The sequence below is a fragment of the Myripristis murdjan genome, chromosome 20, assembly GCF_902150065.1.
Source record: "Myripristis murdjan chromosome 20, fMyrMur1.1, whole genome shotgun sequence".
Lineage (NCBI taxonomy): Eukaryota > Metazoa > Chordata > Actinopteri > Holocentriformes > Holocentridae > Myripristis > Myripristis murdjan.
Window position 1 is genome coordinate 22827290 of NC_043999.1, and position 113892 is coordinate 22941181.

The 113892-nt window shown below is 40.5% G+C and overlaps 4 protein-coding genes and 1 long non-coding RNA gene across 9 annotated transcripts; 2 read left to right on the forward strand and 3 right to left on the reverse strand.

Moving 5' to 3' along the window:
• Window positions 1-24467: 24467 nt before the first annotated feature.
• Window positions 24468-34335, reverse strand: LOC115379009 (agouti-signaling protein-like). Its single transcript, XM_030079649.1, has 3 exons — window positions 34197-34335; window positions 30676-30752; window positions 24468-24975 (listed from the first exon to the last, which is right to left on the reverse strand). Exons 1-3 carry the CDS (start codon window positions 34333-34335, stop codon window positions 24772-24774), a joined length of 420 nt encoding a protein of 139 aa, XP_029935509.1. The 3' UTR covers window positions 24468-24771.
• A 13338-nt stretch (window positions 34336-47673) lies between these two features.
• snx16 (sorting nexin 16) lies at window positions 47674-66382 on the reverse strand. 4 transcript variants are annotated; one of them, XM_030079240.1, is made up of 9 exons: window positions 66214-66382; window positions 64548-64645; window positions 64069-64441; window positions 60865-60951; window positions 57158-57306; window positions 55962-56031; window positions 54427-54563; window positions 54076-54198; window positions 47674-50792 (listed from the first exon to the last, which is right to left on the reverse strand). In XM_030079240.1, exons 3-9 carry the CDS (start codon window positions 64435-64437, stop codon window positions 50675-50677), a joined length of 1053 nt encoding a protein of 350 aa, XP_029935100.1. In that variant the 5' UTR covers window positions 64438-64441; window positions 64548-64645; window positions 66214-66382; the 3' UTR covers window positions 47674-50674. The 4 variants fall into 4 exon arrangements, with proteins under 4 accessions (XP_029935100.1, XP_029935098.1, XP_029935101.1 ...); XM_030079241.1 differs by adding an exon at window positions 52010-52052 and having other exon boundaries at window positions 50658-50792; window positions 64069-64645; window positions 66214-66381; XM_030079242.1 differs by adding an exon at window positions 52022-52052 and having other exon boundaries at window positions 50666-50792; window positions 64069-64645.
• Window positions 66383-68050: 1668 nt separating this feature from the next.
• Window positions 68051-78440, forward strand: LOC115378586 (leukocyte elastase inhibitor-like). 2 transcript variants are annotated; one of them, XM_030078868.1, is made up of 10 exons: window positions 68051-68159; window positions 68857-69038; window positions 70509-70679; window positions 72715-72846; window positions 73162-73279; window positions 73606-73748; window positions 74751-74828; window positions 75326-75415; window positions 75499-75679; window positions 77666-78440. In XM_030078868.1, exons 2-10 carry the CDS (start codon window positions 68862-68864, stop codon window positions 77890-77892), a joined length of 1317 nt encoding a protein of 438 aa, XP_029934728.1. In that variant the 5' UTR covers window positions 68051-68159; window positions 68857-68861; the 3' UTR covers window positions 77893-78440. The 2 variants fall into 2 exon arrangements, with proteins under 2 accessions (XP_029934728.1, XP_029934729.1); XM_030078869.1 differs by lacking the exon at window positions 70509-70679.
• LOC115378593 (uncharacterized) lies at window positions 70649-84945 on the reverse strand. Its single transcript, XR_003930145.1, has 3 exons — window positions 84935-84945; window positions 78974-78977; window positions 70649-70718 (listed from the first exon to the last, which is right to left on the reverse strand). It is a non-coding gene; the product is annotated as an uncharacterized LOC115378593 (long non-coding RNA).
• Window positions 84946-86530: 1585 nt separating this feature from the next.
• LOC115378589 (leukocyte elastase inhibitor-like) lies at window positions 86531-105733 on the forward strand. Its single transcript, XM_030078871.1, has 9 exons — window positions 86531-86575; window positions 92866-93047; window positions 98069-98200; window positions 98526-98643; window positions 100079-100221; window positions 101188-101265; window positions 102798-102887; window positions 102973-103153; window positions 104989-105733. Exons 2-9 carry the CDS (start codon window positions 92871-92873, stop codon window positions 105213-105215), a joined length of 1146 nt encoding a protein of 381 aa, XP_029934731.1. The 5' UTR covers window positions 86531-86575; window positions 92866-92870; the 3' UTR covers window positions 105216-105733.
• The last annotated feature ends 8159 nt before the right edge of the window (window positions 105734-113892 follow it).

Consider the following 113892-nt stretch of genomic DNA (forward strand, 5'->3'; position numbering starts at 1 on the left):
CACCTTCATTTGGAAACAAAGCAAAAGGTTATTCGTGTCAGAAAATACTGGAAAGCTAAAACACCTTGTTTGCACAGTTGTGCGCACCCTTAAATAAATTAGTAGAAGTATGTTTTGCTTTACAGCAGTAAGTCTGTTTGAATAAGTGTCTAACGACTTTGCAACTGCATACTTAAGAAATTCTGCATGTTAAACAGGAATTTTCCCGGACCTGAGGATGATGTATGACTACCCCTCCTTCTACCTTCTACCATAGCAATGCCATCATTATGATACATAATCGCCCTCTCTTTGTTGTCTTCATCATTAGATACATTTTCCTACTTAAGAGCCCAGCTGGTGTCCTTTGTTTTCAGCCAGGGGCACTGGCTGCTCTTTTTGGCTGCTTGAGAGGCTGCTGTTGCAGCCTGACGTAAGCCCTGACCACAAATCCCTGACTCCCTGAGTAAATGGGCAGTAGATATGGTTACAAATCCTCAGCACTTAACTTTCAAAGGACATTCCCTTTCTCTTCAGCCTTGAGTACTAAGGCTATATCCCTTCACATGCCCCATTTTCACAGCAAAGTTCACAGAGTGAAGAGTTTCAACACTACAAAACCCTGTCAGGTCTGGCGCAGATTATCTTTGGTGGAACTGTAAATTGTTGACCTCCGTCTGCTGACACTTTCACATTCCTCACCTTGATGGAACGCATCTGTTCCATAAAGTATAATTCAATCATAAATTGTTTGATGCATCATATTATTAAATAATTTTGCATTTCATTGTGCATATTATTTATGCAATTTGGCCATTTTATTCCACAACAGACTAAATCGAGGACTGAGCTCATCTGTATGTCCATGAAAATTGATTTGACTTAGTCCAATTTAAAGGGGCATTTTACCCTGGGAATTCTCTACCTGGTTGAACGTTTTCAAAGCTGCTGCATGCATTGGAGAAATTCTGGAGAGGCTGTTAATCCATCACAGAGCTAACACAGATGGACCATGCAATATCCAGTCCAGCTGAAATACATGTGTCTGAATGTAGGGGGCATCTAGGGCACCTGGAGGAAACTATGGCAAACATGGGGCAAACACAAACTCTACAGAAAAGGCTGGGAATCAGTAACTCCTGTTAAGATATTCATATACAACACATACATGATATGCTTATCAAGTGTGAACCATTGGAGTACAACAGAAAAGGTTGCACTGAATTGTTTTCATTTGCTTCATTTTATGTAGTGTGCCAAAATCAGGAAACTACATTCCAGCAATAAAGTCTCTTGCAGTGAGTTGATGGCAGAGAACCACGTCTGAATGACAGAACAGGACAGTTTGGGATTTGACTCCTGCCCTTTTTTCACTGAAGGCACTCGTTATAATGTTTAAGACTCACAGGGAGGACATTTAAAAAAGTAAAATAGGTATACTGTCTTTGTGCAAATATGGAGGTTTTACTTCATTAGCCCCAGGCCTGTGTTGTCTACAGTGTTATGTACAACTTCAACTTTATGATCTCTGTGGGGGAATTATGCAGCCAGGTGATAACTATAGTACATTGTTCTCGAGAAACAGAAACAGACTACATTACACAACCATGACACACTGAGAGTATGCACGGGCAGACTTTCATTTATAACACTTACATATAACAGATTCACTTCACATGGAACAAAAAAGCATGGAGCATGAGAAAGGATACAACCCTTGGCTGGACGAGAACAACGAATCTGTGCAAATAAAACACCGTTCACTCTAATATTCTGATTTCTCTTGATTAAAAACTTTAAGGAAAACTATTTAAAAAAAAAAAAAAAAAAAACTGTAAGGAACAATCTTGAAATTGAGAAGACAACAAATAAAAATGGGTTCAAAAGCATATAAAATTTAAGTTCCCCAGGGCAATTCAAGTGAGAGCCACAGGTCTTCACTCATTGTTAATAATATAAAACACCAGAGGTCAAGCTTTAATTTGAAAAGCCAAAATGCCTGTGATTTAATTTTCCAGTCACACCTCATCATCTCCAGCTAAGTGCAAAATACACCCAGCGGTTTATCCAACATTCATCCAGAAATAGTTGCAGTGTCTGCTGTATGTTGAAGCCTGAAGCCAGCTGTTGTTGTGCTCAGGCTTACATCTGTGGGCTTTTGCTGCTACATCAGTGGCATTCTGGGTATGCAGGTCTAACTAACCTATTATCAGCTTGTTTGTCACAGGTGATCAACATCAGGAATCATTTCATAACTTGTCCCTGATGCCACCAAATGCAAGCTCTAAATTAACTAGAGTTGATCTCAGCTCAGCTGATGTGGTCCAAGATGACAGCATGGTAACAAGTCAATTATTAGGGCCCAATTTTGAATCATGATATTTTTAAGCAATAAAGCAATACACTACACCTCATCATCAAACAAGTGCAAAGGCACATTTTGGCGAACGCGGTAGATTGCAATGCTTTTTCCATAAAATCGCCAACTATAGGTCGTAATAAACTGCTTGTGCAAACAACTTATTGGGGTCATTTTTTGACGGAGGACAGTCTCATAAATCAAACTGTTGCATTTCACACAAAACAATAAAACCTGAGGATGATACCTAATCTGCAAGTAACAGATGAAAGCACAAAATGACTGCTAACAGTGTAAAATGTTGCATTCTTTTCCTCTTATGGAAAACATGTGAGTCACCTCTCTGAACCTCATGTGAAAAAATGTATTCCATTTGACTTAAACTTAAACAAGGGCCACTGTCACTACTTTTAGCAGCTCCAGCAGCTGCAGACATCAAAGGTAGGCCATATTCTCTTTGCTGAGCTACAAACATTTTCATTGCTGTCAGCAGTCCTGATACAATAATAAACCACTAGGATCAGGTGAGGCACAAGTGCTGTAAAGGCAGGAAACACAGCAGTCTTCTGTACAACTGAATTAGACAACTTGGGTTGTGATACCTTTTGCATTTTCATCCTCTCTAACCTCTCCTTCCCTGAGTGCACACAACACACAAAACATCACTGATATCCTACAGATGCTGTTGAACAACATAGGAGGGAAAACTATTGATTTCTTTCCCTGGCCAGAGAAGACACATTTTCCTTCCAATAACCCCAAATCATTTGGAATAAACATGTGAAAATATTTTCATGGATCTTGCAGTCATAGCATGTATGCAGACTGCTGTTGGCCTGTGATTTTATTAGCAGATTGGGATTTAGACATTAATAGTCTTATTACCCTTGTAAAACCAAGGTGATTAAATGCTTTCATGGGTGCTTCAGCTTTGCATTGCGTTGTTGTGTTAACACTTAGCCTCTCACACAGACCCTTTTCCAAAAACATTAAGGTTTTTGTCAGAAAGTAAGGGAAACATGTAGAAGTTAAAAAGGTTTTTGGAAGGACTAACAGCATAAAGAAAGACTCTTAAACATTTTTTTGAGTTGCCTTACCATTCTTATAAGAGCTCTTTGGAAACTCCACCTTCATCCTCAATGTCCTTTTCCCCTCTTTAATTGCACTTCTTATGTCAATTCATGAATATACAGACAAACAGTATAGAACCCTGGTAATTAAAGTACAGTGTTTCAGTGCTGAAAAAATTCCTGCTTCACCATTTTCAACATCATTATGTTGAAAAAATGGACTCACTTGTTGTCGGTACCAGGATGTTGACGGTGGTGATGTTGTTGCCTTATTATTGTGATAGTAGGCTACTTTTATTATTGTGTTCTTCTATGCATTTTCCTGACTTTGATATGTACTGGTGTTTTTCATCACCAGTGGTGAACATCAGTAATGCATTTATATATATATATATTTATTTTTGTTGCCTCAGCACTTTATTTATTACATAAGCTGTTTCTTTTACCCCATTGTTAAACTGCTGTGCACTTTGTCTTTTGTATTGCAGTAACCTGCTGTAAAACCAATTGCCCTTCGGGGACAATAAAGATGTCTGAACTTGAAACTGAACTTGAACATTATGCGAAAAACTGACAGATCAAAAGGAATGTTTAGATATAGGCAACTTTCCTCCTTCAGATCAGAGGGAGGGAATAATGACCTTTTAAATGAATCAAATCCTTTGAGTGATGCCCCTTTCTCATGTCCAGTAAAGCCCTGTTTTTCTGTGGTTTATTCTTTTTCTTGTGGCCAAGGAGGTATTGCTCTGCTCTTTCAATTTACAAACAAACAAACAAACTGTGACAAACATTGAGGACTGAGCTCCATTATCCCACTCACATAAATGATCAATGAAATGATCTTCAGCTGTTTTTGTGGGTGTGTAATCAAAATCTATGTTTCCTTTCAACTCCCATCTAAGTTATGTCATCTATGAGTATTAAAACAAAATCTAAATCCATATGTCAAAAGTAGGGAATGAAATATTTTCTTTTCAGTTCCTTTCAAAAAACTTTATTTTGTATCCCAGAGCAACGATTATGTTCTTGGCATTTATCACACAAACCCAAATCTAACAACAGCATTAAATACACCCACAACGAAATGCACAAGTGCTATGACAGTTACAAGGTGTGTGAAGTGTAAAACATGCTGCTCCCCATTGGGAAATTCCCTTATCTGATCTTGTTGGCACCAGACGTAAGCATGTGTCATGTGTGATAGTGGTTAGAGCACAAGCTGTCTAAGCACAATGTCTCCCCAAGCATTACCAACTTAACAGACATTTTCATCATCTTTTTGTAATGATACAACTCTTTTATCAGTCTTATTGAGTATTTCGCTCAATTAAAGTGTGATGTAGCTTCAGTGAAGCATTGCAACCAGCAGACAGAATATGTATGGATGTAACACTATCGTCCAATAACAAAAAAAAAGTTTTTTATAACTTTGAAGGTACTATAAGGAAATTTTAAGGGAAATTTAAAGGGAACCGTTAAAACGAGTTTCACAGGGGTGTTTATTCTAGTTTTGGTCTGTGGAAAATACAACAATTCATTTGTAAGCACTTGCAAATGTGTGTGTGTGTGTGTATGTGTGTGTGTGTGTGTGTGTGTTTGTCAGTGGTTATTTGATCTCAGACTTTGTCAGACCACTAGAGGACGCCATGGTCTCTGTCTTTTTACTGTCATGCCACCCTACATTCAAAGGAACAATACAAAGATAATATGAATGAATGAATGATTTTTTTTTTTTTTTTCAATTTCATGTCCCTTAAATGGCTCATCCCACATGGGATTACAAGATACTGGTAAAGCAAACACTTCAGCTGTAACAAAGCAGTGAAGCTTACAGCTTCAATACAGCAGCATTTCATTTCATTACACTTACAGCGAGCACATGAAGTACATTCTGGTAATATAACACAAGAACAAATAGCCATGGAAAAGAAAAAAAGAAAATGAAGATCTCATCTATACAGTGCTGTCTTTCCTCTAGCCAAGCCATTTTTAGATAATCAGCAATTTAAAAAGGGTTCATGTTCAAACAACCATGTCAGTATATTTGTGCCCTGCATACAGAGTAGATTCACAGTAGATTCATTCATCTGTTTGCAAATACTGGCATTTTGATTTTCCCAGCTACGGGCCTACCACAATCCACTTTGCTTCCCAGTTCTCACAAATGAAGAAAACTGAGAAGGTGAACATGAACTCATGGCAGCCCCAAGCTCTCTCTTATGGCGGGTATTCAAGTTCGAAGGTCAGCCCTTGCATGCATACAACATATGGAAAAAGTTTGCATGATGAAAAACAATATATCCTCTCACATCTTGTCATATTCTGAGCTTTGCGAAAATTTAATTGAATGCTACATTTTATTAAAGTCAATGCTACTTTTTCATACCCCTCATAGTTATGAACATGGTGTTCTTTTTATTCTCTTTTCTTTTTTCTTTTTTGGAGAAAAAACAAAATGGTGGCGCTTGAATAGAATTTCAAATCGTACACTGAAACACTCTCAGCGAACATGCTTCATGATTGACTCAAAACAGCAGTATCATCTTCACTGTTAGCCAGAAGTATCAGCTTCAGATAATTATATAGCCAGATCACATGGTAAAAAAATGGCTGGATCAAAGTAAGTTACTGCTGTCTTGCCTGTGTTTATTGTGTTCCTGTATTACAACAACCAAACCTTTAAGAAAACCCTTGTGTTATATTACATCAAGGTCAGTCTTTTATTGTACATTGTAACATGTGCAAAGGTGCATGAAAAATTAAAATACTATCATTGTTGCAATATATTAGGATTAATGACCAACACTGCCCTTATAGCTCCAGGAAAAAAAACATCTTTTTCCTGTACAGTTTTGCAAGGGTTCCAGAGGGATTACTGTAAAACTGTATATACGGCAACATTTTTAAAGTGGTTGTAAAATACTTTAATGGGAATGAAAATAATCAACAAAAGCAGACAATATCCAGTAAAGTCAAACAGAAAACAGCCCTGCAGAAGCAAATGATGTAAACATCAGGTGTAAGAAGTGATTTAAAGGAGGACTGTGATTTTCCAGCCTAAACTCTTCAGATGAGGCATCCTAAAACCCTGGAGCCTGCACAGGATGAGCTCTTGAACAAAAATGAGTTTGTCCATTCAGCCTTTTATGTGGACAGAGAACAACCTGATTTTGTAAGTGGTATGTGGTATAAATCAGATGTGGCCACACACTCTCCCCTAATTACAACTTCCTTCACGTACACTAAACGATGTAAATCAAGTCAACAACGATGATTACAATATTGTAACCCTCGTTCTATGAGCACAAGCTGAGCCCAGTACAGCAGTGGTTCTCACCCCAGTCCTCTGGGACCCTCTGTCCTGCAAGTTTTTGTTCCAGCTCTACTGTTGCACACCTGACACTTAAGGCTCATGTATGTCCCGTTCAGGTATGTTTCAGCCATTTAGCATAAAGCCCTTAAATGGATTGGGTTTGAAAGAATAGAGCTGAAACAAAATCCTGGGGTGAACTGACAGGACACCTTCACTCTCTTGGCTGAGGTGTTCAAGAAGCCCCAGTGACACCACAGGTGGGCTGCTGCCATGATCTCTAGAGCCTGCAGTTAACTCTGTCACAGCTGCCGAGGCATTCAAAACAGTGCCATGGCAACTTCTCAGTGGGTAACTTGCCGATTGCTGAAGAGAACTGGATGATGTCACAGCCTTTTATGCAATCCTAGTGGCACGTACGCAATAGTCAACACCCTGACTAGACTGGCTCACGCAAATTTTCAAGGGGTGAATCCAGACTTATGATTAGCAAGCACTATACCAAAAGAGTCCTGTAGGAGGTGGAGCTTGTGTGAGATAAAGGTCTAATAAAAGGTCTAATAATTTGGTAAAAATCATAAATGATTAACTCACAAATTATAAAGCCTGAAAGCGACCATTAAAAAAAATCTACAAGACTGTTAGAGACCAAGACAAAAACACAGGAAGTCACGGGTAGAGTTGGAAAATAAGGGTTTTCTTTACCCAAAAACATTTCAAAGGTACGGTAACAAAAACCAGTAAGAGGAGAACATATTTACAATAAATAAATGAAGGGCCCGAAAAATAAATGAGGCCAACAGCACAGACAACTTAACACAAGTCTGAACAGAACAAAAACTGACTTGCAGGCTAGCTGAACCTAATGACACATTAGAGGGAAGTAGACAATACAACAAACACAACAAGTGAACTTATAACCTGCTGAAGCCTGTCCTTACAGCCAACAAGTCCAGCAATAATTCAAGTATCAGGCACATCCCTCTCGATGCAGAGGAGGATGGCTCCTTCCAGTTTGCCTCCCTATTGCCACCAGCTGTTCCAAGTGCTAATTAAGTGTGGTTGCCAGCAGTGGGTGGCAGAAGGTAACTAAAAAACAGAGGAATATATATTAGTAACATGAGAAATGCATTTAAAGAGAATTTACCATACAACATTAACTAAAATGTGTGCACTCCTTCTTTAGATAACAGTTACAATGAAATCTCTACAAATTAAAAATTAAAAACCTTGGTGTTGTTATTTAAAATGTATGTATTAGTGTGGTGTAAGGCAACTTATTGTGGGTCTTGAGGTGCAGCCAACATAAAGACAAAGAGATGCACAATAGAAAATACATTCCTGCCTCTGAGTCTCAGTATTACCACAATGAAATGATCCCTAACCAAGAACTAGAAACACGCCATTTTAAAGTTCTGGGGGGTGGAGATTTGCATGCACACACATGAACATTCTGACAAGGCTACTACACATGGGAAATAAAGCAGTTTCTCACCACTCTCTTTACTCTAGCCCAAAGAATGAGCCACAGGTGAAGTCTTCATTTTTCAAGCTATCCATGCAAACACAGACCAGACCAGACCAGAGCTATTGAAGAAAAATAAATCATATTCATGTAAATAATCGGAAACTTAGATTTCCTATAACACAAGAATGAACAACAAAACCAAAGGCCTTTAAGTGCAGAACAGCATGAGGTCCTGATTGCATTTCAAATGAAATACTGGAATATGGCATCTGTTTGGATACTATAATCCTGTTAAGGCATCCTGAAACGATTTAACTTGATCTTCACTGTAGAGGAAGAGGGATCATTATTCCTTTATATAGAAATGAAGATAAATGTGTCCTCAAAATTACAGAGCAGACAGCAAAAGCAGTCTGGGAAAAGTTTATTACACCACAACCAATTCAAGAACAATCAGTTCCTAAAATGCATTTTATGGAGTCCATGAAAGACAAATTAGGCTTATGTGAAACCGTCACACTGAAGACCACCTACACATACTTACAGCTTTGTTTAAAATCCATGTTAACAAAACTAAATTTACTCTTGTTACTGACTTCCAGAAAGATGCCATTGTTTTATGGCTGTACCATTATATCATATAGAAAATATTTGAATGTACTGTACATTATTTTAAAAACATTTCCCTGGAATTCAGCTGGACATATTTGGGATCTTGGGAAACCATTAGAATTTAAAATAAAGTTCTGTGGGTTTGGGCAAAGCTGTGCAGCAATGATGGACCCACTGATGGAGCTGGCAGGGTTGAAGAGGTTAAATCAATTCAAAGACTTAATCAGTATGCACTCCTTTTAAAACCAGTTGCCATTACAGTTTCAATGCCAGGAGATGAGCAACGAGAATCCACCATGTTTTTTCTACTCCTGGTGCTATACCTGACTCTCCACCGCCATGCCTCAACACAGGACAGTATCAGTCCACTGGAAAATCTAATAACACAATTGTCTCCAAGCAGATAGTGTGCTAAACTGAGACAAAGCCTGACAACACACAGGCTCAGCGAAAAGAGTCTGGTTGTGGAAGCACATCTCCACAGGCTACGTTCACTCTGCTGCCAAGCAGGAGCGGAGGCACAGCGGTTCTTCCCTCTGAACTGCGTTAGGTATGAAAATGTTGGAGCAATATATGCCTCCCCAGACCAACAGGACTCCTGTATATTCTCAGAGAATTTCCTTTTGCAGCCAAAACTTGTTGGCAGTTGCAGCAGTCAGAGCTGCAACTTTTCTCCTTCAAGCTGGAAGTGTCTTGTTTTTCCTGCCCTCCTCCCTCTCAGCACTTGATGAGCTGTCTGATTTGTAGTTGGTTTTGAGGTTGCTACATAGAAATCATAGCAGACTGACTAGCATTCAGCCTGTTATGCAGAACACTCATTAGTTCTGTGTCACTTCTTAGCCCTTTCATAAACCTTTAATAGAAAACACTGCTGTTGTGTGCTTTATTTTCGAATGGGCTGGTGTTTGCTGCATTTTTAGCTTCAGTGTACTCTATTTATCCACAGCTTTTCTCCATATGTTGTCACTGTGACATAAATGCTTTGTGGCCACTAAAATGATGACCTACTCAATGGATCAAATCCTATGAGTGATGCCCCACTACCATGCCCAGTCTTGTTATTCTGTGGTTCGTTCCTTTACATCTGGCCAAGAAGGTATTACTCTTCTCTTTCAATTTCCTGAACCATCTGCAACAAACTTTGAAGATTGAGCTCCATTATCCCACGCACACTAATGGTCAAATCTCTTCAGCTGTTATTAGATCTCACTCAAACCAAATAGATGTTTTTGTGGGTGCGTAATTCAAATCTCTCTTTCCTTTCAACTCTTTCCCAAGTTATTGCGTCTATGAGTATTAAGACAAAAACTGAATCCATATGTCAAATGTAGAGAATGAAATATTTTCTATTGAACTGAGTCTTTTTCAATAAACTTAATTTAGCACAGAGCAATGATTAGGTTTTTGGCATTTGTCAGACACACCCAAATCTAAAAAACAACATTTAATACATCCACAATGAAATGCACAAGTGCTATGACAGTTACAAGGTGTTTGAAGCGTAAAACATGTTGCTCTCCATAGGGAAATTCCCTTCTCTAATCTGGTTACACAGAAAGAACGCTATCAGTCGCACTGTAAAATCTCAACATAAATTAAAAACACTACTGTCTCTGAACAGTCAGTGTGCAACAACTGACAAGCCGAACATTGCATCTGATGCTAAACTAAAGTTGGACAACACACAGGCTCAGTGAAAAGAGCCTGGTTGTGGAAGCACATCTCCACAGGCTACGTTCACTCTGCTGCCAAGCAGGAGCGGAGGCACAGCGGTTCTTCCCTCTGAACTGCGTTAGGTATGAAAATGTTGGAGCAATATATGCCTCCCCAGACCAACAGGACTCCTGTATATTCTCAGAAAATTTCCTTTTGCAGCCAAAACTTGTTGGCAGTTGCTGCAGTCAGAGCTGCAACTTTTCTCCTTCAAGCTGGAAGTGTCTTGTTATTCCTGCCCTCCTCCCTCTCAGCACTTGATGAGCTGTCTGATAGGTCTTGTTCAGACTGCCAGCCCAAATCAATTTTTTGTCATATCCAGACTGTATCCAGATTGATTTCAGAAAGTCTGGACAGCCAAAAGCCACCTGAAATGTGATTTTTGCAAATTGCCACCTCCAAACCACATTTGGAGGTGGTTTGAAATATGATTCTGATTGGATTTCTACAGATGCACCTCAGTCCCGTCACTCTGGCCCCTCAAATCGGATTTCAAACATACGTAGTTACTGACGCCTTTGTTGTTACCTCAGCCACCCATGCAGATGGGTCAGTGGATGTCTGGACACACAAATCTGACCTGATCACTTGCAAATAACAGAGCAGACAGTCTGTCTTAAAGGTCTCATTTGAGAAACATCGATCTGATTTGCCTGCAGTTTGAACAAAGCCATACTTTCTATGGGTTGCAACATAGAAACCGCTGTGCACTATTTTCCCACAGCTTCTTTCCATATGTTGTAACTGTGATTTAAATGCTTTGTGGCCACTACTCTTAACTTGATGGACACTACTGACTCATTGCTGGCCACAACCACAGCAAATGGTACATGCCCCAAAATGTCCTAAACATGACTGAAAAGCCAATTAGGACAAACAAGGGGATGTGGGCCTGAACACAGAGGGTTATAGACAGACATGCACTGATACGTTTTGATATATCCTATTTATTTATCGTTATACTGATAATGCAAAAAAGCAAAAAAGTTGAATATCGCATTAAACCTGCACTACGGAACACACCGACTCTGTGTGATTTAGTTCCCTCTTGAAACAGGCAGGAAATGTAGCAGAAAAGTACATTTCCAGATTACTTTCAATTTACACCTGCAGGGAGAAAAACAGGAGGATTTTTTTTTTTTTTTTTTTTTTAGAAATCATTTAGTAATTTCAGAAAGTCATAGCGTCATCAGACAAGCCATGCTATGATTTCAGTTTTCCAATTCCAGTTGAAATTGTGAGGTGTGGTTGACCTGAAACAAATCATTAAGATGAATTGTGGGAAGGTTGCCCCAGACACCACGTTCACAACATACAATAGACTTAATCATCATTCTGCAAACTTGTTTGGCATTGTATTTAATGTAAAGACATTGTTTATGTGTAAAAATTCCAAACAACAGCTTTGATGACACCTTAAACCGACAAAAATACTGTGCTTTCTATTAATTACATAACAACATTACACAAAATTGGAGCACAGTTTGACTACCAAGCAACTGCAAAATGCATTTAAATGACCGTGTTGTCACTGTGCTATAAATGCTTTGTGGCCACTAAAATGATTCCCTACTCAATGGATCAAATCCTATGAGTGATGCCCCAGTACCATGCCCAGTCTTGTCATTCTGTGGTTCGTTCCTTTACATCTGGCCAAGAAGGTATTACCCTGCTCTTTCAATTTCCTGAACCATCTGCAACAAACTTTGAAGATTGAGCTCCATTATCCCACGCACACTAATGATCAAATCTCCTCAGCTGTTATTCCATCTCACTCAAACCAAATAGATGTTTTTGTGGGTGCGTAATTCAAATCTCTGTTCCCTTTCAACTCTTACCCAAGTTATTGCATCTATGAGTATTAAGACAAAAACTAAATCCATATGTCAAATGTACAGAATGAAATCTTTTCTATTGAACAGAGTTCTTTTCAATAGACTTTATTTAGCCCAGAGCAATGATTAGGTTCTTGGCATTAGTCAGACACACCCAAATTTAAAAACTAAAAAATTTTAAAAATTTAATACACCCACAAAATGATATTCATGAATGAATACAGCACAGTTTGACTGCCAAGCAACTGCAAAATGCATTTAAATGACTAAAAATTACACACAAATCTGTTCCTAATTGCATGGACTCCCAACAAATCGGCCCACTTCTCTGTCACTGTGAATGCAAACTGATGGATCAGCAGAGAACACGATGTTCTCTGTTAATCCACAGACTGACTGCTGAGGTGCACACCTGGTGACATTCAAACACAAAGAGAACTTGAGGCAACAACACACAAAATGCATCATTCATTTGTTGAATTTTATGCCCTGCAATTATTATGTCATCAATCAATAAAAGTGTCTCAGGTGTGTATGTCAGAAAACTACTAAATGTGTCTTTGTGTGCACAGCTGCTGCTCCCATCCCTCCTATAAAGACTGTTTTGTTTTATTGAACATCTATCATAGAAATAACAATAATAATAATGCAAACCAACCGGTTTTATAAGTGATTTTACATTCAGACCAGTCTTAAAGTGTTTTAGCTCAAATCACACTGCATCAGCAGAAAATGTCGCTCTGTGCTGTTAAATAATAATGTAATGTGTTTCAAAACAATTATTTGGAATTTATTTGGAAGCCAGTGTGTCAGAACAATATTCTCACTGTAATAAGCATTGATTTTTTTAGTTGCCGATTTAATTATTTATTTATTTAGAGTGCATAAGTGCATATATTACCATGGAAGTATATATTAAGCAATTCCCATGTTCAAATATGTGTCATAAGTTGTTGCAGCAATGTTTAGGTTGATATCATTTGTTACACAGATTTGGTACAAAATTTGACCACTGGAGAATTCCTAAAAATGGTCAGCTACACTGAAACTTCAATGAAATGGCTGCTATGAGTAGTAACATCATCACACATGAATGAAACTTGGATCACAGAATCCACAGCAGTCACTTTACAGTCAAACACAATTTATATACGGTAGCTCCAAGACTGTTTAGGCCCTCAGTCTGCACAAATTCACAATTTTAGCATGCAAAAACTTGCATGGTTTTTGCCCAAACTGCTTGGGGTTAGAATAAGGTGGGCATGTCTGCAAAGGGGAGAGCCGTGGCTGCCCAGAGAACCAATTTTCATTCAGAGATCTGGAGGTCAGAGGTCAAGGATGTCAGTTTTTCCCCTGACAAAATTTAGTCTAACTTTGGAGTGATATTTAGCCCCTTGCTGACAACTCAGCATGGATTCCATAGGTCAGTGGTTCTCAAACTTTTTTCAACGATGTACCCCTTTTGAATTTTTTTTTTTTTTTCAGCAGGGTACCCCCTGACCCACGCAAAAAAAAAAAAAAAAAAAAACTGATACAATATTTTATATTTTTGTTTCTGTTGTTGCTTCTTTTTCTCTTCTTTCTCCTTGTCTTCAGCTGCATAGCTGCTACGTTTCAACCACAAATATATTTTCTGGATTTTTTTTTTGTCTTCGTTGTCACAGTGAACAAACGTCCTCACTCGACGGCCACGGCAGCAGATTTAAACCTCAAACACACATTTGACACCTTCAGGAAATCCGGAGAGAATACTGAATATAAGATGTAGTTTAGCAAACTTAACATTTACATTTTTATTGAACTTGTAGCATGGGATAATTATTTTAAGACTTATGCATTATTTTTTTTTTTTATATTAACATTTCAAAATAATCTCATGTACCCCCTGCAGTACTGCAACGTACCTCTGGGGGGACCCCCATTTGAGAACCACCACTGCCCCAGGTCATTTATTATGATGTTAGGAGTTCATGTTAAATGTCTTTAACAGAGTCTGAATACATTAGAAAAAAAACTTGCTGATAATTTTTAAAGATGCTCTATGAAATTAGGGCATTGGTGAGGGTCAATTTAGGTGAGGTAAACATGCAATTTGGTAGTTCAGTCTACATGGGCCTCATTGTTGGATAAGGTCACTGATACATTACGTGCTTATACCACATCTTTTGCCGCTCAAACAGCCCGCAATTCAATCAGCGCTTAGCAATTTTGCATTTAAGCCAGAGATGAATGCTATATATATACATACATACACACACACACACACATATATATATATATATATATATATATATATATATATATATATATATATATATATTTTTTTTTTTTTTTTTTTTTTTTTTTTTTTTTTTTTTCCCAGGCTGAGAGTTGGAAACTAAGCTTTGTGTGGATCCCACCTTGGACTGTTTTCTTACTCTGGTTTTCTTACACCTTGTTAATTAGTTCAGTTTGTATATAAGTCCTGTTTTCAGTTCAATCTTTCTCCGGTCAATAGCTGTGTTTATATGGACCCCAATATTCCAGGAATAATCAGAATAGAAGCCTAATTAGAGTAAAAATTCCCCATGTAACCACCTCAGTCAGAACAGACTTATCCAATCTAGCCCAACATGCAACACTTTATTGATGCTCCCCTACTGCCTTCCTCAAAGTAGCCCCCCTATCCCTGCATCAGTGTGGGCTAGAATACAGAGTGAATACATATGGGTTTTGCATGCAGTCCTTTTATATGGCTTGTTAGCAACACCTGTGTCAGGCTGTCACTGAAATTTGGAATGATGGCAACTGCTCTGTGCAGAGCTGTCAGAGGAAATGTCCATTGTGTGTGTGCTGGCTGCTGGTGGTGAAACCCGTCTTACTTTCATGAGGCAGACAACTAACCTGAATCCATCTGTTCTCTGCAAGCAATAGATTTCAAGAGGATTGGGAGCATATGAAGTCAGAGCTTTGTAAAAATGGATATCCCGGGAGCAAAAGTGCAAACTGAGAACCTATGAAACCATAAGGAAAATATGTGAAAGAGATTAAACTGAGCTGTGGGGCACAAAATTTACTGTATGCGAATCTGCATCAGAGAGCTTTTGAACTGTATAGTACAGTATGTACAGCCGCTCAGTGTTTTGAGTATGACACCGGCACTCTTACCTTGTAATTCCCATCGGGAATACTGGAAAGGTGCGAACTCTTTACAGTGTTAGTGCTAAAGGTGATAAGATAAAGGTGTTAATTATACCCTTTTTGTGAGTTCATGTGTTTCATGTACAGTGAAACAAACACTGGAATTTCCAAAACCTCCCAGGCGGTGATATAATACCTTCTCATCTCACCTTATTATTTCAGTGGTCTCATCCATCAATTTAACTCACTGTGTTATAACAGATTCTACAGTTTATGCCCTGTATTTGTAAGCATAAACATACCTGTAGTAGCTTTATATCACTGCTAAAAGGCCCATGATCAAGATCTTAATTTCTTCAGACTGATTTAGAGCAGTGACAGGTGCACTACACATAATTGCCAAGCGTGACCAGACGTCCTCTGATTTGTAGCTTTTATATCAAGACCAAAAAAATTCTATCCTGCTTGTAAATGAAGATATAGACCTTTAAGAGCTTGTGCTATTCAAGGTGTATACTTTTCCTTTTTGTTGGCAAATGGCTACCACAAAAGTGAAAGACAGATCCTCAATTTGCAGATTTTGGAGAAGGAGAACACACACACACACACACACACACACACACACACAGCTGGGTCAGTGATTTTGTTTGGGGGGGGGGGGGGGGGGGGGGGGGGGGGGGGGGGGGGGGGGTACAAGAAAATCAAAAAAAGTTGCAAAAAATCAGCAAAAAAATATGTTAAATGTACAAGAAATAATTATCAAATTGTATATTTAAACATGGGGTCCGTGATGCTGGCTATTTTGTTTAATATTTGTCAGCAAACCACAAATGTGTGTGTGTGTGTGTGTGTGTGTGTAGATAGACAAATAGTCAGATAGATATACATGGGCTAGGTATAGTCTCTCAGTAAATTGTGTATGGGACTGCTCTGCTGAACTACCCAACATCATTCAGATTATGGTGTGCAAAATGTTTTCGATGCCAATGTTTTCCTTTGCCGGTGTGCACACATGCCCTTGACTGATATCACTGGCAAAATAAATGACAGACAAATTATTCATCGCAACAATACGATGAGAACACTAGCTGCCAGCCACACGCACGTTTGATCATCATCATTATTATTATTACTGTTGTTGTTGTTGTGGGGACATTGTATTCACATCTGTACTCTGATCTCACAGCTGTACTCTAATTTTAACATGGCCAACTAATTATAAATATAACCTTATCCTAACCCCAATCTTAACTCTAAACCATAAATGACTGCATGAGTGGAAAAATCCCCCCACGAGCACACACATCACTCACACCCCTTACAGGCATATCATGTAACCATGCAATGCTTTAATCATCTAACCTTTCTAACAGTACTTAATGTACAGCAATTTAGGTTTCATAATCTTTGTTGGGTAGCTCCACCCCTGTCTGTACACCCTACTGCTGTGACCTTTTGACCTGCTCATAAAGGACTTTGTTTATTGCTGCCAGCACAGACTACGTCCATGTCAATCATGTGTTTTTGCTCCTCAGTGGGTGGCAAAGGTCCTTTATGAAGAATTCAGTTAAAACAAAAGACAAAACAGGGCAAAAACAGTAGCAAACAGAGTCCACAATCATCTGTGAAACATCCTGTGTTGGATAGGGTGCAGAGACCACTGAAGAATGTCATGGGAATCACAGGTGTCTTGAGGACTGATTTATCATCACTATTATCTAATTTATTATTAACTGGCATTGCAAAAGAATGTAAAGGCATTGGCATTTTAATCATAGGTTTCACTCTTCCTTTAGTTGAAATATACGCAGTTAATTGGCAACATCCTCTTAGATGGGATGTGTATCCACTTGAAGGTCCTTGGTATGAAAAATGAGGCAGCCTTAAAAAAAAAAAAAAAAAAAAAAAAAAAAAAAAGTCTCTGCTGCCAACAACTACTGATCTCAGGTCAGGATCAGACAGGTTTGTATGGGACTTACTTAAAGGCAGAATAGCATTTTCCTAAACAATGTATAAATCATCCCTCTCAGTCACCACTTGTGAGGCACTAGAAGTGTGTGTTGGTGTGGTTTTCCTAAGCTCAGCACTCCTCTGGGTGTCAGCCTTTGGGCAATGGGTGTATAGCTCCCAGCCAATCACAGAGCGCAGTGTGAGATTGAAAGAAAGCTCCAAAAATCACGGATGTGAACGACGGAAAAAAGGAAGTACAGTGAGATGAAACACCATTTGAAATGCCTGGAATGTTTTACATTTTCGGTGGTCATTTCAGTCCGTCTACAGCCAGCTTTGAATGTTGCGATAACAAACCGCAATGACCAATCCTGCTCATTCTCATTCTGAGCCCAGATGTCCAGAATGGTTTCTGGTTTCTTCAAAGGCTTTCCATTCAGTCATATTAGACACACTTAGCACCATGGCTCAATAACATTGTCCACATAATCAATGTGAGCTGCACAGCATGTGGCACTAAATAAACGAAATTCAGTAAACTGAGCTTGGCAAAGGAAGGGCTGATTGCATCATTGTTTAATGTGGGGGAAGAAGCTGCTGCACTATACCTCAACCACAGAGCAGTCAACTAAAACTATTTTCTCCACTGTATTAGTACCACATTGAACAAATTAAGGCCTGATTGTTTTAGTTCCAGTTTCTGCTCTGTGTCTCCTTGTTGCTGTATATTTCCAACTGCTTGTAGAGGTTTGACATATACAAATGTTCTCTGTATCCATGCTTTTATTACATTTCACAACATCAGGGAAACTGTCATTATATCTCAACGTTACATTGCCTGGATTCAAGATTTCATAATAATTCCAACAGGACAGTATATAAACAACATGTCTCACGTTGATTCTACTGGAACCCACACAAACCCTGTCTGTACTGTACATAATGTACAGTACAGTATGTACAGCAGTTGTATGTGCAGGCTGACACTCAGGCATTAGCTGGTGAAAATACTGCCCTACCCATGAGATTACTCTTTAACACTAACACTTTGTGACTAAGGTTTCCCAATAAGTAGAATAATAAACGGTAGGTTATTTTCCCTCAATCCACACATTAACTAATATAAATTAATAGTAGCAGTTTTTTTTAATCATTGTTTATTTTTAATACTGAGAGGCACTTAAACAGGACAGACATCCTGAACCCATATCCTGACATCATTCCATAACCATATGGAGCATCGCAACCAGCTGAGAGGCTGCAGCATTCAGTCTCTACAGTAAACCATATCAAAGCCATGCAACTGCAATGGTTTTAGAGGTGTTTTTCTCACAGCCTTTGAAAATGCTTGGAAATGGAGTTTAAAGCAGTTGGAATGAAGAAAGATTAATAATGGTAATTGTCAATACAATTTCGTAAGGTGTTGCATGGCTTATATAACCCTCCTGTGTCCCATCTCTCTGCCTCTCTTCTGATGCTGCTATGTGCTGCTCTTATAGTCCGAAACCTGCTGTGTGGCTGCCATATAAGCCAAGTATCCAGAGAAAAGATTGTTTGTAACCTTAGTTGCTGATAACTAATTTTAATTAATCAAATAATTTGTGATTTACAAAACGTTGAGTTGCATGACTCCTGAACTTGTTAAAGCACAACATATCATTCAGAAAATTAATGGGCATCAAAGACAAACAAGCATTTTTTTCTTTACTCCTAAAAACATATTTTGCAAACACACAGTTGACAGAAATGACCTGCCTTAAAGGAATACAACAACTTTTCAGGAGGTTGTTACATTGATCAGTTTACCTGTTAAGTGTACCAAAAATTGTTTGTAATTAATGTATTGGCCATAAGTGCTCTATGGCCAATACATTCATAAATAATAATAATTAAACAATAATAATATCAGTACTACTAATAATAACAATGATAATGAATGAAATAAAATGATATATAATAATACCAGTGACTGAATATCTAGGTCATTTACTACAATTTACTCACATCTGCAAATAATGTAGGGTTAAAGATTTCACGTACACTATATGAACAAAAGTACCGGTACTGGGCGAACTCCACATGACACCTACAGGAGCTTTTATGACATCTCATTCTAAATCCATAGGCATTAATATGGAGTTGGTCCCCCTTTGCAGCTTCCACTCTCCTGGGAGGCTTTCTGCCAGATGTTGGAGTGTGTCTGTGGGAATTTTTGCCTGTTCATCTGGAAGAGCATTTGTAAGGTCAGACACTGATGTTGGACCAGAGGGCCTGGCTCACAATCTCCGTTCTAGTTGATCCCAAAGGTGTTGGATGGGGTTGAGGTCGGGGCTCTGTGCGGGCTGGTCCAGTTCTCCCACACCAAACTCAGCCAGCCATGCCTTTATGGAGCTGCTTTGTGCACTGGGGCTCAGTCATGCTGGGACAGAAAAGGACCTTCCCCAAACTGGTCCAACAAAGCTGAAAGCAGAGAATTGTCCAAAATGTCTCGGTGAGCTGAAGCATTAAGATTTCCCTTCACTGGAACTGAGGGGCCGAGGCTGATCCCAGAAAAACAAGTCCATAGTGTTATCCTTCCTCCACCAAACTTCAGTCGGCACAATGCAGTCAGGCAGGGAATGTTCTCCTCGTCAATCAGGCCGGCAGATAGAGAACCGTGAGTAGTCATTCCACAGAACACGTTTCCACTGTTCCAGGGTCCAGTGGCGGCGTGCTTTACACCGCTCCATCTGGAATAGACTAGTGGTGTGAAGAAGGTTTGAAGTCTCTGAAGCTAATTTTCATATAGTAGTGTGAAATAAATGGAAATTGGTGGCTGGGTAAAAGCTAGGACAAATTATATCAGAGTTCTGATATTAATTTTAAAAACACTAGTTAAACCTGAGGGGATGTGGTACAACTTTTAGAGGTGATAGTTTAACACTTTTACGGAGCTGAAAAATCTGGTGATTTAGTGTTACGGGAACTACAGCGGTTGTGCAACAAAGGCCACAGAAGAGGTGAGGCAAGTTAGGAAGCTCTTAGCGGCTTTACAAGCAGATATTATAGAAAAGGATGCCAATTCTGGGCTATGAACAGAACAGAACGGAACAGAATCCTGCTCCGGCTCGATGAAGCAGAAAGCCGACTCTCTCAGTTAAAAGATGAGCTTCTCCAAACAGCAGACCAAAGTGCTGAAAACTGTGCGGATCTGCATCAGGCCGTTGAAGATGCTGCTAGTAGAGACAGATGCTCATCAGTCTCTTAGGGTGACACTTGAAAACTATTAAACCAGAAGAATGTGTGTTGAAGATTATCCCTGAAGCCTTGGAGGTTGAACTGGAATGAGTGCGCCAAGCCCCGATACCAGCGCTCAAACAAGGCTGGCCACACAGACCAACTATCATATGGTTTCTGTTTTCTGGAGTGGGAGTGAGTGTTAGCCTCCACAGGGGAGAAATATAGAAACAAGAAGAATATAATCGGGGGAACTTGCAAGGTGTTGTTTTTTTTCCCCAAAAGTTCAAAGTTCATGTTGGAAGCTTCACAATCCTGATGTGCATTTCACCCTCGTGTATCCGGCTGAGCTGTGCTTTACAAGGAGGGAGAAAAAACAAAGTTTACAGATCACCAAGAGGCAATAGACTTTATTAACAAGGAGAAGACAGATGAGTGGAGATATTCACCAGAGGCCACTTGAGCTTTTACCCAGAAGACGGACAATATGGTCAGTAGATGACTACATTGGATCACAATTTATGCAACTGTTTAATGGAGCGGGACGGTAGCATGGACAGGACACGATTCTCAGTTATATTACTTTATATACTTGGTTCAAGACATCTTCTCTTAAGGATCGTGTTTGTGGTGATTCTGTCAGGAACAAGAGAAAGGCAGGGACTGGGTGTAAGGTTCTGTATGAGGGTCTTATATAATGTTCCATGCTCTGAAGGGGTTCTGCACAGGGATTATTATGTTATTGTTTACCTGGATTTTGACAGGCAGCTGGGCCATTTTTCCCCTTTGTATTCATTTTCCCCCTTTCACTTTACAAGTTCTCAGCATGCAGAAAGTTCCATAAAAAGAAATAATAAATCATAAATATCATAACTCATTTTGGTTCATAAGAAGCTCAATGCTGTCATTACAAAAGAGCAAAAGGACGAAGGAGGAAGAATATGTCTGGAGGCCAAAATTAGCGCTATCAAAGTTAATTTGTGTAATATCTATGTTCTGAATATGGAAGATCCAGGCTTCTTTCATAAAATAGATAAATCAGTGGGGAGCATAGCTGATGGGGATCCAGTTATAGCTGAAGATCTGGAGGAGTGTGACTCCTCAATAGGACCCATACCATGGGCCAATCGTGCTGATGTGCACTGATCCAGGACGTTTTAGACCAGTTAGTATGATGTAGACTGCAAAATCCTGATGAAAGTTTTTGATTTGAGACCAGAAAATAGTTTAGCACACTTAATACATTCAGATCACGTAGCATTCAAGGGAAAGTCACACCTCATGCATCTTAATAGCGATGAAAGCAACCCGACAGCTGCGCTGCCCAATTTGGGGCCCATGGGCCAACTTTTTGGCCCGCTGCCCTTGCTCGAATTTTTAATACTTTTAATTATTTTCACGCTGCCAGCGGTTGGAATGTTTCGTTTATTTATTGTTGCACTTCCTCTCCTGACCACAAATTAACATTGTGTTACATTGGGGGTAGGATGGCACTGTTGAGCTCCCGTCACCTCAAATCTGGTAGGAACACGTGACCAGAGAGTGAGAAGATGCTAGGCTAGGACGGAGCGTGGATGGCAGTGGCACATGGATAAGAGAAAGTTTAAAAAAAAGCTGGGAACCCGAGTACTTTTTTACTGAAATTGATTCCACAGCAGTATGTTTAATATGTAGCCAGAGAGTCGCTGTTTTAAAAGAATATAATCTCTTCGCCACTACGAAACGCGGCATTCCCATCAGTTCTCAAAATACACCGGAGAGGAGAGAAAGGTGAAGGCTGGGGACTTGCTATCAAAGTTAACCTCCCAACAACGTACCCTTCTCCAGCCGACAACTGAACAAGAGAATGCAACTCGGGCAAGTTATCGGATTGGCTCCATCATTGTCAGAAGCGGACAACCTTTTGCGGTGGATGATTTTGTGAAACAATGTCTGACAAAATTACTTTGTATGACTGTTTATTTTGCACAGTTATATCATAGGCATATTTAATTTAATGCACTGCAACATGAATTTCTAGTTTTGGCCCGTGACCCTCCACCCCGATTCATTTTTGGCCCTCCACTGAGAAGAATTTGGGCACCCCTGCGATAGGTTGTAGTGGGGCTCTTAAAATATTTGGGCATCAGTCTGTGTAAGGAAAAAAGTATTTTTATGGGATACATAGTTGTCAAAAATGATACACGTCAGTGATCTCCACCGAGATTTATGTCACTCGAGCACCTGGAAGAAACAGTTTTCATGTAACTGATGAAGGGGACTACTGGAGGTATTTGCAGCTGAGGAACAATGTGCGGTTTGTCTCTGGACTGAAAAGGGAAGGGGAAAAAGAATAACAAACCTTTTCTAAATTCTCCTAATTTTCTACAATCTGCCTCAGTATTTTATAGGAATATGTCAAATATTCAAAGTAGAATGTGTGAATGCTTGAGACTAATATGATTTCTCCAACTTTCCCTCTTAGCTTGATGTACTATTCTTCGACTGATCTGTCCACCAGTTTTCTATTGATTCTTTTTTTTTTTTTTACTATTAGGTATGCATCCATGTGCTGCCAGAATAATTGTTGAGGTTACCTGATTGTTTATGTCATCTCCAGAAATGTCAGTCATTGCTTCCTCGCTCACATTTTTCCCCATCTGCTTTTCCAAAGACCCACTTTGGGATTCACACACCTGGTTTCATTTCCACTCTTTCTCCCAGCGAGCATGAGACTGGGTCGTGATCGCTGCTTACTCCAAACCTCCCAGCAATTAACTCCAGCCACGGCATTAGACACTAATGTAATAACTAATGCTGACTCAATGCTTGTTTATCCTTGTTCCTCCAACCATCACTCTTATATACCAAATCCCTAACATCCATCCAATCTTCAATTAGCTTGTTGTCATGAACACTGTGGCCTGACAGTCTTGTACTAAAATTTTAATGGTCCTGTCAAGATGGTAACCCTTTTGCAACTCTAGGTTTGAACTCTGATGAGTGTGGTTACAGCTTAAGAGCTAGGTTTATGGTTAGGTTAAGGTTCTGGTTGAGGTTAAGGTTAAGGTTAAGGTTAAGGTTAGGGCAGAGTCAAGTGCTACTGTGCTGAATCAAGTGCACATGTGCAAGAGTTTTTCAAATCCAGGGTTACCATCTAGACACAAGTAAGTTTAACAGGCTGCAGGGTGGACGCTCTCGAAAGCATTCGAATATTATGGAAAAGAGACTAGGGGGTAATAAGACTCAAATGATAAATGGTGATCTTTTCAAGAAATATCATTAAGTGTAGTCAACCATGTCTGCCACATCAGCCTCATTCTCTCAAATCAGAGTTTTATGAGCGCTGTGAGAATCGGAACTCATATTCTCATATTTTAAATCATGAAACACAAACTGCAGACATCCCTTTTCCCAGGATATATTTTCTCACTTTTTAAAACAACAGCATTTTGCAGTTCATTTTAATAAACTTGTTAAAATGAATATTTATAATTTGTAGCACAATACATTTAGATGATTTTGTGCCTGTCTCTGGAACTAAAGCTTGTCAAACAACTGAGTTATTTTATGTAGCATATAACCTGAAGACATTCAAAGGCTTATTAAATTGTGGTTGCCTGATTATCATTGTGGGTATTAAAAAACAAACAAACAAACAAACAAACAAAAAACACTTTCTATACAATTTTGTTAGTAAACTCTATGAGGCTACACTCTAAAAGAATACAACAGAAAATCAATCTATTTGCAGTCAAAAACAGATGTGCTATATAAGACATTTTACATGTGAAATGCAATAAAAACAACAACAATAAATATAGTTCAACAGACTTCAGAGAAGACTGGGTGGATATTAACTGGATTCATGTGACAATATATGGTGAAGAGTTTGTGCAAAACAGCTGTCTTTCACACGAGGTATTTAAAAAGTCGATTGAGTTTCCTTCCGATGTGTGTCAATTATCTGCAGAGATTAATTTCGCCTGAGATCATGCATACTGCATACATCCAAATGTTGCTTCACTCTGTGTGCTGAGGTGGCTGGATGTGCAGTTTTGGCACAAATGTGGCACTGTGGGTGTTTCCTCTGTTTATGTGCATGTATGTGTTCCTCTGTCCGCTTTTGCCCCTTTTCTTTGGCGTGTTGGCGTCCTTCTTTATGTTTTCCTCCCACACTGCGAGTTGGTTTTCCGGCAGAAGCAGATGGCATTGAAGAAGCGGCAGTGGCAGGTGGCACATGGTTCACAGCAGCGAGACTGAGGTAAACAGCTCTCACCAGTCCTGGAGCACCTGGGGCTGATGGGGTTCGGTGCCACTTTGGGAGGGGGTCTTCTTGGAGGGGCAGGGGCCACTTTGGGTTTCTGATGGGGGTGGAGACATCAGAGAGAAATCTTCACCAGGCAAATCAACTTATAATATTGTACAAGACAAGAGACTAAGTTGACTGTACAGTAAATATTGCCTCTCTTCATCTTTCTGATGTATGAAAATATGTCTTTCCCTCTTTATAGTGATCCACAACCTCAAGTATTCAAAATCCATGTGATTATCAGGTGATAACTTTGGCCTACTTTTGAGATTTACTGTCACTTGGTTCAATTCCAAAGCGGTACATGTTTTCTTATAGGAAGTGAAGAATGAGTAATATCCAAAGCAGCTGTTCATCAGATTTAGGCAATAAAATGACTGCAATCATCAGGAAATCCTTCATTAAACATAAAAGAGCACATGAAAGTAATTTTAGGGATTAGGGAATAGACTGAATTAGACCTAAATGATTAAAGGCATTTAAATCACTGAGACCAATAAGGAAAATAACCTTTACATGGCCAAGAGGTTCTCATTTTCATTCAGAAATTACTTTGTAAACCTTTTTGTCATCTCCTAAGTTCACTGTGATTGATTAATGATAGATTTGATAGGTAAATCTATCTTACGACTCCAAATGGGTCTACTGAATAATATTTTGATTCACCACATACACACACACACTCACACACACACATTCCTGTGACACAAAACTATCTTCTGCCTCACTTTACATAAAAACTTTATCTTGCATTACATTACATAACATTAAGAAATAAAGACAGCAATCATGATGACAAAGCACCTGCTATTGTTGCAACACTATTAGTATTGTCGTCACTGCTGTTATCACCACTGTATTACTATAAAGCCCTCTGCTGAACTTGCATCGTTCTATCGTCCTTCGGGGTGGTTCCTGCGGTGGAGACATGCAACAACGGCCCCGGCCCCGTAAAATTACCCCCAAGTTCCTGCGGTGGAAGCGGGCCTTAAGTCCTGCAATCTGCTCCTCCCTCATCTCTCTCTTTCTCTCTCTCTCTCATCTTTCAACCCCTCCGGTCGAGGCAGATGGCCGCCCACCCAGAGCTGGGTTCTGTTCGAGGCTTTTGGCCCTGTTAAAAGGGTTTTTTCCTCGCCGCTGTCGCCCTGTGCTTCCTCTTAAGGGAGCTTTTGGTCCATGGATTTGGCCAATATCTGGTGGATCTCTGTAAGGTGCCTTGAGATCAATTTTGTTATGATTCGACGCTAATAAAACTGAATTGAATTGAATTGAATACTACTACAGTGGTCCCTCGTTTATCGCGGGAGTTACGTTCTAAAAATAACCCGCAATAGGCGAAATCCGCGAAGTAGTCAGCTTTATTTTTTACAATTATTATAGATGTTTTAAGGCTGTAAAACCCCTCACTACACACTTTGTACACTTTTCTCAGACAGGCATTAACATTTTCTCACTTTTCTCTCTTGTTTAAACACTCTCAAAGTTCAAACCTTCGTAGAAAAATAAGTCCAGTGTTATAGAATGAACGCATTCTGTACTGTACAGGAGACACGGCACGGAGGAGATTGATTGACAATGGTCTACAGTCCCTTAGCCAATCAGGACACAGAACACAATGCGCTGTTAAAAAAAAAAAAAAAAAAAAAAAAAAGCATGCAAAATTGCACTAAAAAAATCCGCGAAACTGCGAGGCCGTGAAAGGTGAACCGCGTTATAGCGAGGGACAACTGTACTACTACTACTACTGCTGCTGCTGCTACTGCTACTAACTACTATTACTACTACTAGACTTAGACTTAGACTTTCTTTATTGTCATTGCACAAAAAAAACACAGCAGTGAGTTTTTTACAATGAAATGTCGTTGCTTGGCTTCCGGATTACAACAGAGATGGAATTGTGGGGCAGTTTAAATAAATAAAATATAATCTATATAACTAGTGCGTAAAAAAAAAAAAAAAAAAAAAAAAAGCTAAATAATAATGAGTGCAAGAAAGAATAAATAGATAAAACAAAATAGTGTAAACTACAGAATAAACAGTGTAAACAGCAGAAACATCGTAGCAGCAGGGTGGAGAGTATTTCACAATAGGAGGTAATTCTCCTCATCCCAGGGGGTCTCCCGGTACTGGGCCACACACCCTGGGCCTGAAGAAACTATAACTCCATAAAAATATTGCACTGAAACGTATTGTTATTAGTAATAATAATAATAATGATAACATCTTAAACGTGTTCTGATGTTTTTTAAATGTGTCCTGTACGGCGACCTTGAGTGCCAAGAAAGGCGCCTTTAAATAAAATTTATTATTATTATTATTATTATCTAGAGCATATCCCCTGTTTATTTTGTCTTCATTAAATCTAATGACTGGATTGGCATGATATATCTCAAACTACTGGTCAGAATTCCATAAAATTTGGTCATGCTACCAAGAGCATGTAGTATGCCAGTTTTGGTGTCATCTTGACCTTTTCTCTAGTGCCAACCTTAGGCCAATGCCAAATTTTAAAGCAGTGATCCCAAACTAAGTCCTGCAAGTTTTTGTTCCAACTTTACTCCAGCACACTTGATCCAGTTAAGGGCTCAGTCCTGACTGGTTGGAACAGGATGTACCTGAACATGACATGTGTACATGACAGTGTGCAGGTCTTAAGGATCAGCTGTTAGAGTAGAGAGTAGAGCTGAAACAAAAACTTGCAGGATAAGGGCCCCTTGAGGACCGTGTTGAACACCACCATAAAATCTATTGGGGAGAATTTGGAATTTGGTAAACACATTAAAGCTAACCAGAGCTAACCTCTGTTTATGTCATGGTATGTGCTTACATGCTTATAGCGTGAATGTGCTTAAGGTTAGGATGAATGTGCGTGCAGGGTGCAACCTCCAGCACCACTGCCAGGCAAGACAGTTGACTTGTATTCAATATATTTTAAATATTATGGATGAATCTTCAATCTACATGAAGAATCCCCTGCTCAAAGCACCTCTGCATTGACAGCATCACCCTCAGCCACGTGTCCACCTCATTCTGTCACATCTTGCCATCATCCCATCATATACCACATCAGCGAGGCAGAAACCCACACCTGTATTATATTTAGTGTAAATTTAACCAGTCTTCTACAGATAACTGACTGCCTAAATCACATACCATTTACGATTAACCGCGCACCATGGTATGAGCCAGCATACAACATGGAACAATGGATCCAATAATCTATAGACAGATATTATTTTGGAGTCTATATTCTTGCAGTGTGGCAGGTAAATAGAAGATCGGACTCTATTTTTACAACATACAGATGTCAGAGATGTCAGAGTCCGCTTGCTTCGCAAACACACCCCTCAACCAATGCTCCATTAGCCGAACTTCTGTTTGGCTCTTGGCCTAATATCATTGAATGACTTCCTGCATTGAGCAACAATTCTCCTCAGACAAGACTCACGCACCAACACATGTTAACCAGCTGTCCAAAGCTAACACCATCTGTCATCAGAGGCTTATTCAAGGTGTCCTTTAATCATGCAAAGAGACTCTTCACTTCCTGCACGAGGATACTGGTTTCCTCCCCGGGGAGGAATTGTGGCGGAATTGCACTCAACTTTACTTACAATGACAAAAATGTCAGTGTGCTGCAGCATAGAGTGCACTGCTTGTAAGGGGAGGGGGAAGAGGTGATTTGATTGCATTCACCAAACCAACTGATACTAGAAATGTATTTCTCTTAATTAAAGACCCCCTCCACTCAAAATGTGTCTTTCTTATGTTCATGTCCCCTAGAATTTCTGACCTTGACTATATTTATTTTCTCAATCCTGTAGCGAACGTGGAGGTGTATGTACACTAGAGTGCAGATCAGGCCACATATTTTTGTCCAAACCCAACTTGAGACGAGGGCATAGTAACCGATCTTGACCTGAACCTGACAGCCATTGTTTTTTGTGTCCAAATTTGACCCAAGCCCGAGATTCTGCTCGTCCTCCATTACTAGGTTAAAATACCACCTGACATAGCTGACCTGAACCCAAGCATATTCTCTAAATTTTTGTCTGACAGGTGTGACGGGCCCTGATGGATCCTGATGGGTCCTGACCGGCGCAGATTGGGTATCCACACTCTAGTGTGCATGCCCCTAAAATGTGAGATTCAGCTAGATTTGGTAAGTCACAAATCCAACAGCCAGTCCCATCAGCTGATGGGGTGCTGCTTTGCATATCATTAGCAGCAGCTCCACCGGTCGTGGTGCTGGTGCTGGACTGCTGCCTGTGTTTTGTTTTCCAAAAAACATCAAGTCTAAATGCCTCCTTTATATGAATGATATTGATGCAACTAAGAGATTCTCTGAAAACCTTTTTTTTCATGGATAGATTATGATATAAGACACAATTTTCATGAGTGCCACAGGGTATGACTTCCTTGTTTTGTGACCAGACCTCTGGTTATGAGTTGGCATGTGAGCAGAAAGGATGTTTTTTCATGCAAAAAGCTTCTAAATATACCCTAATAGGGTAGAACAGAAATTATTTTTGGTGCTTAATAAGTGACTTGATGGGGACTTTAATCCAATCCAGTTTCCAGCTCCTGCACACGTATGCCACACCACTCTGACCACAAAATGACCAAAAACAACAACAATAACAACAACAAATGAACAAACAAACAATATGGTTTTCCAGCTAAGACGAATATTGTGGTGTATTTTGCTGATTTAAACAGCAAGAGTTAAAAAATATGAGTGGAGCTATGATATGAACATATGACCGCTAGATCTCTGTCACTAAATTCCCCAAATGATTAAATGGTTCATCCTCCGTTGTGTGACTGCTGTTGGTGCCTCTTAAGTGAAAGCAAAATTGTTCCAAAGTCATCTGGTTCCTATTATTTGGACAGAGTTGTTCATGTCTTCCACAAATGGTATTTTGAACTTAGAAAAGGTTAACTGGCCTGCAATTATTTCTATTGTATATCATAATCGTCACACAAGCCTGCACTGATTCATTCCAGAAATGTGTAGAGTTTTACAGCGCATGCTGCAGGCTGTGATCAGAGACAAACATGTCTGATGTACGTAGCAAGCTGTCAGATTGAACATGATATGCTTTTGAACGAGGCATATGAATGAGGTTTCACATGGTGTTCCCTTTCATGGTATGTTTCTAAGCCTTGGGATAGTGCCACACCCTGATCATTAAAATCAGTGCATTGGAGCTCAAATCCACAATGTTTTTAATGAATACATTGCTGTGATATCCATGTGTCTGGTGGAGGATGGTTAAACTATAGAAACAGACACATTAGCTCTGGCTGCAGACTCTCTCTGTACGCCCTGCTGTGGAGAAATGTCTAAAGTGCCAGTTGGCTTGTTAGATTGCACCTTTCTTGGTTGACATGTCTTGGTGTGGTGTGTAGACTACATGGCTAAATTTCTATAATGTTGATCTGAACCTGTTTATTCCACTTAGACTTACAAGCATGAATTGTGATCATTGTTACAATCTTGCTGCACCTACAAACATTTTTTCAATTAACCTCATGGAGAGTTACATTATTGACATCAGAAGTTATTCGGTGAGACATGACATTTCATAAGATTTACATTAAATGTCTCCAACTGTTACAGACTACTGAATGATGACTAATACAAACCAGACTGCAGCGGGCCCTAAAATTTAATAGAATTGCCTTTTAAGATCTTCAAAGGCATTCAAATTATGTATAAACCACACAGCTATGCAGGGCTACAACTTACCATCACGTGCATCTTCTGCCGTTCATACTTGCCCCTTCTTGCGAATAGCGTTCTCTGTCTCACTTGGATCAAAGACACTGTTGGGGGGAAAAAAAACACATAAACTCTGAAGTGGCCTTTGAGAAGTGTAGGCTACATTTGCTCTGAGGATACAAAGATGTTTCAGGATGCTCCATTCTCCTTGGTACCTATAATGTACACTGGAATGCGGCACATGGAGCCCAGGCCAGCAGGCTGAGATCATAAATAATGAGCTATAGTTGGTACGGCTGAGAGGGAGAACCAAAACATCTGGAAACCTGTGAATTGCTTCTTGGAAGTTCACATGCAAGTGGCGGCAGACACTTGTGAGCAAGGTTTGTTGTCCATGTGTAATTTATCAGCCATGCATCTGGGTATGAGTGTGAGTCCTGGTGGGCTGAGAGTGTTTGTGTAGAGGAAATCTTGTTGGCTGTGTTGATTTTTTTTTTTTTTTTTTTTTTTTTTTTTTTGGAAAAATACCAATATTCAGCCAAGCCCACTTACACACTGAACAAACACCTCATTTTAAGAGTTGTCCTCCAAAGTTTTAATCACATGCCTCACAAAATGGGATATGACAAAAACAATTGAATTTCTCAAACTCTTCGGGTGCCAAACCAGTGTGGTTTTGTTAAAATATTCCTAAAAAAAAAAAACAAAAAAAAAACACTTGACTTTTTTCACTCACCACTCTGACTGAAGCGTCACTGTGGCCAATAAGTGAGTAGAAGCGGGAGGCGGGTCCTCAACTCAGTGAATGTGCAGGCCAGTCGTGCACAGGTGATGGTGCACGAGAGCATTTGTTGGAACTGGTATAGTTAGCGGTGTTTTAGTGGAAGTACATTGGTTTGAGGCGTACTGAACGCATGAATAGGAAGTCAAGACTTGAATTACACTGCATGAGGAATTTGAGAATGTCAAAGGGGCATTTTCATGTCCTTTTTGGACCTGTTTGTTGAAATCACCTATCAACTCCATTCAAACAGAAAAGGCTGCAGTGTTTGGAAACCTTTGTGAGGTGTGCAGTTAAAACCTTTTTTTTGGTTTGTTTTGTTTGACAGTCAGCACAGCTCAGGGTGAGGGTTGAAGGTCAGTATTCTTTAAATATTTGCAACACATTGTTGAGATCCCACAGTACGGAAAGACACAGCATGGTTTAAGATGTACGAAACAATAAGACAGTTTTTCACAAAGTTTTTCCAGGAATGCCAGACTGTGGCCGTATTTTCATGTAGCTATGTGCTCTGCTGTGTGATGCCAGTGGGAGCTGCGGGCCTTGTGAGTTCTGAAACATCTTGTACAGATCAAACATGTGTTATGTCACATCTTAGGGCTTCCATTTGAACCCTTTAAATGGAAAGCTGTTTGTTACTCTGCCTGTAACCCTATCAGGACCCACATATAAAAGCTAACAGAGAAACCCTGCTAAAATTAAACACCGACAAATATGCATCTGTTAAAAAGGATCTCACCTCTTGTTTATGTGCAGTTGGAACATGATATAAGTAAGCGATGCACAGGGGAAAGTAAAGGCAGCTCAGTGGGTCATTTTAACCTACATTCTGTCAGCATATGTGGAGCAATGTAACAGAAGACTCATGCCCCTACACTAACACATATCCACAGCATGCATTAAAGTTATTCTGCTCTGTTTTACATCCAAACACACACTGTGTACTGTATTATAGGCACTATTTTATAATTTGTGCCACAGACAACATCTTTATCCACAAGTGAGACACAAATTTCATGTACTGAAGTGATATGGGACCACAATGTACAGAAATGCTATATAAAGAACTCAAGCCACATTTTGCATCGCACGTACACTCAGTGCATTAAAAGATCTAATTTCCACTCCCTGTGTGTTGTACTTGCAACTAAAGATTCTGGGCATCTATGAAAACTAATATGTTGCTGATGGATGCTGCAGTTTAAGGACTGCAACCTCTCAGCTTACACTTGACATGGAAGGCATTTTTATCAGCTGGAAAAAAGCATATGTATATTGTTCATTTCTGATAGAATCAAACCACTACAGCAGGACAGAAGCGCGCGCGCGCCCACACACACACACACACACACACACACACACACACACACACACACACACACACACACACACACACAACAAATCACTCATAATTTTGTTGTCCGTTTTTTGCCATATATATGTGTATGTATCTGTGTATGTGTGTATATCTAATATAGCTATATCTTGAGAATTATTTATTTATTTATTTATTTTACGCTATTACAGTATTATTTTTGAAGGACATAAATACCATGCGTCGAAACAAATAAATTAAAAGGTAAAATCAATTTTACCTTTACCATTACCTTTTTGCTTTTGCCTTTATGCCCCAGCCTGGGCCCATAAATGACGATGACACTAACTTCCTCAAATGATGGTTTATGAACTGTTGCCGAGCGTTAATTTCATACACCACTTTGGCTCTAGAAACTTGTTTTCATACGATTTATGAACAGGTTATGTTTGAGTAAAATATGTGAGTAAAAAAAAAAAGCGATCTTTACATATCAAGTAGGTCTGTGATCACAAGGAGACAAATTTCATTTCATTTCTTGTGTTAATACTAGACCAGTTTGCAGTCCATCGTGTCAACACAAAGCATCACCCAGACAACATGTGTGCCTGGTGGGAGCGATTCTCAACATGGGTAACTGCATAAGCATTCAGTTACACAGGCTAAATGTCATTTTACATGGTCACAGGTTTAAATGGACTTTTCCCACGACTCAAAAAAACAAAAAAAACAAACAAACAAACAAACAACTATATATATATATATATATATATATATATATATATATATATATATATATATATGTTACATCTGTAATATTCCTATAATAATCCTGTAGGAACATATTGTGTGGCATCGTCCGAGACTGTGGGATTTTCTCTCCTGTGGTATCATCAGAATAATCCTGTAGGCTTTTGTGATATTTCTACACTATCATTCGTAAATGTATTACGGTGTTATGATTTTGCTATTCCTTACAATACATATTTCTACTATTCCTATAGGCCTCATAATCCATAATCCTACATTTAATTTAAAGTGAACTATTCGGCAGTGCTATATGAGCTTGTGTTTGTCCTAGCCTGCCCAGTCCATAGTAGGATTTTCCGAATTTTTTTTTTTTTTTTCTAATCTCCTATGGTATCGCCTATAATAGTACTTGTTTCTGGCTCTTGTGAATTCAGAGTAACCGTTACGGTATTTTCTAATCCACTTAACCAACTTTTAACCCAAATTCACTGCGTGATAATTTAGTTTCCCCCTCTATATTTAAATGGTGTAGTCTGAGAATATATTATAACTTTAATTACTTTTCGTGAAGGTACTCCTTGTACCCTGAGGACACGAATGGATTGATTATGTCTACTTGAATTTGTCAGAATAGGAAACTGCTCGGATGGCTTGCCTATTGAAGAGAAGTGAGCAGGTAAGCCACGGTGAGAGGAGACTCACCTGTGCTCTGAGGTGCTTGATCATTGCTGCAGTTGGATGACACATTGCTGTTGGCGCCTGTAATCTCGCTGTGGGTGAAAAGTCCAGCATTGACAGTGGCCACATGCAGAAGGCAAAAACACAAGACTGTAAGCTTCATCCTGGCTCTCTATCTTGCCTCTAGTGGCAGGAGAAAATAGCGTGTCTTCTGGAGAGCAGTTGCCAAGCTGTCCCACTTTTCATTTAATGTATTTCTCTCTCGCACACACTCTCTCTCGCTCTCCTCCGTCTGAGACTCATTTAAGAGTCAGGGTTGTACCCGCCCCCCTTATTCCTCACGCCTCTCAGATAGTCACCCATGCTCAGATGGTTCAAGTTATTCTGACATTTTAATTTTAAGGGAAGGTAAATGTTTTCTCTGTCGACCACCTCCTAAGGAAACACTGGCATGGGCTGGAGAAAGGGTAGGTGGGTGTGAGGGGTCGGCACCATGGACACCAGCTTGCTTAGTCAATATGTTAAAGCCCATCACTGATGCCAAAACGACCTGCAACATTTATCATAGGGATGTCTCCTGCTGGTCAAGCACAGGAAATTCAGACACAAAATCTTGACAGAGTTGTAGACTCACAATCAATACCTGCACAAGCAAATCTGCTTCATCGGGCTTGCAATAAGCAAAGCCATGCAAAATATGTCGAGATAAATAGTGGGCTTATATGGATCAAGTGGATCGAGAGCTTTGTTGGTGTGCAGCAAGATTTGTAGACTTGGGCCAGCTATATTTGTCTACCTTTAATGTACCTGCATGATGTACAAGTTAATGAAATAGGCTTGCAAGGTTTCACCAGCAAAGGAGGCTGATATGTATACAAAGGCAATTTGCCACCATTAACAGCAACAACAAAAGATGAGAAGAATTAACACTTCTCACTTCATTTGAACATTAAACTTCAAGCAGGATAGGCTAGATGACTGAAATATCCCTATTCTGTATATATTTTTCCAGGACAGAGAGCTATGGGATGAGCTATATTCACTCGTACTTTAGACTTTAAACTATACATGAATGGCTTCCCTTTCCAGCGCGGTAGGCAACTCCACCACCAGATGTGTATTTGCAGCCATCAGCTCACTAAACTGACATGCTGATAAGCTTTATTTACTTGGAAATATGTGCAGTGTTTATTATCATCTGTCTTGGATACCACTGCGATTTCTGTGGTCTTTGTTTTGACTTGGTCTTGATCCTCTTCAGTCCTAGAACTGGACTTTAACTGGACCAGGGCCTGGAATAGACATGGACCTGACTGAGGTGGACTACAACCCTGGTGCTATTGTAATGATGCTGTTCAGCTTGTAGACAAAGAAGGTCCTTCTGTCCTTCTACAGTAAAGGTGAACTCCAGCTTTACATTGAACTCCCACTGTGATCTGTGGTGATGTAAGAGAACACAAGAGTTGCTTCAGGACTTTCTCATTTCCTCTCTCCATGATGATATGATATATGAATGTTATGATACAAAAGAAAAGAAAGCAAGTTGTAATTAGTTGCTTTTGTTCACTGGACAATCTGATCTCAAGAAAATGTTTATTTAATTTACATTCAGTGGGTACGAGTTATCCAAGAAGAGTAGAATACACAGAAAGCTTGGGGCCTAACGGGACGTCCCGGTGGCCCACCTGGTAGAGCAAATATCTCATATTGTTGTCGTAGTGACCTGGGTTCATTTCTGGCTTGGGCCCTTTGCTGCAAGTCATCCCCCCTCCCTCCCCTGTCATTCCTGTCTATCTCTACTACTTCTAAAGCGGAAATGACCCAAGCCCCATAAACAAAATACCAAAGTGTTTACAGCTGTTGCCTCCAGGTAAATACTGTTGTGAAACATGGTGGTCTTTGCAATCATGAAGCACTGTATTTTGGAAAAAGGAATGTGATTTTTCCTCTGGATTCCTCACCATCCAAAAAAAGCCCACCCTTTTCATAACACTACATCAAGTAAGAACAGGGTGGTCTTCATCTTGATAGATCGGAGCTTTTCAGCGGAGGGGAGAAAGGTGAACAGAGAACGGGCAGGATGAGATGGTTCAGACATGATATGGGCTCTTTTACTGAGTCTGTTGTGGTAAATAGAGTCAATGGCTGGTAAAGGACAAGTATAAGCTGTGATGTGATGCGTGCCAACCTCTACAACAGTTTCCTGTCCTTCACCAAGGTCCATCCATACTACACAGTGATGGAGACGGTCAGTATACACTTGAAGTTGGACATTGTTTTACAAACTACAAACTTCTTTATCTCTTGAAGTAAGAACAACCTCATGTGAGCGGTTTTGATAATGATGGGGTCGCTTTCTCATTTGATGTTGATTGCCCTGACGAACCTGAAGCTCTCCACAACCTCCACTATCTGGCTGCTGATAGATAGAGTTACATGTTCACTCTTGTTCCTCTTAAAATCCACCAGTAGTTTTTTGGTCTTCCTCACAAATTCAGGCAGAAATAGACCCAGTTTGGCCTCTGCACTTAAGGGCTTACATTAATAACTTACTCATCCCATCCCCTTTCCAGAGGCACCATTAAAGTACATGATTGGAAAAGGGTTACAGGTGCCAGTAAGAGCTGCTCCTACTGGAAAACAGTAGCCCTCTGCATTTTAAAAATCAAGTCAACATTAATCCATTTTATTTATTTTTTTTTTATTTCATTGCAGGTCCATCAACCACCTTCACTCCTGGTGCAAAAAGAGGTCATGTCCCCCAAGAGGCTGACAATGTTGACTGAAATTTATGTTTTAGTTAAACCTACAGATATAGCTACATCCCCCATTTGTTGCACTACCCTGTTCATTGCTCATTAATCAAATCTGTCATGTGGGGAGCATGTAATAGGCATTTTTAAGGACTGATTCTTGATTATGGTGCCATCTCCAAAGCTCCTACTCTTATCTAAAGCCACTTTTTAAAAGCAGATGGCATCAAACTTTTGCATATTGCCTTGCATTATAACATACTAGTGATTTGATGCAAGTAATTTCTATTCAGTCTCACTTTATTTTGTTACTTATGTATTATTTAGCAGGTCCATAGCAGGTCCTACATCAACAATAAATTAACAAAAAATTAAGTTCCTCAGTGTCTATTGGGTCTTGCACTGGCATTCAGCTCAGTACCACTGGTGGCATCATATTATTCCTGTTAGACATCATTAGCAGATACAATAATATGTAGTCTTAATAGTGAGTTATAGGAAGTTAGTTATAGGCAGTTACTGTTTTTCATCAGATCTTACTTAAAAACCAGTGATGTTGCTTGTGTGCCATGTGTAGTGACAATGCACAGCAGTCAGAGGCCCCCCACCAAATTTTGATTGGTGTCCCCAAAGTTCTAGGGCCGACTCTGGTTGAAAGAGCATTTCGTTCTTGATTTTCTGATCTTGTCGCTTTTCCTCTCCTCAATCCCCAGAGGGAATTCTTGGTAATAGAGTGATGAGGGATGTTTGAAGTTGGCATATTTTTCCTCTCACATTTCTTCAGGTTATCTTTTTCTTCAGTTTGACATCTTCTTCTCTGTATTTTGAACTTGTCCACACAGGGTAGGAGCAGGCTACAGGAAGTCTGACTTCCTGGTGTTTACAGAGGAGATTCCTCTCTGTTTTTGGATAAAGAGAAGTTGATGAGTGATGGCGATTTTGTAAGAACCCTTTCACTACGGGCTACCTCAGACTTTAAGACAAATATATAGCACTGATTCTTGGGAATTTGGATAAATCATGTCCCACTAAGAAAAATGCTATTTCTGTTGGAAATTTACAAGATTTTAATGAATAAAAAGAATCAAGGGCATAATCAGGGGGTCCACATTTGTAAGGTTCTTTTATAGGTTTATTTTTAATTCTTATTAATTTAATGATTATATGTTGGCCCATGGCCTACAAAACCAGTTGTCCTCGGATAGGAGATAATCATTTCAACTTGATTAAAACAACAAAAAGTAATAATTTCATTGAATAATATATTTATCACATGAAAGAGTACATCATAATATGTATTAAAAACTACAAATGATGAGTTTTGAACAATATTTACTATTATTTTGTGGTTGCTCAAAATGTGTCCCACATATTCGTCACCACCGTCAGATATTTATTTAAAAAACAAAAAACTCTACAAATACAAGGTCAGTTACATTCCTGAGGAGCCCTTTTCAGACCTTCAGCTCTACTGCATGCTTCAAGACCGCTCAGGCTCCTGGAAGTTTTCTATTTTCTCTTAAATCTCTGCATATTTTTGGACACTGCTACTGTCACAACCATAACATGTCAACACTGTCACTTTTGTATAAAAAATATTAGATTAGATTATGGAATAAATGTATACTTTTTAAGAAGAGGTCTGATGCAAGTAGCAACAGGGGGGAAACAAGCTGGCTAATGTGAACAAGTCATGCTTATCAGGTGAAAGAGTCGGTTTTTGTCACCACTGTCAGACGTCACCACCGTCAGGTTTTCTGTCTGACGGTGATGACTGAAGTCTCAAAAATGCTTATAACAGTGCTCAGGATTCTTATTTTTTGTACCAAATAGTTAAATAAAGTTGTTAAGCAAGAAGCCATTGACTTGAGTGGTATAAATTTTGGAAATGTATGTTTTAATGAGGCGACTGTCACCACCGTCAGATTAGTGTCACCACCGTCAGAGGTGTTATTTTGGTTTTAAATGAATATGCTTACAAAATGTTTCTTTGGTGCTGTTGAATAATTAAAGTATTAGTCTCTTTTAATACAAAAATATGTTTTTCAAATAAAAAAAAAAAACATTACGGTGATGGTGTTGACAAAAACAAAGTAGCCTAATAACTGGGAAAATGCCTATTTTATGAAAAAAATGCAAAATGAGGAGGTTGCACCGGTACATTGCTGAACAGCCAAGACCTTGGCCTATAATGATATACCTTCAGATTTTGTAATTTAACGCACTTTTTTATTTTCAAAATTAAAACCTGTTTTATCCAAATTCCCAAGAATCAGTGATAGCATGTTAAATGAGTGAACATTCATTGTATCCCATAGCAAGAAAAATATTACAACACACACTCTGATTTGATTGTACAAGTTCAGCCAAACAATTCACTCTATAGCTTCCCACTCACTGTCAGAGGACTCTCTGCGGACTATATGCTATGTACTACAGCATGGGGCCCGATGTAAAAACGCTGCATACTCACGGAAACATGCATATGCTATCTTCTGCATAGAAATCAGTATTTATGAAAAAAAGAAGGTGAAGTGAGAATGTGTGGACCTTCCCACAGACTTCACACCATGTGCACACAGAGTTTTGCCTGCAGGCTGGTGGAGAAGGGGTAGAAAATAAGATAAAAGTGAAAGTCCTTAATATCCAGTTTCATTGTGTTTGGATGATTTTGTTCATTTTTTAAAATTATCATATTTATGAGTGAGGATATGTCTGTTGCACTGTGTCCAACATAATCCAGATGTGATTGATGGGTACATTTATTCAGTGGCACATGTGTGATCAGTTAATAAGCATTATGATGAGCTATAAACAGTCTTGACAGCGATGGTGGCTTTGGCACTGTTAAAGGACCTTGCTGTCCTTTTAGTTGCCATGTCTAAAAAATAAATGAGCGGCAACAGGTTTTTGTATGGAAATGGGTTAATTAGGGGCATGTCATTTATGGCTGATTGTGGAATTGGAAATTTGTGTTGTGCACGAGCCAACAAGCTGCCAGAGGAGCTAAAGACAACAAAATCTGTATACACCTTCAAAAGAAATCTTAAAACATAACTTTTTAGCCTAGCATTCTCTTAATCCATTGTATTTATCTACTTACATGTTATGTATTTATTTAATTTTTCCTCTTATTATTGTTATTTTATTTATTTTTTCTATTATTCATGTTTTACTCGACTTTAGTCCCTCTTCAACTGTGCTTCTCTGGTCTCTATTCAATCATGTCTCTTATTTCTTATTTTATCATTCCTTATTTATGGTTGCATTTTCATTGTATTGTTATGTTGCAATTTTTTTCACACAAGGTGTGAAAAAACAAGGTGTATAAATAAAGTGTGATAGAGGAAACTAGTCAAATGACAAATTTGTGTGATTTGTGAAGCTGAGAAAGCATGTGTTCGCCCCTCGAGCGTGCCGTGTCCTCCTGCTCCTCTACGCTGCATGACAACCAGCCGGAGGAGGATGAAGTGGAAGAGGAAGATGTACCTTTCTCCAGGCTGAAAAGGGGCAGGATTCACATTTTCTTCGCAAACATGAGCTTCATTCTGCCAGGTGGCGTGTGAAGAATCAACAACAAAGTCTTTGCACTCCTGCTTAGAGTTTGGGGAGATAATTTACTTTGTCAAAAAATTTCATTATTTTTAGAATGATTTGATGCTTTAGGCATTATTCATGAATCTGCATCGATTAAGGACATACCTATATTATATATATAATAATATATATAATAACCCACTACTTGTATTGCAATGCAAGTAAGTTAGGCCTGTGTAACTGCATCAGCATGCTTTAAATAAAACAAATGTTGCTTAATTGCACAGTATCTCAGCTGGCATGACCTGGGTCAGCTGAGTTAGCATCCATTACCCCTGCCCCATGCTATATTGCTCATTACAGCTTATTGAATCCAGCTGTTGTTGTTTTCATTTTTAAAGAATGAAAAGAACTGACACTTGATATTATGTGTATTTATGTGCTGAAGCCCTTCAAAGAGTATGGGAACACTCCATCAATAAAAGCTCGCATTAAGGTTTTGTCACTGTATGGTTAAACTTATACAGATAAGATGAAACAGATCATAGTTAATATACTAACAATTCTAAACTGCATACAGAATCTCCAAACAAGTACAATTAAAAGAGTGGGAAGAAAAAGAAAAATAGGCGTGTTACAAAATTACAAGCCTGGTAACCTTTTGCTGATCAGGGGTTAGAGGGTACTCTAACCCCTGGTCACTGGTTAAATGTTAAAACCAATTCTAAGAAAAAAAGGGGGGGCAAACAGTGAAACAAATATCTTGGAGATTTTTCTAACTGAGGAAAGCCCCCCCCTTTTTTTTTTTTTTTTTTTTTTTTTTTGGTTTGTTTTTTAGGTCAATCTGAAGCTATATTCCTGTGGTTTTATTGGTACATATACATATAAATATCAGGAGACTGACAGGAAGCAAACTGCTTTACTGCTCAACTGTTCCCTGGGAGCTCTTCAATTGATTACATTGTGGTTGTGTTACAACACTCTCTATCATTTGAACTGTTGTTTTTACTCAGTTTCTTAACTATTTTCAGTGATTAATATTTATCGGTCCTGGTTTCTGTAGTCTGTTTCCATTATTAATGCCACATGTGTTGACATAAGGAGAACACAAATGCACAAAGCAACCCTTTAACCCTACCAAACATAATTTAGTTTTCATTTCATAAGAATACAAAAGATTTGGCCTTAGTCTTCTGTTTATTTTATTTCATTTTCTGTTATTTTTTGCCAGTAAGTTTAAGATTACTGTGGGTCATTGGTGTCTAGTGTATGGACTTTGCAATTGCACTGCAGAAACATCCCGTGTTACGCAGGCATTTAATCTAATAATGCTTCCACTTCTTTCAATACAGTTTGGAGAATTTCCTTGAAACCCAAATAGTATCGTCAAACATCGAGGAATAAGGCAGATAAGGCTCTTGAAGGAAATTCTTCAAACAGGTCGATTTGCATTTACAAACAATTTTCCCTCACACCTTGGGCAGTCCTTTTATTGTTTCATTTTTACAACAAAAAAACACCAACAGCAGTTGGTATATAAGATATATTTGAAGCAGGGGAGGTGGGAATAAGACCCACACTACATCAACTGGTGTAGTCAGTTTTTTAAAGCGATGCTGTGGATAAAGACTACAACAATAAACTTTAAAGCGTCCCATGGGGAAACGGGGGGAAACTTCTCAATAGGGGTCAGTTTCAATCAGTCACCCTCAATCCATCATGCTTTCATTGCATGACCCTGCTATTAAAGAAAACTCCCGTAGGACCGCACAGTCTCTGAGAAAAAGAAGCACAGAAAATGAAATTGCCTATATCAGGAAAATGCGAGCTGGACGGTTCTACATCACGCTGGCACCAACTCAAAGAGAGATGTCCAGCACACAGCTCTGGTCAGTGTGCACAGACAAACTTCAGTGTACAACATGTTCAGTTCAAGCTGTCAACTAGCTCTCTGCAAACTATGAAAACAAACTTTTTTCTCAATTCAAAGTTGGTTTTATTACATGAAAACCAAATCTCAAGTCATTTTTTTTGTCCACTACAAGATACGGTCTTGTGTATAATCACAATCAACTAAGCATAATTTGCATAATTTGCAATTATATTCACACAAAGCTAGAAATGCCCGCTGCACTTTGTTGGGTTGATTTGAAACCCATTAACATGAATGATTTTGCATACAGACATTCCAATCCAAGCGGAAATAACAAAATCATGTTTCCATCTTAATGATTAAGCGAACCCAATTCACTGGATGTCACTGGATGGTTCACCTGCGGAACTCAACTCAGTTACACGTGATGGAAACAAATCAAATTCAGCTGCAGCTTGTGGGTGCACAAACTGGGCATTACATTACATGTGTTCTAAGGTTTGTGTTTTGCTTGGAGGAAGCAGATGTCACAGGCCCAGAGCACGCTTGCTGATTAAAAGGCTTAGTCAGACCCAGTTAATACTCGGGTGCAACTAATAAAGCTGGTTTTCACAGCGCTGGAGGGACGGCAGAAGCTTGTAGTGAAGTAGGGGGCACAGGGGGTTGAGTACTATCAATCTTTTTGGATATTGCCGGGTAATAAAACTGATATACGCTGTGTGCGTTTAATGTTTACTGACACGCAGGCCATCCCCCTTTTAACAAAAGTAAACCAGAAAAGCTGCGTGTGCGTAAGTCATGCTTGCGAAAACCTTTAACATCCCCAAGGCTTTCACCTCTCGACCCTGTCTGGAGGTGTTAAATTTGTTTTCTAGATCAGCATCAAAGACCTTTTTTGAAGCTGCTCCCTGGTTTTCTGCACATCAGATTGGCAATCAGTTATATACATATTTAAAATGGAAAATCGAGCAATGGTCACTGGCTTTGCAAGGGTATCAGCTGAGAGCGAATATCTAGGAAATGTGCATCGTATTTCCTCAACTTTGTGACCTAGCCACGAGCTAAATGTTGTAAGTGTTCGATTCTTTAGACTCTTTAGGCTCTCACCTATATGTATACACACTACTGACCCTTGTCAGCAACATAACTGGATTACAGTGACCCAGGTAGGAGCAATGCATGGCCTAATGCTGTCACTCTGGGTTTTCACCTCTGGCACAAATTCAGATTCTTACATTGTTATGAGTCCATTCTGGTGCCAACAAAAACCTGTTTTTATGGCATGAGCAGTGTTTACATCAATACTACACTTGGGATAATCATTTCTTACCCTTAGAAAAAAAAATGCTGCCTTTTTTTCCCTTGGCTGGCACATAGTTATATCTGTGTGCAGACGTCCCAGGTAAACAGGAACATTCTATTAGCCGGCTTCATCGTGGCTACAGGGAAACTCAATCACCACACAGGACATCAAAAGTTCATGTGAACAGCTTAATGCTCAGAGAGCTTCACCGGGCCAATAGCTGGATTACTCTGTGCGTGCAGACGTGGCCATTGTGCACATATCCCTGCTGATGTTATTTACCAATTACTTACAGAATTCTTGCCGCTGTCCTTTGACCTCCTTTGCTGATGAGCTGTTTTGGCCCGACAGGCTGTGAGCGGACGGGAAAGGTTGCGTTAGCGGTACCGTCTTCTTGAATCACACCACAGAGGATCGGTCCCTCACAGTTCTAACATTTAAAACGACGGCAAGTGAATCCCTAGAAGCCTGGCTGCCTGCTTTGCTCTACATGGCCCATGTGACTCCAGCAGTTTCCTGAGGGGCAACCAGAGTGCTGAGAGCAGGCTGTTTAGGTCAGGCCTGTCTGACCCAACATCAAAACTGACACCCAGGACTCAGAGTCATAAGACAGACGGACCTTATAATGTTACAAATTTGTAGGGAAAAGATGTCGTGTCTGCCTGTCTCACACAGAGACTGATGGGAGAGCTTTGTGGTTAATATTCGGTATATTCATTCAAACACGTACGTAGGTATATTTTTTTTCTTCTGTATGTGCCATGTGCAGCACTTGAGACATTGCACTTTAACTTTTGGGGGTTTTTGGCCTGTTAGTGACATTGTGGTAGGCCAATCAATTTCATGTTGTGGATACTGCATGGATACTGTGCATCATTCCCAAAAGCTTCATCAAATTTGACCTGGTAGTGTCTGAGATATTTCGCATGAAGCTTTGGGCCCTGTTGTCCAGGTGGTGGGCTAGTAAGGTTTATATTCAAAATGCCAGACCGTAGTGTCAACATCCATCATTTCCCCAAGTTTCATCCAAAGCAGGCAGCATAGGCTCAGAAATAACATGTGACAGAAAGAAACCAGTTCATTGTCCTGTTGATAGGGGACAATAAATATGAATTCAGCAAGAGCAAGACATAAACAAATGCAAGAGACAATGTAAACACTGGGACAAGTTACAGCTACACTGAACTTGGGCCTAAATTTGGCTGCTGGGCTCTTGGTGTGATCGCTGCAGGACGTCTACTCTGTGGGAGAGCGGCAACAGTCCTGAATTCCCTCCATTTGTAGACAATTTGGACATTGGCAATTGAACTGATGAACACCCAGATCTTTAGAAAGGCTTTTGACGCCTTTTCCAGTTTCTTCTAAGGTCCTGTGAAAGTTGTGTTCAAGGCGTGGTTCACGCCAATCAAATTGTTTGGGTCAGTAAGCAGACTGTGTGCTGACAGGACACACACCTCAACAACACACACTTCCAATCTCATTACCTCAATTGAAACTGCTGACTCCACTAGCGTCTGGAGGAGTCAGCAGTACAGAGGTTCCCAGGCTTTTGCCTCATACGCACATATGTAAGACTGGATCATTTTCCTCAAATAATGAATGATGAATGATGATGAAAGAAAACAAATGAGGATCTTCATCCTGTGGTTCAACATTTATTAAAAACTATAGTGTCTCAGTTTTGGAGAGAGTGTGCACGGAGATTTCAGATGAGGTTATTTATATACTCCTTATCAACAAGCTAAATATCAACCATGTGCAACCTCTAAGTGCTGGAGAGAATGCGTGGAGAACCAAGCAAATTACAGCCACATGTCTCGGTCGTGCGTGTCCTGCTTGCATCGGAAAACTATCGGTAAAGAAATTGTGCTTGCTTTGCACATGGATGTCAATGTTACTTCTGAGTGTATCTCATAGGGGAAAACAATTTCAATGCTTTTTTCATTTATATGTTTTTTTTCTATGCTGTATTTTTAAATCATTTATATGTAGCCTATTTCTATTATTGGTATTATTATGAGTGATTTTTTTCCCTTTTTTTTTTTTTTTTTTTTTTTTTTTACTGTTTTTGCATTTTGACAAGTAATGTATTTTTCCACTTTTTCTATGTATTTTTAAAAAAACATTTTTATGAAATATGAATGAAATTCTCCACTTGTCACATCTCTTGTTGAAATTATTTTACTTATTTTATAATTTACGATTCTGCCGTGCTTAGAATTGTGCAATAATGTCAAAGAGCAATTAATACTGATGACATAAAACCATGATCACAGGAAGAGAACACAAAGCACTGTGACTCTGATCATATGCAAAACATGCCGGCATCTTAATCTTAAGAGAAAGAGCGCTTCCTATGAGCAAGACACTCATGTTTCCACCAGCTGCAAGGCTTCCAATAACGACCATGACCTCTGACCTCCCTAGCAGGGGTCAACAGAATATGTTCCTGTGGGATCAGTTAAAGTGATATGAGAGTCTAGACTTCACTTAAGCCTTGTAAAATTGTAAAAGCACAGTGTGGATAGAATCAACAGGAGTCAGTCGGAGCCCAGCTTGCACAGAAGCTGTGCAGAAAACCGCATATATCAGTCTGTCCACCCAAAAAAGATGGATGCTGATGGTGTTAAGCAATGTCAAGCTACAACAGGAACATGTTTAGGGGTTATTCTGGGGCAAAATTTGTCAGCAGAGGGCACCTGGTGAAATAACAGACATTGTTGACATGGCTGTCATCTGGGTCTCATTTTTTCTACATAAAAGATAATTCAATAATCAAGATACTTTAATAAGATTATCCACTTTCATATGTATCATAGGCTTATGTAGTTACAATAAAGAATAATATATTCCACTGACAGCCAACAGCTGGCTAGCTGGATTAAATGTATAAAAAGAATCACAGATAGCTTTTCCTTGTTTTTTAATAGTTAAAAACAGTCATCATTACTATTCAGGTTTGCTATTCATAAGATCAACAGGTAACAACAAACAGATCTATTTGTACTTACTCTGCAGTTACTGAGTCAGCAGAGCATCGGCCACTTTTACGCACTATGAGCCTCAGCACTGAGTGACCCGCTCTACGTGGTCTATCACTTGGTGACTTTGCAAATATACCACTAACAGCTGATGGTGGAATATCTAGGAGTGATGAAACTTCACCAACTGACTTGTTGCAACAGTAGCATCCTGTTACATTACTATTACAATAAAACACTTGAATTCAGTGAGCTCTTTAGAAGGACCCATTCTTTCACAATTGTTTGTAAAGGCAGACTGCATGGCTAGGTGCTTGATTTTATACACCTGTGGCAATGAGACTGAATCAAACACCTCAATTAAGCGATGGAGAGGTTTCACCCAATATTTTTGTCCATATAGTGTATATCAGAAGCCAGACATCTCACCAAGGAAAAAACAACTTAATGATCAAACTCAGTGCATTTGTGTCATCTCCGAGATAGAGCGCAGCCATACATCCCCTTGAGTGACTGTAAAACAGAGGCAGCATTTGAACATTCCCTGGCAGAAGTTCAACACCCCTCCTCATGGAATTAAAGCCACATGTCAGGGATGGAGTTAACACAGCCCCCTGTGTGGCCTACATTATTGGAAAATGCAGCTTCATTAATAAGATTGAGATTGCCTTAACTCTCAAGCTTCCTGACCATCCATCACACATCTTGCTGCTGCGGGGACATCAAAAAGAATAGTCATGTGACATATCATCAGGGGTGGAAAGTTTATGCCACCTTGTTTAAATCCACACCCTGAAATGTTAAGGCTCAGCTGACGGTAAAAGGGCTGCAGTGGGGTACTATACATTTTTACAGCAAGGTTCCCCTATGGTGGAACCTTGCTGTGGCAAGTGGCACTAAAATGGAGATATTTATATTACTCGTACGGGCAGGCTGGTCACACACACACATACACACTCACACAATTCATTCCTCTCATCAAAACATACCTAAAGCCAAGAACACACCAAAGACACACATCATTTCAGAGAGCAGGCGTTGTAAACAAGGTGGCGTGGAATTAGGGAAAAATAAATGTGTTTTTAATAAATCACTGGGAATATGATTGTAACATTTCATTCCAATAAACATCTAGGGAATACAATTTTCCTATCTACTAATTTCAGATCATATTTTTAGGTGAGTTATCCCTTTAAACCCAAAACAACAACAGTGACAGCAAATGTTAATTGTATAAATCTTTTATAGTGCAACTGTAGGTGTACATGTCAACTAAGACTCATTAATATGCCATCATTTGCTATTACAAAAAAAGTGGTTTCAGTTGATTTCAAGTAACTACATATACATACAAGTGTCATTGAAAACATTCTCTCCATCTGTGTAACATAGTGAAACCATTTAATGTCCTATACAAATTTTACAGAGCTAAAAGCGGTTTAAACCTATCAAAATGAAAAGGGAAATCAATTCAAGGCACTTAGAATCATGCTTGAGGACTTTACAGAAGCAACAAACAAAACAAAACAAAACGAACACATGGGATCCAGCAAAGGAAGCAAGACATACTGGATGACAGAAAAGGCACTCTGATTCAAACACGTGAAGTAGTAAAACCCGATCCAAACATATAATATTAATTCCCATTCATCCATAAAGTGCACCACATGACCCTATACAGCTATAAGCTTTAACTGTGAACACTTTCACAGCTGAATGCCACACCAACAGACCACCTAAAATGAAATGAAAATGAAAGTGAGCCCATTTGGGAATAAAATATGGCTTCTGGGGATGGCACGTGGCCCTTCTTGCTGCTACATGGCCAAACAAGATTAGCTGGGGTTTACATGCCAGTCATTTCCTCCTGATAAAACACCTATTATTTTGTTTCTCAGTTTATTTACAATGAGGATTATTTATTAAACCAACAGTATATTTGAAACCCAGAACCTGAATAGACATTGTTCTGTTTGCTGTGGTTATTTGGCTGGTACAGAATAGAGGTTGGTGCTAGACTGGATCAGTTGGAGGTATCTGTTGTGATTTTTCTTGTGATTATACTTGTTTGCTGCGGTAACAAGTCAGTGTTGCATCTGTTTGAAAACTGTGGAGTTATGTTGTAAAACTGCTCTAACCATAACCAGAGAGCAAAATTATTGAGAACATTTGAAACTGTGTCCTGCTGCTTCAAGACTTCAGCTCCTCCAGTAAGCATCTGCAGACCAGCAAACCTAGCTGGGCAGCATTATCAAACACACCTTTTACTTAATACGACCTCTAACATGCTACAAACTGTAGTTTAGCCCAACTTTTTGTGGGGAAAGAAAAGTGTTCACTTTAAAAGGCTAATGTACTGTGACATAGATACACATTAAATCGGTCGTCACTCCACCCAATAGCAATGGGAAAGACCGTTGTGCTCCATTCAAGTTCTGAGATTTGAAAGCTGTCACAAGTCGAGTCAGTCCCTGGTCTAGCAATTCTCATTTGGATCTGCAGATGGAATTGTGGACAAAGGCTATATCTGGAATATATTTGGATTTGTTTTAGGCAATTCAAAACTAATAATTCATTTTTATTGACTTAATGCTGTGTTTGACATCTTTAGCTTAAATTTATTAAATAGAAACCACTGACACTTGCCTGTAATCTAAAAGAAATGTGTAACAACTTAATAATGACCATCTCACACCATCGCAGCAGAAACTGAACAGAAACCAGCAGCCTTAATACCAAAAGAGGTCCAGTGTTATATATATCTATATATAATGTATCTATACTCATGAAATTGACTTAATCAAACACTAAAAAAGCAACTCAAGAAATATATGCATGTGTAAAAGGGGGACACTGGAATGTGCAAGGGCAATGAAATGATTAGTAAAGACACTTAAATCAAATCCCTCCTCAAAAACCAACAGTACGCAACTCTATGCTGCGTGTGTCTTGCAAAAAAATTGCTCAAGCTTGCTGGAAAAAAATGCACAACACTTGAATCTGAGCAAGAGATTAGATTTGAATAGAGTTCATCATGTAAAAATTAAATGCAAACAAGTTTCTCAAGTAAGGAGGTCTACCTCTACCCACAACGACACAGTTGATGGCAGTGCAGAGCAATGACATGGAAGTACAAGTAGACAGTAGTGCGAACAGAAAAACAAGAAGTCAAAGCACTGTTACAACTGAGATTTGTTATCAGCCAATCGTGTGATTGCACCAAGATCATCTAGATCTTTATCATCTGTAGTCACATGAGGTCTTTCACCAATAACAAAAGAGGGCCTCTCTTCTCAGCAATAAGTAGCTGAAAAGATAACGGATGCACACAGAAAGTGATGTGATGGTTTGAGTTCTTGGTGGATTGTCGTGATGCATCAGGGAGTGTCAGTCGACCACGCGCCCGACGGTGCGCGTCTTCAAGTCACCTTCCAAGAGTTTTTGGTCAAGAGGCCACTCTTTGGCTTTGTGACCGCTGGATCAAGCTGTGACCCAATCAGGCGACCCGTTTCTCCTGAAGTGACCAAGTACTGAGGAGTCCCAACACAGTTTGAGGAAGACCAACCAATATCTAGGTCTTAAAAGGTCAATTAGCTCCTATAGCAACTTGCACCCAGTGTTCCAAATGTAATGTTGCCAGATAAAACGTCCCTCAGCCCAAAAGTCCCTCTATAATGAAATCCACAGAGCAGAAAACATGAAGTGGAAGGGGCTGTTGCAGTGTAAAACCATCTCCTTTGAAACTCTCTCTTTAGATCCAAGGCTGAGGGAATGCTGGGAGGACGGTTTAAGAGTCAAGTGCCCCCCTGCTGCCTTGCCTCTTTAGATCCCACTCTGAGATTGCCAGGTGAAACAGCGGTTAGTCCACAGGGCAAGGGAGGATATGGGAGTGAAAGAGGGAGGGACGAAGTCAAAGAAAGGGCAAGTATGAGGGGCATAAAATTCAAGCGTGGGGAAAGTGGTGGCAGATGGAACAGTAAAAAATGTTTTGTAGGAGGGGAGGAAGAGAGGTAAGAGGGAAGGGAGAAGAGAGGAGGAGGACCAGCTCTTGGTTGTTAGTGCTCTGGCTGTCGGTGGTATAGCTGGGTGACCTGGATGACTGGAGGAGAGGCGCTTAGCGATGGCCCACACCAACAGGCAGATGATCGCACCGGCTCAATCTTGCACCTACCACTGCAGAGAGGAAGATGACGGCAGAGGAGAAAAAGAAATTATTAAACACCTGTCTCGTTACACTTCATTACTTGGGGTCTGTACAGTTTAGACAAAATGCAGCAAGAGAGAGCCAAACAATCCAAGAAGAAGAAAGGTAAAAGGAAAAATGCTCGAACAGACCGACAGATGATCAACCCATGAGGGAAGAGGCAGATGTAGCATGGTATTAACGTCAAAACACCAGCAAGTTACAGTTACAGGTCGACTGAAAACACCACAGGATGACACGTCTTTCCTCTGACTCTCTTCATCACCCTCATCCTGACTGATAATGGAGACAGCAGCCCTCAGGTCTGCCGCTTTTACCTTTCATTTCCAATTATCTTTCATGTAGTTCTGTTGGAGAGTCATTAAAAAGGAATAAACTGTTCAAAGATGCTCATGCCCTAAAATAATTGCCGCTATTCCAACACCAGAATTTTTGTAGTTAGAGCTTTTGTTCTCAATCATTTTGTCAGAGTAGTTTCACTTTTTTTCCAATCAGTTGACATCTCGTTTTGGAATCAAGCTCTGCCATTTCAAAGGCTGCAATTGCTTAACCAGCATGACACTTTCGCTGCGTGTCCCAACTCTAGATGGAGAGAAGGAGGAAGTCCAGGAAAGACCCGGCATCAAACAACACACAGTGCTAACCTGTGAGCACCATGTGTGGGAGAGACAGTAACAGCATCTGTGTGGATGTTAGTCAGGTACGATGCAGAGAAGCACCGTGGCATAGCCAAAGGAGACGTGGGGTGCAGCACAGTAAATACACACCGGGGGTTGGGGACAAATCAGTTTCAGCTGGGTCAATCCAAGCATAAAATGGCGATGACAATTTACTGGTTAATGATAAAATGTTACATCTTAGTTGACATGGACGTCATTAAAATTACAACAGGGAAGAGTTTCACAGCAAAATAGCACAAAAACTCGCCACATAAATTTTAAGATGGTGTGAACTTCTCAAAGAAACAAGATCGATTCAATTATCAGATTTTTCTAAACTAGGTGAACTGAAAGTGAACTGACCCCAACTCTGATGCACACCAGTACTGTAGGTATTTAACACCCTGAGCAAAAGAACACACCGCCATTACAGTACAGTGAGATACAGAGGGATGCAAGTTACTGGGAAGAAGGATATAGAAAGAGTATGCCATAGGTTTAGCCTGCATAGTTAATACATTTAGTACCTCACATCGTACCAGGCTCTCTTTTCAGATTGGAGCGACATTGCTGTGGATTATGAGGGTAAGGAATACAGGGGGGAGGGGAAAAAGTCAAACATTACTGAAAAAAGTCAATGTACAGGTGCAATAATACTTAATTCAGGCACTAAATAAAAGCCTGGGAGATGCTGAAAACACCAGACAAAACAGTGACAAAAAACTCTGTGTAGACATGTTTATGTCCAAAAGCAAATGATTCAGTTAGGCCTTTATTTATTTAAGGGAAATTTTGGGACATCCAGTTCTTGACACCTGTTAGACAGTAATGCAATACTGCCAATTTACAGGGAACTTTTTTTCCATCTCCATGCCAAGTACAGAGAGATGCTAATCCAATGAATAATGTGTCCAAAAGCTAAGAAAAACAAAGGAAACAGTACTGGCCAGAGAACTGGGGCAGGAGGGTCACCATAGGTAACAAATGACAGAAGAAACATGGTCACCAATGGAGGAAGAACTGGCTCTATTAGATGGATATGATCAGAACAAAATAAGGCACCAACATCAGTGACCTAGAGGCAATTTCCCTGCAACAGCATTACTAGCTATGCTGAAGGCTGTGCTTTAGTAAAGCAGCAGTAACAACACGGGGCACTCAAATGAATCTCCACTTTACAGGAGATTATTAATGATCTGAAGAGCACATTTTCAGTGCTGAAATGTTTCTGATTTTTTTCCAGGGATTTCAGAGCACTTCACTGAGCATATTCTACAGTTTGCGTAGATTGAACTCTGCAAGGCAAGCCTATCACCTAACAGATTATATCAAGATTTTTTCTGACAGTCACTTGGCCACACCATTAAAAAAATACATTACATTTACTACATTTTCTCCAACACTTTCAAAGCAAAGGTTGCCCTGTTATCAAATAAATTATTTCAAAAGTAAATTAAAATGTGTCAACACTCGATAAGGAATCAAGGAATTGTTTGTCTTTAAAAAGGAGACAACACTTTTGCCTTCAAAATTGTCAGAAACAGCTAGTGGAGAGCTTTTCAGAGTGAGGAGCAGGATGTGGCGTAGAGGCCACATTTGCAGCATCTAGCAGCAGTCATTTTTTAAATGAACCAGGTCCTGCAGTGAATTCAACTGAAAGAAGCTTTCAATGTGGGTTAATCAGGATGAGGAACTGAAGGCGTGATTCTGACATGAATCTTCTCAAAAAAAGGGTAAACATTTGCCACAGTTGCCAAAAGAAGGAATTACACCAGCACGGCCGTGACTGACCATTTTTTGAGGAAGACCATAATTTTTCATATTTTTGAATATAGGGAAAACATATTCAAACATCTTTGTGAACCCTTAAATTGTGTCCTCATTGCTGTTGATGTTTACCTTCCCCTCACTGTGTTCGACTTTGCATATTGTCTTGCTGGCTGGGTGTAAAAGAGTGCAGCACTAATTCTTGCGTGGTCTTTACATGCACACACTGTGTGGCACCGTCCAGCTGCTTCACACAACACTGACCAGGTGTGCTTGAGAAAAGACTTCACCAGCTACATGTTCACTGCCGATACACAGCTGACACATCTGTGTGCATACTGAATGTCTGAGGGGGATATGTAAAGAAACACATTCCTAAGTGCACTGTGGGCAATGTGGATGCAATATGTGTTTAATATATGTGAGTGGTATTTAATCTTACACTGACAGAATGAGGCAAAGCTCCCAGCGTACATATTAACACTTCATGAGAAGATTCATGTGCAGCATTTGACACTCTCCCCATAATGCTGCTAAACCACAGAAGCACTTCGTACAAGCATTAAGGAAATTAACTTAATGGTGGTAGAGAAAGTGGAAGGAGCATAGTGGGTTTTACTAGGGGCTTTTAGCCTAATTTGAAGGGCTAAATGGATTACATGGGTGAGGAAGGAGGAAGCTAAGGCTTTGCAACATTATATGCATGCCTGCGTGTGTATGTGTGTGTAAGAGGGAGAGAGAGAGATTGGGCTGTGTGTTTATATTTCACATGTGTTAAGGAGGGTATTTGCGTGTGTGTGTGTGTGTGTGTGTGTGTGTGTTTTACCCATTTTCCTCAGGCAAGTCCTGGTCAGCCTCGGCGGCAGATGACTCCACATCTGCTTCTGCACTGCTCTCACTGCCCTGAGCTGACAGACCACATGGAGACTCCGGGCTCACAAACTGTCCACTGGGACGGACACACACACACACACACACACACACACACACACACACACACACACACACACACAAACAACCTGCTATTTCTTGTCTCGCAAGTTTTCAGGAATTCATGTTTCATGTTTTCTGAAGGCATGTTTGGGAGCTGTATGTGTCCACTCTGTGTGTGTGCAACTGTTTTCTCCTGTATGCTGGATGTGTATGTGTGTGTACGTATGTGTGTGTGTCTCCTGACTTGATGTGCTTCTCCAGCAGCAAGATGGCCTGCTCCCTCTCCTCCAGCCTCCTCCTCAAGGTGGCAATCTCCTTCTGCTTCTCCAGCAGCTCCTTCTGAAGACGATAATTACTCTCCTCCAGGGTCTCACAAAATGCCTGGATACCGGGTTGGTGGGTGGTGGTTCGTTCAAAAAAAAAAAAATAATAAAAATAAATAAATAAATAAAAGTGGAAGAGAGAGCATGACAGGGAGGATGTTAGATAAGAACAGATGAGAAATGGAGCAAAAAAAAAAGAAACAAAAGAAGAAAAGAAATAACATCAGGGAAGTATGTGGGATCAGTGCACAGAGTGTAAGGTCAAGGGGGGAAAGAGAGGATGAAGACAAGATGGGATGGAAATGTTCTTCTGCCTCAGAAATGTTTAAGGGTTGTTTCTCTCGAGTTTACATGTGCAATGTTTCCACCCAGACAAAATCTGGGACTGTCCAAGTGACTTACAGTAGCTGCTGCCTGTAGCTAAAAAAAACAACAACTGTTTTGGTTGTCTTCATCGGGGTTTCCAAGTGAGTTGAGCCCAGAGGGAAGGTAACGCTGATAAGCAGAGACATGTCAGTTTTTAAAAGGTGCTACATGTAAAACTACAGGATCACATTTCCGCATAAACCCTGTTGTTTCCAGTTACGTGGCCGGACAGGGAATGGGATTCTTGGGAGTCATTCCTGGAAAGGCCATGATGGAATCCTCCCCACACTGGCGAGGTGGGGACGTGAAGCAGTAAAGAGCTTGTGATGACAGGCGACTGAACAACAAGTGGTATGCCTCTAAGCTGTGTGGGCTGAGTGGTTGCAGATGGATGGTGATTTAAAGCCGGCGTGTGAGTATGAATCTCTCGGCTAGAAGTTATGCAACAAGTCCCACTGCAACTGGTGCTAAGCCGTGTAAGAGCTGCAAGGTAAAACTGTTGTGGCATAAAGCAACTAGCAGATTTTGGAAAAAAAAAAAAAACAACCTACAACATAAGCACACAATATAAAGATACATTTGATGTGCTGATGATTATGATTCTTATTTGTTTACTAACTTATTTATTATATTAACGGCGCTTAAAATTCTACAGACTGCATCTTTAACAATAAAACTTTCTTCTATGTTCTACTGTAGCTTATTTCTTTATTGACTTGCTTTCTTTCATTTATTCATCTTGGTGAATGTGCAAAGCTGCAACACACTGTTTTGCTCCGTATCTTACAAAACTGTTAAAAACAATTCTGCTGCCACATGATCATATTGCCCTCTCCTCCTTTTTCTCCTCTAGAGGTCAGTAAGCTTAAGTGCTGGTGCAGCTGATTCATTGTTGAACCTCCAACACCCAGCTAAAGACAGAACAATAGAGGGCAGTTCAGCAAAAGGCCCAAAAGACTGTGGGCAGATTGGATTTCAGCCTGGTTGTTCATGGGTATGAAAGATTTCAGCAAATTTCAGAGGGAACTCTTCTCAAAAAGCTTCAGAATTGTACACACGAGTACACATGCATGTGCTCAAACACACTGACCCGGCTCTCCTCCAGACTGTCAAAAGGTCCTGGTGGGTCGTCCAAACACAGGAACTCTCTCACTGCCAGGCTGTCAAGGAAAAGGACAGTGTAAAAGTGTGTGTAAGAGATAGGGTAGTAAGATATGTTTTAGAAAAAAAAAAAAATCACATCATAAATGTTATATGTGATACATACTGTATTGCAATTGTGGTATGGTCTAAGAGTCTAAGGTATGATACATTTCACACAGCCATTTAGACATGGAATAGCAGGTAAACACATGTTACTAATGACCTTAATTAAGGTTCTGTTCCATTTAGCTCTAACAGAGCCAGGGTCCTCATACTGTGCATGCTGGCCAAATGGAAAAGCTCTGGTACATGTAAATGGAACAGAGCCTTGATGTCATTAGTAACACTTGTGGTTTTCTGCTCTTTCTTGTTAAAAATGCTGTTGTGTAAAGGGTCTCTTGTGGTTTACATATCGCTAAAAGCAAGTACAGGAATACAATCACTGAAAATTCTTTTTTGAAGTATGTCAACTAAAAAATATTAAATGACTGAGTTAAATAAATATACAGCACAGTGACATTTTTAAATGGAGATTGAGAATTTTAATGAATAGTTTCCTATCCTATTTTTCTGTTGTTAAAGTCACCAATCAAATCCATTTGAAAGGAAATGGCTTTAATTAAAGCAAACGAAAGGTGCTGCTCTGGTGAGCCAAATGTCTTGGACTGCACCTTCCTCTGTCTCAAAAGGTAAGACAAAACATACATAGCTGCACAACCTGATGAGCAGCCACTATATTTAAACTGACCCACAGTCACGGTTATTTCCAAACAAACATTGCAACAGCAGGCAACGTACATGGTTGTGTGAATTTTACATAAGAAAGTGCAATCAAATGACAGTGTGACCTTGATGTGTGTAATGGAGACACTTTTTAATGCCTGGAGTAAATGTTATTCAGCTACAGCTTACACATGTGATCTGGATATGAGATGGTATAATACCAGATGTGAATGCAACACTCGCTGACTCTCACTTAGATTAAGAGCTCACATGGAAGCAATTTGATTTAGGACCTGTGTGTGTTTGTCAACAAGCCTGCTATGCCAGGCCATGAGTAAACTGTTTTTAATAATTATGGCTGTTAACGTGGACTAACACAAGACTGTGAATGCAACCTCTCTCTGTCTCATACACACACACCAGTTGGCAATATCCTTGTGTGCAACCAGGTTCTGTAGAAAGGCCTGCAGTCCCAGCTGTCGCTCCTCCAGGAAGTCGCTGTCATAGTTGTCTTTGAACCATCGCTTAGGAGGTAGCGAGAGGCGGAAACCCGGGAACATTTCCTTTAGCTGGAACACACACAGACACACACACGCGCACACACAGTGAGGGATGAACAGCTGATATACAACCCTACAGTTCATGGATGAATACTGTAGATAATGTTGTCTGTGCACTAAAACAATGCTCACACGTATGTACAGCAGAGGTGAGCGTGGCAGAATTAATGACAGCTAACTTTCAGTACAAAGAGGAAAAGCAACAATATCTTATACAAACATCTGATACAAACAACCACACCCTCCTGCCACTTGTGGATCATGTGCACTGATCAAATAACTAACAGTCTCTGTCCTCCACCTCTATTTCTGGATATCCTGGATAACAAGCAGGGCTGGAGAAGACATTAATAGGCTCTATCATTATCATTTGAATGTCAAATTTGAATAGCTTTTGCAGCCATGCAGCTCATCCTAAGCATTTGCAAAAAAAATCCTTCCTGTTCTTCCCCTCAAATCTGCATCCACAAAGTCTTTCATGTAAAACAAATGAAGCCTCTATCATCAAATCATGTACAAGGACACAGAACAACCACATGCAGGAAAACAGCCAAAGTTTTATTGGACACAGAGTAAAGTTCTTTGAGCTGACCCACAATAAATTATCAGTATGACACACAAAGAAAATAGAGGAATTAAGACAGGGGCTTGTTGTGTCATGTATCCCAACGTCAACCAGGGGTAATCCTGATATTTCACCTTGTTACCCTGTTTAGGAACATGATGTCCTACAGTGTGTTGGATGTGCTGAAAACAAAACATGTTTGGCAGAGTAAAGAGAGCAATAGCACATAAGATGATAAAAATTATGCTCCTGCTAGTCCCACTAAGATTTTGGTCAAACTATGCAATTTATGGAATAGCCTATTTGTAAATAAGACCTTTAAAGGAATGCTCCAATGTTTTGTGGGCAACTCCCCTAGCATTCAGTTCTTGATGCTTTATGCAAAGGTAACACAAAATGCTCCCCATAGAAACCACAAATCTAGTATCCACACTAGAATGCCAGACAATGGCATTCTAGTGTGGATGTATGGAAATAATGCAATTACAGTGACATTACTTTGTTTTCAAAATTAAACACACCATATTTCGGATCAAAGACCAAAACAGACCAAAAAACTTATTTGGGCTTATGGTGGTCACGGCCTCATACCACTTATCCCCAGGATGCCAAGACAGACAATGTGAAAGTTGATAACTCAATGAAGTGTTGATTGTGTCTGGAATTTGTACCACCTGCTTATCTGAACTGCATACACATCTGCCTAGGTTGTATATATACAGCTGGCTTGTCCTTTAATGCCTCTTGTAATTCTTTTATAATGTCCAGACTTACAAAAACAGCTGCCCTTCGTAATGAAATTGTTCCAATACTTAGAGGTATGACCAACTACAACTCCAGAGTTACGCCCTCAGCAAAAGCCCATTCAGTACTGACTGACCAGTTTCCCAGTCTTTGAGAAAAAGCCACAGGAATTGAGTAAGAAATGTCAACGCCCACACTCTCTCCATTCTTTGTGAAGGAAGGGTGTTCCCCATTCCTGTGCTTACATTCTTTTTGTCTCAGGTTACTATGATTGTCCGAATTAGTTCCACCTAGTTACATGCTATGCTTTGCATTGAGGAGGTTTTTTTTTTGCCCTACTGGAAGGTGAGGCCTAAGGATGATGGTGCAGTCCCATCCAGCACTCCACACTGGCAGACTGCCATAAATTGGCAGATTGGCGAGCATATTCATGCTCCTTAGAAAATGAAGCCTGACAATTTTGGTGATGTCATGACCTTTCTTCTACTTCAACCATTAGGCCTAAATGTCAACTTTGTACAAGATGTCAGTGGGTTGTCATGATGTTTGGCTAGTGCTTTCACACTCCCCAAATAAAGATTCCTCTTGACTGCTGTACTGCAATCAAGAGGAATTCACAGGGAAATGAACCCCATCAATTTTGGTGTCACCTTCACCTCTCCTTTAACACCACCCACAGGCCAAAATGCAAAAAAAAAAAAAAAAAAAAAAAAAAAAAAAAAACAATTCTCCCACTCCTTGCATCTCCCCCCCAACATGCACTAAATCAGGGGGCACCAGCAGAAGAGGGCCTGCACTTGTTTACAGTAAAAACATCTAGGTCTATCTTGTTCACAGAAAACACCTGTAAGTCATGCGTCTTTTGCAGGCCCAGAGAGACTGTGCTTGGAATCCCATCATTTGATAAATGATCATTATGTCATCAAAGGGCTTATTATTTTTCCCGTCCGCAATCTATGACCCACCTAGCCAAGCTGAACCCATCAGAGACGTGTTCCTCCAGTTGGCTTGGACCTGTGAGCTGTTTGGGAAACACTGGTTCTTTGTGTAGCACTAATCACTTCCACAATGTACTCAAAACAAAGGAAGCATGCCAGGAGGAAAGAGTCACAAACAAAATGTCTGCATGATGCTATGCACATTACTGAACTGAAAATTCAGCTTCGGAGAGGCTGTAGATTAGAGTAGAATAATAACACAATAAATTTATTTGTGTTATTATGGATGGAAAACTCTCTTTGGCCTATCTGGCAGTTCATAACAACAATGATGACGATAGTGCTGGCAACTGACAAACACAATTATATATACACACAATAGAAAAGTAACTTAAGACAAATTAAAAACATCAGTGTTATGCATTAGATGGGTGAAAGAGAACACTGCACATCACAGTTTGGGCAGCAGGCCTGCAGTGAAATGTTTAGAAATTGAGAAGAATGACTATACGGAATTTTAAAAAAAAACTCAGTGTTATGATCCAACATGCCAGAAACATCCTGTTGCACCTCTCAAAATTGAGCCATTCAAACTTTGAGGATAACGGATGTGAGGGATCCTCTGTTTTATTATCCTCACCACCTTGTCAATATTTCATAACTCATGTAAAACATGGAACATGAAAAACACAGAAAAATTACTTAGCCTTTACCAGGGTATTTTTTTCTTCTTCAGTGACAGATACTGTGATGTATCACAGCTGATTTCTTTACAATATATTGTAGTATATTGCGAACCCCCTGTATCATGATACCATCGTAACTGTGGGTACAATATAAAGCTGAACAATGAAATTAAATATCATCAACATCATAATGTGGCCAAGTGCAATATCCATATTGCAGGAGCTGTGATTTTTGGATAAAGATGAACTGAGTGACAGAAAAGCATTATAAATCAAGTATAGTGATGCCAGAGAGATGCCAAGAGAACATGTTTGTTTGGCACATCATCATCACAAATTTTCAGTGAGAATTAAAACTACAATGCAAAAATGATAATTTCTAGGAAAATCTTGAATCATATCGCAATTGTAATTTCTGTAACATTAACTGCAATATTATTTTTTCCCCCATATCATTTAGCTCTGGCTATATGATGCTATGACAATATTTTACTAGTTCCCCAGTGATTCTCACCCCTACAGCCTACTAGTGTATTCACATGTTAAAATTCTCTTAACATGCAGTAAAACAAGCAACAGTTAAACACAGAACTTAACGGTGTGGACAAAGAAAGTGTCAGCAGCACACACACACCTTGTCATTGAGTCTGGAGAAATCCGTGTATCTTCTGAATACAACCCAGCTCTCGTCTTGAGTCTTCCTGACCAGGATCTTATATACCTACAGCAGGGAAAAGACACACCACACACAATCTATAAACCCTGGTTATGACAGCACGGGTGAAACATGCATCACATCTGCAGTGTATTCAGTGTGCCCTTGCTAAACTAAACTAGTTAAAGACTAATGACTTTGGCCCACAGCTAAAGCACTACAGGTAGGCAATGATTAAAGTCTGGCCTAAATGAGATAACACAGTGTAAAATAATAATTATGTGTGACAAGTTATGCTAGACCTGCAAGTATCAGAGCTCCTGGCAACTAAAATGGTTATATGTTATGTATATGTGACCATTTTTTTGAGAGTGTACGAGTTCAAATTTAATGTGGTTGCATTTGTGCGAGAGCATGGGATTCACATTCTCAAAAGTCAAGGGCAAACATTTTTGTGAAACAATCCATTTAGCTGTTACAGTGTTATAAAAATGGAGTGGTCTATTATTTTATCCAAATCCAAATGAGGAGAAAGGAGGAGGCTGGTGGGATGGGAGAACCAACGAAAGGTTCCAACTCAGACGCCACTGACAATGAAAGTGCAGGCAGGGAGAGCCTGACTGACAGTATATTCACACCGCGAAGTTCACACTTGGCTGCTCAAAACAAAAACTTATTCTTCAGCACTGGTTACAAATGAATTCCCTCTCTCTCCCTCAGTTTAGACACAACTGTCCAACGTGTGGAATAACCACATCATTTAATGATTGACTCTGCATGGTTCTCATGGCCAGACTGAGTTCTGAGCACAGTTTCAGTAATCGCATCTCTAGAAATGATGCAGCTTTGCAGCTTTTAAGTTGTATAATGTCTCTGACATTTTGCATATTGTAAAGCTGCTGTTGTTAGTGGCAAACCTTTATTCGGAGAAATCCTACTGTGATGTTCCTGCTGCCTAAAAAAAAAAAAAAATCCCCAATCTTTCAACAACTTACTTTGCATAGATATTTAATGTAGCTGATAGAGACAATTTAAACCACAAGCTTTATAACATTGAGATTTAGTCAGCGTCAGTGCAGTGCAGAAAGGCTGAAACAACAAACAGGCTGCTAGACTGTGGGAAATAAACACTTTTAGTGGGCTATTAGTGAAAGACGAAGGCCTTGAAAAGATCACAAAGATGGCAAGGTTTGACACAAAAGTGACAAACAGTATTCAGGAGTGACCCCACCACTCTTGGAACAGTGTCAAGTCAATGGGGGTCACACCACAAGGGATATATACTCAGCGAGTTATCATATTTTGTTACAGACCAAATATGAAGGACATATAGTACAAAAACGGTCCACAGTAGTTTTGGAGATGGTGTTAACGATGACATAAGTCAGTGTAATCTGTCAATGAGGATATGAGCATCCCTGACAAACTGAATTCTGGCACTTATTGTGATATATAATTCACTACATAGAGGGAAAGTGTGTGTAAGTTGCTCTGAGATGTAATTACCGTGTGTGAAATATGACTTCCACTTCAACAGTCACATTCTGTTGATCAAAACTGACTGGTTTCTTCAATATGAATTCAACTGATAACCATAATGTGAAAATTTGACTTCCTAGACGGAGTGGCTTCAGGTATCCTCAAACAAGTCAATTTTTCAAAGTTATGGTTGCCTCCTTTTATGGACCAGCTTTGTTTCTCACCACATTCCCAAGTAATGAAAGACAGGCTTGTTCTGCACTTACCTGTCCTGAATTCAAAACCGTATGGAGCTGCTTCAATGCCCGCAGGTGGTCTTTAAAGAATAGACATATAGGATAGCACAGAAAGCCTAGAGGTTTCAAAAGAACATGTCTTTGTTCTTGACTTCGTTTGAACCACAAATGAGGCCAGAGAGGTCATGGGCTAGTATTTTAAAAATCAGTTTACAGGTGTCCTGCCCTGATCTGCTGGCACTGAGCTGTCTATGACCCAGATCTCAACTCTAACTCTCCATCACTCTGAAACACTTGACACTGTTGGCATGTCTTTTTGTACAGTTCTACTGTTTTATAGTTGATGTTGCTGTCATACTGAACTGTTGCACTGTTCATTTTTTAATGACTACAAATCGGCTGCCTTATGTTATAAGAAAATGATTTATTGATTTCCAGGCTAATCACTCAGAATGTTCAGCTCAAATGGACTTAAAACAAACATCCATACATCATGTTGGAATATATCTGTAACAAGCATAAATCCAAATACTTTCAAACATCACACCAAACAAAATATTAATGTAATTCAGACTAAACTGAGGGACACACACACTCAAAAGTTACAATTCTAGTATGCCACATGAAGGCCTACCCCAACTGTTCAATGATGTACTGTAGAATACAAATAAAATTGCTAGCTGTCCTCTTCTTGTCTCAATAGAGTCCCACCTCAAAATTTTGCCCCTGCTACAACAAACTGAATATACTCCTCCTCCTTTCTAATGATGTGCTGCAGAACCTGTGTCTTTCCTAACTGTTTGCATACTATACACCATTTGTATCCTGCTAATAAGAGTGTGCTGTATGCTTAGCAAATCCCCGGTGGCTTCTCACTAATATGCATCATGCAGAGTTTAATTGCAGACAGCCCAATGATATCTGGCCCACTACAGCTGAAAATGTGTGTGTGTGTGTGTTTTTGTTTTTTTTTAGTTTTTTTTAAAAACTCCAGCACGTTTACAGGAATGTCAATAAATGTGCACTGTCAGTAATAGTATCACATAAACTTTAACAGAGGATGCGAATGATGTCTGCCATCACACACTGACAACCAATATATACACTATGTGGACAAAAGTAGTGGGACACACCTCTTAATCACCGAATTCAGGTGTTTCATTTAGTCCTCGTTGCCACAGTGTACAAAGCAAGGTCCATAAAGGCATGGTTGGATGGGTTTCGTTTGGAAGAACTTGACATTCTAAAGTCTTGTTTTAAAACAAACAAACAAACAAACAAAAAACTCCATATTAATGCCTATGGATTTAAAATGGGATGTCATAATAACTCCTGTAGGTGTTATGTGTAGGGGGCCCCAATACTTTTGTCCATATAGTGTATAAATCAGCTAAACAATGCAAGGGTAAACTTAGGAATACTGATTCTACTAGTTTCAACAGACTGTGATGATGTCTACGTCTCATACCGTGAATTTTGCTCTCTCCTCCATGACCTCGTAGCCCAACAAGGTGGGGGTGATGGGCCTATCTTCACCCTGCTGGCTCGCTGCAGGGTCCGACATGGAACGAGGACAGCTGGAATAAGTAACTGACGGCTCAAGAGCCCCATTCACCCTCGCCCGAGTAACGGGGCTATGGAGGGGCGGCGGTGTCCGGCTTCGGCCGCCTCTCTCCAGGCATCGGGAATGGTGCTCGGATTGGGAGCCACTACCTCCTCTTTCACGGCCCTCCCTGTCCCCCCTGGCAGTGGGGGACAGGAACTCAGAGCTGCTGGAGACGCTACCAAGTGATGAAGCTCGCTGGGGCCGTCGAAGCTTGCTGCTGCCTCCAGACATGGCCCTGTCCAAGGGCATGGGGACAGGAACAAAGGGTGATGCCATCTTCCCGAGCCCCTCCCACCCCCACCTCCACAGCTGTAAACAAAGCTCTTCACACTGAAACCGACCTTGCCTTCTTCAGTGGCTGCAGTATGATGGAGGGGCAAGGCAGTACTGTTTAGCCTAAGGAGCTTATGAAAAGTCTGCTGGCTCGACTCTGATCACCCTGGAGGGAAAAAAAGAAGCAAAACTGAATTTAAATATCACCTATTTGGCATGTACAAAACTGACGACAGGCTATTCTAGATGCATAACAGGCTCTTTGTAATTGCGCTTAATTTCATAGAGCAGAATAGGTCAGCGAAAATTGCCTTCAAAGAGGGGCAACAGTCCATGAGGGCAGATGAATTATTGACACCATGAGCGCAGTATCATTCATAATTGATACATTTGTGCATCATGTCTAAAACGTGAGAGGGATATAGCCTATGAAGATGTTAAGATGATTACTGTGCTGTAGCACGTTGTCAGCTGATTTAGTTAATTTGATCCACAGATGTTTCCTCTCTCTCACCGAATGCTCCAGCAAACAATGAACGATTAAACTCAGACTGAGCAAGAGGAATAGGTAAACCTGTACATTTCTTTTTTCTGCAATGGTAGGCATAGGGAGGCCTAGCATTGATCACTACTTCGACTGAGGTACTTTCTGATTCTGATCCAGCTGCTCCCTGTCAAATGCATTCATATAAAGTGAGCACTGAGGTGAAAGAAAGCTAGAGCCAACCAAGGCTGCTTGTCTATGAATAGAGGTGAGAAGTTTTACCACAGGCTGATTACCTGCACACGACATGCTATCCATACGCACACACACACGTTACCATTAAATGAGGCTTAAAACACAATACAAATTTACCTGTATAAAACTGTATAGAGGTTTCATCTCCAGCAAGCTACGTCACCAACATACTAACCTAACATACTACACATAGGTAAGCTAACATTCACGTTAGAAACTCTTTCACTGATTCCTGCTGTCAATTTAAGACACATTTTAACGTTACAGATAAAATGACATGATCATGTGGGACAACGGGATGAAATAGACGGGTGGGACTGAGACGTCAACAAACTCTAGCCTGCCAAGGTTAGCTTCATTGTGAAGTGGCTAACCAATGATTTCAACGCTATGCTAGCTACCACTAACGAGGGTTAACTTTAGCCATTTAGCTTGCTCTCGGGGCGCAGCTAAGAGGCCGAACTCCGTTTAAAACATCTGAAAGTGTAAAGTGATGTCCAAAGACGCTTAGCCAAAAGCTTTTCGACCATGTTTAATTTGCCAATCTCGTTTTAGAAGGTCTGTTACCTTTAGTTCAAACTTCTCGCTAACGTCACCGTCCATCACGACTTGACAAAACAACCGAAGCAGTTCTAATAGTTTAATTTTTTCTTCAAATAACTACTTATTTGTATATTAGGTGCATGCCGAATTGAAGAGTGGCTCCCGCGATTTGTAAAATGTGTGTTATTTATATTATAACAAATACCTTTGCCAATCAGAAGGCCAAAATTTAAGTGGCAGATTTTTTGCACGGAGTTTGGCGTAAGCCTCTTTGCAAGTCAGGCGAACGTCTCCGGGCTCACAACTAGAGCAGCAGTTTACATGTTGTCACACAACGTTAACCACTTGCAGCTAACAGGACACTGGCATCCTCTGTGGACAAAGCTACAGTTACCGCACGGTCATGGTGACAGTGCACCGACGAAGGCCGAGATTAAAGGACTACTTCTTACCGTATGAACCCAATATCCTTCCCCTCTGAAATCCCCTTTCGGCGCATATAAGCCGGTATGCGATAAGGTCGTTGCTGTTTATTCACCGCTTCCCTGCCCCGGTCATGTTAGCCTGTTTGCATACGGATGGTGTTGCAGACGACAACAGTGCAAACAGCCAGGCGAGGGCGCTGTGGCGCTTTTGATGCAGCGGCAACAACCAGGAGAAAGAAGAGGCCTTCATCTTTCTTATTATTAGCGACTGGAAATCAACTAAAAACGCATTACCGCCACCAGCCAGCCTGGAGTGGGAATCAGTAAACTCACAGGGGAAAATAAAGTTCATTCTTCTAACTACACCAGTTTCTTAAAATAAATAAATAAATAAATAAAAAGAAGATAAATCCATGCTTATACGTTTTCTTTCCACTTTACATAATGGACCATGTAACAGAAAGACATTATGTTTTTCTTGTCTCAGTGACATGAATGATTTATTTTACTTTTTAACATATCCCTTACATGGCAGTTAATACACTGAATTCTAGGAAGTGTCATCCACCAATCAGCTCAATAACAAAAAATATTTTATTGTCATACCCATTTTAATTGAATAAGTGTTTCCTGATCATTGTAATTGCTCTGTTCTTCCACAAGATGGAGCCATATGCGGTAAAATGACCGGTAAATATCATTTTCCAATAATACAGTTTTTTAAAGGAAATTATGGCAACTTAAAGGCAATTTTGTAATTTCAATATCACATTTTAACAAAAAATCCAGTTTTCTTAAATATGCTCCCAGGGATGAAATCATATTGACTCAGACTGTGGTGTAAATTTGTTTTTAGACCTCTTGTTGCAATCTTTGACCAAATGTATTTTTTTAAGGGTGTGTTTTGTTTCTCCATACAAAAAATTGAAAGGTCTGTCATAAGCGAAAGATTAGGAGAGTTTTTATATTCTCTATTCTACTAGGATTTTTTTTTTTTTTTACTTTTATTTGCATTTTTTGTCATGTTTATGCATAATAATTTTTATTTAAATTTTATTTTCAATCAAATATTTGCTCCAACATTTTGTGATGAATTTGATTTCTTATGATTATTAAAATTCAATTTAGTTTGATTTTTATTTCATTTTATTTGTATGTATTTTTCTTTATATTTATTGTGATCTGTGTATTAGCCTACCTTAAGCGTGCGTTGCTGTGTTACTGTTGTAATGGTCCAGTAACTTGTAGCTCAGACAGGTCGAATAAGTCATGAAACAAAATTTGATGAAATACAATTTGAAGCATTAAGACAATAAAACAAAGCAGTAGAAAAGAAAGAAATACAGCACAAAATAAACTTAAAGGGAAAAAATCAAATTAAAATGTGAGTATGACAAACTGACGTAAAGACTTTGCAATATATATAAATTCATTGCATTCATTGTTTTGATAGCTTTTGATTTGTGAGGAAGAAGTCACCGACACTTGTTGTTCTGATTCCTTCATAAATACAAGGAAATTAGGGTTTGTTTGTAGATTTGTATTTGAGAGTACTGGCTAGAAGTGAAATTTAATTAATTTAAGAAATAAGACTTCTTTTAACTTATTTCTTCAAGGGGATGTTTGTGGTAAGCACCAAACTTTTTTCCAGTCAAATTTTCTAGCAAAAATAATCCAAGTCAGGCCTAATAATGTTATGTAGATCTTTATTTCAAGACATAAAAAGGGTAATTGTTTACAAATAGATGACGCATCAAACCACAACACAGAAACTGAAGACGAGAAATATTTTAAAATTGTTTTTTTTTTTTTTTTTTTTTTTTTCCTTCTGGCGTGCCGTAGAGAGAAAAATGCGGAAGCTGAATTTGACAGCTTGGGCGTGCCGAGTGAGTATAAACAATGCGGAGACAAGTTGAGAAAGTCTTCCTGGGACAGACACAGCACTGATCACTTGTCGACCAACAACTCTGTATGTAAGTACAGCACACTGCTGGCGGACTCTTACCTTATTCAGTGCTTCTCACACGGCTGATAGATATATTGCAGTGAGATCAACAGAGGTGAAACAACTAATTCAATGAAAGTTTTGTCGGAAGAGAGGAACCCTGACGAACACATGCATGGAAAATGATGCTTTTGTAACTTTTAATCTTGAGTTATAATGGCTGCGATGGTTAAATTTAGCCGCTATCAGGGTTGTGACCTGTTATGGTATGAAAAGCAGAAATGTCACCATATTCCATTTAAAAAATCCAAGTGAATGTGTCGTTGCTTGTTGGTTAAAGCACATACATGACAGACCAGGACTTTACTCGATTTCTGAACCACAAGTGTCAGCTGGTAATTACGGCACACCTACTGTCCTCCAAACCGAGCTTGCTTTTCATAAAATGTCAACTTCTGTAACAGGTTTACACTGCCCGCTAACGCCCGGTCTTAAACTCAAATTGCGATTTTAGTTAAAGCTGCTTGCTGTGTTGGATGCTTCCCGAAAGAAAGACCGGTGACTAGCAATTCGTAAAATATGTCAACTTATGTTGAATAACTAATACACGTTCACGGATGATGAAAAACGTAAAACTGGCTGATTTTTTGAATGGGGTTTGATGCAGAGGAGTTGCATTCAAGACAGAAGACAGTGATTCGTGTTCTGCATTTTCTTGACATTAGGCACAATGGCAGCATCAAGCCCTCTGTCTGAGGCCAACACAGCTTTCTGCCTGGCTTTGTTCAAACAGCTGGATGAAGACAAGAAGAGCAGCAACGTCTTCTACTCTCCTCTCAGCATCTCCTCAGCCCTGGCTATGGTGATGCTGGGGGCCAGGGCCAACACAGCCACACAGATGTCCGAGGTACACACACACACACACACACACACACCTCCCAGTGACAGTTAACACAAATAAATGAACCCAAGGACTTTTGGCACAAGCAGTTTGGCGTCTCTCTGCACCAGGTTAAGCTTATTACTGGAATTTCAATACTAGAGATTATTTAAAAAGGTTTTTAAATGTAATGTTCAGCTCAACTCACAGCTGGGAAACCTGCAGTGGCTAATCATGTAAAGACAAACATTTGCCAATACAAACCAAAATCAATTGTTTTCATGCTTTTTCCTCTGTAAAAGATTGTATCTTTTTCAGTTTGACACCAAATACTATGACGTATTATAAGGATTTACACAATAAAGAGTCATGACAACCAAAAAGTGAGTACACATGCAAAAAGAGTGTTGATAGGTTTACCCCTCCCCACAGCACTGATTAGGGCAAAGCTTTAGTGTTAAGGTTTGATTAGTCAGAGTCTCAAACAGAAAAGTTACAGAACTGTCTGCAAGAGTGGGATGGGTGTGGCAGGGGAGGGGGCCTGTTTGGCCAGATCTGTTGGCCCTCATTCAGCATGAATCACTTTAGCTGGCTTCCAGTGTCTGATTCAGAACAGATTCCAGGTCATTTTGCTGATGCTGGCCCCTTGCCAGCTTTGTGTTATGTTGCCATAGGAACTCTACACAGAATTTATATGTGCAGGGGTAATAAACACTCAGGGCACGGTGAATCGACCCATCTTATCAGTCCACAACTTGCAGGTGTACATTTTTTCCGTTTGTGTGAGTGCCTGGCTGTCATGACTCAGTGGTTGTCAAAGTTTGGCCTGGGTCCGTTGAAGATCCTTGAAGAGGGTTTCAAGAGGTCCCCAGCAGAATGAGGATAATGTAATTCCACTGCAATTTAATTCACAACAAATTGTTCCCATTTAGCTCTATATTGAGAATAATGACTACTGTGAGCACAAATTTCACTTTAACCACTGTTTAATCTCCATGTACAATACAGACAGCTGTACAGTTCAACATTAAATCAACAACCTAATGTGTGTCTTCTGGATGGTTTGTTATGTAATAATCACCAGCAACCAAGACAAATTCTCATCCAGCTACATACTGAGTACTTGGCTGAGGAAGTGATTCTGAGTTTGGATGTGATAATTGCATCACTGCTTGCTGTGTGAAAACGTGTGTGCACATGCATACCTGGCTGTGTTGTGTGTGTGTGTTTTTTTTTAAATGTGAAACAGAGAGGAGGTGAGAGTAACATGAAGCTGCAGTGAGGGTTTCAGCTCCTCCTTAGCAGAGTGCAGGCGTAAAGGCTTGACCTCATAACTTGATCCTTTAACCCTTTGTGGCCAACATTTACACTGCAGTCTGTCACCACATACCGCATGGACTGTTGAGAGCAAAGATCATTTCTTTTTCTGCACACACACACAATGTTTAACTCAACAGTGATCCTAATGACGAGCAACACTACCAATCGCACCTGTAGGTCCTCTGCGTCACTAAGGCAAAGAAGCTGTGTGAGACAAAGGCAGAGGAAGAGCAGATGCAGACGCAAATGCAGATGCATATGCAGGTGCAATCGCAGAGGCGGATGCATGCGCAGATGCAGATGCAGCAGCAGACCCAGAGATGTGGACTTCCAGACTATCTGCTGAAGGTGGTAACAAAGCCAACAGTAAAGGAATGACTAACTAACCTCTAACAGAGGGGCTGGGTGCTCTCATCGGTTTGTGGCATGCAGAGGGCGGCTGCATGTAGAATCTCACTCTCTTGCTTGTTGTTGTCTGACCAGTAGAAATGTCTGGATTATGCCTTATACACTGAAACTTGAACTTGCTGGTCCTGTCTTTTTCCCTATATTGTTTCTTCCTGGTGTTTTTTCTATGATAACCAGCTGCTTCTAAAAAGGTAAATTACAGGAAACCACAGGGTTTCCTATAGACTCTACCCCCCTCAAAATTATGACAGCACATTCAAGATGTATTGTGAAAATCAATTAAACTGGCATCATATCTGAGGCACAGCTAATGTCACTGCAATATTTCTTTAATATTTATTATGTACTAACTGATGCCTAAGTTATCAAACTTCACTATTACAGTCTATGAGCTGAGTGTTTAAGTTGATGGTTGGTGTTGTGCTGCTTTGAACACACACCAGTAAAAATACCCCGTGCTGTACAAGGGTGGAAAAATAAATTGATAAGGCAGTATATCACAATAATTCCTCTGTGATGCATTATTGATGCACACCAAGAAGAAGCAGTGTTTTAGTTTTCCCTGCCTCTAGGTATTTCAGCTGGACCTATTTCTGTGAATACTCCTGGAAAGGCTCTCGAAAAATTTATCTGACACTTCTCTGGTTTCTTTTGTGTGGGTATTAGTGGTGGTAATGCTTTTTCTTTATATTCTTCTGTTCTCTCTTTGCTCACTTGTACCTTTTCCTTTTTCTTCCAGCCAGTACCGAGTAAGGCCTTGTGATGGCAAACTTACATGCAACCATCAGCCGGCGATGTTCTCAGATAAAGATGAACTAATAGTCTCTTAAATTAATACAGAAAGTGTTTGGGTGATTGTCACGTTGGTCAGTTACCCTTTTAAGTGGTGACACCAAAATCATCCACGTGTCCCTGGTAGATCATTCTGGTTCTGGTGCTCCATACAAGTACTTGAGCATATGAGGCTGCTACCATTTCCAAAATAAGACTACTGACCTTTTTAGTGTTATTGTTATAAATGTAAATAAAAAGATTTGCAAGTTTTTTTGTTATATAGCCTGTAGGTTTATTCACCCTAAAGAAGAAATACTTGTTCAGTGTAGCTGATGTAGCCAGGTTCATTTGTTGAACTATTTCATTTGAACTAACAGGCATTCATCCCAGGGATTTTAACTGTACACAGTCTCCCATCCCCTGTCCCTTTGACTTCCTGTGGAAACGGGGAAAGTTGTCAACCAGCTTCCTACTCAAAGTTGACAGACATAACATATTTAAAATTACTTACTTAGCTTTAGAGCAGTTACAAATTATCATCTTTCCTCACTTTTAAAGGCTTGGCAAACCCAGTTTTTTTTCTTGAGTGTAGTCTTCATCGTCTACCAAGATTTGAGACTTCCTAAAAGTCAGTAACTAATAAAATGGAGCTTTAGGTGTGGCATTTTCTACAGTGATATTTTCCAACAGGGCTTGGTGACCTTTAGTTCCCCCTGTAGTGTCACAAGATTGTCTGGACCACCAAACTGTCCAGCAAAGTGAGAAATATCCCACTTGTTTGGACTGAAAGAGCTGCGGCTCTTACGAGCACTGCAACAGTGTGTCAGCTGATGTTTTCCCAGCTGACATTGCTGTAGAGCTCACCTGTAAAAATTGATCATTTGAGTCAGGAGAAATCAAACAGACGTCCCTTTGCATAGAAAGGACTTCAAATTTACTTTCAAGATTTTTTCTGCACCCAGTAAAAAAATACATATTTTAATTGCCACTGAAAATAGTTTGCATGGAGCACCAGGGACAGACGGATGATTTTGGGTCGATCTCTCACTACTGACAGGGGCAGCTGTGTGTGAGCAACAGGTCAATCTAGAAACTTTGGGGATTCCTTCAAGTCCACAGTTTCTACTATAGGCTGTAATAAAGTAGTCTTCTTCTATCACCAGTTCCAGCTCTGACTCTCATCTGCTTTGACTGTCCACAGTGTCTGAAGGCTCAGGATGATGTCCATGTCAAGTTTTCCAAGCTAATGAAGGAGCTGAACAAGGCTGGAGCCCCGTACTCCCTCAGCCTGGCCAACAGGCTGTATGGAGACCAATCCTACCAGTTTGTTGAGGTGTGTATGTGTGTACACCTGTATGTGCCTATATGGGCAGGTGTTGGTATGTTTACACAAAGGTAGGCCTGACTGAATGACATGGGAGTCATCATGCTGTGCTCAGCGTGTATGAATGAAAGAGTGAGTGGCAGGTCAGAACATGAGTCAGAGAAGCAGCCACACTCAGCATACTTCACTACAATGGCTGTAACATCTTTTATCCCCTCACTGTGAATGAATCTCAAAGTCTGTCTGTACATCATTATTATTATTGTTGTTGTTTAGCTCTTGTGAATAGAGTCAGTTGAGCTAAATGTGTGTCGGTGGTTCCAGGGGTTCCTGGCAGACACCAAGAAGCACTACGACGCAGAGCTGGAGTCTGTGGACTTCAAAACCAGCGCAGAGACAGCCAGGATCAATATCAACAACTGGGTGGAGAAGCAGACCCAAGGTGGGTCTGACACACAAACACTCACACATACACTCTCAAATGTAAATAGACTGGGGATCACATCCAATGAGGTGGATGTTGGGAGGAAGTGGAAAAAGTGGACATTTGAATCAGAAAGGCTGAATGCAAAAAGCCAGTTCCAGTAAATTTCCTCAGCATTGCAGAAAGGGTATGGATGTGCAAATACAAAGCTCTAATTCACATTTTATTTTGCCTGGAATTTTCAAATTTTACTCCAAATTCACTTGAATCTTGGGTGTAAACATAAAGTATTTCTAGTTATTAAACCCTGTTGTATTCATCGCTGCTCCTTTGTTTCAATCCAGATAAAATCAAGGACCTGCTTGCCCCGGGTGTAGTGGACAGCATGACCAGGCTGGTGCTGGTTAATGCCATCTACTTCAAAGGCAACTGGGACAGGAAGTTTGACGCCGACCTCACCAAGGATGCTCAGTTTAAACTCAACAAGGTAACGCTGCACAACGGCAACACAGTTTGGCAGGTTAAATGGTGACAAAAAAGTAAAGGTCTGTATGGATTTATGGGTAGGGTGAGGTCGGTAAACTGTGCATACTGAAGAACAGTATAACTGTATATTAGTTTTTTTAGTCTCAATAAAAATCTGCTTGAGGACAGTATGCAGAGATCACTTCAGTCATCAGGGCAATTTTTTTTTTTTTTTTTTTTTTTTTTTTGAAAACTGTTCACACTGCAGGAATATACCAGAAAGACCAGTACCAGAATACAGTCAGGTCTGCACATTCATTGCATTTCTCAGTCCAACTGGAGTGGAAACTGGACTATTCATGTCTTAAGAACACCACTGAAAAAACCAGGAAGGACTCATATTTCAGTTCATGAAAGTCCTCTGATTTAGTCATGTAAAGTCAGAAAGAGGTCACAGAATTTTCCATCATGCCGGTCCCACTGATTGTTTGAGATGTCTTAAACCAGTTCATCTTACGGTCACATTTTCTTTGCATTACATAGTGTACATCCAGGAGTGGGTGGTAGGATTTCGCAATGGCTTTGTCAAACGTCCACATACTCATGAGACCTTCAGCATGAAAGATCCTGTCACACTGACAGGCCTGCACAGTGCCTACAGTATGGAGCTACCTGTTTAGGGTGTGTTGCTGTGGTCCAGCGAAGCTTTAATGAATTTATGAGTCTCTCTTGTGGCGTCGACAGGCACACCCTTTTCATTCAAAGCGGTGTTCATGAAGAATCAAATAGGTGGGGCTTGAGAAAGTGTGAAGGCTGAGGTTGCAGCCACGCCTGTGTATTGCAACACAAAGTTTCCCCACAAATTTCAACCTGACCTGACTTTTCTTTAACCTGCTGTTCAGTGACTCACTAATGTGGAAGAAGATGGGACTCCAAGAGTGTCATAGTGAGCTAGAGCTCTGACAGTACAAATGGTTTTTAGCTCAGTGAAAAAAGACTGCTTTGTGTTTGCTGTCATCCTCAGAATGAAAACAAGCCGGTGAAGATGATGTACCAGAAAGCCAAATTCCCTCTCACCTACATCCCTGAGGTCAACTGCCAGGTAATCAAACTATGAGTCATTCAGTTATTCACCTGCTCCTCATATCTCGACCTCCAGCAGGGAATCCTGTGATCACCTCCATCCATGTGTCGATCAGCAGGGGAAAAGTGCCAGGTGGATCACACAAAACATATAACACACATAACATATTAGAATAATATAACATGCCATACCATCAGAGAATAAGCAAATCAACTAAAATAACAATCACTACAGTATGGATAATCACAGCAACATAGATTCAACACAGGACAGCACAGCTGCACACATTAGGCAGTGAAAACAAAGGCTAAGATGATAAGAGGCAAAAGGACGAGACAGAGTCAACTTGGGGGTCCGGAATAGGGAACATGTTTGAAAGCACCTGAGCTCACCTGTCGGTCCAGTCATTTTTCTGTTTCTCCTCAGCCAGTTTTGATCATTGATGATGAACATTCAGGCTGTTACTGCATCAGTCTACATTCAGTGTAACAGTTAAAACTCACTGTGTTGGACAGATCCTGGAGCTGCCTTACAAAGGGAAGGACCTCAGCATGCTCATCTTCCTGCCCAATGAGATGGAGGACGACACAACTGGTCTGGAGAAGGCAAGAGGCGCGCACACACACACACACACACACACACACATTCATAGACGCAAACTTAATTGGTGACATTGTATCCATTGCAGCTGGAGAAGGAGTTGACCTATGAGAAGTTTGTGGAGTGGACACAACCAGACATGATGGACACAATGGAGGTTCAGGTGGGCCTGCCCCGATTCAAGATGGAGGAGTCGTACGACCTGAAAGACATCCTCACCCGCATGGGGATGGGCGACGCCTTTGATGTTGGAATGAGCGACTTCTCTGGTAGGACGTGTGGCTGGACCTCCGTCAGCCATTCACATAATCAACTGAAGAGCAGGCAACAGAGCATGCAGCCAGTCCAGTCCTGACTCTAAAAAAATGTCCGCCACTGTGAAGGAAACACATGACAGCTGATGAAATCCTGAGGGGGGTCAGATCAGTCAGCATGCATATTGATTATTGTGTACAATTTATCATGGTACAGCTAAACAGCTGAGGAATTGCAAATACACTGTGTTCCAATTTATTATGCAAATGATATTTTTGTCCAATTTTCCTAAACAGTCAATGAAAATGACAGTCAGTATAATTTTGAAGTCACCAACAGTTAGAGTATAATTTGATTTTTATTGAACAAAACTCAAAATGATAACAGAATTTTTTTTAAAAAATAAAAAACTCAAAATACACTGTTCCAAGCTATTATTCACAACAGATTTTCAAAACATTTTGTAGGTTGTAAAGAACTGAAAATGGTCATTTGTTGACTTTGCAGCATTAGAAGGTCATATTTACGGACATCAAAAGCTATTTCAATCAAAAACATCTTAACAGGCCAAATTACATGTTAACATAAGAGCCCTTCTTTGATATCACCTTCACAATTCTTGCATCCATTGAACTTGTCAGTTTATGGACAGTTTCTGGTTGAATTTCTTTGCTGGATGTCAGAATAGCCTCCCAGAGCTGCAGTTTTGATGTAAACTGTCTCCCACCCTCATAGATCTTTTGCTTGAGGATGCTCCAAAGGTTCTCAATAGGGTTGAGGTCAGGGGATGATGGTGGCCACACCATGTAATGAGGTTTCCTCCTTTTATGCCCATGGAGGCCAATGCCTCAGAGGTATTATTAGCGGCATGAGATGGTGCGTTGTCGTGCATGAAGATGATTTTGCTACGGAAAGTACAATTCTTCTTTTTGTACCATGGAAGAAAGTGGACAGTCAGAAAATCTACATACTTCGCCGAAGTCATTTTCACACCTTCAAGGGACTCAAAGGGCCGACCAACTCTCTTCCCATTATTCCAGCCCAAAACATGACTCCGCCACCTCCTTGCTGACATCGCAGCCTTGTTGGGACATGGTGGCCATCCACCAACCATCCACTACTCCATCCATCTGGACCATCGAGGGTTGCACAGCATTCATCAGTAAATAACACTGTCTGGAAATTGGTTTTCATATATTTCTGGGCCCACTGCAACCATTTCTGCTTGTGAGCATTGGTTAGGGGTGGCTGAATAGAAGGTTTTTTTTACAACTGCAAGCCTCTGGAGGATCCTACACCGAGAGGTTCGCGGGACTCCAGAGGCACCAGCAGCTTCAAATACCTGTTTGCTGGTCTGTAAAGGCATTTTAGCAGCTGCTCTCTTGATTCTATAGATTTGTTTGGCAGAAACCCTCTTAATTATGCCTTTATCTGAGCGAACCCGTCTGTGCTCTGACTCAGACACAAATCTTTGAACGCGATGATCTCGCTTAAGTTTGCGAGAAATGTCCAACATTTTCATGCCTTTTCCAAGGCATTGCACTATTTCACGTTTTTCAGCAGTAGATAGGTCTTTTCTCTTCCCCATGGTGCTTGAAACCTGTGGCTGCTTAATAGTGTGGAACATCCTACTTAAGTAGTTTTCCTTTAATTGGGCTCACCTGGCAAACTAATTATCACAGGTGTCTGAAATTGATTTCAGTGACCCAAAGAGACCTAAGACACAATACCAGCCATGAGTTTAATTGAAAAACAAAAAATTAAATGTTTATGGCACTGAAATCCAAATTGCATAATAAGTTGGAACACAGTGTAAGTTACCAAATTCTTAAATATCAATGCTAAAATGTGGGATACATGAGTATATCATTACATGCACTTCATATTTTGTGAGCCTGCTCTCTTGATTTTCCTGGTCGATCGTTTCCTGTATTCTCTGGTGTCCAATATTACTCTAATCTATCATTTAACCTTTTCTTCTTTCTTCTTTCTGCTGTCAGGCATGTCTCCGGCCAACGACCTGGTGCTGTCCCAGGTGGTGCACAAGGCTTTTGTGGAGGTCAACGAAGAGGGAACCGAGGCCGCCGCCGCCACTGCTGCCATCATGATGATGCGCTGCGCCAGGATGCCTGACCAATTCATCGCAGACCACCCCTTCCTCTTCTTCATCCGACACAAACCCAGCATGAGTGTCCTGTTTGCTGGCCGATTCTGCTCGCCTGCCTGAGCACTGCAGTGCTTTCCCAGCCAGGCAGTATCTTGAAAAGAGGCTGAGTCACTGTTGCAGAGTGGATGCACACTACAAGATTTCTCCGGAACATTTACAACCCGAGTTTCCGTCCAGTATTTATAAAGCCAGGATGTTGCCAGAAAGCCTTTGAGTGGAAACTGTGGTGTTGGATTCTCTAAAATATCATGTGGGTTAGTTAAATTGTGGCTAAATCTTATTAAAGATTTGTAGTGTTCATCCACTCTTACACGGTTATTTTTTTGTTTATTGTGTGCCTTTAATTATAGATATATATGCTGCTGCGCTGTGCATCTTTTGCCCTGGATTATTTTTGTGTCCCACAGCTTTGCACTACCCTCTGCCCAGCGACTGTTGGTCTGTGATTCATCCTCAGACCTCGCCCAGCTTTATCATGAGCTTCACATGCTCAGCGCCCACTTTATCTTATCTCATACGTGACCTGAGATTTAATGCTGGTTTCAACAGCCAGCATAGCTGTTAACTGTAACTTTAGGCCATGTATGAAAATATCTGACACTGTAATCTTTCAACAGCAGCAAGTAGCCTTTATCTGTACAATGGATATCCATGCTATTCCACCATTTGTTTGATTTAATCAGCTGACCAAAGAAGATAAAGAGATGACATTATGCTGTAAAATGGATATTTCCTTGCTGGTCTGAGACTTCAGTCAATGCCTTGTCATGGAATAACTTATTTTTAGTACCCACTACCTTATACACTTATAATGAATAGATGGAATGTGAGGGACAAGAGTTTACATGGTTTGAGTTGTCACTTAATCCTGTTTGAATTATGCTTTTACAAATTCAATAAAAGATTGTGGTTTGAATATATTTTATGTCACATTTTATGCAATTATAAAATGCTTTACATTAAATTTCTGAAGTAAAAAGGAGGGAAAGTGTGGAAGTCTGTCAGATGTATCAGCAACTTCTATCAAAATTGGATACATTTGCAGCAAAAACCCACAAGACAGCTGGGCTCGGGGACCGGGGAGGGAAACACTAGTTTCCTCGGTGTGAGCCACACCACAGCTAAATTAAGGTTGTGTGACCAAACTGGTTCACTCCCACACTGATCTTGCACAGTGGAGGAATGCATTTGATGCAAGGATTTCCCATTTCACCTGCATGTGTGTCATGTCACTTGGGTGAGTCTATAAAGGCTTCAATGCACTTGGCATATTGGTATCATAATACCTAATTCATCAGTGGTTGAGGGATAAGAACCACCTCCCAATCAAATGTCAGGTCAGTGGGCAGAGCAGCTGACTCATCTTACTAAAACAAGTTACACTAACATTTTTAAACACATTCCAAAATGAAGAAATATTTTTTCTTTTTAACACAAATGACTTTTTGAAAATGATTTAAAATAAATCCATCAATAAACTCAAAGAACTTGACAGTTTAACAGAGTGAATAATCCCAATATGTGATTCTCAACCACAGAGATCTTTACTGTGGCAGGGAAAGATGCCAATCACAGATTATTGAGATATAGAAATATTGGTTGAAAGAGAGCAGCATTTGATCAGCTGCACCAGCAGCTGATCAAATGTATGAAAACAATTTTTTAGTAATTCTAACACTCCTCCAACTTCACCTGTACGGGACTTTCCAAAACACAGTTGCACTGCACTCAACAGCAAATAAAACGATAATTAACCTAAAGCTGCTTTTACCCATAAAAATTTTGTCCATGAATTGTGGTATTTGAATAAGAGGAAATACAAAGAACTAAGAAAAATAAAACAGCAAGTCATTTTAGGTTTGTCCAGATGCTGCTTGCTGTTTTGGCTGTGTGTGTGCATGTTCCTACATTGATGGACTTATGACAAGATTGTGCAGCTGTCAAGACAGGCCAGTTCCACATTTTGGCTATTTAGCAAAAGTTAGTTACACCAACATTTAGAGATATTCTGCTAACAAAGAACAAACCCTGTCTACCTTTATTGGAGGGGGTAATAAAAATCAATGTCATATGGGCAGGATGAAGATAAACTGGAATTTGAAACTTTGAACTGAACCTCAAACTCAAAGAGCTGTTAAATGTTTCGCCCTGCTCAATAAAACCTTTCTCTTACTGAGGTGGTAACCAGTACGACGGGAAGTAGGGGTGCTGGGGGTGCTGCAGTACCCCCTGCTGGTGGGGCGGCAGCACCTCAAAAATGTATTTAAAAAAAAACATGGAATAAAGTGAGAAAAAATGTGGAAGGAGAAAATAAAATGTTTCAAATTTACTATGAATTGTTGTTGTCTGGTTTAATGTTTATTATAAAAATAAAAAATAAAAAAAAACATTGAAATGCTTCACTTGAGCACAGGTAAGGTCAAGTGTCACGTAGCCGTCGTCACGTCATTTGTTGTGGTCAAGCTAGCTGACCACTGATGGCGCAAAAACGTATCCTAGACTTTTTCGGGAAGCCTCAACAAAACAAAAAGAGAAACAGAGATTCAGAAGAGGAAGACTTGCAGTCCAGTCGACAAACGAGGGAAACAGTAGCATCAGCACCTGACTGTGATGATGACCACAACCGGGAGTATGATGACAGATGTCAAAATGCTAACGTTAATCTATCAGAGGCACCCCATCAACCAACTAGCTTCAGTTTTCCAGGAAGGCGCTTTGGAAAAGAAACTTTTTTTTCGTTCATTTAATGCGAGCTGGTTTACAAAATGGAGATGGCTTCATTACATTGAAGACGGTGATCGTGTCTTTTTTTTCAACTGTGTCACAGCAGTGGGGAAAGGTCTGATAAATGAAGAGAGTGTGCAGTTAGACAGCTGTTTTGTTAAAGGGGGCTTCGCAAACTGGCGAAAAGCCACAGAGAAATTCAAAGAACACGAGAAGTCCAAGTGTAATAAGGCAGAAGGGATGTTTTTTTTTTTTTGTTTTTTTTTGTTTTTTTTTATAGCCGGTACCTCTCAACCTCCCGCACAAGCTCAGGTTCCTCCCCCCCCAGCGAGGTGACATTCCATGTCCCAGTAGCCAGCCGTTGTGTCCAGGGATCAGGTCACTGAGGCCCCCGCCTTCGACTGCTGCCTGATCCACAAAGCACCGGCCCATTACGGCTACCCTTGTGGGTGGTGAGCCCACAGAGGGTTGGACCCACGTCACCAGTTCGGGCTGGGCCAAGCGCCCCTATTGATTGTTTTTGTTCTTTCCTATCTCATTTACAGTTGCAGCTCCTCGCTCGGGTGGAAAGTCTAGATTAGCTAGTTGCTGTTGTTCCATATAACCACAATCGAGGAGTGTGCCTTTAAGGTGCTGATGAAAATGTGTGTGTGTGAGCGCAGCAGGCATCAGTGTACGGACTCCAAAGCAGCTGAAAGGTCTGAGTGGGCTCATCGTTTCAACTGTACTCAAAGTTTCCCAGCCAGGCTCCGTGCTCGCCCAAAGAGCTCATCGCCTGACAGAGACAGACAGAGATTCACATCAGCAGGTGGTTTTGTCCTCTGTGAGCAACAGAGACAAAGTGAGCGGTGTGCGGGACGCCCCCACAGTCATGATGGCTAATTTGTGACTCACAAACACAGCAAAGTTTCTGGCCACCTTGTCTGTCCGGCCTGCGGGGGATGTCCTCTGTGAAATGTGGTCCAGCGTGACGTGGGTTAGGACGATGGGGTAGGACAGGGTGATGACCAGGTGCCCCTGTCCCCCTGCAAAGGCCCAGCACTTACCAGGACGGAGATGTGAAGGGCCCTGAGGAGAGACAGCAGGGAAAAGGAAAATTCAGGAGGGCTGTATACATATATGTATGTGCACAATAAGATATGTAAAATGATTTTAGAGTTAGGGTTAGGGTTTGATTTTAGCCATAAAATCCTCTAATTACTACCTGGATGACAGTCTGATGTTGTGGTGAGCCCCCCAGGCCAGTCCAGAACACATTAAAAAACAGGTAGTCGGAATAGGGCGATGGTTACCGATATGTGTCTGAACTGAAAGGTTTCATCACTGTGGCACCTGCGCACACACACACACACACACACACACACACACACACACACACAGAGGAAATGAAAAAGCAAACTGTGGATCACAGGGCTAACCAGCCATGTTTCAGCAGGTATAGGGCTGAAACTGGTTTAAGATGTTCTGCAGTGTGCCTTCATCAACATGTGAACAAGACAGATTCTGTTGTTTTTTTTTTTTGTTTGTTTTTTTTTGGGTCTGATTCTGGTTTTTGGACATGAACAAAGTGAAGTGTAGTGTGCATTTGAGAAGAAGGTGCGTCTCTTGGATCATACAGTAGGGGGGACGGCAGTCACTGAAGAGTTGTCAGTCCAAGGAGTCATGAGTAAAAATCCTACGGACAGAGAGACACAAAGAGTAGAAGACTCAGGTGAGGAGCTAGTATATTTCAAAAATGCAGTATGGCAGAAACTTGACAGGTGCTCCTGAAAAGCCTGAGGTGGCTGGCCCTGAGCTGCTTTGCCTTGGCAGGGCTGCTGAGAGGAGAGAAAGACGGAGGAAGAAGGGGCCATCAGTAACACACACTGACACAAAGACATCCTATAGACATCAAACTGGCATTTCCAGATCCAATTATTCAGACATTACTAGCTGCAGTGCAGCAATTAGTCAATAGATGTCGCCATTGTTCAAGCTCTGTCCTCTCACAGGTGCTGCGCTGACTGTCAGGATTCAGGGACCAAAAGATGACCAACTATGGGCCCGTTGATGGAAGTCATCATGTTTTTTCTGTGCACAAACTCGTTTTCATTTCATTGACTTGTAGATGTGAACTCACCGTTCATTATTGTAGCGTTTCTTGCACTTGAGCGAAGAATGAGGAGAGAAAACAAGAGAGGGAGCAGAAATTGACGAGGTGACTTGTCTTGTTTCCAGGTAAACTCCGCGGTCTTGTCTTGTTGAACGCTGGTTCAGAAATGCAGAATCAGCCCAAGTTTCCTTCATGAAAACAGCATCTGCCATTGTTGCGTCTCAAGGTTCTGCTGACGTCACAGCGGCTGCAGCTCCTGATGGCTTGTGGAAGTGAGGCCGCTGTTTGTGACCTCACCTGTAGTACAGAGTAGAACCAGCGCATTTGCATTACACACTTAATAATAATTTGTATTTATGTGTACATTTTATACTTTATTTTATCCCGCATTAAAAGTTTAAATTCATCAGGAATCAAATCTACTGAATGTTCCAACAGATTTTAACCAGTAAGCACATTACTATGAATTTACAGTTTTCGGGATACAGGAAACATCGTCTTTTCCAAATAAACATGCTTCCTATAATACAGGGGTGGGCAATCGTGCCATGGAGGGCCGAGAGGCTGCAGGTTTTCTTTCCAACCAAAAACTCCACCAGGTGATTTCACTGATTACCTCACCTTCAAGCAGAGGGCAGGGACTAATCAGTGAAATCAGCTGGTGTGGTTTTTGGTTGGAAAGAAAACCTGCAGCCTCTCGGCCCTCCATGGCACATGATTGCCCACCCCTGCTATAATAGCTGAAATAGAGCAGTACTTCGCTAGCTGTTTAGCCCTTGTTTTTAGTATCTATCATCTTTCTTATTATTAGCGATTGGAAATCTACTAAAAACGTATTACCCCCACCAGCCAACCTGGAGTGGGAATTAGTAAACTCACAGGGGAAAATAAAATTCATTCTTCTAACTACACCACTTTCTTAAAAAAAAAAAAAGGAAGAAGAAGAAGTTAAATCTATGCTTATACGTTTTCTTTCCACTTTACATAATGGACCATATAACAGAAAGACATTATGTTTTTCTTGTCTCTGTGACATGAATGATTTATTTTGCTTTTTAACATATCCCTTACATGACAGTGACTGTAATTTCTCTGTTCTTCCACAAGATGGAGCCATATGTGGTAAAATGACCGGTAAATATAATTTTCCAATAATACAGTTTTGTTTTTTGTTTTTTTTTAAGGAAATTATGGTAATTTAAAGGCAATTTTGTAATTTCAAAATCACATTTTAACAAAAAAAACAAAAACAAAACAGTTTTCCTAAATATGCTCCCGGGGATTAAATCATATTGACTCAGACTGTAGGGTAAATTTGTTTTTAGACCTCTTGTTGCAATCTTTGACCAAATGTATTTTTTTAAGAGTGTGTCTCCATATGTGGTGAAAAATGTTGGAGCTTCATAAAAATGACAATCACCATCGCTTCTCATTCAGGCCGATCATATTTACTGACAGGGCCGGAGTGGGACTCATTTTCAGCCCTGGAGTTTCATGCCTCAGACCGGCCCACTTTACGCGACCTATTATTATTAAAATAATAAAATATAACGGGTCAGTATCGTTTGGGCATAGAAAGTGGTTGTATTGGAACTAATGCTTGCTTGTTACAACAGCTCACCTGTTCCTTCCATACTGACAGGAGCAATCCCCTCATCACTACTGGCTCCTGGCTCTGCTTCTGACACCAAATCACATTTTAAAAATTGTCATAATTCTCAGCACAAATCAAAAAGCCTTCTGATCAATTCAGGTCAGTTTCATTAATGTACTGCTGAATCATCTAGCATCTCAGGACACTTTTCATATAGAGCAGGTCTAAACCATACTCTTCATTATATTAATTCTAATAATATTCACTCAATGAGCAATCCTACCTGCCCACTCTGGACTTGTGGGCTCATGGCTGGTGCTTGGTGCTGGATCTTGCTTCTGACTCTGAGGGGCTACAAGTTTCAAAGTTTCCAAGTTATGTGGCGTTGCATCATACTATTATTTAAATTATATAAAGTTATGTTTTGTCACAACGCCACACAATTCATTGACTTGATAATGAATTAACTTGAACGGTGGTTTGCAGGCAAAGTTCAACATCTTGCCTTACCCGTTCCATCGTCCTCATTTGTCGTTTCAAAACGCGATCTCGTTTTATTTAAAAAAGCTGCCAATTTTAGCACATTTGGCTGCGTCTGTTTCCGGAGTTTTCCTCTTTTTAATTCTTGCCTTCTCCGCGCTACCCTTGCTCTTTCTACTTTCCATCTTTGAAACACCACTGACCGAGTGCACGGACGTTTTACGTCAGGGTGCGTCTGCAAAAAACAAAAAACAAAACAAAACAAAAAAAAGAGCTGCCAGTGGAGGCGGCCCAGGCACAGCAGTAAGCAGCATAGGTGATCAACCCACTGCCATGACTGGACTGAACACCGGCCCCAAAAAAATAAAAATTTTTAAAAAAGTGAACACCAGCCCTCGCGGCCCAAACATCAGACCGGCCCACCGGGAATTGTCCCGGTCCTCCCGATTAGCCACTCTGGGCTTGTTTACTGATTTAAAAAAGTAATACTGTACAGTTACAAGGAGGAAACAACAGACGCAACATAAAAGACGAGAGGAAAAAAATAACAGATCCGTTGCCTAGCAACCTAAAGATTCTTTTGTAGCAACTTAACGTCCAAACGCTACTGTAACGGAAGACAACACAACACATTTCTAGTTCAAATAAAAGCATTTGTTATTGTAACCTACTACTATTATTATTAATCTAATATTATTATTAATCTATTATTATTAATCTATTGTCAGAGAAAAAAATATTTACAACACCATACAAAAAAACTGAAAGGTCTGTCATAAGCGAAAGACTGGGGGAGTTTTTATATTCTCTATTCTATTAGGATTTTTTACTTTTATTTGCATCTTTTGTCATGTTTATGCATAATAATTTTTATTTTTATTTTATCTTCAATCAAATATTTGCTCCAACATTTTGTGATGAATTTGATTTCTTATAATTATTAAAATTTAATTTAGTTTGATTTTTATTTCATTTTATTTGTATGTATTTTTCTTGATATTTATTGTGATCTGTGTATTAGCCTACCTTGAGCGTGCGTTGCTGTGTTACTGTTGTAATGGTCCAGTAACTTGTGGCTCAGACAGGTCGAATAAGTCATGAAACAAAGAAAGCAGCATCACTTACAATTTGAAGCATTAAGACAATAAAACAAAGCAGTGGAAAAGAGAGAATTCCAGCACAAAATAAACTTAAGGAGAAAAAATAAAATAAAAATTTGAGTATGACAAACTGACTTAAAGACTTTGCAATATATATAAATGTCGCATGCATTCATTGTTTTGGTAGCTTTTGATTTGTGAGGAAGAAGTCATTGACACTTGTTCTGATTCCTTCATAAATACAAAGAAATTAGGGTTTGTTTGTAGGTTTGCATTTGAGACTACTGGCAAGAAGTAAAATTTAATTCATTTAAGAAATTAGACTTCTTTTACCTTATTTCTTCAAGAGGGTGTTTGAGGTAAGCACCAAACTTTTTTCCAGTCTAATTTTCTGGAAAAAATAATCCAAGTCAGGTCTAACAATTTTTTCTAGATCTTTATTTCAAGACATAAAGGGTTATTTTTTACAAATAGATGACGCATCAAGCCACAACACAGACACTGAGGAAGAGAAATACATACATACACACACACATATATATATATATATATATATATATATATATATATATATATATATATATATATATAGCCTACATAAGCGTGTTCTGGCGTGCCGTAGAGAGCAAAATGCGGAACCTAATGTTGACAGCTTGGGCGTGCCTAGTGAGTATAAACAATGCGGAGACAAGTTGAGAGAGTCTTCCTGGGACAGACACAGCACTGATCACTTGTCGACCAACAACTCTGTATGTAAGTACAGCACACTGCTGGCGGACTCTTACCTTATTCAGTGCTTCTCACACGGCTGATAGATATATTGCAGTGAGATCAACAGAGGTGAAACCACTTATTCAATGAAAGTTTTGTCGGAAGAGAGGAACCCTGACAAACACATGCATGGAAAATGATACTTTTGTCAGTAAGACTTTTAATCTTGAGTTATAATGGCTGCGATGGTTAAATTTAGCCGCTATCAGGGTTGTGACCTGTTATGGTATGACAAGAAGAAATGTCATCATATTCCATTTAAAAAATCCAAGTGAATGTATCGTTGCTTGCTAGTTAAAGCACACTCACATCAGTGGGGTATTCCAGGAAGCGGGTTATGTGCATAGACGTCGGAACTAAGGGTGCGAGGGGTGCGGCCGCACCCCCTCCCATCCGCCCCCTCTCCCCTCGCACTCCATCAGCCTTTCTACCCACTGCATTACGCTTTAAAAAATAAAGAATCTGAATTTAAATTCAATTTGTCCGACTTACATTTATCTCTTTCATATAATTAATACATCGGCCTATGTGAAATGCATGTGAAATTCTAGACACTGGCCTAGGCTAATGTCTCTCAGCGTATCCCTGGGGGTACTTGGAGGAACTCCAGGGGGTAGGCCTACTTGAGATTTTTTAAAATCAGACGTTTAGAATGTGCTCAAATGAGCATGACAGCACGGCCTGCTCAAATGAAAAATAGGGAGCGGCGGGGCGGATGACGCAGTTTTCAGTCTGATCCCATTTCCTCCGAAAATTATTGAGACAGACCACACACCCAACTTACACATGTCCTTTACAAATAATAACTGGATTTTTCGTTGAACGATACTTGAGTCTAACACAAACAGGCTGAGAAGAGACCGAGCGCCAATCCGTCATTCGGGACAAATGACATACACAAGAGGGACAATTGATGCATAGCACAAAGTGTGCCATATTTCAGGTTTTTGTGCTTGTTATTCTGTTTAGACTTTAAACACTTGTATTTCTAGACCTTATTCCATATTTGTACCAAAGCATTACACGCTGTAGCTACGTTCAGAATCCGTTAAAAAGAACCACAGCAACGTTGCCTGTTTGGCGATATGACCTTAATCAACAGGAAAATGCATTTAGAATACACTAGTCATAATTTCCTTGTCTGATTTTCATTGGAATTTAACAACCCATGAGCTGTCTTTCTCACTGGAACTCAACCAGAGATAGGTTTCATAACCTAATTAAATCCGAGTTTGACATTGCGCGAGCTCTATGACTTATGATAATAATAATAATAATAATAATAATAATAATAATTTGTCGTGACTGCGTTTCAGATTAAAATTTGGCAAATAACGAATAGCATTAGAAAGATATCTTTGTAAGATATCTTCGGAAACCTTCATAGCCTTCATTACGTCACTCATTCTGCCCAAAATCGTCTCGTGCACCCCTCTGGTTCCAGCCAATCTCAATGCATCAACCGTCCCACTGCTCTCTGCGTCAACTGCCCCGCCAGTGTCTTCTGTCATTACAGCCTGGAGAGCGTGCACGGCGTGCGTGCACGAAACTTGAAACCTATGCCTGGTGTGTAGCCAGGAGATGTGGTAAGAGACTGATAGCCTATATGTTTGCTAACTGGGGCAGGTGAACACAATTTCTTATTCAAAATATGGAGAATTGAAAATAATTAACTTACATGGCTGAAAAAAGGATTTCCTCGCTAGCTTCTCGAAAATGCATCAATCCCGCTCAAATTTTGAATGAAGCTCGTTCACTCTCATATAGGCTACAGGAGCATGTGTAATCACGTTACTGCAGGTCAAACAGTTCTCGAGAAATCGTGAACACATCAGTCGTGCCGCACGTCATCCGCCCCGCCGCCATCATCACTGAAAATATTACTTCGCCTATGTCTTATTACCTGAGTCTGTGTGGTTTTCATGGCAACACGAAACGTTTCACCGAAACCCGCATCAAAAGCCGCCGTTAGCTTTGTTCGCCTGCATAATGGGCCGTTTTGTTGTCAATTTTGATTTATTTGGCGACCTAAGTTTGGATAAATCGCTGAACGAGGAAGACAAGACAGAAGAGAAAAAGGGGAGATATGTGAGAGTGAGGAGTGAAGAGCTGGATCAGCTGGAGAGGTCAGGAAATGAAGCCGTTACGGCCCGGTCACCGTCTTGGGCCGTCAAATGTCTACAAGACTACCTGACAAACACCGGGCAAACAGCTGATTTCTCACCTGTAAGGAAAGAAGAGCTAAACAAGATCCTCCGTGAATTTTATTCAGCTTTACTTTTGTGACAGAGTGGTAAGAACTAAACCTAAGGCACTACATTTAAATGTGCCTGAACTTCAAAGTTGGGAGGCCAAGATGTGATTACCAGCCTGGACATTCACAAGTTCGTTCACCAACAGAAACAGAGAGGCAAAGGAGATGGCGATTCAAAAGTCAAATGGTTTATTGATTTGTTTAGTGTGTAAGTGGAGGGAGGGGGTGAAGATCCCTAAAAAAAAAAAAACAGCTTCAAAAGGAAAATAAATAAATCACTGCCTGATAAAAAAAAGGGGTACGTATAAAGATATATTTTATTACAATGAGCAATTATTTTAAACAGATCCACAAGCTAAAAATATCATGTGCCACTAAAACACACTGGAACAAGGTTATGGCTGAGGCCACCGAAAAGATGGGGGCAGGTTTTAAGGGGGAAGAGTGTCCAGGGGTGCATACACTCACAAACACAGCAAACTCAAACAAGAAGAGAAAAAAAAAGGGTGCCCAGTGCTCCAAGCCACAGCAAAGCAGTGAAGGGGACCTCACCCGGGTGGCCGACCCCACCTGGCAGCACTCACAACCTGTGAAAAACACAACACTCCAATACAAGTACAAGAATTATCTTAAGAACGACAGCAGGTATACCAGAGGTTCACATGGACAACATATCAAAAACTGGGAGGCAGAAAACAGCAACTGCAGGAACCTATGAGAAAACACAATGGTTATCCTACAGTGCTACAGTATATATATCTAATATATTTTCCTCAGGTGCCACCAAGCACCCTACTTACCAGTCCTAGAACAGACTCAAACCTCTGCTGGAGGCAGAACTCATGTCTTGTTCCCAACTGGGGCCACACAGCTATAAAACATAAAACAAACAAGATACAGTGGAGGGAAAGCTGCCCATGGAAACAGTAGTGTCTGATTAGCAAATACTGGAACTCTAAAGCCAGACAGTCACAAGATCCTACCTCAATTGACAGCCCACAGCAGGAGAAATCACCAGGGCAGCCCATCAACCAGAATTGCATACTGGCTGACGAGCTAACCCCTTTATATACACCTGCCGTGAGCCGCAAATTGGGAGATTGGTCTGTGGGTGGAGCTGCTACCTCTCCACACCCACCTACCAAGGTTGCCTTCAGAGTCTGTGAGAAGTGGGATTTTGGGGAACATAGGAAGGGCCCTATTCCCTGTCACACTTTCCATAATAAAGTGCCGCAGCGGAGTCAGCACCACGGACAGTACCTGTAAGATTTTCCACGGAGATGTGCGGCTATAACTTTGTTCTTTTTGTGTTAATATTATCAGTTATTAATTTGCCTATTAATCGTTATTAATTTGTTTATTCTTTATAAGTTGCCTAGGCCATTGTGAGTTTATGAAAAGATAGATCTTTGTTCTGGCGCCGACACTGGAAAGCAGTAGCCTGTATTTAAATATAACTGTTAATATAAGTTGGTTGTAGATAAAAATCAGCTGTGTTGGTGAGTCATTGTCAAGGCAACTGTTAGATTAAAAATGACTGAGAAGTCGGCAGAAGTTTAACTATCAGTCCATGAAAAAAAAATGTTTTTTTTTTTTCCAGCTGATATTCTAGTTACAATATGATTGAGCTAGCAGAGCAGTTTTGTTTTGCTATGTTTGGTATTTATTCAGTTTAAGGAAATCAACTGAACTTGGGGGGTACCTCGGCTGCAAAAATAATTCATGGGGGGTACTTCACTGAAAAAAACATTGAGAACCACCTGCCTAGGCCACTGTATGAAATTAGGCTGCATCTGACAGCTCACACTGAGCTGTCAGATGGAAAAAACAAAGCCCACGAAAAAAACATAACTTGTTTTGCGGGCTTTGTTTATTTTCTGATAGGGTCACGCGCATTGCTTTTATCTGTTAGCTTAGCCTGCTGTTACAGTAAACCAATAAAGACAGCAGAAATGTCACAAAAAAGAATTTCTGATTTTTTTTCCAAACCTTCCTCTGGGCCAGCTAAACGTCTGAGAGAGACAGCCCACAGTGTGACATGATGTGAATCCTGTGTTCCACTGCCAGCAAGCAGGCAGCAAAAGGAGCAACAGTGGCAGCAGCTAGCTGAAGGACCCGGCTGCTGTCCCACCTCCCTAGTGCCACCTGGTGGTAGCCAAGAGGTAACATCTTTCAAACCATCGCAGGATTATAATTTTCCTGCTAGGAAGTTTAGCGGGGAGAACTTCACTCGCTCCTGCAAGGCCGCCTGGTTCAGAGAGTGGCAGTGGCTGGAATACATTGCGGACAGTGATGTATGTGTGTGTGTGGTGTGTGCAGGTCGGCTGTCAAGAGCAAGCTGGTCGTGTCAGACAGTCTATTTTTGAAAGATAAAGGCTTTTCAAACTGGAGAAAAGTAACGGAGAAAATCAGGGACCACGAAAAGACTCGCATTCATTTAGATGCGACACAAAGATTGGCTGCATTGAAAACAACGCCAATTAATGCGTTACTCTGAGGCCGCTGCGACAGCGCGGAAAATGCTGGAGCTCATTTTCAGCTGTGTAAGATTCCTGGGGCGCCAGGGACTCCCTCTGAGAGGGGCTGCAAATCGGCATGGGGTGTTATTGCAGCTAATGGTGGAAAGGGTACGCGCTGATCCTGACCTGGAGAACTGGATGAAAAGGAAAGACAACTGGATGTCTGGCAGCATTCAGAATGAAATTCTGGAGCTGTTTGCGCATGACATTCAGAGAAAAATCGTAGCCAAAGCATCCCAAAGTCCCTTTTTTGGCTTAACTGCTGATGGGACCACCGACGCAAGTGGCAAAGAGTTTTCATGCAACATACAGTTTGCTGATCACAATCTGGAAGTTCACAATTTCTTTCTTGGCTTTTACAACGCCGAAAAAAACAGCTTCAAAAGGAAATGCTGTTTTTGTGCTTAAAAGATGTCCTTGTTCGGCTCAATTTGCCACTGGAGAAGCTGAAAGCTACTGTTTTGATGGAGCCACTAACATGTCTGGGAGGTTCAGGGGAGTGCAGGCAAGATTAAAGGAAACATGTCCTGACTCCGTGTTTGTCCACTGCGCAAATCACTCTCTGGATTTAGTGTTGCAAGAAGTAGCAAAAGAAGTGCGCCTTGTTGCTGATACACTGAACTTCGTATGATAAGTCACAGTCGTCATCAATGATTCAGCAGCATAGATGGGACACATTCCTATTACTGCGACTGCAGAAAACCAAGGGGACCATGTGAATAAAAAATCCTTTCACAGCATCAATGTCCAGGAATATAACCAACCATCTTAAAAATGATGTACAGTGGTCCCTCGTTAATCGCGGGAGTTGGGCCTACGTTCTAAAAATAACCAGCAATAGCCGAAATCCGCGAAGTAGTCAGCTTGATTTTTTACAATTATTATAGATGTTTTAAGGCTGTAAAACCCCTCACTACACACTTTATACACTTTTCTCAGACAGGCATTAACATTTTCTCACTTTTCTCTCTTGTTTAAACTCTCAAAGTTCAAACCGCAGCAGAAAAATAAGCCCAGTATTATAGAATGAAACCAAAGATCATACAGCACTTCAGAGTCACACTGCTAGCGATCGAAGATTTATGTAAATTTGGCAAGCTGAGCGCATTCTGCAATGCGCTGTAAAAAAAAAAAAAAAAAAGCATACAAAATTGCACTAAAAACATCCGTGAAACTGCAAGGCCGCGAAAGGTGAACCGCGTTATAGCGAGGGACAACTGTATGTCTTTATACATTTGCTCCCATGTTCTTTTTGCTCCACTGGGGTTGCATCTGAAATAATAAGGCTAAAATCACATGCCATGACCACAAATTTCATAAACACATAAATTTATGGAACACACAAATGTTACTAAATAGTCAGATCTACTTGTTCCATCATGGTGGGGAAGTAATAGTATAATCCCACTAATTTACTCATTTTGAATGGGGTTTGATGCAGAAGATTTGCATTCAAGACAGAAGACAGTGATTCGTGTTCTGCATTTTCTTGACATTAGGCACAATGGCAGCATCAAGCCCTCTGTCTGAGGCCAACACAGCTTTCTGCCTGGCTTTGTTCAAACAGCTGGATGAAGACAAGAAGAGCAGCAACGTCTTCTACTCTCCTCTCAGCATCTCCTCAGCCCTGGCTATGGTGATGCTGGGGGCCAGGGCCAACACAGCCACACAGATGTCCGAGGTAAACACACACACACACACACACACACACACACACACACACACACACACACACACACACACACACACACACACACACACACACACACACACACACACACACACACACACCTCCCAGTGACAGTTAACACAAAAAAATGAACCCAAGGACTTTTGGCACAAGCAGTTTGGCGTCTCTCTGCACCAGGTTAAGCTTATTACTGGAATTTCAATACTGAGATTATTTAAAAAGGTTTTTAAATGTAATGTTCAGCTCAACTCACAGCTGGGAAACTTGCAGTGGCTAATCATGTAAAGACAAACATTTGCCAATACAAACCAAAATCAATTGTTTTCATGCTTTTTCCTCTGTAAAAGATTGTATCTTTTTCAGTTTGACACCAAATACTATGACGTATTATAAGGATTTACACAATAAAGAGTCATGACAACCAAAAAGTGGGTACACATGCAAATAAAAAACAGAGTGTTGATAGGTTTACCCCTCCCCACAGCACTGATTAGGGCAAAGCTTTAGTGTTAAGGTTTGATTAGTCAGAGTCTCAAACAGAAAAGTTACAGAACTGTCTGCAAGAGTGGGATGGGTGTGGCAGGGGAGGGAGCCTGTTTGGCCAGATCTGTTGGCCCTCATTCAGCATGAATCACTTTAGCTGGCTTCCAGTGTCTGATTCAGAACAGATTCCAGGTCATTTTGCTGATGCTGGCCCCTTGCCAGCTTTGTGTTATGTTGCAATAGGAACTCTACACAGAATTTATATGTGCAGGGGTAATAAACACTCAGGGCACGGTGAATCGACCCATCCTATCACTCCACAACTTGCAGGTGTACATTTTTTCCGTTTGTGTGAGTGCCTGGCTGTCATGACTCAGTGGTTGTCACAGTTTGGCCTGGGTCCGTTGAAGATCCTTGAAGAGGGTTTCAAGAGGTCCCCAGCAAAATGAGGATAATGTAATTCCCCCGCAATTTAATTCACAACAAATTGTTCCCATTTAGATGATCTATATTGAGAATAATGACTACTGTGAGCACAACTTTCACTTTAACCACTGTTTAATCTCCATGTACAATACAGACAGCTGTACAGTTCAACACTAATTATACAATAAATGTCCTCTCAGGATCAAATATGGTCTAATGGCCATGCTTGACCTAATGTGTGTCTTCTGGATGGTTTGTTATGTAATAATCACCAGCAACTAAGACAAATTCTCATCCAGCTACATACTGAGTACTTGGCTGAGGAAGTGATTCTGAGTTTGGATGTGATAATTGCATCACTGCTTGCCGTGTGAAAGTGTGTGTGCACATGCATACCTGGCTGTGTTGTGTGTGTGTGTTTTTTTTTTAATGTGAAACAGAGAGGAGATGAGAGTAACATTAATGGACAGTACAATGTAATGTAATTTCCTGTGAAGGATCAATAAAGTGCTCATCATCATCATCATCATCATCGTCATCATCAACATGAAGCTGCACTGAGGGTTTCAGCTCCTCCTTAGCAGAGTGCAGTCGTAAAGGCTTGACCTCATAACTCGATCCTTTAACCCTTTGTGGCCAACATTTACACTGCAGTCTGTCACCACATACCACATGGACTGTTGAGAGCAAAGATCATATCTTTTTCTGCACACACACACACACACACACACACACACACACACACACACACACACACACACACACACACACACATTTAACTCAACAGTTAAAATTATGACTGCACATTCAAGATGTATTGTGAAAATTAATTAAACTGGCATCATATGTGAGGCACAGCTAATGTCACTGCAATATTTCTTTAATATTTATTATGTACTAAGTAACTGATGCCTAAGTTATCAAACTTCACTATTACAGTCTATGAGCTGAGTGTTTAAGTTGATGGTTGGTGTCGTGCTGCTTTGAACACACACCAGTTAAAATACCCCGTGCTGTACAAGGGTGGAAAAATAAATCGATAATTCAGTATATCACAATAATTCCTCTGTAGTGCATTATTTATGCACACCAAGAAGAAGCCGTGTTTTAGTTTTCTCTGCCTTTAGGTATTTCAGCTGGACCTATTTCTGTGAATACTCCTGGAAAGGCTCTCCAAAACTTTATCTGGCACTTCTCTGGTTTCTTTTGTGTGGGTATTAGTGGTGGTAATGCTTTTTCTTTATATTCTTCTGTTCTCTCTTTGCTCACTTGTACCTTTTCCTTTTTCTTCCAGCCAGTACCGAGTAAGGCCTTGTCATGGCAAATTTACATGCAACCATCAGCCGGCGATGTTCTCAGATAAAGATGAACTAATAGTCTCTTAAATTAATACAGAAAGTGTTTGGGTGATTGTCACGTTGGTCAGTTACCCTTTTAAGTGGTGACACCAAAATCATCCACGTGTCCCTGGTAGATCATTCTGGTTCTGGTGCTCCATACAAGTACTTGAGCATATGAGGCTGCTACCGTTTCCAAAATAAGACTACTGACCTTTTTAGTGTTATTGTTATAAATGTAAATAAAAAGATTTGCAAGTGTTTTTGCTATATAGCCTGTAGGTTTATTCACCCTAAAGAAGAAATACCTGTTCAGTGTTGTTGAACTATTTCATTTGAACTAACAGGCATTCATCCCAGGGAGATTTTATCTGTACACAGTCTCCCATCCCCTGTCCCTTTGACTTCCTGTGGAAACAGGGAAGTTGACAGACATATCATATTTAAAATTACTTACTTAGCTTTAGAGCAGTTACAAGTTATCATCTTTCCCCACTTTTAAAGGCTTGGTAAACCCAGTTTTTTTCTTCTTGAGTGTTGTCTTCATCGTCTACCAAGATTTGAGACTTCCTAAAAGTAAGTGACTAATAAAATAGAGCTTTAGGTGTGGCATTTTCTACAGTGATATTTTCCAGCAGGGCTTGGTGACCTTTAGTTCCCCCTGCAGTGTCACAAGATTGTCTGGACCACCAAACTGTCCAGCAAAGTGAGAAATATCCCACTTGTTTGGACTGAAAGAGCTTCGGCTCTTACTAGCACTGCAACAGTGGGTCAGCTGATGTTTTCCCAGCTGACATTGCTGTAGAGCTCACCTGCTAAAAATTGTTCATTTGAGTCAGGAGAAATCAAACAGACGTCCCTTTGCATAGAAAGGACTTCAAATTTACTTTCAAGATTTTTTCTGCACCCAGTAAAAAAAAATACATATTTTAATTCACCATTGCATCTCATTCTCTCTCTCTCCCTTCTCCTGCACAAATCACTTTCCACCATAAGTGCAATATTACTAACATGCGTGTCTAGCACTAAGCTAATTCTGCACTGACCAAGTCCAACAGTTCCATGAATCCCAGTCCCGGGCATCAGGTTCTGTGGCTTGGTCCATTCTATACTACACTACACTGTCTATATTATATATGCATATTTATATATATATATATATATATATATATATATATATATATACTGTCTATATTTACATAGGCTGTTTATATTTTTCTCTATATTTTTATATTTACTGCTTATATATATATATTATATTTATTATTTATTACACATATACTACTTACTTATATATAGGCTATTTATTTATACTTATTATATATATACTATTTATACTTTTATTTATATTTTTATTTACATTTATATATGCTGTTTACATTTATTTACATATACTGTTTATAGTTTACATACTGTTTATATCCACACATAGGGCTCTAGTTTCGCAGACCAGGCGAGGCGGGGGCGTAGCGCAGATGCGCTTCGCCAACTGGGTGTGGCCAGGCGGATTTTCCAAGTTTGGCACGCCGTTCTCGGTGGCGCAAGTACTCCGCCGTCCCTCCTACCGGCGCAAGGGAGGAGAGAAGGCGTGGAGTGGGTTTGACACAGCCGATTCACATGTAACCAATCAAATGAGCCCCTGTCCTTGCCTTTAAAATGCGCTGCGTGAAGGCGTAATGAAAGTTTACACAGCTGACATGGAGGTCTACTGCCGCGGGCGGAGCGGAGCTCAGGAGACAGGCGCGGAGCGGAGACCGGCGAGCAGTGCGGACACGTCACCAAAACCTCACAGGCAGGCTTCCGGAATGTTAGACACATGAACAATGCAATAAATACCGAAAAAAAACACTATTCAATGCTACGATCACAATCAGCACATACATATATGTCCATATCAACTGTCCTGTCACAGCTGATGTCAGATCAAAGGAGATTGGCACCGTTTGTGCTGATTGTGAGGTTTTGGTGATGTGCGCCAGGCAGCCAAACTTCCACTGCGCCGGCTCCGCTCCGCCTTGCGCTGAAAGTAGACGTGGTTTCAGATGGCGAGCTTTTGGCGCACCTCGGCGAAGCCTTTTGGCACGAAACTGTCACTGCGTCAAGCCGAATCTGTCGGCACCTCCCCCCGCTGCGCCGCCACTCCCATCTCGGCGAACCTCCGCCTGCGAAACTTGGAAACTGTCCGCCTCTCCCGCTTCGCCGGTCGAAACTAGCTCTGCGCGGGGTTCGCCTCACTGCGCCACCCCGCGCTGCGCCGGGAAACTAGAGCCCATACTGTTTATATATACTGTTTATACCTATATATATATATATATATATATATATATATATATTGTTATATATCTTATTTATCTTATATTCTATATTTACACTTATATTACACTTCTTTTTCTGATCTTTTTTTCGGGGGTTTTTTTTTGGCTTATACCGGGACCTGAGTGCTAATTTCGTACCACTAGCATGTAAGTGTGAACTGGTATGACAATAAAGTTCCTTGAATCCTTGAGTTCCTTGAAGGTAATCTAGTGACTTGCCACTCAAAATAGTTTGTGCCTGTGTCTTAGCATGGAGCACCAGGGACAGACGGATGATTTTGGGTCGATCTCTCACTACTGACAGGGGCAGCTGTGTGTGAGCAACAGGTCAATCTCCTAGAAACTTTGGGGGTTCCTTCAAGTCCACAGTTTCTACTATAGGCTGTAATAAAGTAGTCTTCATCGATCACCAGTTCCAGCTCTGACTCTCATCTGCTTTGACTGTCCACAGTGTCTGAAGGCTCAGGATGATGTCCATGTCAAGTTTTCCAAGCTAATAAAGGAGCTGAACAAGGCTCGAGCCCCGTACTCCCTCAGCCTGGCCAACAGGCTGTATGGAGACCAATCCTACCAGTTTGTTGAGGTGTGTATGAGTGTACACCTGTATGTGCCTATATGGGCAGGTGTTGGTATGTTTACACAAAGGTAGGCCTGTCTGAATGACATGGGAGTCATCGTGCTGTGCTCAGCGAGTATGAATGAAAGAGTGAGTGAGAGTGAGTGGCAGGTCAGAACATGAGTCAGAGAAGCAGCCACACTCAGCATACTTCACTACAATGGCTGTAACGTCTTTTATCCCCTCACTGTGAATGAATCTCAAAGTCTGTCTGTACATCATTATTATTATTGTTGTTGTTTAGCTCTTGTGAATAGAGTCAGTCGAGCTAAATGTGTGTCGGTGGTTCCAGGGGTTCCTGGCAGACACCAAGAAGCACTACGACGCAGAGCTGGAGTCTGTGGACTTCAAAACCAGCGCAGAGACAGCCAGGATCAATATCAACAGCTGGGTGGAGAAGCAGACCCAAGGTGGATCTGACACACAAACACTCACACATACACTGTATTGCCAAAAGTATTCTCTTGTCTTCACACGCATATGAACGTGAGTGACATCCCATTCTTAAGCCATAGGATTTAATATGCAGCTATAACAGCTTCAACTCTTCTATGAAGGATTTCCGCAGTCGCAGTCTCTGCTCTAATTCATCCCAAAGGTGTTCTGTCAGGTTGAGGTCAGGACTCTGTGCAGGCCAGTCAAGTTCTTCCACACCAAACTCGCTCATCCATGTCTTTATGGACCTTGCTTTGTGCACTGGTGCACAGTCATGTTGGAACAGGAAGGGCCATCTCCAAACTGTTCCCACAAAGTTGGGAGCATGAAATTGTCCAAAATGTCTTGGTATGCTGAAGCATTAAGAGTTCCTTTCACTGGAACTAAGGGGCCGAGCCCAACGTCCGAAAAACAACCCCACACCATAATCCCCCCTCCACCAAACTTTACACTTGGCGCAATGCAGTCAGACAAGTACCGTTCTCCTGGCAACCTCCAAACCCAGACTCGTCCATCAGATTGCCAGATGGAAAAGCATGATTTGTCACTCCAGAGAACACGTCTCCACTGCTCTAGAGTCCAGTGGTGGTGTGCTTCACACCACTGCATCCGACGCTTTGCATTGCGCTTGGTGATGTGTGGCTTGGCTGCAGCTGCTCGGCCACGGAAACCCATTCCATGAAGCTCTCTACGCACTGTTCTTGAGCTAATCTGAAGATCACATGAAGTTTGGAGGTCTGTAGCTACTGACTCTGCAGAAAGTTGGCAACCTCTGCGCACTATGAGGCTCAGCATCCGCTGACCCCGCTCTATGATTTACGTGGCCTACGACTTCGTGGCGGAGTTGCTGTCGTTCCCAAGCACTTCCACTTTGTTATAGTACCACTAACAGTTGATTGTGCCATATTTAGTGGCGAGGAAATTTCACGACTGGGCTTATTGCACAGGTGGAATTCACTGAGCTCTTGAGAGCGACCCATTCTTTCACAAATGTTTGTAGTCTTCATGCCTAGGTGCTTGATTTTATACACCTGGCTGTGGTCATGGAAGTGATTGGAACACCTGAATTCAATGATTTGGATAGCTGAGTGAATACCTTTGGCAATATAGTGTACACTCTCAAATGTAAATAGACTGGGGACCACATCCAATGAGGTGGATGTTGGGAGGAAGTGGAAAAAGTGGACATTTGAATCAGAAAGGCTGAATGCAAAAAGCCAGTTCCAGTAAATTTCCTCAGCATTGCAGAAAGGGTATGGATGTGTAAATACAAAGCTCTAATTCACATTTTATTTTGCCTGGAATTTTCAAATTTTACTCAAAATTTACTTGAATCTTGGGTGTAAACATACAGTATCTCTAGTTATTAAACCCTGTTGTATTCATCGCTGCTCCTTTGTTTCAATCCAGATAAAATCAAGGACCTGCTTACCCCAGGTGTAGTGGACAGCATGACCAGGCTGGTGCTGGTTAATGCCATCTACTTCAAAGGCAACTGGGACAGGAAGTTTGACGCCGACCTCACCAAAGATGCTCAGTTTAAACTCAACAAGGTAACGCTGCACAACATAAACACAGTTTGGCAAAAAAAAAAAAAATCTGCTTGAGTACAGTATGCAGAGATCTCTTGGGTCATTTAATTTTTTGGAGTGTCCTGGAATTTTGAGAACTATGTTTCAGATGAGAAGTCAGGGCACCAGAATACAGTCTGGTCTGCACATTCATTGCATTTCTCAGTCCAACTGGAGTGGAAACCAGTCTATTCATGCCTTAAGAACACCACTGAAAAAACCAGGAAGGACTCATATTTCAGTTCATGAAAGTCCTCTGATTTAGTCATGTAAAGTCAGAAAGAGGTCACAGAATTTTCCATCATGCCGGCTCCACTGATTATTTGAGATGTCTTAAACCAGTTCATCATATAGGCACATTTTCTTTGCATTACATAGTGTACATCCAGGAGTGGGTGGTAGGATTTCGCAATGGCTTTGTCAGGCGTCCACATACTCATGAGACCTTCAGCATGAAAGATCCTGTCACACTGACAGGCCTGCACAGTGCCTACAGTATGGAGCTACCTGTTTAGGGTGTGTTGCTGCGGTCCAGCGAAGCTTTAATGAATATATGAGTCTCGTGGTGTCGACAGGCACACCCTTTTCACTCAAAGCGAAAACAAAGTTTCCCCACAAATTTGAACCTGACCTGACTTTTCTTTAACCTGCTGTTCAGTGACTCACTAATGTGGAGGACGATGTGCAGCATGGGACTTTGCTCACCTCCACACGAGAGAATGCTGAAATTGAGACTTGCCAAGTCTGGTGGTGGACAAAATATATAGTAGGAGGTGACAATAGCGACTTATTATAAAGAGGATAGAGAGGATAGATGAGTGAGAGATTTTATAGTGATACCTTATACATGCAGCTTGCAGAATAAATGCATACCCCAAAACACAAAGAGCAGAAGATGGGTAAAGATCAGTGGAAAAAAGACTGCTTTGTGTTTGCTGTCATCCTCAGAATGAAAACAAGCCGGTGAAGATGATGTACCAGAAAGCCAAATTCCCTCTCACCTACATCCCTGAGGTCAACTGCCAGGTAATCAAACTATGAGTCATTCATTTATTCACCTGCTCCTCATATCTCGACCTCCAGCAGGGAGTCCTGTGATCACCCCCATCCATGTGTCGATCAGCAGGGGAAAAGTGCCAGGTGGATCACACAAAACCTGGTTGGAAGAAAAGTTTTGGGCAAGCTGGCCATTTGGCCACAAGGGGGCGTTGTGATGGAGCTGAGCACCGACAGGGCTGGTCATTTAACAACACTTTTACACCAAAGCTTATGCCACACTGAGCCTCATGAAAACAGACCTCTTGATCAGCTTCTTGTTTTTTTTTTTTTTTTTGAAGGTATTTTTTTGCTAATTATCTGGTCATGTTTTAATAATGTTCTGTTCATTTTTTTGCTAATTGGCAAATCACATTTTTTCCCCCATGTTTTTGACAGAAACCAAGTGAATCTGCTGTGGTTTCAAGGGACTAAACAATTTATCACAAACAAAAATATAATTTTTTCATATTAGGGTCCCAAGGACAAAATCACTTCAAATGGGGGTTCGTAGCTTATTTATTTATTTATTTATTTATTGTTTGTTTGTTTGTTTTAATTGTCTGGGACAGTACCCATTTAGTCAACAGTTAAAAAAACTGCAAATGAGCCAGAGTTAGCCACAGAGGCTAATTTTCATCTGTTGTCCCTGGCCAGAACAAAATAACATGTTAGAATAAAATAACATGCCATACCATCAGAGAATAAGCAAATTAACTAAAATAACAATCACTACAGCATGGATAATCACAGCAACATATGGCCCTTTTCCATTAGTATCTACTCGGCTCGACTCTACTCGCCTCGACACGGTTTAGGTGGTTTTCCATTACAATTGAGTAGCACCTCGCCGTGGGTGGAGTCGTTAGCAAGGCAGCGCACCGTCCAGCTCCCTCTGGATTCTTTGGGCCGCCACCAAGCTCAGAAAAGTCTCCACGTCTTTATTTGACCGCGGTAGCGGTGTGCTTGCCATTTTCTGACAACTTCACTGACAATCAATGTGCACAGCCGCTGTTGCCGTTTTTTTTTTTTTTTAAATGTTGGGTTTTGTTTTCGTGCAGGAGTCGCTCTCGTCACTCCCTGTCCAATCAGTTGCCTCACATTTTCAGCTCGACTCAGCTCGCTTGGAACCCCGGCTGAGTACGTGCTAAATGGGACCTGCTAGCAGGTACTACGACCTAATGGAAAAGCTCTTCAACCGAGTAGAGTCGAGCCGAGTCGAGCTGAGTCGAGCTGAGTAGGTACTAGTGGAAAAGGGGCAATAGATTCAACACAGGACAGCACAGCTGCACACATTAGGCAGTGAAAACAAAGGCTAAGATGATAAGAGGCAAAAGGACAAGACAAAGTCAACTTGGGGGTCCGAAACAGGGAACACGTTTGAAAGCACCTGAGCTCACCTGTCGGTCCAGTCATTTTTCTGTTTCTCCTCAGCCAGTTTTGATGATTGACGGCGAACATTCAGGCTGTTACTGCATCAGTCTACATTCAGTGTAACAGTTAAAACTCACTGTGTTGGACAGATCCTGGAGCTGCCTTACAAAGGGAAGGACCTCAGCATGCTCATCTTCCTGCCCAAAGAGATGGAAGACGACACAACTGGTCTGGAGAAGGCAAGAGGCACACGCACACACACACACACACACACACACACTTTCATAGACGCAAACTTAATTGGTGACGTTGTATCCATTGCAGCTGGAGAAGGAGCTGACCTACGAGAAGTTTGTGGAGTGGACACAACCACACATGATGGACACAGTGGAGGTTCAGGTGGGCCTGCCCCGATTCAAGATGGAGGAGTCGTACGACCTGAAAGACATCCTCACCCGCATGGGGATGGTCGACGCCTTTGATGTTAGAATGAGCGACTTCTCTGGTAGGATGTGTGGCTGGACCTCCATCAGCCATTCACATAATCAACTGAAGAGCAGGCAACAGAGCATGCAGCCAGTCCAGTCCTGACTCTAAAAAAATGTCCACCACTGTGAAGGAAACACATGACAGCTGACGAAATCCTGAGAGGGGTTAGATCAGTCAGCATGCATATTGATTATTCTATAAAGTTTATTATTTATTTATTATTAACAGACACAAGGTCAATAAAAACACACAACAAAAGACAACACAACATCAACCAATTAACATCAGCACATTGAATGACTACAACAAGAGCCTGTACCAATGATTCCAGATGGCTGAGTGATACTTGGTAGCACTAAGGTTGGGCTGAGTCAGTAGCATGATAAACATGTTCTCTGAAACATTCAGACGGCAGATAAACTTATAGGTCAACCTTCTCAGTAGGGCATGAAAGCTAATGACCCTTACACCACAAAACATTTCACTGGCACTACAACACCTTGGCCTCCCAAGTAGAATCCTCATACAATCATTGTAAGCAACCTGGAGTTTCTGCATGCTGGTCTGCTTAAAGTTGACCCACAAGGGGGCAGTGTAGAGTGGTGTACAGTAGGCTCTAAACAGGGTTATCTTGACCTCATTCGAACAGAAAAAGAACTTTTTTCTCAACATGTTTGCTTGTGCATACCACATGCGTCGCCGTCTGTATATGTCATCATCATCATTCATTTGATCATTTAAGATATGACCCAAGTATTTAACTCTGCTACAGACAGTCAGCACTTGACCTGACAGGTGAAAAGAGGGGAAGGAAAGATCTCTATCTTCTCTTGTCCTGCAGATCATAATGACACTTTTTCTGGCATTGTATTTTACATCAAAGCTTATGCCATATTCAGTACAAATATTTAGCAGCTGTTGAAAGCCGGCGCTGCTCGGAGACAGTATTGCCAGGTCATCCGCTTACATAAAATGATTGATTAGGGTAACACCAAGCATACATCCAGTTCTACAACCACTGAGCTGCACAGAAAGGTCATTCATATAGAATTAAACAGTGCGGGGGAAAGTAGCCCCCCTTGGCGGACACCATTCCCAACCCCAAAAGGAGCAGAGACCTTGCTACCCCACCTGATCTGCATAGTCTGGTTTGCATACCAGTATGCCAGGATCCTAATCAGGTAGCTAGGAACTCCCCTCTCCCTCAGCTTTAAGAATAGTTTCTGATGGTTTACTCGGTCAAATGCCTTACAGGCATCAATGAAACCCACTATTACAGAGGAGTTTTTACCTTTATACCTATCAATGACTTCTTTCAACCCATAAATGCAAAGATCAGTACCATGCTTGTTTTTAAACCCAAACTGGTTATGCTCAGTACTTAAATATGGACTTAACCGAGCAAGTAAGATCTTTTCCAGAACTTTGGAAATTACACTCGCCAGAGCAATTGGCCGGTAGTTATCCAAGCTACCCACCTTGCCCGTCTTATCCTTGATGACTGGCACCAAGGAGACAGGCAACTTAGAGTTAGGCAGCAGCACATGTGACATGAGACCTGTAAAACATAAGGAGAGCAAGACAGAAACCCTTGGGCTTGCATACTTTAGATGCTCCGCAGTGATACTTTCAGGACCACAAGCTTTATTATCTGTGAGTTGTAATATTGCTTCCTGCACCCCAATAGCTGTGACTCCAACCTCCTCGCCCTCAGGGTTGCTCCCCACTTCTAGGGGGTCGCTGTCCAGACAGTTAAAGATAGCAGAGTAGTGCTGCCTCCATATTCTCTGGTGTCCAATATTACTCTAATCTATTGTTTAACTTTTTCCTCTTTCTTCTTTCTGCTGTCAGGCATGTCTCCGGCCAACGACCTGGTGCTGTCCCAGGTGGTGCACAAGGCTTTTGTGGAGGTCAACGAAGAGGGAACCGAGGCTGCCGCTGCCACTGGTGTCATCATGATGATGCGCTGCGCCAGGATGCCCGACCAATTCATCGCAGACCACCCCTTCCTCTTCTTCATCCAACACAAACCCAGCATGAGTGTCCTGTTTGCTGGCCGATTCTGCTCGCCTGCCTGAGCACTGCAGTGCTTTCTCAGCCAGGCAGTATCTTGAAAAGAGGCTGAGAGTCACTGCTGCAGAGTGGATGCACACTACAAGATTTCTCTGGAACATTTACAACCCGAGTTTCCGTCCAGTATTTATAAAACCAGGATGCTGCCAGAAAGCCTTTGAGTGGAAACTGTGGTGTTGGATTCTCTAAAATATCATGTGGGTTAGTTAAATTGTGGCTAAAACTTATTAAAGATTTGTAGTGTTCATCCACTCTTACATGGTTATTTTTTTGTTTATTGTGTGCCTTTAATTATAGATATATATGCTACTGCGCTGTGCATCTTTTGCCCTGGATTATTTTTGTGTCCCACAGCTTTGCATTCATCCTCAGACCTCGCCCAGCTTTATCATGAGCTTCACATGCTCAGCGCCCACTTCATCTTATCTCATACATGACCTGAGATTTAATGCTGGTTTCAACAGCCAGCATAGCTGTTAACTGTAACTTTAGGCCATGTATGAAAATATCTGACACTGTAATCTTTCAACAGCAGCAAGTAGCCTTTATCCGTACAATGGATATCCATGCTATTCCACCATTTGTTTGATTTAATCAGCTGACCAAAGAAGATAAAGAGATGACATTATGCTGAAAGATGGATATTTCCTTGCTGGTCTGAGACTTCAGTCAATGCCTTGTCATGGAATAACTTATTTTTAGTACCCACTACCTTATACACTTATAATGAATAGATGGAATGTGAGGGACAAGAGTTTACATGGTTTGAGTTGTCACTAAATCCTGTTTGAATTATGCTTTTACAAATTCAATAAAAGATTGTGGTTTGAATCTAAATTTTTTTAATGTCACATTTTATGCTATTATAAAATGCTTTACATTAAATTTCTGAAGTAAAAAGGAGTGAATAATCCCAATGTGTGATTCACAACCACAGAGATCTTTACTGTGGCAGGGAAAGATGCCAATCACAGATTATTGAGATACAAAAATATTGGTTGAAAGAGAACTGTGTGCACCGGCAGCTGATCAAATGTGTGAAAACAATTTTTTTAGCAATTCTAACACTCCTCCAACTTCACCTGTATGGGACTTTCCAAAACAGATTTGCATTGTACCTATCAGCAAATAAAACAATCATGAACCTAAAGCTGCTTTTACCCATACCAGAGAAAGGGAGAAAGACAGAACCAAAGAACGAGAGAACGACTTCAGATGAAGCGAGCCAGGCATCATAAAGAGAGAACGGAGAACAGTGCAGAGGAATGTTCTGCATAGCACCGTGTGTGTGTGTGTGTGTGTGTGTGTGTGTGTGTGTGTGTGTGTGTGTAAAGCTGGGTCTTGTGTTTTCTGCAGTTTGTTCTAGTTGTGTTTGACTGAGACGCCGAGCTGCAGGCCAGCCATGGCAGAGACTGTCTGTCTGTCTGCCTGTCTGTCTGTCAGTTGATGGTTTGAAAGGAGCTGCTGTCCCTGTTTTCAACGCCTGGTGGCATAATTCCAAAATATTACAGTCATAAAGCATTACAATTTCACAGAGACAGAGAGAGAAAATATTTTGTGTGTGTGTGTGTGTTTGGGTGAGTTGACATATTATTTTTGGCCAAACACCTCCACACTGATACTGCGATGCTATTTTTGGCCAGAACAACTCAAGTCCTCTCAAACTGTGGAAGAGACGGCGCTCAGCGAGTCTGTCCATCAGAGCTGCTGCCTCATTCTGATGGCAGGAAACGCCGTGGCTGATGGGAAATGTGGTACCCCACCGTCCACCATGAGTGGAAACCAGCGGCTGGAGGAAAGGGAGGAGTAATGATGTGGCAGCTCTAAAATCCCACTGCTCGCTTTGGGAGGAGATCAGAGGAACGCTCTGGGACGGGGCTTTTAATGTGGAGAAACACCTCTGCTTCCTTCCTCCCTTTCTTTCTTTCTTCCTTCCTTCCTCCCTGACCTCATCCCTTCTTTCCTTTGTTCCTTTCCTCATTCCTTCCTTCCTTCCTTTCTTCTTTGCTTCCTTCCTTCCATCTTCCCTTCCTTTTTCTTTCTTTCCTTCATTCCCTTCCTCATTCCTCCTTTCTTTCCTTCCTTCCCTCCTTCAGTCCTTCCTTTCTTCCTTCCTTCCTTCCCTCCTGCCTGCCTTCTTTCCTTCATTCCGTCCTTCCTGCCTGCTTTCCCACCCTCCTTCCTTCTTTTCTTTCTTCGTCTCTTCCTTCCTGCCTGCCCTCGTCCCCTCTTTCCTTCCTTCATTTCTTCCATCCTTCTTTTCATTCCTTCCGTCCTTCCTTTCTTATTTTCTGTCCTTATTTTCCTTCCTTCCTTCCTTTCTCCTTTGTTCCTTTCCTTATTCTTTCTTTCCTTCCTTCCTTCCATCTTCCCTTCTGTTTTCCTTCTTTCCTTCGTTCCTTTCCTCATTCCTTCCTTCCTTCCTGCCTGCCTGCCTTCCCACCTTCCTTTGTTTCTTCTTTGCTTCCTTCCTTCCTTCCTTAAACACAGAGGCAATATTTGAAGGAAATATATTTTCTGTATTTCACAGTCAGTCCATAATTACAACAAAATTACCAACAAATTAAAATGCGAACTCACTGATTCTTGAGATTAGGGACAAAACTACTTTTATTTTATTTTAATTGGAATGATTCAATAAACATTTAAAGGCTTTAAATATGTAGTATTAATGTACCTATTCAAAATTAAGTGATAAAATTACATTTTGTACAGTTTTGTCATTATTTTACACTGTTTTGGAAAATGCTATTTCAAAAAACCTTCATTTTGTATATACACTTTTAATATTAAGCGTATTTAATTTGCCATCTTATGCAATTATGACACCACTGCATGTAGTTCAAATAATGTTTTAATGAATAAACTCAGCAGACTGTACTGAAATTAAATGCATTATTTAAAAAAAAAGACAAAAACCTACATCTGAAGTTGACAAATTGATGTAGGAGCAGAGTAAACAAAGCTTGTTAACAAGGCCTGTAAAGCACACATGGAAAGATTAAAGTAAATGACAGCTTTGGAGGTCCTCCATTTTTGGATTATTACTGAATTTAACTGTTTGAGGACACAACAGGCTAAAAGGCAGCAACATTAATGAACTGTTTGGGATCCAGAATCTTCTCCGGGTGCATCCTGCCTCCTTTCAGGGGTTCACTGTAAAACAAAGTTCGCAATCAGAATCAAAATGTCAATATGTCTCAGTAAAGTATATACTGTATGCAATGTCTGTTAATATTCAGTTATTATGTCGTTATACAGCTACTGTATGTTCTATCAGTTAGGTAAGACTTTTCTTTTTCTACAGGGCCTTTATGCCGAGCTCAATAATTCAATAGTTTATCTAACCTGTATGACTTAGGCATCAGGCAACAAGCAGTGAGCATGTACAGTATGTGCTCTATGAAGTCCCTTATATCAGGAGTTCTGCTGCAGATCATTTCTTTTATACACACACATTAACACATTACACATTGTACACACACACAACACATCCTCATTCATTATGTAATTCATAACAAACATAGAATGTGTTTGTTATGAATTACATAATGAATTTTTGGAGGATTTTTCAACTCCGTCAGCCTAAACGTCAACACTGTCAGACGTTCATTCTGACAGAGTTTTTTTTTTTCATCTAAATCATGTCTCATACACTGGAGCCAATTTGATTTCCCCCAGTTGGTAGCTGCCTCTGTAAGCTACACTAAACTACCTACATTTATTTAACAACTCTTTTTTAAGAGAATCATTCTTGGGTGACAAAGTTGACACAGAAGCCTTGTGACGACATTGATATCAACTTTATTGCTAAAAATGACAAAGGAAAAGGAAAAGGTGGGAAACATGTTAATCTGTTGCAGGTGTGTGAGGCAGCTGCTTCATGTTTCAGGCCCGGTGCTCATTATCAGGTGGGACCTGACAGCCGAGACCACGTGACTCTCTGATTTTAACTGTTTAAAAAATGTTTATCAGCTGTGAGGTAAAAAAATATATTGTTTGGAATACATGGTATTTGGTTATTGGTCTGTGCTTCTGCTGTATTTCAGCTGAACTGAAATTATAATCTGCGAGTGGTTTTATGAGTAATGACATGTAACGACATTGTTTTTAAAGACTGCTGCATGTCGTGTTTCTCCTGAACATCAACTTTTTGGCTTGGCGGCCGTGCATTTTTTAGGTTATTAAATTAATTCTGAAAAGGTTTGCCCAAGGGCTGGAAATTTTTCAGGACCCACAAAGAAGCATGAAAATCTCAAGCTAAAACATTAAAATCTCCAGAATCAGAGGTGCTTGGTTTCAGCTCAGAGTGACGCAACATTGAAGTGTTTTCAGCAAGACAAGCGACAAGGTTCTCATTTTTCTTCTTGGTGCTTTGCGGTCATGCGTGTGGTGATGGGAGGGTGGGACGGTTAGTGCGTGATGTATTGATAGAAACAATTCAAAAGAAAAATGTGACACTTGACATCTGTGTGTGTGTGTGTGTGTGTGTGTGTGTGTCTGTCTATCTGCTGTGCATGCTAACACTCCACAGTATTTTTCTGTGACCAGCGTTGTGTGCAGCATTAACAGCACGAGACAAAATGATTCCCTGTTGTTCCCAGCAGACTGAAGTGGAAAAGCTGAAAATTTGTCATGAAAAAAGTTACTGTCATACGTGAGGAAGGTGGAAAAGTTGGTGAATCGCTAAAAAGGTAAAAGTGAAAAAGTGAAATGGAAAAAAATGTATTGACTCAGAGAACTCTAACTCTTTGATGCATGAATTATGAAAGCCTGAGTCCAGATTTTTTTCTTATGTGTTTTTACTCTTCTTAGGGCATGAATATTTCTGAGTCTCAATACTTCTTTAAGGATGCAGGACTGCTATTACCATGTTATGATACTAGTATTAATATATTTTCAGTAACAAGAACTGACAGTCTGCATAAACCTCAATGGAGGGGAGCAGCAGAGAGCATTCTAACAGCTGATATGCAATTCCGCCATAGAAACCATTGCATTTCGGAGAAAATGACTTTTACACTGTCTTTTAAGCTGTCCACTGTAGTGACCGCTATGCGCCAAAGGGTTAAAAAATTATCAAAAAAAAAAAAAAAAGCAAAAATGTCCAGAAAACTATATTTGTAATTATTAGAATTATACAGTTAAAATTATGTTAAAGGAGAAAATATTTTCTTTTTCTGACAAATTTTCATGTCTTTTTTTCTCATTTTCAGGATTTTTGTTGGTTGCTTAATTTCTGGTTATTTTCTTGTTTGTTTTTGCTCATTTTTGGGTCATTTTCTGGAAACTTTTCACTGATTTCTTGTTAACCTTGGGGTTATTTCTTGTGACTAATGAATCCTCTCAGGTCTAAAAGCGTTAAAAAAGACGGCAGAAAATTAAAGCACAACCTGAACTCTGAACACGGGCCTGACAAAACAGGAAGTGGCCTCATGGCGTGTGTGTGTGTTGCTCAGTGTGAGGCTTGTGAGGAAGGCACTTGTAGTTCTGTTACTCTCTCTACTTCTCTCTCTGTCAGGTGATGCAAATGTGATTCTGTGGATGATCAATAAAACACACACACACACACACACAGGACAGGTCAGAGGTCGGAGCTCAGACTCACCTGACTGCCCCGTCTCCTGCTCCTGTCCGGTTGGCTGGCTCTGCAGGGGGAGCTCTGACTGTGTCAGCTCCTCATTGGCTCCCAGGGCGGAGGCAGGAACAGGCTTGACGACTGCAGGGCACACAGACACACAGGGCTTTACTTTACTTTACTGCACCTTACTTTACACTGCTTTACTTTACTCTGCTTTAGTTTACTCTGCTTTACTTTACTGCACTTTACTCTGCTTTACTTTACTGCACTTCAGTTTGCTCTGCTTTACTTTACTGCACTTTACGTTACTTCACTTTACTGCAATTTGCTTTGCTTTACTTTACTGCACTTTACTCTGCTTTACTTTAATGCACTTTACGTTACTTTACTTTGCTCTACTTCACTTCACTTTACTTTAACTTTACTTTAAAATACATTACCTTATTTTGTTTTTATTTTACCTTACCTGACTTTACTTTAGGTTACTTCACTTAACTTTACTGTACATTAAGGTTCATTATCGTATTTTACTTTCATTTACGTTTTCTTACTTTGGTTTTCTTTACCTTTCTCTAATTTAAATTACTTCACTTTAATATACCTTGCCTTATTTTACTTTAGTTTACGTTGCATTGCTTTTGTTTTGTTTATTTTACTTTACTTTGGGTTACTTTACCTGACCTCACTTTAAGATACATTAGCATATTTTACTTTAGTTTACAGTACCTTACTTGTGTTTTCTTTATCTTACATTACACTATTTTATGTTACTTTGCTTTGATTTACTATATCTTACCTTATTTTACTTAAAGGTACATTATCTTGTTTTATTTTTGTTTACCTTACCTTACTTTTTCTTACTTTACTTAACTTGTCCTTTTGTTTTCTTTACAGTACTTTATCTTACTTTACTTTACGGTACCATGCCATACCATAGTTTCTCTTTAGGTTTCCTCACCTGAGCTCATCTTAGTTTTTACTGGAGACTGGGTTACTTTAGGTTACTTTACTTTATTACTTAAGTTTTTAGGGTTACGTTACATTGTGTAATTTTGATTCAGGTTAGGGTTAATTTAGTTTAGTTTACTTCAGGTTAAAGTACTTAACTTGACTTATTGCTTCACCTCACGTCCAGTTAGCTCAGGTTACATTAGGTTACTTAGATATAAAAAAAAAGTAAAATATCTCCCTGTCAAAAGCGATGAGTGGCCAAGTCAAGATCTGCTTATTATTTTTGTCTACCTGGGTTTTATTTTAAAGACCCCCTTTAAAAATTGTAAAAATGCTCTGCTATGACTATTTTTGATTAAAATTGCTTTCCCATGAAAATGTTGTTTAAAAAAACTCAAGGCTAAAAACACGACTACTAAAATCCAGGTAGTATGAATATTCATGAGTATGCAAATGAGTATGCAAATATGTCGTGATTTGCGCCTGCCCATCGCCGCTGCCTGGTCTGGGTTGCTCGGTAACACCGGTCCGCGTCATTTGCACTGCGCAGTTGGTTAATGTTTTAAACGACTTTAGTAACATTTGTTTTACAAAGTGCCACACAAATAAAAAGGGTTTCAGAGCCCTGACTGATTTAAAAAAGAAAAACAATTACATAAGCAGCACAGAGCCAAGCAGTCGATACGGCTGCAGATTTTGGATCTTCGTGTCAGACACCAGAGCCAGGACTCGCCTCCAGGACAGTCTGACGATTCACTGATGGATCGATTCATAAAAGATCGACTGGAGAGCAGCGAGTAAATTACAATAAACCTTCTCTTAGAATGCCAAAGCACATTTACCCAAGCTAATAACAGCATTCATCCGTACTTAATCAGAGTAAGGAAACACACACACACGCACACACACACACGCACACACACACACACACACACACACACACACACACACACACAGTTCCAACACTAACACAAATTCATCATGTTTACTGCCTGGACTGGCTCTGCTCTCTCTTTCGCACCACCACCACCACCAGTCTAGCTGTGTTAAAGAGCAGATTGCAGGTTGGAGACCCCAGTGAATCAATGTGTAGGAAAATGATGTAGGAACTGAATTTTCATTGAAATACGCATATTTCAATACTACAGTGACCTCTGGAGTTGTTTTAGTGAGAGGATTTTACTTCTGCATCTGAAAAAGCTAAACCGGAAGTGACGTAGGAAGAGGGAGTGCGGTCAGTTTGAACAATGGGAACATAATGGATCTTAATGCTAGCTGTGACACTGAAGAGGCTGCGAATGTGTATTCATATCAATATGATGGACCACAGCCTTATCATTATGAGCCTGTTAGGCATCAAAGAGACCAGAAACAGACCAGGCTCAGAAGAAATAACGGTCAGAGAGAGATTCAGTTGAGGTGCGAGGGGAACCAGTAGAGGACCGGGCAGGTGTGTTGGTCAGTGACCTGGGTTAGCTTCTAGATATATACGCATTTATCTATGAACGTTAGCAAGCATTACCTAACACTGTGTTCACATCACAACACTGTAAAGTTTGCTATCACGTATCAGGATGTAACTAGTAATGATTGTCTAATATCAGCAGGAGTATTGATAGTTAACCATAACGGAAACTAATAAGCTTCTATCAGTCGTATTTCGCACTGCATCAATATAACTCCGCACTGCGTTGTATAGTGCTTTACCGTTACCGCAGGAGAGAGAGAGAGAGATAAACAGCTTCCTGATAAATGATAAACTGATTTTAAAGCCCCCCACTTTGTCGTCTGTCCATATTTTGCGTGGATTAAATTACTCTTACTTGCGTTGTACTCACAAAGCTTTTATTGCACTTACAGTAAAGTAACGAGTGTAGTTGTTATCAACTCAGCCTGGTTCACTGTCTCTCCTCTGCTTCGCTCAGTGGAGCTCAGCTCTGCCCGCGGTCAAACAGAGGAGAGAATCAATCATAAATGACTGCAAAATGCAATAGGGCCTGTTTATTTATGTTATTTACCTAATTTGTGTGAACTTGTTTCATTTCATCTCAGTGTGAGCGTCTGCTGTGTTTTGCTGTCATTTATGGTCGCACTGAGTTTCTCTCCTCGAAAACGGTGGAGCCGACGTCCTGACAGGTTGGAGTTTGTGC

Coding starts and splice junctions, on each gene's coding strand:
- LOC115379009 (XM_030079649.1), bottom strand. CDS start 34,335: ATGAAGCTTACAGTCTTGTGTTTTTGCCTTCTGCATGTGGCCACTGTC. Junction 30,753..34,196: donor TCAAGCACCTCAGAGCACAG/GTGAGTCTCCTC, acceptor TCCCCCCAACAG/TGTCTTTGATCCAAGTGAGA. Junction 24,976..30,675: donor GGCAGAAGATGCACGTGATG/GTAAGTTGTAGC, acceptor CACCCCCATCAG/AAACCCAAAGTGGCCCCTGC.
- snx16 (XM_030079238.1), bottom strand. CDS start 64,482: ATGGCATCACCCTTTGTTCCTGTCCCCATGCCCTTGGACAGGGCCATG. Junction 57,307..60,864: donor TCTCCAGACTCAATGACAAG/GTGTGTGTGTGC, acceptor TGTGTGTTCCAG/CTAAAGGAAATGTTCCCGGG. Junction 50,793..54,075: donor GACTTGCCTGAGGAAAATGG/GTAAAACACACA, acceptor TCCTCTCTGCAG/TGGTAGGTGCAAGATTGAGC.
- LOC115378586 (XM_030078868.1), top strand. CDS start 68,862: ATGGCAGCATCAAGCCCTCTGTCTGAGGCCAACACAGCTTTCTGCCTG. Junction 70,680..72,714: donor TTCCAGACTATCTGCTGAAG/GTGGTAACAAAG, acceptor GACTGTCCACAG/TGTCTGAAGGCTCAGGATGA. Junction 73,749..74,750: donor CTCAGTTTAAACTCAACAAG/GTAACGCTGCAC, acceptor TGTCATCCTCAG/AATGAAAACAAGCCGGTGAA.
- LOC115378589 (XM_030078871.1), top strand. CDS start 92,871: ATGGCAGCATCAAGCCCTCTGTCTGAGGCCAACACAGCTTTCTGCCTG. Junction 98,201..98,525: donor AATCCTACCAGTTTGTTGAG/GTGTGTATGAGT, acceptor CGGTGGTTCCAG/GGGTTCCTGGCAGACACCAA. Junction 101,266..102,797: donor TCCCTGAGGTCAACTGCCAG/GTAATCAAACTA, acceptor TGTGTTGGACAG/ATCCTGGAGCTGCCTTACAA.